Source organism: Anopheles coluzzii, chromosome 2 (assembly GCF_943734685.1).
Source record: "Anopheles coluzzii chromosome 2, AcolN3, whole genome shotgun sequence".
Lineage (NCBI taxonomy): Eukaryota > Metazoa > Arthropoda > Insecta > Diptera > Culicidae > Anopheles > Anopheles coluzzii.
This window is the reverse complement of record NC_064670.1, coordinates 67,887,192-68,031,370: the sequence shown is the minus strand read 5'-3', so window position 1 is coordinate 68,031,370 and position 144,179 is coordinate 67,887,192. Positions and strand designations below refer to the sequence as shown.

At 41.9% G+C, this 144,179-nt stretch overlaps 7 protein-coding genes and 1 long non-coding RNA gene across 27 annotated transcripts; 5 read left to right on the top strand and 3 right to left on the bottom strand.

The window, feature by feature from the left end:
- Positions 1-36,419: 36,419 nt before the first annotated feature.
- Positions 36,420-80,607, bottom strand: LOC120953085 (folylpolyglutamate synthase, mitochondrial). Of its 10 annotated transcripts, none has more exons than XM_049606513.1 (6): positions 80,489-80,607; positions 79,861-79,930; positions 79,618-79,803; positions 79,048-79,545; positions 78,626-78,969; positions 77,864-78,565 (listed from the first exon to the last, which is right to left on the bottom strand). In XM_049606513.1, exons 2-6 carry the CDS (start codon positions 79,903-79,905, stop codon positions 78,166-78,168), a joined length of 1,473 nt encoding a protein of 490 aa, XP_049462470.1. In that variant the 5' UTR covers positions 79,906-79,930; positions 80,489-80,607; the 3' UTR covers positions 77,864-78,165. The 10 variants fall into 10 exon arrangements, with proteins under 10 accessions (XP_049462475.1, XP_049462477.1, XP_049462474.1 ...); XM_049606512.1 differs by having other exon boundaries at positions 79,861-80,049; positions 80,489-80,600; XM_049606514.1 differs by lacking the exon at positions 80,489-80,607 and adding an exon at positions 80,401-80,419.
- LOC120952549 (uncharacterized) lies at positions 41,978-58,730 on the top strand. 3 transcript variants are annotated; one of them, XM_049606526.1, is made up of 5 exons: positions 41,978-45,976; positions 46,071-47,741; positions 47,847-48,116; positions 48,300-48,545; positions 58,618-58,730. In XM_049606526.1, the coding sequence occupies exon 1, from the start codon at positions 43,177-43,179 to the stop codon at positions 44,695-44,697; it is 1,521 nt and encodes a 506-aa protein (XP_049462483.1). In that variant the 5' UTR covers positions 41,978-43,176; the 3' UTR covers positions 44,698-45,976; positions 46,071-47,741; positions 47,847-48,116; positions 48,300-48,545; positions 58,618-58,730. The 3 variants fall into 3 exon arrangements, with proteins under 3 accessions (XP_049462483.1, XP_049462482.1, XP_049462481.1); XM_049606525.1 differs by having other exon boundaries at positions 41,978-46,972; positions 47,559-47,741; XM_049606524.1 differs by having other exon boundaries at positions 41,978-47,741.
- LOC125906668 (uncharacterized protein K02A2.6-like) lies at positions 48,589-58,411 on the top strand. Of its 2 annotated transcripts, XM_049606501.1 has the most exons (3): positions 48,589-48,828; positions 49,423-53,746; positions 54,341-58,411. In XM_049606501.1, exon 3 carries the CDS (start codon positions 54,351-54,353, stop codon positions 58,344-58,346), a length of 3,996 nt encoding a protein of 1,331 aa, XP_049462458.1. In that variant the 5' UTR covers positions 48,589-48,828; positions 49,423-53,746; positions 54,341-54,350; the 3' UTR covers positions 58,347-58,411. The 2 variants fall into 2 exon arrangements, with proteins under 2 accessions (XP_049462458.1, XP_049462459.1); XM_049606502.1 differs by lacking the exon at positions 49,423-53,746.
- A 750-nt stretch (positions 80,608-81,357) lies between the features above and the next one.
- LOC120953084 (vesicle-trafficking protein SEC22b-B) lies at positions 81,358-82,648 on the top strand. Its single transcript, XM_040372765.2, has 4 exons — positions 81,358-81,531; positions 81,596-81,705; positions 81,769-82,024; positions 82,384-82,648. Exons 1-4 carry the CDS (start codon positions 81,457-81,459, stop codon positions 82,576-82,578), a joined length of 636 nt encoding a protein of 211 aa, XP_040228699.1. The 5' UTR covers positions 81,358-81,456; the 3' UTR covers positions 82,579-82,648.
- Positions 82,649-82,888: 240 nt separating this feature from the next.
- On the bottom strand, positions 82,889-84,415 carry LOC120953083 (box C/D snoRNA protein 1). Its single transcript, XM_040372764.2, has 2 exons — positions 84,245-84,415; positions 82,889-84,188 (listed from the first exon to the last, which is right to left on the bottom strand). The coding sequence occupies exons 1-2, from the start codon at positions 84,301-84,303 to the stop codon at positions 83,213-83,215; spliced, it is 1,035 nt and encodes a 344-aa protein (XP_040228698.2). The 5' UTR covers positions 84,304-84,415; the 3' UTR covers positions 82,889-83,212.
- Positions 84,416-91,822: 7,407 nt separating this feature from the next.
- On the top strand, positions 91,823-94,655 carry LOC125906685 (uncharacterized). Of its 3 annotated transcripts, none has more exons than XR_007452051.1 (4): positions 91,823-92,962; positions 93,044-93,299; positions 93,372-94,365; positions 94,439-94,583. It is a non-coding gene; the product is annotated as an uncharacterized LOC125906685 (long non-coding RNA). The 3 variants fall into 3 exon arrangements; XR_007452052.1 differs by lacking the exon at positions 91,823-92,962 and adding an exon at positions 94,591-94,655 and having other exon boundaries at positions 92,971-93,299; positions 94,439-94,510; XR_007452050.1 differs by lacking the exon at positions 91,823-92,962 and having other exon boundaries at positions 92,971-93,299.
- A 2,741-nt stretch (positions 94,656-97,396) lies between these two features.
- On the top strand, positions 97,397-127,926 carry LOC120953082 (bifunctional methylenetetrahydrofolate dehydrogenase/cyclohydrolase, mitochondrial). 5 transcript variants are annotated; one of them, XM_040372759.2, is made up of 6 exons: positions 98,538-98,668; positions 98,872-98,905; positions 104,230-104,582; positions 126,007-126,181; positions 127,074-127,692; positions 127,748-127,926. In XM_040372759.2, the coding sequence occupies exons 3-6, from the start codon at positions 104,278-104,280 to the stop codon at positions 127,873-127,875; spliced, it is 1,227 nt and encodes a 408-aa protein (XP_040228693.2). In that variant the 5' UTR covers positions 98,538-98,668; positions 98,872-98,905; positions 104,230-104,277; the 3' UTR covers positions 127,876-127,926. The 5 variants fall into 5 exon arrangements, with proteins under 5 accessions (XP_049462489.1, XP_040228696.1, XP_040228693.2 ...); XM_040372758.2 differs by having other exon boundaries at positions 104,226-104,582; XM_040372762.2 differs by lacking the exon at positions 104,230-104,582 and having other exon boundaries at positions 98,537-98,668.
- LOC120950904 (uncharacterized) lies at positions 127,810-135,079 on the bottom strand. 2 transcript variants are annotated; one of them, XM_049606538.1, is made up of 4 exons: positions 134,282-135,079; positions 133,684-134,161; positions 133,324-133,628; positions 127,810-133,254 (listed from the first exon to the last, which is right to left on the bottom strand). In XM_049606538.1, the coding sequence occupies exons 2-4, from the start codon at positions 134,001-134,003 to the stop codon at positions 132,953-132,955; spliced, it is 927 nt and encodes a 308-aa protein (XP_049462495.1). In that variant the 5' UTR covers positions 134,004-134,161; positions 134,282-135,079; the 3' UTR covers positions 127,810-132,952. The 2 variants fall into 2 exon arrangements, with proteins under 2 accessions (XP_049462495.1, XP_040225256.2); XM_040369322.2 differs by having other exon boundaries at positions 134,267-135,078.
- Positions 135,080-144,179: the final 9,100 nt, after the last annotated feature.

Sequence of the window (144,179 nt, the reverse complement as noted above, 5' to 3'; positions counted from 1 at the left end):
AAGCCTGTTACAACTGATCCAAGAAGCATGTAGGACGTATTCTACAGATGTACTTTCTCATTTGGTAATAGCTCCGAATCTTGTCGAGGACGTCGTGTTAGACGACGATAAATACGAAATCATACAGCCAGCTCATAATCGTGCGCATAGAGGCATCCAAGAGATCGAGCAGCAACTGAAAAAATCGTATTATTTTCCTAAAATGGTTCAGCATATTCGAGAATATGTTAATTCCTGTAAAATATGTGCCCAACACAAATACGAACGCCGGCCATATAATATAAAAATTTCGCCAAGACTAATAACAAAAGCTCCGTTAGAAAGAATCCACATGGATATTTTTGGCATAGACAAGAACTATTTCTTATCGTTTGTGTGTACATTCTCTAAACATTTGCAACTCCAACGCCCAGGTAGAGAAAACGCACAGTACAATTAGAAATTTTCAACACAAATCAGCAAAAACTTACATCACTCAATACAGCCGATAACATTACTGCTTACTATATCTTTGTACAACAATAGTGTACATTCGGCAACAAATTTCACACCTAGCGAAATTGTGTTTAATCAAACCAACATATTAGACCCTAGGATGAATATGACTCACTCAACAGAGATATTTGATAAGGTAATATGCAATCTAGAAGAAACAAAAAAGAAAATGGAAATGAATAACGAAGAGAAAGAAGAACCTCCTACAATACAAAAAGAAAATGGCGTTTTGATTAAAAAAGGAGTTAAAAAAAGTTAGACCCACGATTCCAAATGACAACCTGCTATAAATAAGAGAAAGCTAAAGAGAATAAGAAAAACTGCAATCAATCAAATTAAAGTCATTGTGGTTGTTTCTTAATATTTATCTCCTTTTCCTCTGTTTGGTAATGAAACCAGGAATGGGAGTTGGCAGAGACAGTAAATAGATCACTATAAATTGAGTTGTTCACACATCAGTCTTTAGTTTTAAGAATAGGATTAAAGTGCTCAAAATAGATCACCACTAGGTAACAGAATATATATATATATATATATATATATATATATATATATATATATATATATATATATATATATATATATATATATATATATATATATATATCCTATCCTATTTAATCCTATCCAAGAAGCATATTCTTTTCTGGCATATATATATCCAAGAAGCATTCTTTTCTGGTGTTGGAAACGCCATCAGCTCACATCCCCACTTCACCTAAGGAAATCTCATCGTGGAAAATGCCGGACGTGGCATTAGCTGACGCCAACTTTAATTTGCCTGGGCATATCGACATCGTCATCGGAGGCGATAATTTCTGGGAGCTTCACACCGGTTGCAAGCGCTCTATTGGCAGAGGCAAACCGTGGCTGGTGGAGACGCACACGGTATCCGGCAACACGCAGCACTCATCAACTGGCCCGCGGGTGTGCCATCTCGCAACACATGACATCCCCCTGGAGGAAATTATGCAGCGCTTTTGGGAAAGCGAAACCATAGCCGAGGATCCTGTGCTATCGGTCGAAGAGGATGCCTGCGAGAAACACTACACATCGACAACCGTTCGTAATTCAGCGGGAAGGTATGTTGTTAGTTTCCCTTTTAATCCTCGAGCAACAGCCGATCGTAGACTCCGTTGTATGGAACGTCGTTTGGTGAATAATCCTACAATGAGAGACGAATATGTTAAGTTCATGCGGAAATATGAACAGTTGGGTCACATGAAGAGACTTACCGGTCCGGTAGACGATTCGACTCGGCATTATTACCTTCCTCATCATGCCGTGGTAAAGGAGTCGAGTACTACAACGAAGGTTCGGGTCGTCTTTGACGCGTCGTGCAAGACGTCCAGTGGCTATTCCTTGAATGACAAACTGTTGGTCGGTCCAGTCGTTCAGGACGATCTGTTCTCCATCATTCTTCGGTTCCGTTTGCATGCCATCGCCCTGACTGCTGACGTGGAGAAAATGTACCGTCAGATTCTACATCACCCTGACGATAGAAACCTGCTACGTATCTGATACAGAGAGAGCCCTACAGACGAGATATCCACCTTCGAGCAACAAACAGTCACGTATGGTACAGCATCTGCTCCATTTTTGGCAACTAGAACTCTACGGCAGATTGCTATCGATAACAGCGACACATACCCACAAGCTGTAAACGCTGCTACAAATGATTTTTATGTGGATGATTTGTTAACGGGATCAAACGACATTAACGAAGCCATTGAAATGCGCACACAAATTTCACAAATGTTGGAATCACCAGGATTCTCACTAAAAAAATGGGCATCGAATCAGTCAGAAGCACTAGTAAACATTCCTGCCGAGGACATAGCAATCCAACCAACGCATGAGTGGCAAGAATCAAACCATGTTTCCACACTTGGAATCGTTTGGGAACCAACAGCAGACACGTTTCGGTTCCGTATTGATATGCCTCCTATCACAACCATAATTACCAAAAGGCTAGTTTTATCCGGTTATTATGGTTATTTATCCGGTAGGCCAAGACCGCAAAGCGGTTGTAGCGCCGGATAATTCAAAATTCAATTCAAGTTTTATCCTACATTGCTAAAATTTTCGACCCTCTCGGCTTGCTTGGTCCTATTATCATCATTGCGAAAATGTTTATGCAACAGTTATGGGCGCTAAAGAAGGATGGAAAGTCATTTGACTGGGATAGTGAGCTACCATCACACCTACAACGTGAATGGTTAAAATTTCATTCAACCTTGGGATCACTCCGTGATATACGCATTCCACGTTATATTGCCCAATGCACAACTACAAATGTGCAAATACATATATTCGCAGACGCTTCACAATTAGCATATGGTGCTTGTTGCTATATTCGTGCTGAAAGCATAGAGGGAGTCAGTGTTCGATTGCTAACGGCCAAATCAAAGGTGGTAGCTTTATCTAATTCACATTCGATCGCTCGATTGGAATTGTGTGCAGCACGATTGGCAACAATCCTTCATCAGAAGGTGCAACAATCACTTAAAATTTCTGCTACTACTATCTGCTGGACGGACTCTATGACGGTACTACACTGGCTAAACTCTGCCTCCAATCGATGGAAGCCATTCGTAACAGGGTTGCTAAAATGCAACAAACACCTAACATACAGTACTGGAAACATGTTCCTGGCATCGATAATCCAGCTGACGATATTTCGCGCGGTCTGACGCCGGAAAAAACTATTAGTGTGTGAGCGCTGGTGGCACGAGCCACATTGGTTATCGCGAGGCATGGAAGAATAGCCACAAGATCCACCATCACTAAATGAGTCAGGGAACGCAGAAGAGGAGAGGTTGGCATCACGGATTGCAACAACATCAACAATCTGCGAGTTTCGCAACGGATTGTTTTCACGGTATTCGGTTTACCACAAGCTTCAACGAGTTGTTGCATATTGCCTGCGCTTCATTCATAACATAAAACACCGCCAGCAAACTAAACCAAATGCTAAATCCGTTCCACTACTCACGGTCGATGAGCTCACACAGGCAGAGCTGAAATTGTGCTATTTGTCACAATTAGACACATTTTCCGATGAAAGACATTGTCTACAAAAAGGCAAAGAGATCCCTAAACAGTCTAAACTGAAATGGCTATCACCCTTGATCGATAGTCAGGGTATCCTATGCATTGGTTGCCGGCTCAGCAACGCACAGCTGGCAGATTCAACTAAGCATCCTATTATCTTATCTGCACAGCATCCATTATCGGCACTACTGGCAGTTTCAGTGCATTTATAAAAGCTACACATCGGGCCTCAAATGCTACGCCAACGATTTTGGCTCATAGGAGGTCGCAATTTGTGCAAGTCGGTCTACCACAGTTGTCACTCTTGTTTTAAAGCTAAACCTACCCTCGTCAAACAAAGCATTGCTGATCTACCAACGTCAAGAGTCACTCCAACTTTTTTGTATGCGGTGTAGACTATTGTGGACCAATATACCTAAAGGCAACTATACAAAACAAGAGTCCAATCAAAGCATATATTGCGATATTTGTATGCTTTTCTACAAGAGCCGTTCATATTGAACTCGTAGCCGATCTCACCACCACATCATTTTTAAATGCACTACGCCGTTTAGTTGCACGTCGTGGACAAATTAGTGAGCTACACTCTGATAATGCCACTACATTTAAGGGAGCATCACACGAGCTGAACCGCATTTACAAAATGCTCAAGCGGTACCAGACGTCGATCACACCGGAACGCCAGATAATCGATTGAAAGAGTACCAGTTGGTGCAGAAACACATGCAAAACATTTGGGCTAGATGGTATCCGGAGTATCTTCAACAACTGCAAGCGCGTGCCAAACATTGCAACGGGCAATCGGTATCACTGCAAGAAACCCAGCTTGTGATCATCAAGGAAGACAACATGCATCCTACCTCGTTGCCGATGGGCCGCATCGTTGCAGTTCACCCAGGCAAGGACGGAGTCGTTCGCGTGGTTACACTGCGCACAGCTGCCGGAACTATGTGTTAAGGATCTAGGTGTTTTGCTCGATACAAAACTATCAATTAAGGATCAGCTGGATCACGTAGTAGCCACCAGCAATAGAATGCTAGGACTAGTTATCAATATGACTCGCGAGCTTAATGATATACCTTGCACCAAGGCGCTCTATTGCTCACTTATCCGGTCGTTCATGGAATATGCAAATATCGTATGGTGGCCAACTGCAGCGCGTCCGTTAGCTCGATTGGAATCAATCCAGCGCAAAATTTCACGATTTGCACTTCGCTCATGGAACCAAAGGCTCGATTACCGGACTAGGTGTTTACTACTCGGGCTACCCACCCTAAGTGAGCGAATACGAAAAGCCAGGTTGTCGTTCATCACGGGACTTCTCGACGGCCGTATTGACTCTCCGTCACTACTGGCTGCCATCAACCTGTACGTTCCGGCCAGGCCGCTCCGGACTCGGGCAATGTTGGCCCTCGACGACCGTAGAACGCAATTTGGCTCCTCTGACCCGTTCCTACTTATGTGCCGTGCTTTAAACGCAGTCAGCGACGCTTTTGAGCCGAGGATTTTGCCAACTGAGTTTAATGATCGTGTTTCTGTGTTAAATTTGGTTCCATAGTGCACATTTTTATGTTCTATGTTATTGTAATCCATTGTAAAGAACTCATTGTAAAACATTGATAAAATGGTTCGAGAGGGCATTATTGTCCATCGATAGACAAATAAACATAAACATAAACATAAACATAAAACAAATCGTACGCGCAGCTAATCGTTTGGCAATTCTACCAAACCCCGACGTACTCAGCAATTTGGAGAAGAAAGGAGACACTGGCACTGAGTTACGTAAACTGCCGTGAACTACACTACATTGTTTTTGTACACACCACACTTGTTTACGTTTGACACTTATCAGTGATAGCAGGACAGGATACGTACATACACACATACACACACGTACATACGGAACGGAAGCTAGAATCAACGCGTTCGCTCTACCCTTGGTTTGCATTTTTTTATTATTTTCATTTTTCAATTAGTCTTGAATTTTAAAGAAGTTCCTTCTTTGGTGGTCGGTAATGTTGGATTTTGGGTTAATATAAATAATTCAAATATGAATTTAAATAGGAAAACACGCAGGAATTAGAAGGAACTAAACCATAGGATATAGATAAAACTACTTGACTAATTAGGACTGCATGAAATGAACTGCTCGAGCTTCACGAATGAACTTTGTAATGAATTTTGTAATGAACTAGGGGACAAACTAATACACAGTTGCAAACAAACCGGCGATTAAGGTGCACTCTTTTCATTCTCATCAAATTTATACTAAGCTCACAGTCCAGTACTTTAGTGAATATATTTCCTAATGTTAATATATTTTCCTAACCTTGAATATATATCTATCTATATATATATATATATATATATATATATATATATATATATATATATATATATATATATATATATATATATATATATATATACATATATGTATAAGTATATATATATATATATATATATATATATATATATATATATATATATATATATATATATATATATATATATATATATCTATATATATATATATATATATATGTATATATATATATATATATATATATATATATTCACCTGTGTAGTTTCATATGGCCCTATAAATTCGCTTGCCAATTTTTTGCCTGCCACAAACTGTGTTCGTTTTATCGCTACTAGATCGCCTACACTATACCCTGGCTCTGGCTTTCGTTTTTTATCGTACTGCTTTTTATACTCTAACTGAGCCCTTCCGATTGCTTCTTTTGCTTCTAATCTTATTTCCTGTCGTTCTTCCTCAAATCTTTCGTACATTTCTTCCTGTATTAGTTTCACCAATTCCCCTGTTACAATATGTCTCATTCCAAACATGATCTTAAAAGGTGTTTTCTTAGTTGATGCATTAAAGTGAGAATTCAAAGCTTGCTGGACTTGGTCAACCCATTTGAACCATTTTGTCAAATCTTCCGCAGAAATTTTTGCTAAAGCTGCTATTACTATTCGGTTTACTCTTTCTGCTTGACCGTTTCCCCTTGACACACCTGTGGTACACACTACATGTTCTATTCCATTTTCTTTTATAAAATCAGCAAAAACTAGTGAAGTAAAGGCTGCTCCTCTATCACTCACTATACGTTCTGGACTTCCAAAAATCGCTGTCCAATTTTCTAGCTTCCTAATCGTTTCCTGGGCATTAGTTGTTTTAGTGGGGTACAGCCATTCAAATTTTGAAAATCCGTCAACCACTGTGAGAATATATTTGTATTATTTTCCTGTTGCATCCATGGGTCCGACTTGATCTACATGCAATGTTTGCAAAGGTCTATCTCCTTTCTCAATGGGATGCAAATATCCTTCTTTATTCCCTAACTTTTTATTGTACATAATGCACCGTACGCAGTTATCAATTACTTGCTTCAATTTTTGTTCCAAATGAGGTATCCACTACTTTTGCTTCAACCCATGAACAGTTTTCTGAGTGGCGAAATGTCCATTATTATGCTCAATACTAATTATTTCCTTTTCCATCACTTTAGGTATAACTAATAAATCAATACCGTCAATAGTTTTAAAAACTAATCCGTCTTTTAGTTTATAAGATTCGTAGGACCTGCTAGCAAGTATCTCTCGTATAGCTTTGAAAGTTTCATCTTTCTTTTGCGCTTCATCTATTTTCGCTGTTACATCGTCGTTCACTATCATTACACGCACAGGATAACGACTTAAACAATCTACATGTTTCAATCTGGTTCCTGGCCGATGTTCTGTATCAAAAGTAAAGTCTTGTAAATATACTACCCACGACAACACTTCCCGAGGCACTTCCGATTTTTGAAACGTTTGCTTAAATGCAATACAATCAGTCACTAACTTAAATCGCATCCCCAACAAATAATGACGAAACTTTTTCACTGCTAAGTAAACCGCTTTCGCTTCCAAAACGTAGCTATGCTTTTTCGCTTCCGCATCCGCCGTCTTCTTACTCCAAAACGCTACCGGGTGCAGCTTTCCGTGAAAACGCTGGGTAACACCGCACCATACCCTTCCTTCGACACGTCTGTATGCACTTCCGTCTCCGCTTTCCTCTCTTATAGCCGCAACACCGGTTCACTCGCCAAAATCTCCTTCAGCAGATTAAAAGCGTGCATCTCTTCGTGACCCATCACGAACACCGCATCGTTACGCAACAGATTGGTAAGAGGTCGAGCAATCTGCGCGTAATTTTTCACGAACTTCCTGAAGAACCCGGTCAACCCAAGAAATGCCTGCACAGCTTTCACGTTTCTTGGCACGCTAAACTTGGTCACCGCACTGATCTTTTCCGGACTTGGCGAAATGGTACCGTTTTCAACGTAGTGTCCTAAGAAAAACACTGACGACTGCATAAACTTAAACTTTTTCCAGTTCACCGCTAGTCCGTGCGCCGCTGCCGTTAAAAGCACTCGTTTCGTTTTTAACAAACATTTTTCCTCCGATTCTGCGTACACGATCAAATCGTCCATATAGATTTCTAACACTCTTTCGTTGATAAGATTTAGAAACACATGGTTTACAAAACGCATAAAAATTGCAGGCGAGTTGCCCAACCCAAAAGGCGCTCGATTAAACTCGTAAAAACCCTTTTTCGTTACAAACGCGGTGTATTTTTTGCTCGCCTCCTCGATCGGAACATGGAAAAACCCGTTTTCCAAGTCCATCACTGAAAACCACTTTGCATTCTGGAGCTTCTGCAACACTTCGTCGATCACCGGGATTGGAAACCCATTTTTTAATATCATCGCGTTTAGTTTCCTAAAATCCACGCACACGCGATTGCTGTCGTCCTTTTTTTTTTACCACCACTACGCGACTGGCAAAATCGGACATCGACGGTCGCACAATTCCTTTTGTTAACCATTCTTCTACCTGATCGACAACCGCTTTTTCTTCAGGGTACGCCAAACGCCCTGGCGTGTGTCGAAAAGGAACAATGCGCTCGTTCGGTACTATTGTTAACTTCACTGGACTTTGAACAATCTTACCTTCACAACGTGCTTCTTCATATTCACTCACAATACTCGCAATTGTTTCACGAAACTTGGATGGCACAGTTATTTTATCCGGCTCGCACAACAACACTTCACTAATACACTCACTCTCTTCCGCGTTATTCTTACTGGGGCGTACTTTTATACCCTGTTGTGTTACCGTTGCTTCCATGTCTTTCAATGCGTCTCGCCCAATGACTGCGTCGTATCCCATGCTGCTGGCGGGCACCATATAGAATTGTATTCTCTGATGAATGTGTTGATCGATTGTCACGTTAGTTTCAACTTTGCCCAATGCTGCGGTTCGTTTTCCACCGAACCCGTTGAAACACATTGTTGTTGGTGTGACGGTCAAGCAACTTACTGTGTTTTGTGCTACCTCGGACAAAAGGTTAAACTGGCTACCCGTGTCGAACAAAGTGTTAAATTCTTTTCCACCGATCTTCATCCTGATCATTCCTCCTTTGTCGCTGCTGATCAAATTTGCGTTCCCCGAAAAATTGGGTCTTTCGCTGCACTCCCTGGCTCGGTGCCCTGGCTTGCCACACGCAAAACAAACTGGCCCGGCTGCTTTGTTTGGGCAATCTTTGACGATATGTCCCGTTTTACCGCAGCTACGGCATTTCATACTGGCTGGAGGTGCATATTTTGTTTTATTACTGTCAGGGTTCTTAGCAGGAATTTGACGTTTAGATCGTTGCTCGCGAATTTGCTCTGCCAATTTCTCATAAGTTCGCATTTGGCTTTTCAGTTGTTTAATCGTTTTTGCAGCGATCAAACAGGTTTTGTTCATTGGATCATCGTCTATTCCTTGTACTATGTACTCACAAAGGGATTGTTCATCGACATGTCCCTTTTTCCCGATTTCGCACATAGCGTAGATATATTCTGAACATGATTCATCCTACTTCTTTTTTCTACGGCGAAGTGATTCGTGTACCGTTGCACTGGACACTTTCTCCTCGAATTCTTCCACAAGCGCGTGCTTCAAATCGATCCACGACGATACTTCCGGAATGCTTCTAACAAAAGCCTTGGCTGCGCCCTGGAGAACTCGTTTTGCGTAAATGAGCTTGTGAAGATCATGCCATTTTAACAGTTTGCTACTTGTCTCAAACTCGATCACCCATGCGCATACGTCTTCCTTTCCGGAGAATGTAGGCAAATAATCCTGTACATCTTTGAAGTGAATGGACACGCCCCGGGCCTCACGATCTACGCTCTCTTGTGACGACGTGCTTGACCCTTCTACCGCATCCAAATAATCACCCACCCTCGTGGTGGCCTGATTTCCACTTTCACTGTGCTCCACTATTCTGCCAGCTAATTCCTCCTTCGAACCGCTTGTGTCTAGCCCTAAGGCCTCACACCTTTTTACCAAGCCGACACGGGTAAATTGCTCCATCAACTCTTCGATGCTCGCCGGGAAATCCATAGCAAAATTGCGTTATCCCACTTCTGACACCAAATGTAAAGAATCGAAAAGTAAAAAACGCTCAACACAGACACTTGTTCCTCTTGCAGCCAAAACAATTCTGATGTTTTATTCCTTTTTTTTTTTTAAGAAAAATTAGCAACTTCTTTTATTTCATACAAAAGTTTGAATACATATGGTGTCGTAGAGAATAGATTCTACATTGTTTTGATTTCCTGCTGCTTGCATGTTGAAAACAATAACTGGATGTTAGAAATCCAATTGAAATGGAGCCTAAACGAATTTGTCTTTCTTCTGAATCCTAACGCATGGATTATATAACTGCAGAGCCCAGCTCTCATTGTTTAGGAAATTATAGTCCCATATCATACGCATACTACTAAATTAAACCTAATTTGAACTTCATTGCGAACCTAGATCTAATCTTAATTCTATGGTTTTTATCTCAATTATTTACATATGCACATGGTGTTTACATTAACCTAGGAAAAACGTTTAATTGAATAAGCCATTTATGTTGGCCATGCTGGATGCCAGAGAGGTAGTTCTTAGTCTTGTATAATCTGCCTCTATTTGTTCTTTAATGTAAGGTATTTCGGCTAACTGATGCAGCTGGATGGTGTGGTATTGCATCGGAAGACCATGAATGATTTTCAAAAACTTATTTTGTATTATTTGTACACGCTTCAGCTCAAATGCTGAACATGTTTTCCAAATATGTGAACCATATAATAAGGCCGGTTTTATGATTTGTTGATAAACCAATTTCTTGTTGCCTAATGAAAGTCCCGGACCCTTGAGTAAAGGATAGAGACTCTTCAAGTAACTTAGTGTTTTGTTGCTTATATGGTCGATGTGGGATTTAAATCGAAGCCATCGGTCAATGATCACACCAAGATAACTCACGACCGAGCACCAGGGTATTTCTACATTCGATATTTGTATCGGATCTATTCTACGCCGCAATACGTCATCTGGCATGTTTCGCTTGTAAGTAAACACTATTGTTTGGGTTTTACTTGGATTCACCCTGATTTTCCAATCGTTTAGATACCCGATAAAGGTATCCAGCGCTCTTTGAAGCCCACCACGGAGAAAGCTGTAGTTCTTGCTGCTATATAGAATAGCCGTGTCATCGGCGTACAGGGAAAGGGAGGTATGATTCCTTAGTGTGGGTAAGTCTGAAGTGTACAAATTGTAGAGTAGTGGACCCAACACACTTCCCTGTGGAACGCCGGCACAATTGGAATATGTGGAAGAGACAATATTTCCAATAACTACTTTGGAAGTTCTCTGAGAAAGGTAGCTGGCAATCAACTTAACTAGATAGGATGGAAATTGTAGTCGAAGCAGTTTAAAAACAAGGCCATTATGCCAAACGTTATCAAACGCTTTTTCAACGTCAAGCAGTGCCATCGCTGTGGACATACCTCTGGTCTTGGCGTTGTTAACAATATTAACTACACGTTGTAGCTGATGAGCCGTGGAATGACCTCTCCTGAATCCAAATTGCACGTCAGCTAAAGCGTTAGATTCCTCACAATACTCTAACATTCTGCGGTAAATCACTTTCTCGAATATTTTACTCAGCGCACTCAGAAGTGATATCCCTCTGTAGCTTGTAACTAAATAAGGGTCTTTTCCCGATTTGGGAATGGCAACAACTTTGGCTATCTTCCAGTCCTTTGGAAAATAGCAAAGTTCTAAACATTTATTTAAAATGTTGGTGACCAGCAGCAGAGCGCTTTCACTTAAATGCTTATGCAAGATGTTGAATTGTTGGTCAAATCCTGGTGCTTTAAAATTTGGGCAGATGGAGATAAGATCTTTGATTTCGTTACATGTTATTCTGGCCTCATCTGGCAAGGTGATGGTTGTTTGTGTTAGATTAAGAATGGATTGTCTAACAATGCCTTCAAAGGAACTTTCCATGTTCTCAGCTAACCTGTGAGCTGACGTGAATTGCTCTGCTAAGCCCTCTACTTTTTCTTATGGGGTGAAAAGCACTATATCATTGTCTTTAAGAGGAGGAATGGGTTTTGGCCTTGATCTTAATATTTTTGTCACCTTCCAGAAGGGGTGCGACGCTTTAGGCATGACTCGAAGCCTGTCTCTGAATTGTTGGTTTCTGAAAACCTCTAACTTGGTTTGAACTAACTTGGCAAGATTTCGAAATTCTCTGTAAAGACTTCTATCCCTCGATCGTTGATATCGTTTTCTTACCAGATTTTTGTAGGAGATGAACCAGATGGTGTCAGCATCTAGCTTCAGCAAATGAGACCGAAGCTCAACAACTGGAACTGCACGGTGGACCGCTTCTTCGATGGCAGTGTTAAGCCCTCTCAACGCAGCATCGATATCATCTGAAGAGTTCAGGGGGACATCCGGGGTCAGATTCTCGTTCAGAGTAGCGTCAAACAAACGCCAGTCAGTTTCGCGGAAGTTCTTCCTTCTACGCCACGTCTCATGTATGTTGTCACTGATGGTCACGACAACCGGCAGGTGATCCGATGTCAGAGCAGTTGTTGCGATGGGCTCGTTGATCTTCTCTTGCATGTTGGTAAGGAAGAAGTCAATTAAGGACGAACTTCTACCATTGAAGAATGTGTGCTGTCTTGGGTGCACTACTGTGAAGGAGCCCGATTGCATTGCTTCGAACAGTATCTGCCCATTCTTGTTGCAACGCTGGTTACCCCAAGATTGATGTTTCGCATTCAGGTCTCCTGCGATCAGGAAATCTCCTCTTGTTCTGACAAGGGTCGTCAGGTCTTGCCTGAGCAAGTTGGCAGTGCCGTTCGAGTATGCTGCTTGTTTGGGACAGTAAACAGCAAACAACTTAAATGAACCACTTCCAGTTAAGACTTCTATTCCAGCCGCTTCGATGAATCGGGTATTGGTGTTGCGAAAAAGATACTCAAAAGAAAGTTTCGTAGATATTTCTTAGTGGCGAAAAATCACAAAATTAGTTTTTATTCTCCGAGTAACTGACGCGAAAAGAGGCCGGGAGTCCGTCCTCCGGCCCTTTTATCCTCTCACCACCTCCCGCCATCGCGGTTCAATCGCGATGGAGTTTTCTCCTGTTGAGCAGTGGAACTCTACAACAGTGTCCTCTCTACCTTTGTGGTGTTCCCCAGAACCATAACAAACGCTGTTGTCACAACATTCTCCCCATCAGTTTAGCGCCCCTGGGTGCTACACTCCTATGACGTTTGTTTCTGCTCGCTCTGTTCCCCATTGCTGTCATTAATCCCATGCGGTCTCCCTTGTTGTTCTTTAGACTCGTCAATCGACTTAACCTTTTCGCCTACATCTAGAACCGCAATTTTTGTCGCCGGTCGTTCTAAAATTCCGTTTACCGTCTGCACTGTCGCTCTTCTGACTTGCCCATCCCTTGCACAAATTACGCTTAAAACTCTCCCCATCGGCCAACTGTTCCTCGGCAAATTTCCGTCCACAATCACTACGACATCATCTACCTTGATGCGCGGTGCCGGATGAAACCATTTCGATCTGCGGGTAAGTGTAGGAAGATAATCCGCGATCCACCTCTTCCAGAAAAGGTCCGCATTCCTTTGTGTGTCGCTCCAAGACGATTTAATCGATGCCGGGGAGTCATCGAAGAACGCCGTAGTTTTTCTTCCGTCCGAGCTGCTTAGCAGTAGGTGGTTCGGGGTTATGGGAAAGTCCAAGTCATCATCGAGCGGTATGTAGGTCAGCGGCCGGGAGTTTACCATCATCTCAATCTCCGTCATCGTGGTTAGTAGTATTTCATCTGTTGGTAAACGTGGTAAATTAAAATTACATAAAATCTTTTTCACTGATTGCACCAGGCGCTCCCAACATCCACCAAAGTGCGGTGCGGCCGGCGGGTTGAAACTCCACTTCAGCTCGGGTGAGCTGAATCTCGACTGCAGTGCAACCCCATCTACTTCCTTCAGGGCATCGTTGAGCTCTCGTGCGGCACCAATGAAGTTAGTGCCCCTGTCACTAACAATTTCTCGCGGTGAACCTCTTCTAGCGATGAATCGACGGATTGCTAGGATACAAGAAGCAGTAGTTAGCGAATGGGCCAGTTCGATATGTATCGCACGAGTCGTGAGACAGGTGAACAGCGCTCCCCAGCGCTTTTCCGAGCGTCGACCCACTACCACAGGTATCGGTCCGAAATAGTCCAGTCCTGTATGTGTGAAAGCCCTTTGAGATACGGCTAATCTCTGGCGAGGAATGTTGCCCATTAACGGCGGGTTTGGTAAAGCATTCTTCACCTTGCAGTGCTGACAGCCACGTCGAACCCGGTTAAATTCCATCAGCAGCTTTGGTACGTAGTAACGTGTACGCAGTTGGTTTATCACCGTTCTGTGGCTCCGATGGCAGTACCGTTCATGGAAGTCCCCGATGATTAAGTCGGTCACGTGATGTCGTCTCGGTAAGATGGCCGGTTTTTCCAATGATGCTTCTACAAAGGAACGTTCAGTTAACCGCCTACACACCCTTAATATCCCCTTTTCGTCTATCATAGGTGATAATTTATACAACACGCTGTCGCGAGCGATCGGCTTCTTCCACGGATGATTTTGCTGCGCATCGCTCTTGAGCCGCTTAATGTCCGATGAAAATCCATCGGCCTGAGTCCAGATGAGCAGCGACTGCTCGGAATCCAACAATTCCTGCTGCGTCAATGGACCATTGATCTTCGCTAACTGTTGAACATGCCTTCGCATGTTCCCGATGAAACGATGAACGTAACCCACCGTCCTCAACAATCTTTTCCACCGCGAGAATCGCGTGAAGTCAACTACGGTGGTATCTGCAACTTGATGCATTAAACTGTGGCGAAATTCTTCCAAGGTTTCACCTGGGTCGACAGGATTAACCGGCCACTTATCTTCCGACTCCCAGAGGAACTCAGGACCGCGGAACCACCTGCTGGATGAACACAAGTCTGGATTCCCTTGCCATTTGGTTCCGTCGTCGGCAACGTTAACCTTGGTGGAGAGCCAGCGCCATTCATCCACGTTCGTTGTTTCCACTAATTCGCTCACTCGAAATGCGACGAAGGCACTATATCGTCTATGGTCGGAGCGGATCCAGCTCACAACGTTGCGCGAATCCGTCCAAAAAATCCTTTTTGTTATTTTCAGGCGATGCGCTTTCATTATGTGATCTGCGAACCGGGCTCCTATCACTGCCGCTTGGAGTTCTAACCGTGGTATAGATAGTAGCTTCAGTGGAGCAACCCTTGTCTTGGAACCTACAATCGCACATTCTACGACGCCGTTTTCCTCGTACCGTAAGTACACCACTACAGCCATTCCATATTGACTCGCGTCACTGAAAACATGCAACTGCACGTTTGTTGTATTGACTGATGTAATACCTCTGTAACACCGTCTGATGACGATTTTCTCTAGTTCGGGTAGTAGTCCGACCCACTTCTTCCATTTTTTCCCGGATTCGCCATCGACAGGGCTATCCCAAGTCGTACCGGATCTCCATAAGTCCTGTAGTAGAATCTTAAGGAACATCAGAAAGTGGCCAATGAGCCCCAAAGGGTCGTAGATCATCATCAGCGTGCTCAAAACTTCACGCTATGATGGTAGTCTTTCTAATGTTAGCAGCTTCTTATCTATGCGTGGAGTTATTCGGAACGTAAACGTATCGTCCGAGGTATTCCACCACATACCCAAAACCTTTTCGGTTCCTTTGTCGCGACTCATGTCGATGGATAATTCGTCATTAGCTCCCCAACACATCTTTTGTACAACTTCCTTAGAGTTGGATAGCCAATTTCGGATTTCGAATCCGCCCTGCGCGTGTATAAAGCGTACGTTTTCTGCCAGTGTGACAGCCTCTTCAACTGTTTCTACGCTCGCCAACATATCATCCACATAGTGCTCGTGTTTGATGCACTCTACTGCGCGTGGGAATCGCTGGGCAAACCTCTCCGCGTTGAGGTTTTTAACGAATTGAGCGCTGGATGGTGAGCAAGCGGCCCCAAAAGTCATAACTGACACGGCGTAAACGCTAGGACCTCCGTCCGATTTATTACCGTCGTCCCAAAAGATCAGCTGGCTTCGTTGATCGATAGGCTTCATGCGCACCTGGAAAAACATCTCACGGATGTCGCCCGTCACGGCAGTGCGAAACTCGCGAAATCTGTACAGTACTTGTACCAAACTAGTTAGCTGATCTGGACCAGTTAGCAAAAATGTGTTCAAGCTTGCTCCGTGTACCTGCGCCGCAGCGTCGAACACCATCCTAAGTTTACCGGGCTTGTTCGGATTGTAGACGGGGAAAATTGGCAAATACCAGTCCCTTTCCCTTCTCTCTGCTAGTTCTCGTTCCGGCATCAGCCGAATGTATCCCTTCTCGATATACTCTCGCATTTTGGCATTTATGGCAGTCTCTAACACTGGATCCTTGCTCATCCTTCTTTTCAGGCACGCATGACGACGGAGAGCCATTTCTCGATTACAGGGGAGGCGTACGTTGTCGTACTTCCACAACAATCCTGTTTCGTATCGACCGTGTAGTAACCGTGTATCGGAACTGAGCATAGTAATTGCTCTCTCCTCTTCCTTGGAAAGCAGTTTACGGGGAGTATTGATTCCCATAGAATCCAACGAAAAATATTCCTTCAACGCTGTGTTAATGCTTTCCCCCCCATTCTCATTACAGATACATAAGTGGAAGTTATTGTACGTGGTTCTACTTACGGTTGTCGGTGTAGCACATGGACCAAACACAGTCCATTCAATTCTCGTCTTTGCAGCGATTGGTTCGTCGAAGCTCCCTTCAGCGCATCGTGACGGTTTTCCCAGGTGGATATTGTCCATACCGATCAGGATTCGTGGCTTCACTCCAGCATAAGAAGCTATCGGCAGGCCCCTTAAGTGTAAATATTTCTTGGCCAGTTCCTCGAGCGGTAGCGTTTGTGCTGGAAGTGATAACTCGTTCACCGTGTGCACCTTTTGAAGATCGTATGTTGGAGCTCCCCTGTAGACGCCTGATATCCGCAGCGACACCATTAACGAATTGGCCTCCTCGCGTGTAGTGTCACCAGTCCATTTCAGGCACAATGGATGTGGAATGCCCTCAATACCAAGTTCATCGATCAACCTTCGATCAATAAACGTCGCCGAAGAGCCTTCGTCCAAGAAGGCGTAAGTGTTGACATCCTTCTTCCCGCCGTATATCGTGATAGGTATGTAACGAAAGAGTGAGTTCGGTTTAGTGCTTACGTGAGTGTTCAGTGCGTGTTGTGTGCTGCCGCTGCGTTGTGTAGTGTCACATTCTACGTGAAGCAGTTGGTGGTGTTTCGCCTGGCATCCGTCCATGCCGCAAGGAGATCGGACGAAACACGGGCCTAGGTGTGTTCCGAGACATATATGGCACCGACGATGCTCGTTAATGTAAGCTCGACGTTCCTGGATCGTTAGCTCCTGAAACCTTGCACAATCTACGAGTGTGCGACATGAATCGTGGCAAAGCGCGCATGTAGTGGTACGGTGCACGTTTAGGTGGTGGTGGTTAGTGTGTGGTCGGCGCGCCGGTTGTGATCGCGTCGTTTCGGTGTGTTGCGTATGTTTATCGAACGGGTTAACCTCGGTACTCGCGGCCACCGCAATTTCGGTAAACCACTTGCCGAATTCTTCTATGGTCTTCCTCGCTAACTTCACCTTATAGCGTGCCCATTCCAGGCGTCTCTCGGCTGGTAATTTTGCAACTAACTCCTTTAGCAATGCAACGTTGCAATTATAATCCTCTAAACCGGACGCCTTTATTGTGGCGCACAACTTGCGTACTGCCTTGCCAAAGTTCGCCAAGGTATCGAGCCTTTCGGCTCTGACTGGTGGTAACCTTCTCACCTTATCAACGAGGTTGTCCACTATCAGGTCGAGACGACCATACTCTGTCCGCAAAATGTCTAAGACTTCCTTTAGACCATCCGGGAGTAGAAGCACGTGATCCACGGACTCTAAAGCAGGTCCACGTAGCGCCTGTTGGAGTCGAATCAGATTTTCATCATCCGTAAACCCGCACGCGGCCGTGGATCGCTCAAAGGCGGTGATGAACAAGGGCCACTGTTCCACCGTCCCTGAAAATACCGGCAGCTCTTTGGGAGTGTTTTCACGCGCCGCCTTTTGACTGGATGTCAATGGTAGTCCCACGGATGCACCTTGCGATTTTGGGGTCGGCGTTCTTGTCGGTGTCATCGTCGAACTAGTGTAGGGCGCCGCCGCTGCGGCCATTGCCCCTGACTTGTTAGCCTGGCTGAGTTGTTTGGCCCGGTGTTCCGTGATGCTGACTTCCACCGCACGCCTCCATTGCGCCTATTCGCGTTCCATGGCGGCGGCTTGGTCTATCGCCAAGGTCCGGTCGTAGTCCGGAGGGGTGCTGTTCGTCGTTGGGGTCGAGGGTTGCTGACCCCGGCTTGCGCTCGCTATCGCGCATTCCTCTCGTGAAGGTGCGGCAGCTACCCGCATCGCACCCGCTGTTAGATTTTTTTTTTTTTTATATATATAATTGCTCGGCCACGTTGGGTTACAGCAATAGTGCTTACTGACTATAGTATACAATTATTCACGAAGGAGTAGGAAGGAGTTTATGGTACGGAAAAGGAGCGAAGCCGGGATCGGTAGACAGGATAGGAGAGGACAGCAGGAAGGGAAGGCGGAAGTGATTACATTAGTAAACGCTGCTACAGCTTGATTTATGTCATCATCAGTAAAGCACCAATCGGTACCGGCTAAAATATGATGAAGCTTTTGGTAGTCCAGTTTCCTAAAATTGAACATACGAGCCGTAGGTATTCGTTGAGAGGATGCAGGGCGAGAGTGCGTAAGGAGCACACTTGTCTCATGAGCAGGATGATGATTGTCTAGCGCGACGAGTGGAACAGGTGAAGCTATGACGGGGGAGCAGCGCTCCAAGAAGGCATAGCATTGGCAACATTCTCAAATAGAAGGTCCAATTGACTTCCGCGTATATTTTTTATGCCAGATAATTGCGGCAAACCGTTTACCGACATTCCATCAAGCAGAGAAACATTTTCACGAGATACACCAGTAGGAATGAAGTGATTAACGCACGATGCAAACACATCAAGCTCAGATAGACAGAGAGGCGTAACTCGTCTAGTTTTGTGCGCAATCCTCATACTTTTTGATAGTAGATGTTTAGTTGATCGATCGAAGGGATGAGAGAGCGAGATGCGCCGGGAGTGCTCTCGCTGCAAGTTATTAACGGCGAAAGAGAGTCGGACGGATTATGTGTATTAGATGCAGGGTTAGCTTCCATCAATTCGGGTAAAGTCGGTAGTTCATGAGAATCTTCAGCCGGATCAGCCGGTTTACGCTTGCTGAATGTACTGCGTATAAGGCAAGCTCATAGGGCCATGATCTGGCGAAATAGTGAAATCAGCGTTTCGCAGTTGTGTCGTGTGGTTGATAGAAGGTGGCGAGGAAGGATGATCCGATTCACGATTAATAGGCGCAGAAGGTGCAAGGGATGCTGCAGTAGTGGGTCGCCAAACATTGACGGAGCGGGGATTTAGGTCGATGAACTCCTTAAAAGAGATCCCGCGAGGCCAGGTTGAAGCAGCCAAAGCAACAGCCCGGTGCGAATCCGGTACACCAATTTTAAAAGATACGTAGGAGAGCGTAGAAAGATCCCGGTCGCGTCGTACAAGGCTATATACCAAGATGTCGTCTGTCCCTATGTTAGAACAGGCCATTTCGCGGATCGCTTCAATCGGAGTATCAGGAGCAATACGGGAGATAAAGACCCAAGTACGGGGTGGGCGTTCAGGAACGGTCGTAATATTATTGCAGGACAACCCTGTGCCCGATGAAAGCATAGCGCGTGTAACGGTATTGGTAGGCGATGGGTCGGGAGAGCGATCCAACAATCGACGTTTAGAAGGATTCTCACCAACAGCTTGATGAGTGAGCTTAGAGGCCGCAACTGGAATCGTGGTCGTTGAGTGCGTAGCAGGAATCGCAGAATGGTGAGCACTCGATGTAGTGGTATGCGTGGCAAGATGAGAGTTGAGCTTGTTCATTAGTGAGTTGAAGGAAGTGAGAAGCTCACGGTGCATGAGATCAAGCTCCTTGATGCCATGCTTAACTTCATCAAGCGTTGTGAGTAGTGGAGCCTGTGAGTAGTTGCGTTCCATTGAGTGAGAAGCAGTAAGTGAGACGATGAAATCTTTCACGGAACGAATTGACGATGCTGATTCCTGTTTCATCAAAGATATCTCGTTTCTAAAACAATCCAGTGAAGAGGAAAGTTCAAGTCGCAAGCCAGCTGATGCCGCCTGCACAGAACGTGAGGAATCGCGGAAATCGGACTGCAACGATTCCAACAGGTAGGCAGCGTCACGAGAAAGGCCGTGCGAGAAGCGTAAAGGGTCAACGGCCCGCAAACGCTGAGCACAATCCGCGCAAGCCCAGAATAAATTTTGTGACTTCTTAAAATCACGCAGGAGCGGGGTTGAAAGTCCAATGCACTTATCGTGGTAATAGTGTTCACAAAGACCGAAGCACGGAATTGGATCGTTGCTAATAGCACCTTCACATTTCTTACAGATCACAGACGCCATCGCAAAATAGACCAAAGTTCGACTGAACAGTGAGTGATCACAACAACCGCAGGCGGATTGCAATGTTTATATGTTGAACCGTACAATTCACAGGTGCCGCACAAATTTGTGATACGTGAACGCGCGAGTGTAAATTAACCGAACTAAAACAATTCAAGCCTTAATCAACAAGAAAATCGCGGTAAAAAAATCAACTTGGAAATAGGAGAGTGAGAGAGCACAACCAGCCGCTTTGAGTGACAAGTGACAAATGTTTGCTGTTGCTGATTTGCTTCCTGCTGGGGTCGAAGGTGAATGACCTAGGCGCTCACCGCCATCACGTTGAACCGTCGCGGTCTTCCCGACGCGTTTCGTGTCATGCAGCCAGACCTCCGTCTTCTCCACATAATCACTTACTCGGCTGTTGCGATCGGATATCTCCTCCTCCAAATCCAGTTCCAACAATTCGAGCTCTAGCTCCTGTCGAGTTTTCTCGAGTTCGAGTTGTTTCTTGCGGATCTCTAGCCGCTTTCTCCTTACTTCCAGGTCGCGGGGTAATACCGCGGGCTGCGAGGCTGATTCGTCCTTCCAGACAGTATTTTCCCCGGCACTTTCGCGCCTTTCCGGGGAGTTCCGGGGCGTTTCCTCCGTATGCTGCTGCTGTGACTCAATCACCTCACAGCTTGCGTCCTGATTTGCTCCTGCGTCCATTTTCCGCAACGACGGGTTTCCACAGTTTGCCAAAAAAAAAGGTCACTCGCGAGTTCGTGCTGCTCTCCACGGTGAGACTTACACAAGATTGTACCGCGCGTGTAACGTATAAAATTTCGACAATCGCGAGTTCGTGTCACGACACTTATTTAAACCGCACAGTGTTCACTTAACTTAATAACGACTAGATTTTAAGAGTGTCTAAAGTGCGGATTTTGCGTAACACTAATGTAAATATTTACATACGCTGGTGCGTTTAAACGAATCACTGTGTGAAAAATGTCCGTACAGTGCATTAATTTTGTGAAATGTTGCGAAAAAGATACTCAAAAGAAAGTTTCGTAGATATTTCTTAGTGGCGAAAAATCACAAAATTAGTTTTTATTCTCCGAGTAACTGACGCGAAAAGAGGCCGGGAGTCCGTCCTCCGGCCCTTTTATCCTCTCACCACCTCCCGCCATCGCGGTTCAATCGCGATGGAGTTTTCTCCTGTTGAGCAGTGGAACTCTACAACAGTGTCCTCTCTACCTTTGTGGTGTTCCCCAGAACCATAACAAACGCTGTTGTCACAACAATTGGGTAGGGACAGGATTCGGTATTTGAGCTTGTGATGGACAGCTATACCTATTCCTCCATGTGTGTCTCGATCGAGCCTTATGAAACTGTGGTTTGGTAGGTTGAAACTTTGGTGAGATCGTAGATGAGTTTCACTGATGGCGATAATGTCTATTGCTTCCTTTTGAAGGAAGTTTATGAACTCCAGTTTTTTGGAAAAAATGGAGTGTGCATTCCAAGTGGCAGCTTTAATAGCCATGAGGAAGCTCATCCATTATCTGTCGGACCAGCATAGTGACTTGCTGGTCGCGAGGGAGATCTTTCATCTCGCTATGAAAGCGGTTCCACAGTCGAGTGATGGAAGTGAACAGCGCCATGTCTGGAGAAAACTCCTCTAGCGCAAGCTGGGCTCTCAAACGCTCAAGTTTATCCTGAACCGGTTGTTTGGATGAGGATGGAGCTGGTGTTTTCTGCACTTCCATTGCCTTCTTCTGCACTTCCATTGCCTTCTTCGAGGTATTGGCAACAGCTTGTTGCTGATTTTGCTGTGGTTGTTGATGCTGCCGTGATTGCGCCTGACAGTATTCTGTTGGCAGCTGTTGTTCTTGAGGCTGGACCTGTGGTTGCTGACTGGGTTGTGGTTGCAGATTTGATGCAAGCTTTTCTATTATTTTCTGCAGTTGCATGATTTGCTGCTGCATCCTGTTCATCTGCTGTTGCATGTGTTCAAGCTGCTGTTGCAACGGATGATAATGGAGTTGTGTAAGCGACTGCCGCTGTTGTTGTGTCTCGTGTTGTTGACTTAGTGATGTCTGTGGTACCTGTGAAGGTTGTTCCTGTTGCAAGCTAGTTGATGGCAACTTTTGTTGTGGTATCCAGGTATGGTATTTTGAGGTGGAATCCAGCTGAGTCTGGAATTCCAGGCGGATTCAGCGGGTGGTGGTGCTAGATTATAGCGCGTTGCTGCCTTTTGATGGTATTTCCCGTCACGCTTTTCTAGGAAGTCACGACGAGCTAGGCAGTTATGGTTCAAGGGACTGTGGTTGCCCTCACAATTGGCACATCGCCTATTGTTTTCCAGCTCAACAAAGCACTGTTTAGCATGATGTTCTCCTCCACACTTCATACAGCGTGTTTTCATAGAGCAATGATTTTGCCCATGACCGAAGCGAAAGCAGTTTTTACACTGTGTCACTTCATCACGTACCGGGAAGTATCTTTCCCAGCGAACGTTAACCGATTGGATTCGTTTAACTTTTTGTAGCTGTTCAAGTGTGGTTTGGCCTTTATTGAAAGCGACCACGAAATTTTTGAACGAAGCTTTGGCGGCCACATTGCTTTCCATCAAACGGATTGAACTTGGTCGTGGAAGTTCAGTTGTCACTAGCCATTTCTCCACTGCTTCTGGGGTACCGAAACACAATCCCTTCAATATCACCTGGAAAGGTTTTTCTCCAGGAAAATCGTGCGAGTAAAACTCGCGTTTTAGTTGGTTCAAACGACCAACCACGGCTTCAAAACCATCGCGCGTATTGCACGAGATTTTCGTGTAGTTTCCCTTCAGGAAGTTGAAGCGTGCATGTGTGTGCAACACTTTCGCCAAATGTTTTTTCTTCCGGAATGTTATGATCGATCGAAGAAGGTATTCATGACAGTGGAGGAGTGAGGGAATCGGGGGCGCCCTAAGCGGAAAGACGAGTTGAGGCCCCTGTAAATGGTAGCTGATAACGGGGAGGAGGACCCCCTGGCATACAGCTGTTATGAGATTTAACATTATACTTAAATTGCCGGCGGGGGGGGGGGAGGATTGGCGATGGAACCCCTACGATCATCGGTCACAGGTCCTAAAATTGTTGTCGGCATAATGGATGGGGGGGGGGGGGGCAGATGGTTCTCCAGCGACGGAGCCCCAACGACCATCTTTCCGGCGGCCCTTGTCGCTATTACTCTGTCTACTTGCATACTACAGACCAAGGTGGATTAAAAATATCAGGTGGTGGATTAGGGGCTTTGGGGGGTCGCCATAGTTGAGGGACTTTACGTCATTTTAGAACCGTTAACTATTGGTTTCCGCACACAAAGCTTAGCAAATAGAACAGATTTCATTGTTATTATGTGCATTTTTGTGTGTCTCTTGGTTTTATCGAACAAATGAGATATATTAACAAAAGATTTGATGATTTGTTTACGCACGAAATTTAAAATCATTTAGTAAGAGTTCTAATCTCACGTAAATTGTCCATGCGGCTCGTAGATAATGAGGAATTAATGTGAAAATTGAAAAAAATAATGCTTACTTAATTTTTATCATCAAAAATGTCGAAAACACAATGAATTATAGAATAAATTCACGGAATAACACAAAATAAACACTTTAATCCATGTTTTAATGTTAAATAAGAACTCGCGAAGTCCAAAATATATTTTTAAACAATGTTTAATCGAAAAAATGGGGTAGATAAATTATATGAACAAATTTAATAAATGTAAACAAAGTTTGATTCCTGGGGACCTTACGTCAAGTGACGAATTGTCAAAATGCACTAGAGTCCACCACCTGATATTACTAAATCCACCTTGCTACAGACTAACGATCTTCGGCGACCGCCTAGTACGTCTACCGTTAGATCCGCCGCTGGTTCATGATGGTGTTTTTTTGTTGTGGAGGTGCATCCTTCCTCCTAACTGCAGCGTATGCATCGGGAAGGAGACAATGTGGCAGTATGCAAGTTACCCGCTAGATAGGAGCGGTCCCGCGGCACCGCAGTCATTCCTCACATCTGCATGCCCGTCGTGGGTTCTAACCGCGTATGAACCGTCCACCGTTACAAGAGCTGACTATCCGGCTACGTGGTACTCTAGGCCTGAAAAGGCCGGCATGATCGCGTAGGCCATTACGCCAATAATAATAATTATAATAATAAGAAGAACTTAGCATAGCAGTCCACACTCGGGGAAGGTTTTTGTTTTGACTTTGGTGCTGCCGGGCTACTGCTGTGGCGCGACAAATGCACGGAATGCACTCGACCAAAACATGAACCTACCGATCCGAACCCATTCCAAGGCATTGCCGGTCAATCGGCGTCATGATAAGTGCTCCAAACCAACAAGCCATCAGATTCTGGACGGACAGGTGCAGCACCATACGCGCACCGTAATAAACAAATCCAGAATCCTATTTTGCTAGCTGAATTAGAAATAAATGTGCAACATATCACACGTACGTTTGCTTAGATCGTGTGTCTTTTTAATACCCCCAACAGCAGAGCCGATCGCAAAGATACCAATGCCAATGGTTGTGTTGTCTCTCAGGTAGCGAGATCGAAAATGCATGGACTGTAGCCGCAGCGGATGAAAATGTACGCATCAGAATCAAATAGTTTTGGGGTTTCCACACACACACACACGCGCACGCACAAATGCACGTACGGGCCCCCGAAAGTCGCGCACGCGATCACGCACCCTCCGCCATCCCCCCCCCCTCCCGCACGAGCGAGTACGGCTTATCGGAAGAAAGGCTGATGCAGCTATCTTGTAGCGCATCCTTATCCAAAGGGCCGGGCGGGGAGGGGGATCGCGGCTTGGTAGAGTGAACGGTCACTTTCCCAGTGCTGTGGGTGTGCGTGTATGTGACGAGATCCAAAAACTCGAGACAGATTTCTGTACATTTAAAACAAATATTGTATTGCCACTATACACTGTGCTACATGATGCTTAGAAGGTCGTTGAAGCATCAAACATGTTCAAATTAAAAAAAATTGATTAGTGTTAGACGTTCTCCTACGCTTGTTTTAAATAGGCTTCTTCACCCTCGATTGCCACGGGCATCGAATGGTCTCATCAGCAGCGGCACGAAATAAAATAAACCATCAATACACCGATAACACTTTAAATCCCAAACCCGCTTCTCCCGCATCGTCTCAAGGTCACACACAAATTAATAAATGCTAACACCTACCAATAACAATACACAACCCCAATGCACATATATGAACCAACGCATACACCGCAACACCCAATCAGCTGGCGGCGGAAGGCATGGTCAGAAGCGCAAGTAAGGCAAGGCAGGGTGAAGGAGGGAGAAGAAGCGGATGAGAAAATGGGCGCCAATATTTTTAATTTTTTGACTGTTTTTTTTTTTGCTCCGCAGCCTAAAATAGTTTGTAAATTTCGCTCATAGAGTTTCCCGTTTTGGAACCTTTTCGCAAGGTACCCAACGACCTGTCGTAAACGCGCGTTTTGAAATATGTAAGATATTGGTTTGGGTTTCAACCGATCGCGTTCGGTTCGGCAAGCAAAGCATAAAAAGGGCGACAGGACACGTAGAAGGTCTCTAAACCAAAAGAGGGAATCGAAGACTAATTTTTTTTCAAACGTAGAACAATAAATCGTTTCGGCAAAGAATTTACACCGCGTTGGTTTTCATTTGGCAACATTCCACAAAATTACGATTCAAATGAATTTGTGAAACGAGTTTCGAACGTTTTGTGGCCGGCATTTGTTTGTTTCGCGGATCGAAGTAAAGTAAATCGCGCGCAAATAGAAAAGTTTCGGCAGCCGCAACAAAGTGACAAGTGTAATGGAGCAGTACAATACGCGTCGTATGCCACGGCTGGAGCGAGCTAACTCCAGAACGCATCCGGATACGGAACGAGAGTAAGTTCCCAGCGTAGCTTCACCCATCCCAAGACCATTGCGCGAATCTGCTACCCCGTCGGAAGGAGCCACTAGGATTATCTCTATAGATAAAGATACTATATCCTACGAACGGGTGCAAAGTAAGGCGGAAAACACATATTGTCGCGAGCTCATCCCGTCGGAAGAAAACATCCAGAGGCTAGTTCCCGAATCAGGAGATACAATACCTCGAGAAGTGATGCAGAGTAAGGCGGTTGACTCGAAACGTTACGTTAACGAAAACGCGATTTGTAAGATCAAAGAGACGGGAACCGCACCGGAAAGTACACGATTAACCGAGGAGAAACGGCGACGGAGGCGTATCGCTATTGAACAGGAGCTGAGCATGCTCGATATCGCGGACGCTCAATATAACCTTCGCGCAGCCTCCTACTGGCATACATTTGGGAGCACGAGTTCTGGAGTTTGAAGAAAGGGTCCGTGATATGGAGAATTTCACGCGAGTAACCACCCACCAAAATGATCGCGGGGTCGATATCCCGTACATGACGATCACGATCTAGATGCATGGAACACACGCACACTAAACCACCGCGCAACACAACATGGCCGAGATGTGTTTACAATACATTTGCAGCATCCATGATACACGACGCACTCGGGATACGTTGCACACTACGGTTATGCGACACAGTCGGAAAACGCATCACATACAGGGTAAACAACACAAAATAACCCAATTCGTCCGGAAAACACAATGCATCAGCGGTATACGGCGCACTTAGGGAACAATACGCATGCAGGTCACACTACGCGGCACAACACACATCTGCCGATCCACAGCACTGTACTAAGCCGGCCTAAGGCTCGCCAACCATTACCGCGGGATTTACCAATTTTCTCCGGAGATGTTAACGATTGGCTGGTTTTCATTACCGCATATGAACGCACCACCATTTCTTGTGCATATACGGATGATGAGAACATTACCCGACTACATCATGCATTAAGGGCCCGCACTGGAGACAGATGGACATCTCCTATCTTTCCCGGACGGATTGAAGGATGCCATTGATACGCTTAAAGCGCGTTACGGAAGACCCGATTTAATTGTGGAATCGATGATCCGCAAAATAAGGGGAATGACCGCACCTAACGCAGAGGACTTATCAACATTAGTAGAGTTCGGGTTTGCCGTAAAGCAGTTGGTTGGAGTGGTAAAGGCTTCCGGGCTACAGGCTATGATGCTGATGTACGATGTTACGTTGCTTAAGGAGCTAGTAAAGAAGCTGCCCCCGTCATATGCATTGATTTGGCGAGGGAGCGGAAGAGGTGTCCGGAAGTTACATTAATCGAGTTTGGAAAATGGATTGGTGAGCTAGCTGATGATTTATGCAGTGTCATCGATATGACGTCCAGCTTTGAGAGACAAGACGGGACGCATGCAAAACAGCTCCCGACGCAACAGCTACAGCACCGTCAAAGTCGGCGTCTAAAGTTTCAGCCTGCTAGACCAAACCAAGTGCGACCGAGCAATACCGCACGAGTCCAAACAGCCTATTGTAATACGACGATTCCGCGAAGGAAACGCGTTAGGGAACCAGCAAATATCATTGAGGTGCCAGTGATGCATCCAGCGTGCGTTCTTTGTGGTGTCAATTGTGGATCCCTGGATCAATGTGCGACGTTCCGGAACAGCACTGTAACAGAAAGAAGAGGTTTCGTAACCGAAAGAAAGATGTGTAGGAAGTGTCTTGCCAATCACGGCGGCAGATGCAGTCGCACGAGGCCATGTGGCATCGATGGATGCAGTGTACAACACCACGAGCTGCATCACACGGAACACCGACCTACAGCCACATCTACTTCACATGGCCCGTGTACTGGGGGACAGGTAACGCTTCTGAACCAGGCATGGCTAACATTCTACTCCATACAGGATCAAATGAAGGCAAACTCCTTAAACACGTGCCGATTACGAAACGAACGTGTCAGAACGAAACGTCAAACGCCTTGTGTCTGGTCGAAGATTCTTTGCCCTCCGGAAAGTTTTCCATATTATTCAGTGAAAACACATTTCCTGCACAACCTGTCTGCTTGCGCAGTAAATCCAAGAACCTGGTCTTCATTTACAATCAGATCACCCACCTACAATCACCTGGGAACGATCCCTGGCCTACAATCAAAACATTGCTTCAACATTCACTGTACCACAAACAATGGCCGGTATCTGTTCCGCCTGTGCCAATGACATCGTAGCTGCTGATAGCGTTGTGAAGTGTCAGGGTTGGTGCAACTCTGAGTTTCACTTCTCATGCAGCGGACTTTCTGAGGAGCTGTATACTACTATTGAGTCCTGTGCACAACTTTTTTGGACCTGCAAGGCCTGTGTGAAGTTTCATAAGAATCCGCGTACGGCCGTCTTGAGGTCGTCCACCCCCTACACCCACACTTCTGTCGACCTATCGTCCAGGGCGCGAGCTGTCTAACATCAAGCTGTTACTAACATTGCTTGCTTGGACCGTCAAGAACGGGCTGGATAAAAACTTGAACACGGCTGATCCCGTGCTCTGCCTGCGTTCTACTTCTATACGCGATGAATTACATCGTTGTCGAGCAGCGAAAACATTGCATGGATAAAAACTATCAACGAGTACGCGAGTAAGCGTCTTCCCTTCAAAATCGAGAACAGAATACTGCCGCGCTCATGAAACAAAACGCCCATTGAAAAGAACAACTGCGCACCAGCTCAATGCACGCACCAAGTTTTCCATGCGCACACAACGTTCAACGCAGAGATGCACGAAGGCCTTTCAATGGCGTGCACTGGAGAAACACCTGTGAGGGAATGCCGAGTTCATTGCTATTGAGCGCGTGTCCATTTCGCACCGGTGTCGCATTCACATTCATGAAACAGCACACCTGCGCTTTCGTCCGAGGAACAAGCGCTGCTGTCGATGCAAACTTTAGTTTTTATCCAAGTGTAAATGCAAGATGTTTCACATGATAACACACATTATCAGAATACTTTCAACGCAATATGAAATCATGGCAAGCTACGTTTTTCAGACACAAACCCACGCACTTGCAAATACACATGAAAAAGCACACTCTCTTTCTACTACTACTAAAACACACACACACACACACACACACACACACACACACACACACATACACACACACACACACACACACACACACACACACACACACATACACACACAAACACAAGTAACAAACACACACACACACACACACACACACACACACACACACACACACACAAACACAAGTAACGTGGCAAAACAAGTGCACGGTGCGTTGAAAACACCAGGGTTCTATCTTAATGTCCGATACTGTACGTGGTCTACGAACGAAAACTACAAATCTTCGCCTGGCGCTATCAGAATCAGAATATGATTTTATCATTCTCACTGAGACTTGGCTTACTCAGTCCATCCCTTCTTCGCTCCTCACTGACGATCATTATCATATTTACAGTTGCGATAGGAATCCTTCCAACACTGCCCTCTCACGCGGTGGGGGTGTTTTAATTGCATGTTCCTCTTCAATACCGACATGTGAAATCGCATCGCCTAATACCATACTGGAACAACTTTGGATCAAAACATTGCTGCCAGGTGTCTCTGTTTACATTGGCGTTGCTTACATTCCGCCTAGTCATGCGAATTACCCCGCAGTGATGAACGCTTTACATGATAGTTTACGTGAAATTTCAAGCCGCATTAAAGAGAGCGATTTATTATACGTCTTCGGAGATTTCAATAAACCTGATATCAGATGGGAGCTGACTAATACATCAGAAGCCACCGATTGCTCTCCATGTTATTCTGTCGTGCATTATGCACCTTTATGCAATTCAGTGGCTAATACCGATTTCGTTGATGGGTTGCATAGTAGCGGTTTATTTCAGTTGAGTGGTATTGCAAATCAATCTGGGCGTCAATTGGATCTAGTCTTCGCAAACCTAGCCGCAACCAATATTTTGTGCGACTCAATCACACCTCTGTTCTCTGTGAATGGTACTTCGGCTCTAGAGAACTCCCTCCCATACGTAACACACTGTAGTATTCCACTTCTCAGTGAGGACTTTCATCATCCTTCATTGGGTATGATGATTTATTATCCCGCACAATTATCCCACAACACCAACAGTCACACTCGCAGTACAGTCAATAGAAATTTCTTCAAAACGAAACTTCCTGTTCACAACCCTAACACACTAGCAGAGGCCATTCGCAATACTTCATCCGATGCTTTCGATTTTATTATACCTACAATTGACAAAGCATTAGTTGCACGCACACTCAGCGATATAAAACCGTCTACATCATCTGGGCCTGACAATATTCCCGCATATATTTTGAAGCACTGCCGTCAATCACTCGCACCCATTCTTGTCAAAATATTTAATGATTCCCTTATGCGTGGAACGTATCCAGCGTCCTGGAAACACGCGCGAATGGTTCCTTTCCATAAGAAGGGCAGTCGACTTCATGCTAGTAATTATCGTGGCATTGTATCCCTATGCGCTTGTGCAAAGGTGTTTGAGCTCATTCTGTACAATCCGCTACTCACAGCAGTTCAAAACTATATGAGCCCTAGTCAGCATGGATTTCTCCCAAGGAGATCTTCTACCACAAATCTTGCTGAATTTGTTGGTTTCTGCTTCGACAACATGGATCGTGGTACTCAAGTTGATGCAGTATATATCGACTTCAGGGCTGCGTTTGATAGTATTTCTCATGATATTCTACTCTCGAAGCTAAAAAACTCGGTTTCCTCGACTGGCACATCACCTGGCGGCGTTCATACATAACTGGTCGTTCGTACTATATAAGCATTGGATCTCATCGTTCTCTCTCCTTCACCAGCTCCTCCGGAGTGCCTCAAGGGAGTAACATGGGACCGCTACTCTTCCTCATCTATATAAATGATCTATCTTTTGTTTTACCGCCAGGCCAACACCTAATGTACGCCGATGACGTAAAAATATTCACTCCAGTTAGATACGACAGTGACTGTGTACGCCTTCAAATGATCCTTGAGAATCTCGACAGCTGGTGCAGCAGAAACGCCCTCCAAGTGTGTGCTGATAAATGCCAGTGTATATCATTCAGCAGAGCCCGTTACCCTATCTTGTTTACATACACTATGCTCAACACGGCTTTGGTTCGCACGACATCTTTGGCGAGATCGATTCCCCGGCATTACTAGCCAGCGTCAATTTGTTCACTCCCTGTCGGATTCTTAGATCTAATTTCCATCTGCGTGTACCGCGTACCCGCAACAACCATAGCCAGGGACACCCTATTATACGTATTTCCCTCGAGTTCAATGAAGTGTTAGATTTGTTCGATTTTAGTATGTCTACTTCCACGTTCAAGGAGAAATTGCGTCTACGTAACATTTAATGTTTGCTTATAACTAGAGGTTTATTTATATGCTCCTTAATTTAATTATAAGGTTGCCGATTAGGCATGATGGTCCGTCGGTTATATATAATAAATAAATAAATAAATTACTATGTATGAGCCTGCCGCGCGCGTCGATACGTTCGCGTTACTGGATGACGGGTCTACATCAACGCTTATGGATGAAGGACTGATACAGGAACTTGCTCTTAGGCACCACACCCACTCAACCTGCAATGGATAGGGAAGGTATCCCGAAAGGAGCAGGATTCCGTGAAGGTGTCAGTACGTGTGTCTGGTCGCAATGAGTCGTGTATGAAGGAGATGATACACATGCACACCGTTAAGCAACTTGCGCTACCCGCACAGTCACTGGATGTGGCTCAACTTGCCGCCACACACGGTCACCTGAGAGGACTACCAGTAAGTCGATATGTGCGTATCGTACCTCGCGTTCTTATTGGAGCCGACAACTGCCATTTGAGCCAACCAATGAAGATCTTGAAGGGCAAACGGGGAGAGCCAGTCGCTTGCAGGACTCGTTTAGGATGGCTTATTTACGGTCATTACGCAGTTGATCGAGATGTTCAACATGGCGTCATCGCGAAGAAGCCAACCTGTCGCAGCCACCGGACCATTGTACCGATTAGCTCAACCTCCGTACCGCTACAGAATACGGAGCACGAAAGCGATCGACCTGCGCTTCAGTTTTCCGTTGGTCCAAAATCACTCTGCAAGGCTGCGGCAAAGCAGCGGTATGTATGCCTAAAAACAGATAAAATAATCAATCCCGTTGCAGACAATAAAACAAAGGCGAAGATAAAACCACACTTATCTGATGACCGCAGCGGGCGAGCAGACAACAATGCTTCCACCAAGCGCCGGTGATGAAACGGGCTCAACCTTATCGTAAACAGGAGGAAACGCCGCAGGAGGATAGGCCGGTGATGCAAATTGAACTGCTAAATAAGCGATGGTTCTATCGCCCGGGGCAAACGCGCTGTAGCAGCTGCCGACTCCGCCAAAAAGGTCCACATAATGACCTCGCTTTTCAGAAATCATACGCGCATACGAACGGTTCACAAATAACAGTATAGGGCTCGGGATAGCATCTTTCTAAGCGCAAACGATAAGCACGGTAAGAAACTGTTCATAAATGCTGCGTGAGACCACTTTAACACGAGGTAGCAAATGTAAACAAACGACACGCGCTAATCTGACAGGTTGGATAAGAAAGTCGAAGCTAGCGAAAAATCAATTGTGGTACACTTGGGAAGACAATGTTGGAACCTTTTCGCAAGGTACCCAACGACCTGTCGTAAACGCGCGTTTTGAAATATGTAAGATATTGGTTTGGGTTTCAACCGATCGCGTTCGGTTCGGCAAGCAAAGGATAAAAAGGGCGACAGGACACGGAGAAGGTCTCTAAACCAAAAGCGGGAATCGAAGACTAATATTTTGGCAAACGTAGAACAATAAATCGTTTCGGCAAAGAATTTACACCGCGTTGGTTTTCATTTCGCAACAGGGCGCTAAACCTACGCAGGCCTGCGCAGGAAACTGCTCGAATTTGCGCTGCGGAGGCACTCTCATCGCAGCATCTCGTCAACAGTGCTGGTTACAAATCAAGCTTCCTTGCTGCTCTATCTTCATCGGTGCAATTTACATACTCCCTTCTCTCGCCAAAAATCAAAATACGCTCAGTGCACTTGATGCAACGATCGATATTATAGTGACGAGGATGAAAAAATATGATCGTATGCTGCTTTTTGGAGACTTTAATCGAGCGGATATTTCATGGATACATGACACAACACATTAGTATTTTCGTGCACAAGTTTCCCCTACATCCGTTGATGCGTTTTTCGACATTATTCGTTTTTATAACATGCGTCAGCTCAGTGGCATTTTAAATTATCGGAATGTTCAATTAGACCCAATTTTCTACTTCTCTCCTCATGATAACTATGCGTCTCACGTCAGTGTTCCTTCATTAGCCGCGTCTCCTCTATTACCTGAAGATCAGCATCACCCAGCATTAGAATTGTGTACTTCTATTAATCACACATCCGTTAATCATTTGTCGTCTCATGTTAGGAGTAATACAGGGAACCTCAATCGCTCATATAATTTCGCTGGACGAAGCGGTCTCTATTTTCACACAGCTAGTGTCTTCAGCTTTCCCATTGTGCTGTCCTTTACGTAAAGCCCATACTTTTCCTCCCTGGTTCAATTCAATCCTTGAATCCATGAAACGTGATAAGCAGCGCTACTTACGCGACTATCGGGAATACCGTAATCCATACACTAAACGACTGTTCAAATATGCAGCAACGGCGTATCGCATTTATAATCGGGCCCGTTATAAGTCCTACATAGCTTTCTTGCAATGCCGATTTACTTTTCACCCAACACAGTTCTGGAGCTATAGCTCTTCCCTTCGTAACAATCAGCGTCTGCCCAGTACCATGTCTTATGGTTCGTCAACAGCATGTTCCGAACAAGAGTTTTGTGCACTTTTCGCTGATTGCTTCTGCAACGCCTACTCTGATTACATTAATGGTGAGGAATTGTTAGAGGATAGACTTTCTACTACACGTCGCGATGTTTTGTGTTCCCGTTCCCTAAATTGAACCGTCGAAAATGTTGTAACAGCTATCTTCTTCTTCTTCTTTGGCTCAACAACCGATGTCGGCCAAGGCCTGCCTGTACCCACTTGTGGGCTTGGCTTTCAGTGACTAATCGATTCCCCCCCATGGCAGGATAGTCAGTCCTACGTATGGCGGCGCGATCTATTTGGGAATTGAACCCATGACGGGCATGCTGTTAAGTCGTACGAGTTGACGACTATACTACGAGACCGGCAACAGCTATATTGTCCTTAAAACTTTCTTATTCTCCTGGCCCAGATGGTATACCTGCAATCATCCTTAAAAAGTGCACCAACTCTATTGCTCCCATAATGACATTCATTTTCAATCTCTCCTTTCAACATAAATGTTTCCCTGTTCTATGGAAAACAGGTTGGCTACGTCCTATTTTTAAAAAAGGTAGTAAATCTGAAGTAAGCAACTATCGTGGTATTTCCCTACTTCCCGCTAGTGGCAAGGTATTGGAAATCATCGTTCATTCTGAGCTTTTGTTTTTATCGAAGCAGTATATAACGTTTAATCAGCATGGATTTATGCCAAAACGTTCCACTACCTCTAGCCTTATGTCGTTCATATCCAAATTGTTCTAGTACTTAGATACAGGTTACCAAGTTGATACAGTGTATACTGATATTAAATCTGCTTTTGATAGAGTATCTCATAAACTATTGTTGATGAAGCTCTCTAAATTAGGCTTATCTACGTCTTTCGTTCACTGGATTGGTTCTTACCTTTCTAATAGAAATCTTCATGTAAGCTACGGATCGTCCTTTTCTTTACCGTTTTACAATTCTTCTGGTGTCCCTCAAGGAAGTGTACTAAGTCCCCTCTTGTTTCTGTTATTCATAAATGACATTAGTTTTATTCTCCCATCTCGTAACCTCCTTCTATATGCAGATGACATTAAAGTATTTGTTCCAGTGATGCAAGAGGATGATTGCAGCGCACTCCAATCTCTTCTTAACTCCCTCTCTTCATGGTGTGCGTCAAACTTCTTAGAGCTCTGTCCTAGTAAATCTCTCCTGTAGCGTGATCTCTTTTTGTCGTCGTCATTCCCCTCTTATTCGCAATTAGGTTCTTAATAACACTGTTATCAACAGGGTGTCACGTGTTCGCGACTTAGGTGTTATGTTAGACGAAAGGCTATCACTCGATAGTCATCTTGAATTGGCCATCGATAAAGCTTATTCAAACCTTGGCCTTATTTTTCGCATGACGTCGGGCTTCATCGATTTGAGGTGCCTTAAGGCATTGTATTGTTCCCTAGTGCGCCCTGTTGTTGAGTATGCTTCTGTTGTCTTCTGTACTAACAGGGCAGGTTGGAATAACAAACTCGAAGGCGTGCAAAAGCGCTTCACTAGGTGCTTATATTGTCGCCTCTTTGGAAATTCCACCACCGCATTACCGTCATACAGTGATCGTTGCATATTGTTCAATCTCGACACCCTCGAATTTAGACGAACTAAAGCATGTGTGTCATTTATCAGCAATTTGTTACGAGGGAATATAGATGCTCCAGACTTGCTTTCCCAACTTTGTTGGTATGTTCCTTCCAGGTGTTTAAGAAATCGGATTGCTCTTTAAATACCTTTCCGCAATACAGCGTTTGGCATTAACGACCCGTGGCTAATTGGTTTTGTTTCAATTCAATGAACATTACCGCGATTTTAATTTCTAATTTTGTGTTCCGGCTCTTTGTTATTCTTTCTAATTACACCTGTTTCCATCTACGTTCGAATCTCGTGCCATTTGCATCGAATCGCAAACCGCCTGCTTCGGATCGCATGCCACTACGATCGAATGCGTGCAACCATGGTTGAATCACGTGCCAGTATGGTCGAACCGCGTTCCACTATGGTCGAATCATATGCCACTACGATCGAATCGTGTGCCGCTACCATTGGATTTCTGAAAGCAAGAGCATAGTAAACGGTTTGTTTACGTTTGAAAGCTGTTTCTTTCTTCGCCGACGGCATTTAGTTTGTAAAATACTAATAAAAGAGAATTCTCTAATTATAGGTAAATCACGAATATTGGTTCAAACCATGGTCCTTTGTTGATGGTAAAATCCTTGTTTTCAACTAATATTCGGTGTTCGTTGTTGATGGTAAAATCCATGGTTTAAACCAATATTCGTGATTTACCTATAATCAGAGAATTCCTTTTTATTAGTATTTTACTAGCTAAATACCGTCGGTGAAGAAAGAAACAGCTATCAAACGTAAACAAACAATTTACTATGCTCTTGCTTTCAGAAATCCAATGGTTGCTATATTCTTAAATTCTTTTTTGTTTTAAATATTTTCTTCTTATCCGCTGCTTATTTTCCTTTCACTATGGATTTCCATTCTGTTACATCCTTTTCTATTTCCCCTTAGTTTAGTTAAGTTACATGTTAAATGTTAAATGAAATGAAATAAGCTGTCGAAAGAGGCAAACTTAAAGTAAACGCTAAATTACTGTGATATATCACTTTGTTTCAAAATGAACAGTCGCCTGTTCCTTGGCCTTAACAAGCATAGCAATCAGATTTATTTGATGTATTTGATAAATTGATCAGATATAATAAATATTAATAAAATTAATGGGTGTTCTTGTGCGACTTACACCTGTTTCCATCTACGTTCGAATCTCGTGCCGTTTGCATCGAATCGCAAACCGCCTGCTTCGAATCGCATGCCACTACGATCGAATGCGTGCACCCATGGTTGAATCGCGTGCCAGTACGGTTGAATCGCATTCCACTATGGTCGAATCATATGCCACTACGATCGAATCGTGTGCCGCTACCATTGGATTTCTGAAAGCAAGAGCATAGTGAACTGTTTGTTTACGTTGGAAATCTGTTTCCTTCTTCGCGACGGCATTTCATTTGTAAAATACTAATACACCTGTTTCCATCTACGTTCGAATCTCGTGCCGTTTGCATCGAATCGCAAACCGCCTGCTTCGAATCGCATGTCACTACGATCGAATGCGTGCACCCATGGTTGAATCGCGTGCCAGTACGGTTGAATCGCATTCCACTATGGTCGAATCATATGCCACTACGATCGAATCGTGTGCCGCTACCATTGGATTTCTGAAAGCAAGAGCATAGTGAACTGTTTGTTTACGTTGGAAATCTGTTTCCTTCTTCGCGACGGCATTTCATTTGTAAAATACTAATAAATGGGATTTATTCTCTGATTATTGGTAAACCCCACGAATATTGGTTGAAACCAAGGATTTTACCATCAACAACGAACACCGAATATTAGTTGAACACAAGGATTTTACCATCAACAAGGAACCACGATATTCGTCGATAACAAGGATTTTACGTGTAATCAGTGAATAACTGCCTTTTATTAGTACTATTTTACAAACGAAATGCCGTCGGCGAAGAAGGAAACAGCTTTCAAACGTAAACAAACAGTTAACTATGCTCTTGCTTTCAGAAATCCAATGGTAGCGGCACACGATTCGATCGTAGTGGCATACGATTCTACCATAGTGGAACGCGATTCAACCGTACTGGCACGCGATTCAACCATGGGTGCAAGCATTCGATCGTAGTGGCATGCGATTCGAAGCAGGCGGTTTGCGATTCGATGCAAACGGCACGAGATTCGAACGTAGATGGAAACAGGTGTATTTAGAATTAGTTATTAATTTATTTTGCAAGCACTGACGCAATACAGGGTTTCAAATCATATAAGGGAATAGTTCAATCACTTAGGGGAATGTTGCAAATCGGTAGGGGAATATTGCATGCAAGCTGTGGATGTTTGCAATCACTTAGGGGAGTTCTGCAATCGATTAGGGGATTGTTGCAAGCGTACTGTGGAGCTGTCATCAGACTGTGGGTGCCGTTGTAAATACCTTAAAATTTGCAAGCTTGCTTGCAACATTCCCCTACCGATTTGCAATATTCCCCTAAGTGGTTGAACTATTCCCTTATATGATTCGAAATCCTGTAAAAGGCCCATTTATTATTATTATTACACCTGTTTCCATCTACGTTCGAATCTCGTGCCGTTTGCATCGAATCGCAAACCGCCTGCTTCGAATCGCATGCCACTACGATCGAATGCGTGCACCCATGGTTGAATCGCGTGCCAGTACGGTTGAATCGCGTTCCACTATGGTCGAATCATATGCCACTACGATCGAATCGTGTGCCGCTACCATTGGATTTCTGAAAGCAAGAGCATAGTTTACTGTTTGTTTACGTTTGCAAGCAATATCTTTCTTCGCCGACGGCATTTCGATTGTAAAATAGTACAAATAAAAGGCAGTTTTTCACTGATTACACGTAAAATCCTTGTTATCGACGAATATCGTGGTCCCTTCTTGATTGTAAAACCCTTGTTTTCAACTAACATTCGGTGTTCGTTGTTGATGGTAAAATCCTTGTTTTCAACCAATATTCGTCGGGTTTACCTATATTCAGGGAATAATTACCTTTTATTAGTATTTTACAAATGAAATGCCGTCGGCGAAGAAGGAAACAGCTTTCAAACGTAAACAAACAGTTTACTATGCTCTTGCTTTCAAAAATCCAATGGTAGCGGCACACGATTCGATCGTAGTGGCATATGATTCGACCATAGTGGAACGCGATTCAACCGTACTGGCACGCGATTCAACCATGGGTGCACGCATTCGATCGTAGTGGCATGCGATTCGAAGCAGGCGGTTTGCGATTCGATGCAAACGGCACAAGATTCGAACGTAGATGGAAACAGGTGTATCATTATTACCAAAATACACCTGTTTCCAGCTACGTTCGAATCTCGTGCCATTTGCATCGAATCGCAAACCGCCTGCTTCGAATCGCATGCCACTACGATCGAATGCGTGCAACCATGGTTGAATCGCGTTCCACTATGGTCGAATCATATGCCACTACGATCGAATCGTGTGCCGCTATCATTGGATTTCTGAAAGGTAGGGCTTAGCAAACTGTTTGTTTGCGTTTGAAAGCTGCTTCTTTCTTCGCCAATGGCAATTCGGTTGTAAAATTCTAATAAAAGGCAGTTATTCACTGATTACACGTAAAATCCTTGTTATCGACGAATATCGTGGTCCCTTGTTGATGGTAAAATCCTTAAGTTCAATTACACCTGTTTCCAGCTACGTTCGAATCACAAACCGCCTGCTTCGAATCGCATGCCACTACGATCGAATGCGTGCAACCATGGTTGAATCACGTTCCACTACGGTCGAATAGCGTTCCACTATGGTCGAATCATATGCCACTACGATCGAATCGTGTGCCGCTACCATTGGATTTCTGAAAGCAAGAGCATAGTAAACTGTTTGTTTACGTTTGAAAGCTGTTTCTTTCTTCGCCGACGGCATTTCGTTTGTAAAATACTAATAAAAGGGAATTATTCTCTGATTATAGGCTAACCCCACGAATATTGGTTGAAACCATGGATTTTACCATCAACAACGAACACAGAATATTAGTTGAAAACAAGGATTTTACCATCAACAAGGGACCACGATATTCGTTGATATCAAGGATTTTACGTGTAATCAGTGAAAATTACCTTTTATTAAAATTTTACAAACGAATTGCCATTGGCGAAGAAAGAAGCAGCTTTCAAACGCAAACAAACAGTTTTCTATGCCCTACCTTTCAGAAATGCAATGGTACCGCTACCATTCGATCACGATTCGATCGTAGTGGCATATGATTCGACCATAGTGGAACGCGATTCAACCGTACTGGCACGCGATTCAACTGTGGATGCACGCATTCGATCGTAGTGGCATGCGATTCGAAGCAGGCGGTTTGCGATTCGATGCAAACGGCACTAGATTCGAACGTAGATGGAAACAGGTGTAATATTCGGTGTTCGTTGTTGATGGTAAAATCCTTGGTTTCAACCAATATTCGTGGGGTTTACCTATAATCAGAGAATAAATCCCTTTTATTAGTATTTTACAAATGAAATGCCGTCGGCGAAGAAGGAAACAGCTTTGAAACGTAAACAAACAGTTTACTATGCTCTTGCTTTCAGAAATCCAATGGTAGCGGCACACGATTCGATCGTAGTGGCATATGATTCGACCATAGTGGAACGCGATTCAACCGTACTGGCACGCGATTCAACCATGGGTGCACGCATTCGATCGTAGTGGCATGCGATTCGAAGCAGGCGGTTTGCGATTCGATGCAAACGGCACGAGATTCGAACGTAGATGGAAACAGGTGTAAATATTCTGAACCTGTGGTTGCGTTAGTGATATGACCTGATTAGTTGTATATTGCAACAAGTTTATTTGTTAAATAGTATAACAGCAGTTTTTAGGCAATATATTGGTTTTAGGAAAATAGACTATAATAACACGAGCACTAGAAAACGAAACCAAACTTAATATTACTATACCCGGCAGGCAATTGACATTTCATACTAGGGCGAGGGGTGTTGAAACGCATGGAAGAGCAGGAAGAAACACGGACGAGCGGTGATGAACTGCAACTGTGTGCGTGCAACAGCACCAAACGGCATGTGACGACGTACAGTGTGTGGATGTGTGTGTGAAATTTTAGGCAGCGAAGATGGATCGAGGTTATGTTTACAAAGTGAAAGAGATTGATGCAGAAGCGTCTTTGTGATAAAATGTATTTTAGTTTCATATTTTCAGTGTTAAAGTTTGTAATGTGAACTTAAAAGTAATGAACAATGGTGCTATTCTCTTGTGTGCTGTTGGCGAATATTGAAGCGTTGAAATATTGAAGCTTCATATGTTAGTTTGTTGTGCTTAATGTGAAGCAAAAATATGTGCTTAAGTGTTATAAATTAGAAATATTTAAACGTATCCGTCTAATGTTCAGTTGTACCCATCTAATTTTCAATATTTTTGGGTGTCCTTATCGTTTACCAGGAGAAACAGATTGGAGGTTAGATACGTGCAGCTATTTCGCCTCCACAGGTATGTATGTTAATTAAAGTTGTTGTATTTGTAACTTTTCATTACGCTGACATTAAATAACTAATCGGATAAAATTTGCCGTTTAACATTAAGAATAATCGATGTTATCAGTGTTCTTCAGTTGTGTTTCAAGCTGTCCGAAGGCACACAAATCCGATTCACCTCGTATGCACCCAGCGGATTTCATGCGAAGGATATTGGAAAGCCATCAAAGAAGTGGGCATGATGGTAAGGAAACTTTGATTCTTTTTACTTTTAGATTTCTTATCCTTATTTTTGTTTACAACAACCTTGGATCGTCGGCGCCGGCCTTATGGAAACTGCGCGGTCAGAGCAACAACCGGAAGCATTTCGTTCCAGGTGGAAATTATCTCAAGTTTGGGAATTGAAGAGAGTTACGGCACGCTGTGAACATCGTTGTAAACAATTGATGGAATATATATTTATATAGGTAACATTTATATTTATATATTTATATATATATATGAATGCATGTGTTTATCGAATTATTCATTAATTCGGTTATTTATTAATTAGAGCATTAGTTTAGTTACGGAACAGCTTATCCCGGCCTTTCTCGGGTTTAGTTGCTGTTGCTTGACCGCGACGATTGACACCAGAGTTTGTTATGGTCGTATTGTCGTCGTATAATCGTGTTATTGCTGTTAACGTACTTTATTTATATCTATTAAGATGCAACAGCATTATTTATTTTCCGGAATATCGTTAGCGTTGTTCCTGCTAATAAGACGGAAGACGTTTGAAATTAGCACCTGTGTCAATCGTCAAACGGTTGACAGTGGGCACTAAAGTACAATAAATGGTAGGAGCAAAAACGCGATGGCTGTTACTGATTTGCAAAATGAAACCAACAGCCATTTTACATGTTTTATCTTAAACAAGCATTGCACCTGAAAGCTACCAAAGCAAATGTGTATTTCGTACCTCCTGATTTGTGATAGAATAAAAGGTACAGTTCCATTAAAACAGTCGACCGATTGATTGATCCAAAGTTTGAAACGTTTGTGTGGCTTGTGCTGTGTTTGTGAAATTGGTGTTGTGAAAATTAAGTGTGAAAATGATGAAAAGAAAGCGTGAAACAGGCTCCTCTTATAAAATTGCTCAAGCCGATAACAAAAAGCTTGAGGCCGAGTTATTTGGCGAAAGTAGTTCTTTTGGGATGAGCAGCAACCCATCAGCAATTAATGAAGAGGACATTTGTGTGCATGATCTTCTCGTATGTGGTCCTCAAGATATTGATCAAGAAGAACACAACTATGATTGGATAAATATCGAAGAGATTGACAACAATGAAGACTGCGAAATTATCAACGATGACGTATCCGAGATAACGTTGGAAAATGCACCGGATTCCCCAAAGGAAGATGAGCCAATTGAGGAAGTTATTAGAAACTGGGCTCTAAAAACATATCAGACGCACCAAGCACTCAACAGTTTATTGGCTATTTTGCATGCACGAACCGAATTTAACCTACCAAAAGATGCGCGTACGCTACTTAGAACAAAGCAGTGTGGAAAGGAAATAGTACCGATAGCTGGAGGAGAGTTTTGGTATCCGGGAGTACGATCGGTTCTCCACAACTATTTCCGGTGAGTAAACAATAATATTGTTTTATTCAGGAGCAGGCCGTATTGTTTAACAAGGCTGTTAAAAATGACAAAATCTAATGCTTTTTTTTCTATTTGCAGTGATGTACAACCAACAGTAAATGAGTTTTCTTTAAATTTCTTTATTGATGGACTACCGTTGCACAAGAGCACCCGAAAACAGTTTTGGCCAATACTGATGAGCATTCACGAAATGCCAGAAGTTCCTGTGTTGATGGTTGGCAATTTTTATGGGCAATCTAAACCGAAGAGTTTAGATGAATACCTTCGTCCACTCGTGGAGGAGCTCAATGAGTTGATAGATAATGGTATAAAAATAGCCAAAAAGACCATCAAAATAATTATTAGAGCATTTATCGCAGACGCACCTGCACGAGCGTTCATAAAAGGTGTTGCCTATTTCAATCATAAACTGGGATGTCAGAGATGTACAGTCGAAGGACAATTTAATAAAAAAGCTCGAGTGATGTATTTTTCGAAGATAGACGCACCAAGAAGAACGGATGAAGAGTTTCGTGGCGAAAAGTATGGTGACCACCACCGAGAAAGAACACCTCTACTGCATCTAAAGACAATCGACATCATTCGAAATATTATTATCGCGGATGTATTGCATTTGATAGACTTTGGAATATCACGAACATTAATCGTCGGATGGAAATCAGGAAAGCTAATAGGGCGCAGTTGGTCATCGGAAACGCTGAATTACATAAATTCGCTACTTCAAAAGGTGGAAATTCCGCCTGAATATCATCGCAAATTCCGTCGAATTGAAGACACTGGTTTATGGAAAGCCATTGAATATCACATGTTTTTACATTACGCCAGTTTTATAGTGTTGAAAAATGTATTAACTGAAATGGAATACAAACATTATATGTTGTATTTTTGTGCAATAAGAGCATTTTCTTCGGAAATTTACAAACATTTTTGGCCAGAAGCGGACCGGCTTCTCAAACAGTTTGTTGTAGAGTATGGTGTCATTTACGGTGAACACCGTTTGACTAGCAATGTACATAGTTTGGTACATGTTTTCGAAGATGTGGACAAATTTGGAGTTCTTAAAAATATGTCATCTTATCGTTTTGAAGGTACATTATTTCATGTTAAAAATTCACTTCGAAACGGTCATCAGGTTTTGGTTCAGGCTGCAAATAGAATATCGGAACAATCTTCGAAATCTCGAACGGCAAGAAATAACTCATACCCTTATTTGGAACACGTAAAAAAAGGAGTAGTACTGCATGTAAATTATAATACCACATTTTATCCAACTTCTCAGGCAAATTGGTTTCTAACAAAAGATAATTACATTGTTCAATATTGTAGGGCAACAAAAGTAGGATCTGTTATTAACATTTACGGGAAGGCATTTGATAAAATAATTAGTCCAGATAAATACTGTTCTTCGCCATTGATGGAAGACATTTATGAAGCTGAAGTGAACGATCTTTCTACACAAGAGATGGTATTTTTGATAGAAGATATAAAGTGTAAATTAGTTGCAATTAAAACTGATGATAGTAATTATGTATTTGTACCTCTTATAGACACATTAATGAAGTGAAAATAAATAATAAAATTTGACTTGACCTAAAAGGATGTTTACCTTTACCTTTTATAAGGTTGGCCGTTATATTGTTTATAAGAATTTAAATGTAATGTTTAAATGTAAATGTATGTTAATGTAATGTATGTTTTTTTGTATATTTGGTTTGAGTTCTTGGTTAATTATGAATTGGTAAAGTGTTTTACAATCTTTCATTTCATTTTCAAGATATTACGTTGGTGTTTCACCATTTCAGGATTTAGAAATTGTTTTTCTATCAGACGCAAGGACTGCTTCGAAGTTTATTAAAGAATAGATAAAAGCTGTAATATAGTATCAATAGTACATTACAATAAATAAAAATGGAAAAGCAATATTTTTATCAATAAATAATATGTAATATATAAACGGCGATGCGGTAACGGCAACTATGAATAGGTAGAGCAATTTAATTAAATAAATATATTTTTATTTCTTCCTTCTATGGCAGCTTGTTTTAACATTTCCCTGCATGTTTACTCTTGCCGGTGCATGCGTCAGTTTTCTTTTTAAATATTCTTTAACATATTCTATATCTACTTCTATTCCTACGTGGTTTGTGGCGATAGACTTAAATAAGCGCACTGTATTTCGGTATTTACTAAAAGCTATTTTTTTTCCTGACGATCCTTCCCAGCTACACCGTGCAAGAAAATTCCTATCAAACAACACGTCTAAAGCCTCATGCATCCTGTTGTTGGCATCCTGGCTGCTGATATCTGCATCTATCCTTTGAGTATAACTGCAAAATGCAAAATCATCTTCAGCTATTTTTGCTTCAAAAGCATCAAACTGTTGTTCATTTCCGATTTTTTCCATGGCTAAACTCTGCGCATTTCTTCTTATACCCTTCATAGGATTCAGTATTGTGGACTGCTCATTTAAAACCACCAATATCTGAGCGCTGCGTGCATCAATTTTCATTAACATCATCCGACAAAGAGGGCAGCAGCTTCCAGAATGCTCTGTTGAAGTAATTGAAAGGACTGTTTGCTTTGCTCCTGCTGCAGTCTGGTGTTCATCGTCGGTGATCATCATTATTGGCGACGAAGGCAGCACAGGTTCGTACACCGAAAACGTAGCAGAACTCGTTGACGGTTTCTGATAACTTTTCCTGGTTATATTTTCAGGCAAATTTATCACAACACTACCAGTTGCTCGTTCAGTCTTTATGTTCGATGTACCGGTGCTTGTCGATGGCTCTTGGTTTCCACCATCAACTATCTTGCCTGGCGGTCGGATCTGGCTAGGAACACCGGTAAAAGATTGCTCAGATATAGCAGTACTCGTTGATGGTTTTTGAACATTAACGCTGATCATTTTGGCTGGTGTACGGCTCACAACACAAACAGATCCTCCAGCAGCCGCTATCACCGATGCAGAAGCACTGGTGGGTAATTGTTGTCTTACAACAGTGGTCTTCATACCACGCTGGTTCTTCGGAGCATGAACTTCGGCAAACGATCCAATCGATGGTACTGCAGATCCCGTCAATGCCTGTTGTCTACCGATCTTCATGCCTGATTGCTGCGGTAGAGCATCAGCAACCGGTACCAATGATGGCGCAGCAGTACTAGTTGACGGTTGCTGTCCATGTTGCTGGCCTAACGGACGGAATGGTACAGCAACACCAGGTAATGTTGACCGATGATGATTACCATCACCGGCACTCGAGACCAGCGCTGACACTGCATCCGTTACCTTCACCTGTTCAACAACACGAACTGGCATTCTTTGTTGACTGAGCCGTGCGCGCTGACCGGCCACTGAAACCACAGAAGGCACTGCACTTGTTGTCGTGAGTTGTCCAACAACACGGACCGGCAAGCCGGGAGGACGAATGGTACTAGGTACGGCAACCGAAATCACCGTCGGCACTGCACTTGTCGTCGGAAGTTGTCCAACAATACGGACCGGCAAGCCGGGAGGACGAATGGCACGAGGAACGGCAACCGGAACCACCGATAGCACTGCACTTGTCGTCGGAAGTTGTCCAACAACACGGACCGGCAAGCCGGGAGGACGAATGGCACGAGGAACGGCAACCGGAACCACCGATGGCACTGCATTTGTCGTCGGAAGTTGTCCAACAACACGGACTGGCACATCTGAATGACGAAACGACTGCACACCCGCAATGGCCGAAGGCATCACTTGTAGAGGAAGTGGTACTTGAGACTCTTCCACAACTTCTTCCTCCAAACGAAGACACGTTAGTTTATCTTGCGTCGACATGGTGTAACTTTTGCAAAATGTACGAAATTGCACTAATATTTTCAAATTTACACAAAAGACACTTTTAGACACTTTTTCACGAGGCACTGACACGATGTATTAACTTTGGAGTCTGAAGTTGAACTAAAATTGTTTAGCAAAGTGTTAGCCCTTTTATACTGCATTTCGAGCAGACTTATGAATGAGTGGGAGGAGTTAAAGGACTTGTGGAAGAAGGAATAGGATATGGTGTAATGTCGAATATTGTGCCTGTTGCTTGTGCTACCGAATGTCGCCAAGCTCACGTACCCGCGTTTTATGTACCTTTTCTTGGTGTTTTCGAGTTACTCGCCACCAACATGCATATCGGCTGGAACTTGGACCCATGCTAAATTGAAGCAAAGTTAAAGTAAGTCTGACCTAAGTCAGTCCGAGTAAGTCAGTAGCTAAAGTAATATAAAGACAGTATGATAAACTGGTTGGTAATGTTAATTTTTTCATTTCAGCTAATATGCCGTGCGAAAAAGCAAAATAAACATTTAATTTTAATGTTTATTAAGCCAAACCGACATTATTTTTTTCATCTAAAACGTTTTTTATGTGTTTTTTTTTCTCATCGCGTTTAGGCGTCGTGTATCAGATCGCAACTGCTAATAATTTCGTCGTCTGAGGCGGACTGTTATGGAGGTACCAAATCTTCAGTGATGATGAATGCGTTCACGAATCTACGAGCCGGTGATTGGCGGTATCCAGATCATCGTCGTACTGTTAGCTTACCTAAGCTACCAAAATTAGTGACAGTGTAAAATGTAAGAGAAAGACAAATTGACGATTAAAGTAATATAATTAAAATTAATGTTTAACATGGATTGCGCTCCACTAACAGTATTTTTCTCTTATATTGGCTATTTCAGTTGTGCTGTGAAGATTACAGCTGGCTCTCACAACCGTCCGGAAGTCGCAGTAATTTGGTAACATAAAGATCATCACCACCGCACGAAGCGCAGCAAATTGAAGCAAGCCCAAGCGGACAGCAACCACCTGCAGCAAACGTACGCCGAACGAATGGACGTGGTAGACGCGTTATGATTCCAAGGCGATATTTGCGCTCTGAAAATGCTAGCACAGATGTTTGAGCCACAGAGGTGACGTTCCGAGAGTGTAAAAACTTGCCGGGCCCACAGGTACGTAACAAACGCGCCCAAATCTATGGCATAGTATTGGGTGTTAGTTACACTGGTGCGAGTAGGAAGCGTGCAAATGAAAAAATATGTAAAAATGTCCCCATTATTCCTTTGCACATCCAAGAAACGATCACGAATGATCAGCATGAAATGCACTTGACTGATATTATTCTTTTTCTTTAGTTTCAGATAAGCCGTTCTCATCAATGCCATATCATGTACGGTCGGTTAGTTACACTTCATAACGAAGGACAATCACATCTGGTTAACGGAATGCTGCCAAAACGATGAAGCTGGCTTAGCCCTCGATGACGACGCAACTCCTGCACGTTCGTCGTCATACTATCATTTCAACTGGAGGCATGTTTGTTTTAGGCGGCTACAACATGTTGTTTGAACATGTTGAATAGAACAAACATGTTGATAATGGTAATGTATTGCATTCTCAACGCTTTATTTGTACGAAATGCAAATAACTTTCTTTACTTATTGTGGTATGTGTTGTAAGAGCTCGGCTTTATTCCGCTCCTTGCTAGAGCGCGGTATAATCTGACAACGATGACAGATAGTCAGAACACATACAGAACGGAGTGAAGCCAGATCGTGTATTACAGCAAGCTACCCACCACAAATTGGCGACGAGGACAGGATTAATTTTCTTTATTCCTATTTGCAACACGAGATTGAAGCATTTGAATTGAAATAAAATAGGGTAAGTTATCAGAGAAGGACGAAAGAAATGGGGAAAAGAAAGATTAAGAGCAGAAATGAAATAAAGCGTTGAAAGCATCATAGTGTTAGTGCTGGCTTGGGTTATGCGGAGTACAAAGGAAGACAAAAGGATAAGTGAATGCTCTGTGTCGAGAAAACAGAATGGCCGCCTCGGGGGAAAAAAAACAAAAGAGATGTGTAGAAAGAGCTGTGTCAAGCAAACAGCAGTGAAGCGTTATGGAAGCGAAAGGCAAAATTATAAGATCTATAAAAAGCGCTGTGTCTTGAAAACAGCAAGGCCGCGTCTTGCAAGCGGATGAAATAATTGAAGATGCCTTTAATGAGCCGCGTCTGGAAGCGGTAGTGGAAAATGAAGAAGAGGAAGAAAGAGAATCAAATAAGTACGCGTCTAGAGAGCGGAAAAAGAAGCGAAGAAAAGGAAGGAAGAGAATTTAATAAATGCGCGTCTAGAGAGCGAGGAAAAAAAGGAAATACTCGATATTAATAGTTATGACTTGGGAAAGAGTCATGAATCTGTCATGAAATAGTGAACTAATTGAATACTTGATCGTATTCACAACCTGCTTCATTTCAGGGAATCAGCGATGGAACCAAACAAATTATTTGGGAATTTGCCACCACTGTCGTTAGCAGGCGTTCCCCTAACCGAGCGGCGAACAAAATGGACGACTTGGAAACGGGGGTTCGAAATTTGGTTGCGTACGGCGAAGATAGTGGACGGAACGGAGAAAAAGAATTTACTTTTAACTTGTGGTTCTCTCGAGCTGCAAGAAATATTTTTCAGCATTCCAGATGCAGATGTAGAGGCGGACGTAGACCAGGGCGTAGACCCATACGAGATTGCTATTCTTAAATTGGATGAATATTTCGCTCCACAAAGACACGAAGCACACGAGAGATTTTTGTTTTGGTCAATGAAACCGGAGCCGGAAGAAACGCTAGAGAAATTTGTAATGCGTGCCCAAGCTCATGGCTCCAAGTGCAATTTCGGGGCAACTGCGGCAGAGAGTGCAGGGATTGCAATCATTGACAAAGTGCTTCAGTTTGTACCGGCAAATTTGCGAGTCAAACTTCTGCAAGAAAAAAACTTGTCTCTGGACGAAGTCATTAAACAAATAAATTCGTATGAAACATCCCGAGTTGCCAACGAACAAATGAGCGGTAGGAGCAAATCTTTTGAAATAGATAACCAACACATCCATCATATAAAAACATTGTGTCGATTCTGCGGTCGTACCCATGGGCAACAATCTTGCCCGGCACGAGACAAAACGTGCGCAAAATGTGGCAAGCGAGGTCATTTCGCTGTTGTATGCTACTCAAATGCTGGACAAACTTCAAATAGACTACATACGAATCAAAGAATGCAAAAGAGGCCGTTCGGAGGGCACTTTAATGATTCGGAACTAAATAAGAAAACGGCAAAGTTTGCAAGGAAAATTCACGCAATCCAGGATGACGGAAATGAACCTCTTGAGTGTGAATTAGTGGAGATGGTATCTTCGGCAAACGATTCAGACGAATTGATCTGGGCGAAAGTAGGCGGTATCCTTATCGAGATGCAAATTGATTCTGGAGTCCAATCGAATATCATAGACGATAGAACGTGGGCGTCAATGAGGAATAACCAAGTCAAGATCATCGGCGAGGCACGGAGTCCGGATCGGAAGTTCAAGGCATACGCTCAGACCGATTGTTTAGAAATAATTACGATGTTTGAGGCGGAGATAGCTATTGCGGACGGGTTGAAAGAACTCCGTACAATTTCCAAATTTTACGTAGTTAAAAATGGTCCACAACCACTTTTGGGAAAAATCACCGCAAAACAGCTTGGAGTATTATATGTTGGATTACCTAGCCAGCATGAATCAATCAACCAGGTTGAAACATTTCGCGTGTTCCCCTCAATTCGTGGAGTCAGCATCCACATTCCAATTGATAAGACGGTGACACCCGTAGCTCAGCGACTCCGACGATTGCCTTTGCCCATGCTAGATAAAGTTGATAGTAAACTAAACGAGTTGGTCGCTAAAGACATAATAGAGAAAGTATCGGAACCGAGCAGCTGGGTTTCACCCATGGTGATAGTTGTAAAAGATTGTGGAAGTATTCGGCTTTGCATAGACATGCGGCAAGTTAATAAAGCAATTTTGCGAGAAACGCATCCACTACCAACCATAGAAGACATACGTTGGAGAATGAATGGTGCTAAATACTTTTCTCGCCTTGACATAAAGGATGCTTTTCATCAACTACTGCTCGATGAAGAAAGTAAAACTCTCACAACTTTTATCACCCACCGTGGACTTTATCGTTATAAACGAATGATGTTTGGGATTTCATGCGCTCCAGAGAAATTCCAAAAAATATTGGAACAAGTTTTGGCCGACTGTCCAAACACAGTCAATTTTATCGACGATATCATAGTTACGGGAAAAACTGAGACCGAACACGATTTAGCACTAGAGAAAGTGATGGAAAAGATTGAGGAATATGGCATTTTACTTAATCAATCTAAGTGCGTTTTCAAACTCACAGAAATCGAATTCGTTGGCCAACGTTTTAACCAGAACGGAATGCTCCCTGCACTAAACAAAATTGAAGCAATAAGAAGCTTTCGGCCACCCAAAAATTGTGAAGAGGTTCGGAGTTTTCTGGGATTAATTACTTACGTGGGAACGTTCATTCCAAACTTAGCTACAGTTTCATTCCCACTACGCGAATTAACAAAGAACAACGCCGAATTCGTTTGGGAGCGAGACCAGAACAAAGCATTTAACGAACTGATCCGGTTAGTTTCTAACGTCGAAAGATTAGCCCATTTTGATCCTCATCTAAAAACCCGAGTAGTGGCAGATGCGTCCCCAGTAGGGTTAGGAGCCGTCCTCCTTCAGTTCCAGAACGAGCAGCCTAAAGTAATAGCTTATGCCAGCAAGAGCCTAACGAGTACCGAGCAACGGTATGCACAAACAGAAAAGGAGGCACTAGCGTTAGTATGGGCCGTGGAACGGTTCCAAATCTATCTATTCGGAATACGATTCGAGCTGGAAACGGACCATAAACCTCTAGAGGCTATCTTTAGCCCCACATCTTCTCCTTGTTTGCGGATTGAGCGTTGGGTCTTAAGGCTGCAGGCTTTTAGCTATGATGTAATTTATCGGAAAGGAAAAACGAATATAGCTGATCCTCTGTCTCGGTTGTCAAGTCCTATTGAAGTATCAGAATTCGATCCAGATTCTACAGTATATATCCGCAGCGTGATGGAAAATGCTGCAATCGATGTGCAAGAGGTAGAGATTGCTTCTTCGAATGATGCCGAAATGCGGGCTCTTAAGGAGTGTTTGGAAAGAGGTGCGTGGAATTATACAGATGAACTACTGAAACCTTACCAAGCATTTCGATTGGAACTCGGAACAGTTGGAGACCTAGTAGTCCGCGGTAGCAAACTAGTAATACCGAAAGCTATCCGGCAAAGAATGCTAGAACTGGCACACGAAGGGCATCCTGGACGCACTAAAATGCAACAACGGCTGCGATGTACTTGCTGGTGGCCAGGAATGGATGAAGCTATTGCTCGACTGGTTAGCAGCTGCTCAGGCTGCCAATTGGTCAGCCAACCAGATAAACCGGAGCCCATGAAGCGAAGGCCACTACCACATAAGCCTTGGGTAGATGTAGCAATCGATTTTTTGGGCCCACTACCAACTGGTGATTATCTACTAGTAATCATTGATTACTTCAGTCGGTACAAAGAGGTCGAAATTGTTAAGAAAATTACAGCGATTGAAACATCTGAACGACTTGAACGAATATTTGTGCGTCTTGGCTATCCGAGAACCATAACACTCGACAATGGAAGGCAATTTGTGAGCAATTATTTTGACAACTATTGCAAACAGCGAGGAATATTGCTTAACAAGACAACCCCATATTGGCCGCAAGAAAATGGTCTGGTTGAACGCCAGAACAGGTCTTTGCTAAAAAGGCTGAAGATAAGCCAGGCTCAGAACGGGGATTGGAAAAAAGATTTGGGGGCGTATCTCTCCATGTACTACGCCACTCCACACAGCACCACAGGGAAAACACCGAGTGAGTTGATGTTCAACCGAAATATCCGGACAAAAATACCATCATTGGGAGACATCAGTACCGGATCTGCATTACCAATGTCTGATTACAGGGATAGAGACACATGTATGAAGGAAAAGGGAAGAGTGACAGAAGATCAACGACGCAAAGCAAAACCGTCTGATATAATAGTAGGAGATAGAGTCCTATTGAGGAATACAATGCCAGGCAACAAACTGAGTACACCCTTTGGACCACAGATTGCAAAAGTAATTGAGAAGCAAGGTTCTCGCGTAACAGTACAGGATGAGCAAAACGGGAAATTATATGACAGGAATTCGAGCCACCTAAAAGAGTACAAGGACCCAGACGATCATAGGGATGGTTGTGAGAGGGTGGTGGATAACCAGGAGGAAGGAGTAGGTTTTAATGAACCAACGACCGAAGAGATACCGAGAACACTCTCCCGTCCGAAACGAGAAATTAAACGTCCCGCTAGGTTCCTATCATAGAGTAAGAGATTGGGTGAAATAATCAGATGAAATCAAATAGTAAATAAATAATTTGGGGAATTGTATTTATCGTTTATTATTCGGAAAAAAGGGAGATGTGGTATGTGTTGTAAGAGCTCGGCTTTATTCCGCTCCTTGCTAGAGCGCGGTATAATCTGACAACGATGACAGATAGTCAGAACACATACAGAACGGAGTGAAGCCAGATCGTGTATTACAGCAAGCTACCCACCACAAATTGGCGACGAGGACAGGATTAATTTTCTTTATTCCTATTTGCAACACGAGATTGAAGCATTTGAATTGAAATAAAATAGGGTAAGTTATCAGAGAAGGACGAAAGAAATGGGGAAAAGAAAGATTAAGAGCAGAAATGAAATAAAGCGTTGAAAGCATCATAGTGTTAGTGCTGGCTTGGGTTATGCGGAGTACAAAGGAAGACAAAAGGATAAGTGAATGCTCTGTGTCGAGAAAACAGAATGGCCGCCTCGGGGGAAAAAAAACAAAAGAGATGTGTAGAAAGAGCTGTGTCAAGCAAACAGCAGTGAAGCGTTATGGAAGCGAAAGGCAAAATTATAAGATCTATAAAAAGCGCTGTGTCTTGAAAACAGCAAGGCCGCGTCTTGCAAGCGGATGAAATAATTGAAGATGCCTTTAATGAGCCGCGTCTGGAAGCGGTAGTGGAAAATGAAGAAGAGGAAGAAAGAGAATCAAATAAGTACGCGTCTAGAGAGCGGAAAAAGAAGCGAAGAAAAGGAAGGAAGAGAATTTAATAAATGCGCGTCTAGAGAGCGAGGAAAAAAAGGAAATACTCGATATTAATAGTTATGACTTGGGAAAGAGTCATGAATCTGTCATGAAATAGTGAACTAATTGAATACTTGATCGTATTCACAACCTGCTTCATTTCAGGGAATCAGCGATGGAACCAAACAAATTATTTGGGAATTTGCCACCACTGTCGTTAGCAGGCGTTCCCCTAACCGAGCGGCGAACAAAATGGACGACTTGGAAACGGGGGTTCGAAATTTGGTTGCGTACGGCGAAGATAGTGGACGGAACGGAGAAAAAGAATTTACTTTTAACTTGTGGTTCTCTCGAGCTGCAAGAAATATTTTTCAGCATTCCAGATGCAGATGTAGAGGCGGACGTAGACCAGGGCGTAGACCCATACGAGATTGCTATTCTTAAATTGGATGAATATTTCGCTCCACAAAGACACGAAGCACACGAGAGATTTTTGTTTTGGTCAATGAAACCGGAGCCGGAAGAAACGCTAGAGAAATTTGTAATGCGTGCCCAAGCTCATGGCTCCAAGTGCAATTTCGGGGCAACTGCGGCAGAGAGTGCAGGGATTGCAATCATTGACAAAGTGCTTCAGTTTGTACCGGCAAATTTGCGAGTCAAACTTCTGCAAGAAAAAAACTTGTCTCTGGACGAAGTCATTAAACAAATAAATTCGTATGAAACATCCCGAGTTGCCAACGAACAAATGAGCGGTAGGAGCAAATCTTTTGAAATAGATAACCAACACATCCATCATATAAAAACATTGTGTCGATTCTGCGGTCGTACCCATGGGCAACAATCTTGCCCGGCACGAGACAAAACGTGCGCAAAATGTGGCAAGCGAGGTCATTTCGCTGTTGTATGCTACTCAAATGCTGGACAAACTTCAAATAGACTACATACGAATCAAAGAATGCAAAAGAGGCCGTTCGGAGGGCACTTTAATGATTCGGAACTAAATAAGAAAACGGCAAAGTTTGCAAGGAAAATTCACGCAATCCAGGATGACGGAAATGAACCTCTTGAGTGTGAATTAGTGGAGATGGTATCTTCGGCAAACGATTCAGACGAATTGATCTGGGCGAAAGTAGGCGGTATCCTTATCGAGATGCAAATTGATTCTGGAGTCCAATCGAATATCATAGACGATAGAACGTGGGCGTCAATGAGGAATAACCAAGTCAAGATCATCGGCGAGGCACGGAGTCCGGATCGGAAGTTCAAGGCATACGCTCAGACCGATTGTTTAGAAATAATTACGATGTTTGAGGCGGAGATAGCTATTGCGGACGGGTTGAAAGAACTCCGTACAATTTCCAAATTTTACGTAGTTAAAAATGGTCCACAACCACTTTTGGGAAAAATCACCGCAAAACAGCTTGGAGTATTATATGTTGGATTACCTAGCCAGCATGAATCAATCAACCAGGTTGAAACATTTCGCGTGTTCCCCTCAATTCGTGGAGTCAGCATCCACATTCCAATTGATAAGACGGTGACACCCGTAGCTCAGCGACTCCGACGATTGCCTTTGCCCATGCTAGATAAAGTTGATAGTAAACTAAACGAGTTGGTCGCTAAAGACATAATAGAGAAAGTATCGGAACCGAGCAGCTGGGTTTCACCCATGGTGATAGTTGTAAAAGATTGTGGAAGTATTCGGCTTTGCATAGACATGCGGCAAGTTAATAAAGCAATTTTGCGAGAAACGCATCCACTACCAACCATAGAAGACATACGTTGGAGAATGAATGGTGCTAAATACTTTTCTCGCCTTGACATAAAGGATGCTTTTCATCAACTACTGCTCGATGAAGAAAGTAAAACTCTCACAACTTTTATCACCCACCGTGGACTTTATCGTTATAAACGAATGATGTTTGGGATTTCATGCGCTCCAGAGAAATTCCAAAAAATATTGGAACAAGTTTTGGCCGACTGTCCAAACACAGTCAATTTTATCGACGATATCATAGTTACGGGAAAAACTGAGACCGAACACGATTTAGCACTAGAGAAAGTGATGGAAAAGATTGAGGAATATGGCATTTTACTTAATCAATCTAAGTGCGTTTTCAAACTCACAGAAATCGAATTCGTTGGCCAACGTTTTAACCAGAACGGAATGCTCCCTGCACTAAACAAAATTGAAGCAATAAGAAGCTTTCGGCCACCCAAAAATTGTGAAGAGGTTCGGAGTTTTCTGGGATTAATTACTTACGTGGGAACGTTCATTCCAAACTTAGCTACAGTTTCATTCCCACTACGCGAATTAACAAAGAACAACGCCGAATTCGTTTGGGAGCGAGACCAGAACAAAGCATTTAACGAACTGATCCGGTTAGTTTCTAACGTCGAAAGATTAGCCCATTTTGATCCTCATCTAAAAACCCGAGTAGTGGCAGATGCGTCCCCAGTAGGGTTAGGAGCCGTCCTCCTTCAGTTCCAGAACGAGCAGCCTAAAGTAATAGCTTATGCCAGCAAGAGCCTAACGAGTACCGAGCAACGGTATGCACAAACAGAAAAGGAGGCACTAGCGTTAGTATGGGCCGTGGAACGGTTCCAAATCTATCTATTCGGAATACGATTCGAGCTGGAAACGGACCATAAACCTCTAGAGGCTATCTTTAGCCCCACATCTTCTCCTTGTTTGCGGATTGAGCGTTGGGTCTTAAGGCTGCAGGCTTTTAGCTATGATGTAATTTATCGGAAAGGAAAAACGAATATAGCTGATCCTCTGTCTCGGTTGTCAAGTCCTATTGAAGTATCAGAATTCGATCCAGATTCTACAGTATATATCCGCAGCGTGATGGAAAATGCTGCAATCGATGTGCAAGAGGTAGAGATTGCTTCTTCGAATGATGCCGAAATGCGGGCTCTTAAGGAGTGTTTGGAAAGAGGTGCGTGGAATTATACAGATGAACTACTGAAACCTTACCAAGCATTTCGATTGGAACTCGGAACAGTTGGAGACCTAGTAGTCCGCGGTAGCAAACTAGTAATACCGAAAGCTATCCGGCAAAGAATGCTAGAACTGGCACACGAAGGGCATCCTGGACGCACTAAAATGCAACAACGGCTGCGATGTACTTGCTGGTGGCCAGGAATGGATGAAGCTATTGCTCGACTGGTTAGCAGCTGCTCAGGCTGCCAATTGGTCAGCCAACCAGATAAACCGGAGCCCATGAAGCGAAGGCCACTACCACATAAGCCTTGGGTAGATGTAGCAATCGATTTTTTGGGCCCACTACCAACTGGTGATTATCTACTAGTAATCATTGATTACTTCAGTCGGTACAAAGAGGTCGAAATTGTTAAGAAAATTACAGCGATTGAAACATCTGAACGACTTGAACGAATATTTGTGCGTCTTGGCTATCCGAGAACCATAACACTCGACAATGGAAGGCAATTTGTGAGCAATTATTTTGACAACTATTGCAAACAGCGAGGAATATTGCTTAACAAGACAACCCCATATTGGCCGCAAGAAAATGGTCTGGTTGAACGCCAGAACAGGTCTTTGCTAAAAAGGCTGAAGATAAGCCAGGCTCAGAACGGGGATTGGAAAAAAGATTTGGGGGCGTATCTCTCCATGTACTACGCCACTCCACACAGCACCACAGGGAAAACACCGAGTGAGTTGATGTTCAACCGAAATATCCGGACAAAAATACCATCATTGGGAGACATCAGTACCGGATCTGCATTACCAATGTCTGATTACAGGGATAGAGACACATGTATGAAGGAAAAGGGAAGAGTGACAGAAGATCAACGACGCAAAGCAAAACCGTCTGATATAATAGTAGGAGATAGAGTCCTATTGAGGAATACAATGCCAGGCAACAAACTGAGTACACCCTTTGGACCACAGATTGCAAAAGTAATTGAGAAGCAAGGTTCTCGCGTAACAGTACAGGATGAGCAAAACGGGAAATTATATGACAGGAATTCGAGCCACCTAAAAGAGTACAAGGACCCAGACGATCATAGGGATGGTTGTGAGAGGGTGGTGGATAACCAGGAGGAAGGAGTAGGTTTTAATGAACCAACGACCGAAGAGATACCGAGAACACTCTCCCGTCCGAAACGAGAAATTAAACGTCCCGCTAGGTTCCTATCATAGAGTAAGAGATTGGGTGAAATAATCAGATGAAATCAAATAGTAAATAAATAATTTGGGGAATTGTATTTATCGTTTATTATTCGGAAAAAAGGGAGATGTGGTATGTGTTGTAAGAGCTCGGCTTTATTCCGCTCCTTGCTAGAGCGCGGTATAATCTGACAACGATGACAGATAGTCAGAACACATACAGAACGGAGTGAAGCCAGATCGTGTATTACAGCAAGCTACCCACCACACTTATTTTATGTTTTATGTTTTAATTTAATTACAGGTGAATGCTGGAACTCCGTGATACCCGTTTTCGTGCGCTGAATAAGGTTTGTATGAAAAATAGTGTATTTTTAGAATATTTTATTTTTCAATAAAGTAACGGTAAATTTGAAATACACTGTGTTGATAAACAACCCGAATGAAAGAAATACACGGATAAACGAATGTAAACAATACACGAAAGAACGGGAGGTCCGTTTCAGCCGTACCCCCCCCACGCCCAATCATGTCTTCCGTTGGGCGCCTGAGCCATGCACGGTTGGGCGCCCGTTTCTCCTCCTCCGGCGCCTTCAGTTTAGCTGTCAATTGCCTGCCGGGCAGTGACAGCACGCTTCACCGCCTCGATTATCCGGTGGCTTGCTACACACATTCTCTTCTCCGGCCACTCTCGATCGAGCAACAGCAATTTTCGCGTCTCTCCCGAACTCACCGTTCCGCGGCTTAGTAAAAAAACGAATAAACCGAACTCTAGTAAAACGTAAAACGTAGTTCGCAAAGCGTGTTGCGTATCATTTCTTTAAAAAATTAGGGACCACATTCATGGCGCCTCTAAAACTGGTGACCCCGAAGTGATCCGCAACCGACGCCGTTAATTCGTACGTGAGTGTGTGTGTACTACACATCGCAAACTTTTGTTCCGCGTTGAACGTGTTCAAACGTGCCACCGGCATCGGAGATCGACGGAGGGAGGACAACGCGTGTGTGTGTGTGCCTACGACCGGGAGTGCTACCAGCGTTAGAGGTACCGGCAACGCAGCTGGCCTCCTCCCCCCTTTCCCTGTAAAGTGTGCAACGAGCGCCCTTTCATCATTCACCGGACGTTGAGTGCGGGCCGACAAAAAACGCAGCAACGCCGTGTTAGTGCGCCCGTAGCTACAAGGAGCGTTCCTGCATTCGGCGAACAAAAGAATCACCCGCTCACGCGTGCCGCCTCGAAGCGCGACAAGCGCACACACACCATCATCGGCGCAGCAGAAAATCAGCCGTACCGGCGAACTCGTTAGACGAGAAACATTCGTCGCTCATGAGTGGACAGGGTTGTACTACTAGGTTGGCCAGAACAAAATCTATACGGTTTTCTAATTTTTGATCTAGAGGGCTATGAAATGAGTGAAAATGAGCGTCGCGGCGAACGTTCCCAGGAACGAACGAGTTCGCCGGTACGGCTGAATTTTCCATCGAGCTTTTGACGGCTGACGCAATCGACGCAATTCCTGGAAGCGGATCGACGACATTCTCCGCTGGTGGACTCCTCGACGCCGATCACCGCCTCGCAAGCTGTTTCTACACCTCGTGCTACTGGGAATTTTTCCGTTTGTGTGCGCTTCCATCTACGGGTGCGATCAAGAAAGAAGACACCAACGTCGAGTTGCGCACGCAACCACGCAAACAATGAGACCCCAAATTTTGAGTGATTCAGGCCGAGGGGTATGAGGAAGCTTGAGGAAGCACGGAGAAGCGCACTGCGATGAGAGTTCGCATTCTGTTTTACACGCGCGCTTCACTAACACCAATACAAATACCGTGCTTTGACGAGCCGTCTGTGAATGTGTGTGTGTCTTCTTTCAGCGAGCTCACCAACTTGGATCTGCTCGTCACATCGTGTTGTCTCGCTTACACTACAGCATCGAACCATCGCTCCGTATGTCCCCCCTCCTACGCGTACAAAACCAACAGTACAGCGCGACGCTTTGTCGGAGATGGTTGTGCGCGTTTGGTTCTAAGTTCCGCGCGCAGTGTTTGTGCGTTGATGCGCATTTCGTGCGCCGGTGTGTTTTGGTGAAGTGTGCAGTGAATAAACAGTGTGCACAGACGCACATGCAGTGCGTGGATCGACAGGTAAGAATTTGCTGAACAGAGGCAACGCAGATTGTCGACAAGTTTCCCGCAGCCTGGCTCGACCCGGTATGACGTCATTCGTGAGTATGAAGGATTCTAAATGTGTACTTTAGTGTGTACTTTATAATTCAATAAAGTGTTTAATGTAATAAAAAATGACAGTGTTTGTGTTTAGTTTTAGAATAAGTGCATGAAAGAAAACGAAAAACGAAAGAAACAACTATCTTTACATGTGTTGGTAGCATGGCTCGAAAGAACACAAACACATTGAGAACTGCAGAGCGCACCGTACGTTACGGGTGGGGAGGGGGAGGGCTCGCGCGAGGGTGTAACTCATTCGTCGAAGGGGCACTGTATTTCGACAGCGTCACTCAAATCACTCAAAAAATACACTCATTTTGCCGGACGGGAAATTATCCAGCCGTAGCAGTAGTGACACATCGCCGCCACCACGATTTTTTCGCTCGAAGGCGAACCCGCTTGGATCCAGCCGACAATAAAGACAACGCCGCTATTTTGTGTGCACCATTTCATACAAGAGAGGAAACGCCAATTTCTCCACCCGAGAAGGAAGACGACGCACGCTGCTTCTGAAGCGTTTTCACACCGATCGACCGCAACGACGACACCCTGGTTACTTGAACAATTAAGGTAAGATCCACCCTTTTTATTCACTACTAACCCCGACGCGGAAGGATACAGCTGGACTCCCCACACCGAGTCTACACTTAATCGATATAACCCCCCTCGCTAGTGACGCCTCTACCGACATTCCGGAGTTCCAAGTCGAGACCGTGAACACCATGCGTCTCAATCCGCCCGAATTGGATACTGCTGACATCCATACGTTCTTCTACGCCTTGGAGAACTGGTTCGACGCCTGGAATATTTCTCCGCACCATCATGTTAGACGTTTTAACATCCTGAAAACACAGATCCCTACGCGAATTCTTCCCGAGTTGCGTCCCATTATCGACAGCGTACCAAATACCGACCGCTACGAATCCGCGAAGAAAGCCATCATACAACATTTCGAAGAGTCTCAGCGAAGCCACCGTTTGCTATCCGAAATGAGCTTCGGCGACCGTAAGCCTTCTCAACTGCTAGCCGAGATGCGGCGAACAGCAAACGGTGCGATGACCGACTCCATGTTGATCGATCTTTGGATCGGTCGGCTGCCGCCCTACGTTCAGTCCGCCGTAATCGCTTCCACTCAGAACGCCGACGAGAAAGTTAAGGTGGCCGATTCAGTGGTCGACTCTTTCGCCTTGTACAATCGCTCCAAACCTTCGCCGAGGTACGGAATGAGGAGGTTAACCGCCTTTCACGACAGGTAGCCGAGCTGAGTCAACGCTTAGAAACTCTAATGAACCAGAACCAAGCTCGTGAACGCTCACGGGCCCGCTCACGCTCTCGCATTCGCAACACGAACCAGGCTACTAATCCTAACACTAACGGCTATTGTTTCTACCACGACCGATACGGACAGCAAGCGCGTAACTGCCACGCTCCGTGCTCGTTTAACAGCCGTCCTCAAAATAATGGCACTCCTATTACTTCTGCATGACGCAACGCAGGGGACGTCCAGCTTCTAGTCGATTCGATATCATCGGCCAGTCATCGCCTTATTATCAAAGACTATAAAACTAATCAACCCTTCCTTATCGACACCGGCGCCGACGTCTCTGTAATACCTCGACAGCACAGCTCCGTTCCTTGCAAACCATCGACCATGAAACTATTTGCCGCTAATAGTACTCCTATCCAAGTGTATGGAGAGTCACTCTACACATTGGATCTTGGTCTTCGACGAGCCTTTCTGTGGAACTTCGTGATCGCAGACGTGGATACCGCAATAATAGGAGCCGATTTCCTACAGCATTTTCACCGTTTAGTGGACCTGCGCGACAAAAGCCTCGTAGACGCCTTAACCAACTTACGAACGCCGGGTGTTCCTGATCCACATCCTGGGGAGCCAACCGTAAAGGTGTGCGATTCGACCTCGCCAATCGCCACCTTGTTGAGGGAGTTCTCTGGGTTGATTGCACGGACCGCGCCCGGAACGCTCCTGCAATCCGACGTCACGCACCGCATAGAGACTACTGGACAACCGACCTTCGCCCGTCCGCGTAGGTTGTCCTCCGAAAAATATGCTGCAGCTCGCGCCGAGTTCGAGTCTCTCGTACAGCTAGGAGTGTGCCGACCATCTAACAGCAGCTGGGCCAGTCTTCTGCACATGACGAAAAAAGCGGAAGGGACGTGGCGACCCTGTGGCGACTACAGGACCCTCAACGCGAAAACAATTCCCGACCGTTACTGTAAACACAGTTTGAGTGCGAGAGCGTACAGCCACAAGGCGAAAGTTTTAGTTTAACTATTTATTCTCCTGAAGACAAATACAAATAAATCCAAATAAAATAGCAATAAAACTTTAAAACGGTGTCACCTGCTGCTCGCTTCTCTCGCAACTGGTTTGAAGCGCGTGCAACCGTTTCCCTGTCATTTTCCCTAGCTGTCATTTGCACTTCATCTCGTTTATACGTCCGGGTTAGACTCATCAATAGCACTGCCTTTTCCTAACATTCCCCCGCCCGTGACCAACCATATTTGGTCACCCTAAGTTGCTATGTCGAGCAGTGCTAGCTTAGCTACTGACCTCCTAACTGCTCCTGTATTGGTGCGTACCCACGCTTGCCTTATATGACCATCAGGTCCTGCCATAATTCGCTCAACTATTCCTTTCTTCCACTGGTTCCTGATTGTTCCATCCACTACCAGTACCAAATCTCCTTTCCTAATTTTCCGCACGTTTTCAAACCACTTACTCTGTCGCGAGATCACCGAATCAAATATTCCTTAATCCATCGCCTCCATATTCCGTCGAGCATATGCTGCGCTAACTTCCAATTTCCCTTCAAGCTATCCCTGTAGTTCGTAGGTAACACTGGCTGCTGCTTTACACCTGAAGAACTCCCTAACAGGAAGTGATTCGGTGTGATTGCCTCTTGATTCTCCGGGTCCAAGGGAACATAAGTCAACGGTCTAGAGTTGATCATCGCCTCTGCGTCTAAAATCACTGTCTCAAACGTCTCGTCGTCGGGTGCGTGCTTTACCTCCATCACCGTGCTAATCGCCGCTTTTACGGAGCGTACCATACGCTCCCATACGCCGCCCATGTGTGGAGCGCCAGGCGGGTTGAAGGTCCAACGGATGTGCGCATTCGTGAAAATCGCCGCCAGAGTTTCATTGCGCTCCTCGATCTCCCTCCGCAGCTGCCTGCTAGCACCCAAAAAATTGGTCCCGTTGTCGCTGAAGATTTCTGCCGGTGCACCTCTTCTAGCCACAAATCGACTTACCGCCAACACGCACGATTCCGTCGATAGACTGTGCACCACCTCCAAGTGAATCGCGCGCACAGTCAGACACGTGAATAAAGCGATCCAACCCTTCTCATTCGATCTTCCTCTCTTGACCAACACTGGTCCAAAATAATCCAGCCTGACGTAGCTGAAGGGCCTAACAAAGGGCGTAAGCCTCTCCTTTGGTAACGGTGCCATTGGCAGAACTTGTGGTAGTGACCGCCTGATCTTACAGAAGACGCAGTTCCTCACCGTCTTCGTTACACTGGTGGACATTAAAATAGGAAAAAAAATTTTGTGTGTTTTTTTTGCATACACTAGGTGTGTCATCGCCAACAGTTCGAGGCGTACTGAATTTGTAATAGGCGAATTTTGCCTTTTATACTCCCATTTTTGGTGCGCTACTTATCTGAGTTTTGAGTGCCGGCAGCGTTTTGCGGCAGTATAAAAGGAGAGCCAAACCGTGTTGTGCTTCATTCTTCCATCAGTGGTCAAGGTGAAAGGTTGCTGTTTAAAAATTCCACAAAATCATCATGGGTCGCGGAAAGCACTGCACACCAGAGGAGCGAAAACACATTCAGGGGCTGTATCGTGAGAACGTGCCAATCAAGACAATCTGCAAGGCGTTCGGCCGTTCGCGGACGTTTGTGGACAACGCCATTCGTAGCGAGGCTACGGGTAAATCGACAGGTCGTCCGCGAAAAACAACGGCCGACGTTGACGCGCAGATTGTTGAGATGATCAGGGCGGATCCTTTCAAAACTTGCACTCGTATCAAGCAGGAGCTTGGTTTGCAAGTTTCGGCGAAAACGGTGTCTCGCCGTTTACACGCCGCTGGGTTCTGTGCCCGGAGACCGAGGAAGGTTCGTAAGCTGCAGCCGCACCACGTAGAAGCGCGCATTCGGTTTGCCGAAGAACATTTAGCTGCATCCATCTTTTGGTGGAGCAAAATCATTTTTTCGGATGAGTCCAGAATCAATCTGGATGGTTCGGACGGCATTAAATACGTCTGGCGCTTTCCTAATCAGGCGTATCATCCGAAAAATACGATAAAAACCCTTAGTCACGGAGGCGGCCACGTAATGGTGTGGGGTTGCTTCTCCTGGCACGGCACGGGTCCTTTGTTCCGTATCAACGGGACACTGAACTCAGAAGGATATAGAAAAATACTTAGTCGTGAGATGTTGCCATACGCCCGACAACAATTCGGAGACGAAGAGCATTACATCTTTCAGCATGATAACGACTCTAAGCACACATCGTGAACAGTTAAATGTTATTTGGCAAACCAGGATGTGCAAGTTCTACCGTGGCCTGCGTTGAGTCCTGACCTCAACCCGATTGAAAATCTGTGGTCAACTCTCAAGCGTCAGCTTAAGAACCAGCCTGCACGTTCAGCCGATGATCTATGGACACGCTGCAAGTTTATGTGGGAACGCATAGACAGAAGCGAATGCCGTAATCTCATCGGCGATATGGCCAAACGCTGTCAGGAAGTGATAGCGAATAACGGTCACCAGATTGACCGTTAGAATGTGTTTTCGCTCAGTGGAACACCGCAACACCTCCTCCCAACAACCACTTAAACAGTCCTTTTCAGGGCTACCACATATTTCTGACAAGAACTATGTCTTTCGGTCACACAAAAAAGTTCCTATTTTTATGTCCACCAGTGTACCAACGCTCTCAGCTTCGGGATCTGAAATTGTTGCCGCAACTCATTCGTCACTGTTTCGTTGTTCGCATGACGATACAATCGATGATACCGCTCTACCATCAACTCAGCCAGTCGGGAATTCCTCGGCAGTATAACGGGACACTTAGCAGAATAAGGAACATCCGCTGCACCTATCCTCCCTCGCATTCGCAATACGCCTTCATCGTCCACAAACGGCAATAGATGGTAAATGTGGCTTTGCTTCGATACCGTTCTTCCTCCAGGTTTTCCATCGTTATCGTCCAAACTCAGAACGCGAACTTCTTCCGGATAGTACTCGAGCTGACTCTGCTTCCACAGAATGTTATCCGCTTCATAGAGTTCTTCTTGTCTTAGAACTCCTCCTAAAATAGGTTCGCCACAATACTTTCGTCTCAGATTGCCCACATACCTGACAATCCAACCAATCATCCTTTGTAGCCTCTCCAATCGGCTGAAACGTTCATACCGGATAGGTAATAGTCCGGTGTTAGAGTCCTCCACGTGAAGATTTACCTGCCGTATTTCTTCTGACGGGTTGTCGCTATTGAACCTCTGTGATGGCCAATCATCCTCCCCATGGAGTAAGAACTCTGGCCCTTGAAACCAGTTGCCACCAAAGTCGAAATTCGGCTTTCCCTTCCACTTCGTGGCCTCGTCTGCCGGGTTGTGGTCAGTAGGCACCCATCTCCACTCGTCAGCCGATGTGCTCTCCAGTATTTCGACCACCCTATGAGCCACGAAGGGTTTGTAATTTCTTGGATCCGACCTTATCCACGACAACGCAACTGTGCTGTCCGACCAGAGCACTCGTCGTCTCACATTAATCGGATGATGCTGCTGCGTGTAGCGTAAAAATCTCGCTCCCAACACGCAAGCCTGAAGCTCAAGCTTCGGAATAGTAAGTGGCTTCAGTGGCGCTCCTTAGCTTTCCCACCGATGAGTGTGCACTGAGGTGCTCCAGCATCATCAAATATCCTCAGATATAAGACGCATGCATAAGCGTGCTGACTTGCATCGACAAACAAATGCCATTCGCCATTCTCGTACATCTTCTTCGATGCTGCCGCAAAGTAACTGCGCGGAATGCGTAGGTCTGCTATTGCCGGAAGCAGATTAATCCATCTACGCCAACGGTTCAACTGCGTGTTGTTAATCTCTTCGTCCCACTGCGTGCAAGTTCGCCAAAGATCTTGTATCAGGATCTTGCCGTGGATCACGAACATCGCAAGCAGCCCAAGAGGATCATAAAGGGACATCACACATCGCAATACCTCTCTTTTCGTTGGAATCCTCTCTGCTATCAAGACGTCAGAAACCGCCGTGCACGCCCTAGTGCAAAATCCAAGCTCGTCAGATGCAGGGTTCCATCGCATTCCCAATACTCGTTCCGCCTCGTCTCCCATGGACGATAAACATTTGATGTCGCCATTTGCTTCGCCAAGACATCTCATCAATTCCATACTGTTTGAGGTCCAATTCCTCAACTCGAATCCGCCGTTCCTAAATATCTCCCTTACGTCATGGGATACCTGACATGCTTCTTCTTCCGTCTCGAAGCTGTCCAGAAAGTCATCTACGTAAGTGCTTTCGATAATTCCCTCCACCGCTCGTCGGAATTGTTCCATGTGCTCTCGTGCGTTTCGGTTCTTGACATACTGCGCTGTTGCGGGTGAACACGCAAACCCGAACGTTACGACGTCCACGATGTAGGTTTCTAACTCGTCCGTTGGTTCGTAACGCCACAAGAAACACTGCGCGTGTTTGTCTTCCTTTCGTATCATAATCTGCAAAAACATCTCCTTCACATCTGCACACGCCGCCACTGCGTACAGACGAAATCGGAAGAGTACGCCAAGTAACGAGCTCAACTCGTCTGGTCCCTTCAGCAGCATGTCGTTCAACGATGTTCCATGCGTTTTAGCTGCCGCGTCCCAAATCAGCCGAACCTTTCCAGGTTTATTTGGGTTGGTAGGTACCATACGCGTCGCTGGTCAGTCTCCTCCAGCTCACACACCGTAGCCTTGTGAACATACTGCTTGCTCAACAAATCTCGAACTTGTCGATGTACTTGCTCCTTAAGATGTCCATCTCGCTCCATCCTCCTCTCCAAACAATTGAACCTACGACGCGCCATGTCGATGCTAGGAGGTAGCTCGATGTCATCTTTCCTCCACAGTAATCCCGATTCGAATCGCTTCCCGATTCGTACCGTGGTAGTGTCCAGAATCTGCTTCGCACGTCGATCATCTGGATCCTGTTCGACGCCGTGTGCAGCACCAATCAACTGCATGTCGAAATATTCCCGAATTTTCTCGTGAATGTTGCCTTGGTCGTTGCACTCGCAAATATGCAACAACCGTTCACACTTCAGATTCGCCGGTTTTCCGTAAATACACCACCCAAGGCGTGTCTTTACTGCGATTGGATAACCAACGCCTCCCTCCTTAGTCCTGAGAGGGACCGCCAACCGCAAATTGTCCAACCCAATAAGTAGCTTAGGTTCCGCATCCCGATATTGCCGAATCGGTAACCGCTCAAAATGTTGCCATCTCCCTTCGTCCTGCACGAAGGATTGTCGAGGTAGGTTTAGCCCTGGCACAGTCCGTACCGAGTGGATGGCAAACCGCTTTGTAGAATCAACAGGTCCCACCTTCAGGTTTACTCGTCTGGATCCAGCCTCGACCCTTGTAGTGTTGCCTGTCCAACGGATGCAAAGTGGCTCCACCTTGCCCAAAACACCTAATTGTTCCGCCAAATCGTCATCCACCAGCGTCATGGACGAGCCTTCATCCAAAAACGCAAACGTCGTCACCGTAGCAGCCGGTCCATACACGGTGACAGGCACTATTCGAAAGAGCGCCTTCGATGATGATGACACGTATTGGTGATGGTTACTCTCCGCAATGACACGACCATCGATTCCTCCTTCACGGTTTTCTATATTATTCTGCTCGCTGCCGATCTCGCGAGACTCCTCAGTGCCGTGTAGCAACGCATGATGTCGGCGCGTGCACCCACCAATGCTGCAAACCGCTCTGTTTTGGCACGTCCGCCAATTGTGCCGCTCCAGACAGCTAAAACATAAAGAAAGTGCACGGGCCTTCCAACTTTTCCACGATCTCTTGCAGCAGCAACGGGTTGGTCAAGTGTGCCCGTAGACCAGCAGCCTGCATGTGATCTACCATGCTCCGCACTGCCTCGCCGAACGCCACAACAGTATCGGGCTTCTCCCTGCAAGGTGCAGGCATCCGAAGTACTTTCCCAATCAGCGCTGTAATGAGATGTTCCGGCCGACCATAGCGCGATCGCAGCGTCGCAATCACTTGTGGCACCACCTCCGGTAGCACTAAACGGCTTCGCACAACTTCTAGCGCAGGACCTTTGAGCGCCTTCTGCAGCCGTATCATGTTTTCCCAGTTGGAAAAACCACATTTCTCCGTTGTGTAGTCGTAGTGCGCAATAAACACGGGCCATTCCGCCGGGTCCCCTGAAAACTCGGGTAATTCGGTAGGCACGTTTCGATTAACACTTTCTAGTCGCGGGACGGGACCACGCTCATCCCGCTGCGAACCTCGCATCCATTCTCCATCCGGCCGGGACGGTGTCACAGTCGATGCTCCCGAAATCGCATTCACACCCAACTCCTCGGACAACAAGTCCTCCTCCTCCTTCACAAACTTCAGCTGCAACTCGAGCTCCATCCGTTTCCTCTCCGCCTCCTGCCGCCGCTTCATAATGGCTAGCCGATTAGCCACACTGTCGGATATCTTAGCAGGAGTGAGGCTAGGTTTGCTCACCGCGTTGTAGCTTGTCTCACTTGAAGAAGGCATGGGTGTTTCTGTCGCTTGTTGGATAACCTCAACCAGTTTGAGGTTATGTTTCTCAGCCACGTTTTGCGTAACCTCCTCCAGATTGAGGTTAGCATTTGCAGCTTCCCTTTGTTCTGCGCGCTTGACCGGCGTCCTCTGAATCAAGCCAGACCGTTCCTTTGCTTGGCAAGCCACGCACAACCATGTTCCACAGCTTCCGCGGGTTCCGTCAATCCGGCGCACGAAAAATGCCACCATAAATTGCACCCGTAACATGCAACAAAATCCGGATCATCCCGCTGATCACCGCAAGCCTGGCAGTGATCGTTCCTTTTTGGGACCATTTCACCTTTGGAACCGTTTTAAAGGCTTTTTAATGTAAACACAGTTTGAGTGCGAGAGCGTACAGCCCCAAGGCGAAAGTTTTAGTTTAACTATTTATTCTCCTGAAGACAAATACAAATAAATTCAAATAAAATAGCAATAAAACTTTAAAACGGTGTCACCTGCTGATCGCTTCTCTCGCAACTGGCTTGAAGCGCGTGCAACCGTTTCCCTGTCATTTTCCCTAGCTGTCATTTGCACTTCATCTCGTTTATACGTCCGGGTTGGACTCATCAATAGCACTGCCTTTTCCTAACAGTTACCCACTACCTTTCTTGCAGGATTTTACTATGCATTTGCAGGGAAAAACCATCTTTTCTAAGGTTGACCTGCACAAGGCATATCACCAAATCCCGATACATCCCGAAGATATACCGAAGACGGCGATCACAGCCCCCTTCGGATTGTTCGAGTTCACTACGATGCCCTTCGGCCTACGAAACGCTGCGCAGACTTTTCAGCGACTCATTCACGATGTCCTCCGAGGTCTTGACTTCGTGTTCCCATACATAGACGATATGATTGTCGCCTCGTCGTCAGAGGAAGAACACCACGAACACCTGCGCCAGCTATTTCAGCGTCTCAAACAACACCACCTGGCCATCAATCCGGCCAAATGTGAATTCAACCGAAGTGAAATTGCCTTTCTTGGCCACTTGGTCAACGCAGAAGGGATACGTCCTCTCCCGGAACGGGTACGAGCAATCAGCGAGTTGAGTAAACCAGCGACGATAATGGAGCTGAAGAAATTCCTTGCGATGATCAATTATTATCGACGCTTCTTGCCACATGCCCTGACGACACAAAGCATCCTACTTGAGATGACACCGGGGAACAAGAAGAAGGACAAGACATCGCTAAAGTGGACGCCCGAATCTAGCAAGGCATTCGACCGATGTAAAGAGCAGCTACAACAAGCCGCGCTTTTAGCTCACCCTGCCTTAAACGCAGAGTTGTCACTCTGGACAGACGCTTCCGACTTCGCCGCTGGAGCCGTTCTCCACCAACGTATCGACGGCCAACTCCAGCCCTTAGGATTTTTCTCTAAAAAGTTCGAGAGCATCGGACACACTGGTGCAGTATTGTCGTTGCGGCATCACGGCCGCCCCTGCTGCACCAGCATCCTCGTCGAGCCCGGTGAGCAGGCACAGTGCTGAGGCATATCGGCTGCCCCCTGTGCATCTTCATCGCCGGCGCTCCAGCTGCACAGGTGCATCTCGACGGCGAAACCACTGTCGCCCCTGTGCAGCAACATCGTCCCAAGTCACAGTCGTCTTGCGCGGCATCACGGTCGCCCCCTGTGTACCCTCATCGTCAACGTCATCATCATCTTGCGCGCCCTGCACAGCAGTTCACCGGCAGCGACATCACGGTCGCCCCTGTGCAGCGGTACCAGCTGAGCCGTCCAAGCGCGCGCGGCACCACGGCCGCCCCCTGTTCAGCCGCACATCGACGCCCCAACGGCAGCAGCATCCGGAGAGCTGCCTCAAGAGCATCATCGGCGTCCGCTGCAACTACGTACGACTGCGGCAGCTGCAGTGGCACCAACAACAACACCAACAACAACAACACCGACACCACAGCGGCTGCAACGGAACGAGCGAGCGCAGCACATCGGCTGCCCCCTGTTACAACCCGCAACGCTCATCCCGTTTGAGCGTATGGCATGGAGGCCGGTCTGCACTCACCCCCGTTACATAACGTCCCATGAGCCGTACGCTTGCCACGCCGGTTTTATTCGTAATAAAACCGCTGCGTCGACTTAAGCTGTACCGGTTAAATTAAAACGGGGAGATGTTGTGGACAGACCGCTGTTAGGATTGGCAATATCCTACACTTCGATCCTTGAACCCGACTGGATAAACCTATGTCGGTGCTACTGGAGGAGCACGAGCTCATGTCTTGCGTGGAGCAGGAAGCGACGGATGATCATCGTCTTATAGTAAACGAGAAGGGCAATGCTCAAGTCAAGGAGGCTGCAGTGAAATTTCCGAGCAGATGTTAAATAAGGAAAGGCGTTGCAAGTCGCTGCTGATTTCTCGGATTAGTGACAACATGCTTGAGTATATCTAAGATCAGCAGACACCCAGGGCTATTTGGTTGGCCTTGGAACGTGTGTTTCAACGAAAAAGCATCGCCAGTCGACTTTACCTGCAAAAGAAGCTTCTCACACTACGGCACGACGGAGGAAGGTTGCAGGATCATTTCCTAACCTTTAAGCGAATCGTCCGGGACTACAAGTCAACCGGAGCAAAGCTGGAGGAAATCGATATCGTTTGCTATTTACTTTTGACGCTTGGGCCAGCGTATGCGACAATAATTACAGCTCTAGAAACGATGCCGGAAGACAAGAACGATGTAGAAGAACGTCTAACACTAATCTAATTTTTTTTTAATTTGAACATGTTTGATGCTTCAACGACCTGCTAAGCATCATGTGGCACAGTATTGGTATAGAGGCAATAATTATTTTTTTTAATGTGCCGAAACCTGTCTCGAGTTTTCGGGTCTCGACACACGCACACGCACAGCGTGGGGAAATTGACCGTTCACTCTATCGTGTCGCGATCCCCCACCCCGCCCGGCGCTTTGGATCAGGATGCGCAACAAGATAGCTGAACCAGCCGTTCTACCGATAGCCGTACTCGCTCGTGCGTGTGCGTGAGTTCGTAGGTGCGTTCTCACGTGCGCGCGTTCATAGGTGCGTTATCGCGTGCGCGCATTCGTGGAAGTGTGGATTCGCTACCTGAGAGACAACACAACCATTGGATTGGTAACATCATCTTTGCGACTGGCTCTGCTAATGGGGGTATTAAAAAGACACACGATCTAAGCAAACGTGCGTGTGATATGTAGCACGTTTCTTTCCAATTCAGCTAGCAGATGCAAGTGGAAACAACATTATGAATTGAATTCATACAAAAGAGAGTTCTGATTTTGTTTATTACGGTGAGCGTATGGTGCTGCACCTGTCCGTCCAGAATCTGGCGGCTTGTTGGCTTGGAGTCGGTATCGTGACGCCATGCAACCGGCGCTGCCTTGGAATGGGTTCGGATCGGTAGGTTCTAGTGATGGGAATAGTTCCGAAAATTGAGGAACGGAACGAACCTGCCAATCTGGAGAAAAAGAACGGAACGCGGAACGCAGGTTCAAGATGACCTGCGATGGTTACCTTTTTTTTCAGTTGCTCACTTTATGCATGGTTAACTTGAAAGTATTCATTGAATATTGTGTAATATATTTTTTGTGCAGTAATCACACAGTTTCAATTAAACAAAGCTAAATAATAGTTTAGGACCAATGTGTAAAACTATTATTCTACTAAAATATAAACGCTTAACTTAAGTTTTGTTGTTTTTGTTTTTACTAAAATTAATCATTATTCCCCTTTTATACTTCTAAATAAAGAAGTAAATCAGAAATTTGTTGCAACGCATATGAAATTTTGATGCAAAATCAAAAAGCTTATAAGTTTAATCGGATTTTTAAATTTCGTATGTACGGATGTACGGTGAACTACCGGTGTGAAAGTGTTCGGTAGTGCACTTTAATTGTTCATAAGAATAGCGCTGTTTCACGGGGCGATAAACGGCTTTAAAGAAATTATTGCGGAAGGCTAAACGTGTCATGCACCCTAAATATTTAGTTGCACAAAGAAGATCTCAGGTAATAATTCAAAATAATTCATTGGAGATGCATGCGCAACGAAGCAGCTTAGCACCCAACACAAAGCAATTCATTGACTACCACAATATAGTCCAAATAACGCACCTATACTGATAACATCCATATGGCAGAAGAGAGACATTTCATTCATTGCGCTTACCGCTAGTGCAGGATTGTCTCTTTAAATTTTGGCGATTAGCTTCCCACCAATCACAAATCTCTATCCTTCTCTGGCTTCACGGCTCAGGTGTTGTACCGTTATCTCTTGGACTGAGAGAGTATGGCTTGCGCTGTTATCACTCATATAGACAGAATGTGTGTGTGTGTGTGTGTGTGTGTGTGTGTGTGTGTGTGTGTGTGTGTGTGTGTTTGTTTGTGTGTGTGTGTGTGTGTGTGTGTGTGTGTGTGTGTGTGTGTGTGTGTGTGTGTGTGTGTGTGTGTGTGTGTGTGTGTGTGTGTGTGTGTGTGTGTGTGTGTGTGTGTGTGTGTGTGTGTGTGTGTGTGTGTGTGTGTGTGTGTGTGTGTGTGTGTGTGTGTGTGTGTGTGTGTGTGTGTCCATACTAGAAAGAAGCAAAAGAGAAGAGAACGCCGTTCTTTACCGGAACGAAAAGAACGCTGAGAGAAACAGGTTCAGACTTTACCTGCTTTCTTTGTACGTACCAAATCGGCCCATCGTGTGAAAGAGAGCAGATGATCGTGCGTTCCAGACCGGATCGAAAAGAACGCTAAGAGAAACAGGTTTAAATTGAACCTGGATGATTTGTTCACAGCAAACCGGCTCATCAATACAAAGAGAGTAGAATGTCGTGCGTTCTAGGCCGGATCGCAAAGAGCACTGAGAGCAACCGGCCCAGCACAGATCACAAAGAACGCTGAGAGCAGCCGGTTCAGATCGGATCGATATGATCGTTGATAACTGCCGGTTCAGGTCGGATCGCAAAGAACGGTGGGAGCAACAGGTTCAGTTTGAACCTGCTTGGGTTAAAAATAAGGATCGCGGTCCGGATGCTTGCATGCTGGAACGGATCGCACCTGGCAGATTCGGAACGCAACGCGCATCACTAGTAGGTTCATGTTTTGGTCGAGTGTATTCCGTGCATTTGTCGCGCCACAGCGGTAGACCCGGCAGCACCAAAGTCAAAACAAAAACCTTCCCCGAGTGTGGACTGCTATGCTAAGTTCTTCTAATTATTATAATTATTATTATTGGGATAATGGCCTACGCGATCATGCCGGCCTTTTCAGGACTTGAGTACCACGTAGCCGGATAGTCAGCCCTTGCTACGGCGGACGGTTCATACGCGGTTAGAACCCACGACGGGCATGCAGATGTGCGGAATGATGGCAGTGCCGCGGGCCCGCTCCTATCCAGCGTGCATCTTGCATACTGCCACACTGTCTCCTGCTCGAAGTTACCACACTGTAAATATCTTATTAGTAATTGTATAGTAATTGTATTAGATACATAGCTAAGTAGTATTGCGTTGATAGTGTTAGGTTTAATTATAAGTATGCGTGAACCACATATGTAATAGATATTTTCGTAGAATAAACTCAGTCTGTAAGCAACCTCCGAAGAGAAGCGACTCGACTCGATAACTTCGATGCATACGCTGCAGGCAGGGGGAAGAATGCACCTCCACAATAAAAAAAAACAACGTCATGAACCAGCGGCGGAAATAACGGTAGGCGGACTAGGCGGTCGCCGAAGATCTCTAATCTGTAGTATGCCGTATGTCTACAAGTGGACAGATTATTAGCGACAAGGGCCCCCGGAAAGATGGTCTTTAGGGCTCCGTGGCTGGAGAACCATATACACCTCCCCTCCCCTCATGGCGACTACAATTTTAGGGCCTGTGATCGATGATCGTAGGGGTCCCATGGCCACCCCCCTTTCCGCCGGCAATTTAAGTATACTGTTCAATCTCCCAACAGCTGTGTGCCACTACCCCCACCTCCCTGTCATCAGGTACCATTGACAGGGGCCTCAATTCGTCTTTCCACCTTTCATGAACACCTTCCTTTCTTTGGCCGATGGATCATAACATTTCGGAAGAAAACACATTTGGCGACAGTTTTGCACACACACGCACACTCACACCCATGCGCAGACGGCACAGCATATCTGTGCAATCTACACCATACGATAGCAAAAGCTTTGGGTAACAAAGTTATGCTAAATGCTTAACACGTTTAGTTCGATGGCAGGCCCCAGGGACTGCCAGTGGACTTTCCAGTATGCCGATTTCACAATCAGCCTGCGTTCTATATGCTAGCGGAAAGGAAAGTTGATGAAAATCAGCGCCGGGATGAACGTGTTAATGTGCATTAGGCTCTGTGCGTTGCACAGCAAACCCTCCAGCGTGAGCAAGCGATTCCTTAGTCACTCATTACGCTTTTTTGGTTTGATTTGTGAAAATTCAACTTCATCGCCGCAATGTTTGTTAACGGCTTTTTTAAGCGCCACAGCAACTCATGAGCATTCCCAAGTGACATTTCCCAAGTGACATTTTCGAGCAGATTGTTAGCGTTTTTCGAGTTGCTGGAAGCTTAAAGAGCAGGCTTAAAACTGGCTTAAAGAGCAAGCGATATTGCAGAGTTTAAGCTTATTATAACAGTTGAAACGTCAGTGTGAAGCGTTTTTTCTGGTGGCATTTTGAGAATTGTCATCACGTTGTGCACAAGCTACCGGCCCAAAACAAAACATGTGTACTCTTCAATCCGTATGAAACAAAAAGTTTATTAAAAAACACTCTTTCACGTTGATTTGTTGGTACATTCATTTCCCCGCTATTCTGATACTCCTAGATAGATCGTTTAATTCTTCTTACTCAGTGTTTTGGTTGTTTATCACCGAGGACGAAACTGCAAGCTTCCTGTTTGCCCAGCTTCTACCGAAGTTCTGACATAAACTTCAACGCTTCAACACATCGTTGTTCACTCACACATCCATGTTTTCAAGCGTTTATATGAGGCAATGGGTTAAATCGAGCTGTTCACGAGGAGTTTAAGCTAAAAATGTAGAACAGTTGTCACCTGGGTTGTCCACACGCGAGAAAGAGATAGCGCTATGGAGGGAAAAAGCACGGACGACGGCTGACAGCGATTGGCCGTCTGACGCACCAACACATCCAAACCTTCGACAGCGCGCTCAGGCGAAGGGTATGAGGCGGAGCCAGGGACGGGTAGCTCGACTGCCCGCACGACAAAATCGAGCAGTTTTGTAGCTCGGATTTTCGATCGCTTTCTGCCAAAATCGATCGAAAAAGCGAGCAGAAATGTCAGGGAAAACGCTTAGATTCCGATCGAAGAAATATATCAATCCAAAAATTTCAGCGCTGAAAATTTCGAAATATTTCATTTATAAATTTAGCGAACAATTTTGCGAAATATTGCGAAATATTTCACAACCATGCGCTGTGAAATATGTTTGCAGTTCGAGTATGAGAAGTTTTCGATCGCTTTGCGCAGCGGGTGGCTGCTTGACAAATTTGCCGTTGGAGAGAAAAGGAAGGCATGATAAAATTCTCATAACGCCATGATTTCTTCCATCGCTTTGCACAGCGGGGCTGGCCAGCGCAGGATTTGGTACATTTCCTGCGCAGGAAACTGCTCGAATTTGCGCAGCGGGATTCAAACAGCTGAGGGCCTTGTCTGTGCTTTGTCGCATGCGATTTTATCGCACGTGCTGTCAAACGCTTTTTCGATTCATATTGCTATTACAGTATAAAGTCGATTATCCGGGCAGCTCGGGACCGGAAGATTGCCGGTTAACCGATTTGCACGGATAATCGTCCAAGAAATGTCAAATTCATATAAAAATTATAAAATTCACTAGTTTTATGATTAATACGCCTTGAATCAATCGATTAATCGTTCGTAGAATATTATTTAATCAATAACTATAGGTTTAACAACTGTTCATGAACAAAAATGAATTTCGTAAATACCACTAGACACTACAGAGCTGCACAACAAACTGGTTGCCCACTTGACTATCGCTGCAAATTTTCGCCGTATATTTGAACAGCTGTCACATTTATGCGCACGGTTAAGCCGCCCACCGGTTTATCCGCCCCCGGATAATCGACGTTCTACTGTATTTGATGATTTTAATAATTTAACAATTATGAAAAATTAGTTTGTGGTTGTTCCTTCAAAAATGTCACACATTTAGTTTGACAGATAACATCGGATGCGGCGTCCGACGAAATATTTTATTTTTAATTCTGTCGTACGACGAAATCGCACGTCCGACGTTATCTGTCAAATTCCATATTAAATTTTGACAGACCTTCCGATAAAATCGCATCCGATGGAGCACAGACACGGGCCTGACAGGCTGAAATTTCAGCCTACCAACTTAAAACGGAAAAGACACCTATGTCGTTAGAGCGTATTGAATTTCTTGATAATGATGAATAAAAACAACAAAAATGGGAAGCAACGAATGATTATTTCGGATAAAGCCAAGATAATCGAAAAATTAAATTTAATGTGAAAGGTGACAGAAAAATTATCCTGCCTTATTAGACGTTCGAGAGGTCTTTTCGTGCCTAAGTCTAATTTTGACAGATACATGCCGATCGAGAAATGACAGTATTTTCCTCTGTCTAATAAGGCCTTTATTTGGGCAAGGATGCTGGGGCGTCCGATGATTGTTGTGTTACTGCATTTCTCGATTTTTCCCTTCTTTTGTGCAGAAATCATGTTATTCACTGAAATCGGATGATTATTTCTTGCTTAATTTAGTATCTAACGATTGTTTGATTTCATTCGTTACCACAAGAGTTTCATTGCGTAGTAGATGTACACATAAATCTCTCTAAATTTAGAGCTACGAATGCGGCTCCTATCAAATGAATCGAACCAGTAATTAAAATATCGCAGGTTTCACCTTTAAATACAAAGTCTTCATCGATTTGCTTGAAAACAGATTCAATTGATTCATGTAGGAAACCCTCTTTATGTTGAATTGTCTGACTCCAATATTCATAATTTTGCCTGCACCGCTGTAATTGAAGCTCGAATGGAAAATTATGATTCATAGCATCTACGCACGTCACTGTATCGCGAGGAACACTAGGAGTAAAAAATGCAGCGTCGAATTTGATCATAGACGAAAGAGTAGAAAGTAGCTTTGCTGAGTCTCTGTCTCCTGTGGTATTAAAAATCAGAAGTCGTTTGTATTGGCTGAAAACGTTAAAAAACATTATGAAATTTTTATCTTTGATGCTCAATTTGCAACCTTACCTATGGGATTTCATATTATACCATCGGGCACATAAATGTATGCTTTCTAAGGTATGAGCTCCATCGAGATAAAGTGTCTTTTTTGTATCATACAGTATCCTCTGCAACCTTCCCGGCCAGAAACAGCGGTCAATGCCTTCCACTGTTTGTTTTGTAACAATTGATGTTATGTTTTCTTGTGATATTTCGGAAATATTCTTGTTCATCCAATTTGTAGCTATCTGAATAGCTAATGAGGTGTTCAATTCAAGAATATCAAGGATATCACACGATTCGTTAACCAATTCTGGTTTCTTAGCCCACTGGTATGCTTTTAATTCTGATGGTACGACGAACAGATTTGCCTGTTAAATTAAAAAAAAATTACAACAAAAATGTATTGTAGGAATGTGATTCGGTTATCATTTGGTCATGAAACAAACCTTTAACTTACGACATTCTTCCCTTATAATTTCCATACACTCAGAGGGTTGAACAACTGAAAACACATCAGAGCCACGTTTTATTATACCAGCTTTCTGCCATGCAATTTCTTCTAATGTATTGCCCAGCAGTTTTGTGTGCTCCAAACCAAGCGAAGTTATACCTACGGTACCAGTTTTAGGTAAAACATTCGTACAGTCATATCTACCTCCGATGCCCACCTCAATGACGCATACATCAACACTTTCTCGTAGAAACACATCCAAGGCCAAAATTGTCAAGAAACAAAAATATGACGGCATATCTCTGCTATGCTCTCGATATGCAAGTAATTGTTTATAAATTTTCCAAAAATATAAACGAAATTTATCACTCGATAGAGGCATTCCGTTAAGTCGAACACGTTCTTTAACCGAAACTAGATGCGGCGAACTAAAAAATCCGGTACGATAACCATTTGACCTCAAAATTGATTCTATCATAGCACAAGTAGATCCCTGTGTTGATGACACATGAAAGCATCACAATCATTAAGATAAGATTGGAAAGCACATAACATAGAGTATTACCTTTCCCTTTGTTCCAGACACGTGTATCACAGGAAGTTGGTTCAAATGATCCATGGAAACACCAATACGCAACAAATACTTGAGCGTGTCGTTTATATGCTTATTGTCTTCACTATGTTTTCGAAGAATTGAATCTTGAAGAACGCTGGAGTTGGATTGTAATGAGTTTAATGAAGAAATTGCATTCTGTAACAAGAACATACTTTATAATACGTACTTTTAAATCCTCAAGATAATGCTTACCTCGTAGCTCTCGTCTAGAGTAGATGCAACGTTGGAACCTTTCATTGTTGACAATAGGTGCGATTTAACGCTAGAAACATGCAACAAAGAAATCGAAGCCGTTTCACATGTAAATTTATTCATCATTTTTCTCCACCTCACAGTAAAATCAGCAATACGGAACATGAAATGTAGTGATTATGTATTTAGCTATAGCAATAGAAACAACCTATTATAATCGAGTTTAAAATTCCAGACGCATTATATGATTAACGATTGATTCGACAGAGCTCGTAAAATCTTTGAATCTTGTAAATGTGTTATGTTTTTTCGACTTCCTCTTATCAAAATTCTCTTATCAACATGTTATTCCCATGAACATTCCCTGTAATATGATCATTTTAACACCATATGCAGGCTTATCCCAAGATTTACTATTGATGGCCCTATTAGACTGGGTAGGTCAAGGACTGTGTAGGAAACAAAGTGGGTAAAAAGGAGTCGTTATACAGAACATTTGGTAATCAAGGCTTTAGAAAAAAATACAAAACCAGGATTTACGGCAGTTGTCAAATGCGAAGAATGTTGCTGGTATACGGGTATGATAAATGAATTGTTTTCCATTAAAAAATATTTGTATATCACTAACAACTTGTATTTTGCATCCACACTTTATAAATCGGCATTTTTCACGTGATATTGCGGCTGCTGCCTGTAAATAAATATCGACGACTGTTGTCAAACTGAATCTCAAAATGGCAACATGCCAAACGCTAAGAAGACACCTCCTCTATATTCCACCAAGGTGGATTAATTATATCAGGTGGTGGATTAGGGCCTTTGGGGGGTCGCCATAGTTGAGGGACTTTACGTCGTTTTAAAACCGTTAACCATTGGTTTCCGCACACAAAGCTTAGCAAATAGAACAGATTTCTTTGTTACTACGTGCAATTTTGTGTTTCTATTGATTTTATCGAAAAAATGAGATATATTAACAAAAGATTTGATGATTTTTTTTATGCATGAAATGTAAAATCATGTGAGTGAGACTTGTAATCTCACGTAAATTGTCCATGCGGGTCGTAAATAATGAGGAATTAATGTGAAAATTGAAAAAAAATAATGCTTTCTTAATTTTTATCATCAAAAATGTCGAAAACACAATGAATTATAGAATAAATTCACGGAATAACACAAAATAACACACTTTAATCCATGTTTTAATGTTAAATAAGAACTCGCGAAGTCCAAAATAATTATCCAAAATATTTTTATTAATATTTAATCGAAAAAATTGGGTAGATAAATTATATGAACAAATTTAATAAATGTAAACAAAGTTTGAGTCCTGGGGATCTTACGTCAAGTGACGAATTGTCAAAATGCACTAGAGTCCACCACCTGATATTTTTAAATCCACCTTGGGCCAATCCTATTTTGGCTAAAATGACCTCGTTCCTACACAGTCCTTGGGTTCTACCACCTAATCTTCTAAATGCACCTTGATTGGTTCGCTGTGTCATCTGTAGATTGATTTGTTTTTCAGGTGACGTGGATGTTACCTTATATTATATTTTGGTTTGAGTGCAAAACACCTGTAGTGATTAATTCTAGAGAATGGCCCTCATGACGATGATTGCACGCTTTGTAGATGGCCTTCCGCTCGTGGGAACTATGCAGGAAGATGAGCAGGTAGTCTGAAATATTAATGGATTATTGTGTCATTTATTTATCAGATTCGTTCGTTGTATTGCAGTCCGGCCGAAGCATATTGGAGTATCAAAATCAAGCTAAATTGCTGTTTCGAAAACTGGGACCCAACTCACCAACCCGATGCAGCATAGAAACCGGGCCTTATTTGTTTCAGTGAGTTTTTTAATATATTTCAGTTTCGGGGAACTTAAACCTAGTAATTAACATTCGTTTTAGTTATTTGATCGAACATGATGTTTGCTATTTAGTTATGTGCGACAAGGTGTTTTCGAAACGAATCGCTTTCACATATCTGGAAGATATCGCCCAGGAATTTCACAGTAACTATGGAAGGAGAGTAAATACAGTGACTAGACCGTACGCTTTTATTGAATTTGATATTTATATCCAGAAAGCCCGGAAAAACCTAACAGATCGTAGGAGAAATATAAATGCTATAAATAATCAGTTACAAGATGTGCAAAGGATTATGGTACGTACATAAACAATTTTAAACACATGTTCCTGTAAGGGCCGTGGCAACGCTTATCGGATGTGATCTTCTCGGACGCTGCTTTCAAACGCTATTTTGGGTTACTTTGCAATTATTTGGATGATCTTAATAATTAAACCATTTAAAAAATTTATTGATCCTACATCATTAAGTTCACAGATAAAATGGGATTCCGATCCGACGGAATAAAAAAAGTTGATTCCGTCGTACGATGAAATCGCACGACCGACGTTACCTGTCAAATTCCATATAGTTCTTGTTCCATAAAATCGCATCGGGTCAGCATTGCCACGGCCCTAACAACGAAATTTCAATTTTCTAATTGATTGATCGTCTAGGTACAAAATATTGATGATGTTTTGCAACGCGGGACTGTTCTATCTGAACTGGATACCAAAACACAAAATTTATCGATGCTCTCTCAGAAGTACAAGAAGGATGCTTCATATTTGAACCGCAAATCGCTGTACGTCAAGGGAGCAGTAGCTGGAATAATTTTAATTTTGTTTGTGTTATATTTTTGGGTCATTTGATAGTAATTTATATGTCATTCAAGCTATGTGTTGTATAATATAAGTGATATTAAAAGAATGATAACTCAGACTTGTTGATGTTTTTTTTTATTACTATGTAAATACAAATGAATTCTTTATATTTCTACAACGTTTATAAACAAATATTTTCAGAGTGATTGCATAAATCATATTGCATATAAATTGCATATAAATTGCATTTTTGCTAACAAATTGAAACCGCGTAAAAGCCAGAAATATTAGAATTTTCTGCACGAATCATATAAAATAAATGATAAATTGTATAAAAGTACTAAATTAGATCAAAACCTCCGAGTAATCAATAGTTTATTAGTCAAAAACGTTAAATTCGACTTACACGAATATTCGAGTTACGCGGATTCGTCGGGAACACAGAAACCGCGTAACTTGGGAGCAGACTGTAATTCAGTTTCAGATTCAATTATTTATGACAGACCTATACTGATTACGATTATTGTGTAAAATGAGTGGAACACACAGTTCACACAATGGATGTCATAATTGGAAACAAACTAAGATGATTTAGGATCAATTATATCACCAAAAAATCAATTCTAATCGTTATGAATTAGATGTAATTGTACTACAGTTAGATTTTTTTTAAATCAATTGGTTACGATTTAAATCGTTTTGAAATGCTATTCTCATTCAATGTTGTATCGTCTGAATCTGAAGAGTCATTCTGCAACATTTCAAAACTGAAAAAATTTATCCTCTTGCTAAGGTTCTTGCGTTCATTTTTCGCATTACTCAAACTTCCATCATTATAAGGTTGCACTCCACTTGCACATACATGAAGAGTATGGTTGATATGACATATTTCGTCTTTCAGATCATCATCACTATCGATGATGTTGAACTGGTCCAGCTGATCATTAAGCACCACATAAATTGTCGGATATTCCACAATAGTTTTACCCCGTAAAGAATCGCGCAACGTATCGTGAATGTTCAGCAATGTTACTCGATCGTAACTTTGTTGAACTCCTTCCGCTTTAAGAAGTAATGAGACTCCTGCTACGCCTCGTGCTTGATAATTTGCCAGTTTGTCGACACCGGGGACGATGTGTTTCGATGAGGGTTGTAAATATGTGTCTACTATGTCACAAAGTTTTGAATCTTCGCAAATATGTTTGTCAATATACACATAGTTTTCATTGGTCTGGGGGAAACACCATTCGATACGCCAAAATATTTTTTCAGTTTTAAAATCCAAAAAGGATGTATTTTTTTGCCGTTTGCTAAAATTTTGAAACATAAACTTTAGTACAATCCCGCGATCCAAAGCAGCTTGTTGAAGACGCATCATGTGAATTGGAAGATTTTTTTTGTGATAAGTGAAACGCTTCCTTTGATCACGTTTACGGTCCTGAACGAATTTCGTACAATCTTCCAAAAAGTAATAATCGTTCATTAGATCCATTTTGGTCATTTTCACTAGCGGAATGTATTGTGTGCGGTCTCGAATGCCATTACATTTCAGTTCTGTTTTATGAATATTCAGACACTCCATGCTACATGTTTTTACATCACAACGAGGACAAGTGTATTTGGCCGCATTGGCAGTACAAGCTTCACAGTATCCTAATCTAGTAAGTAAATTCAAAAATTAACCTTAAATTCGTCAATCTGATGAGTAGCTTACCTCTTTCCAAGAATAGTTGAATGTTCAGCATTGGTCTCAATCGAAACTATACTCGCCATTCTTTACGTTTTCATGATATTTAAAATCATAGAGAAACCTCCCGATATTTAAGTCTGAGAGCTTCAACAATTTTCGCACGTGTATAGTGACAGCGCCTTGGAAGTCGTTGCGGGCAAGGTGGATTAAAAATATCAGGTATAAGAACAAGGTGTATGTATAGAGAAGGTCAAGGTGGAATACAGAGGAGGTGTCCTCTTACCGTAAAAAGCAGTGGTCTAATCTTGTTGCGCGCAACATTGTTGCTGGCTGGTACGGATTTTAACAGCTAGTGCAACTTTTTTTTCCGGCCAAATTCAAACCAATTTGATTTTTGTCCTACGGACGTCACACGATGCGTAAACTTTGGCGTAAACTGGAACCCTACCCAGCAAGGTGGATTAAAAATATCAGGTGGTGGATTAGGGCCTTTGGGGGGTCGCCATAGTTGAAGGACTTTACGTCATTTTAAAACCGTTAACCATTGGTTTCCGCACACAAAGCTTAGCAAATAAAACAGATTTCTTTGTTATTATGTGCATTTTTTTGTGTTTATTGGTTTTATAGAAAAAATGAGATATATTAACAAAATATTTGATGATTTGATTATGCACGAAATTTAAACTCTTGCGAGTAACCGCGCGGCTACATGAGGTGAAATATCAAGGTGGATTTAAAAATATCACCGTAGCAATAGACGATGCGCAATCTCAGATTGCGCATATATTTATCTGTCAAACGGGTCGGTTTGATATATTTATCTGTCAAAAAAAATGTATATACCTCGGACATATAATCTTGAAAATTTATGCGCAATCTTGGCGCAATCTGAAAATGTATGGAAATGACGTTTATAGCTCAGGGTTGGCTACGCGAAATTACTTATGTTTTGATAAAACGAATACAGGCGGTCCCCGAGATACACGGTACCTCTTATACGCGGTTTTCTAAATTTGACAATTCTTTGAGCAAATTGTACTGATTTGACACATCAATTGCAAATTGCCAAATAATTTCCGTTTTGATCCAATGTTTAAAACTATTTCAAAAGGTTTAAAACAGTTATATTCAGTCAGAATCATATCACATAATTCATAAAGTGACTAAAACCGCCCCCTACTTACAAAATTACACGAAAATTTGTGATATTTTAGCTGGAAATCACGAGATTCGACTTACGTGGAAATTCGAGATACGCAGTATTTTGCGGCCGTTTTCGGTCCCCATTAACCGTGTATCTCGGGGACCGCCTGTATATGCGCAATCTGAGATTGCGCATCGTGTATTAATACCAAAGTGGGTTTATTATACAGGTGGGCTTATCCCGAACAAATTGACAGCCGTACTGTAGAAAAATGAAAACGAAATGACAGGAGGGGATTCGATCATTTGTTGATGTATGCGTGTGAATTCCAATGGCTATTTTGGATGATGTGTCGTAGTGTGGGTGAAAAACTACGTATCACAATCGAATCCCCTCCTGTCATTCGTTCGTCCAATATGGCCTTCCCGCCAAACCTATAAGCCCACCTAGTCCCTATACCCACTTTGATTAATACGGTCAGGTGGTGGACTCTAGTGCATTTTGACAATTCGTCACTTGACGTAAGATCCCCAGGATTCAAACTTTGTTTACATTTATTAAATTTGTTTATATAATTTATCTACCCAATTTTTTCGATTAAATATTCTTTAAAAATATATTTTGGACTTTGCGGGTTCTTATTAAACATTAGAACATGGATTAAAGTGTGTTATTTTGTGTTATTCAGTGAACAATAGCTCAAAATTTCGATCCGTGTAGATGAAGGTAGCTCATATGACTCAGTCAATAAACTTTTTTTATATTTGAAAACACACAAAAATAGATTAAAATGTGTTCAAAGCTATTTTTTGCGTTTGGCATTGATCTGGCTTGTAAAAAATCTAGATAATTCGATTATTTCGGATGAATCAAAAAGGCGCGCGAGACGAGCCAAGCGCCACAGATTAAGATTAAACTACTGGAAAATCAAAAATCCATATGTTGTGGGCAGCCGTGCCGACCCCTGGACTTGCCGTTGCAGTTGCGCTGCCACCGGTCAACGTCCAGGGGGACGACAGTGTGTCACGCACATTGTCGCACACACTAAGCAGCGCAAGGCTTAGTGTGTGCCGAGCGCACAGTTAGAGTGTGTTTGCGAGCCGATCGAGCAGGAGCTCTCGGCAGGGGCGCTCGGTGCGGCTGGTGCGCGGCCACCGCACTTCTACCATTTTAAAGTGTGTTGTATCAGTTCTGTATTGTGTTTTATTATTTATTTTATATGTTAATAATACGTGTAATAAAGTAGCAAAAGTTACAAACATAACACCATATAAAAAAACGAAAGCTCCATAGTTTCATTGGTTTGCTCTAAAGATGGCGTATTTCAACTTATCATTATATTGCTGTCCTTTTCTTGCAATGTGTTTCGACAAGTTTCATCTGATCATGACCTACACTCTTAAAAAATTTTGCCGAATCTCTGTTAATTTTTACCGAGATCTGCACAACTGAGATCTCGGCAAAGATCTCGGTTAAATTTCTGTTGCCGACATCTCGGTTAATGTCATTTTGTTTTGACGTTTACGTATAACCGAGATTTTCGGTTAGAGCAAATCGAGATTTCAGCTAAATATAAAAACATTTTATTTTTATTTTAGTGATTTTATTTGCGTAACAAATGGGTTTTTTTGATGTGATGTTAAGCGTTGGGACAGGCGCCGATTCAACCGCCGGATTGGGCACAGCGTTTGGATGTGGTACCGGTACAGGAAAATGAGCCGGACAAGGAGCGGGCACTGGTACAGGCACGGTTCTGTAAAGCGGGCAGAGTGAAACAAGTCTGAGTGAACCCTTTTTAGATTTCTTGTGATCGAGTGTTGATACTTACCTCGTGTAGGTGACCGGAAATGAATCCTGGGAGTCTGAACGGTCTGGCAAAGGTTGAACCAACCGGATTAGCTTCCACATCTGATCCTTAAATAGGGACTGCTCCGAGCGACGCTCTGAAGAGCACCTGTTGCGTGCGCTGATGGAGTTTCCTAGCACCAACCCTGCTCTATACCTGTGCTCAATCGCACGCTACTGATTCTCGTTTTTTTCACGCTGAGAGACTCATTTTCACTTTTTTTTACATTTTTTTATTTTACAGCACTACATCACTCCGAAAGGTTTTCGTTTCATTAGCACGAGATTAACAGAATGGCGAATGACATATAGAATACCGAGCCTCGCCTAATCCAAATAGTAAAGCTGAAATCTCGGTTATTTTGACGGATGAGCTCGTTCACAGCTGTGTTAACGTATGTGCTCGGCATGTTGTGTTGCCGAGTTTCGGTTCAAATTTTTATTTAACTGATATTTCAGTTTTAAATGGTACTGATTTTCGGCTACTGGGTTTTTTCAACTGACATATCAGCAAGAATCGAAAGAGCCGACGGATTTCGGCAGTTTTTTTAACCGAGGTCGTGAAATATTTTTAAGTGTGTATATAGCCTTTAATCTTTTCGAGCAAAAATCTACATGAATAGTCGTGTAGTCAGATACGTGGGTATTAACACCATCGACCATTATTCAAATCTCACTTCCTTACAGGGCTGGTGCTTTACATTGGAGTTTAGTATTTAAACAATCGTATCGCCGTTCTAGTTCTAGCGATGCATAACTTCAATGCGAAACCATACAACAGTACAGAGGAAATGAGAAATCTCTCCTCCAAGCGAGGAAGCTCCACTGTTTGGGTATTCCACAAACAGATGGTGCCACCAACTTTTTGCTATTTTTAGAATGCATGAGTCGTTTGCCGTCTGCTAAACGACGTCTTTCTATATTCCGTTTAGGTAGAGAGCTTGAGTCGTTTAGAACCCGTTTAGTGGTCGTTTAGTGAATTTGCGGCACTCGGGGAGTGCTCTGTTTGCAAAATTGAGCTACTTTCTGTTGCGCGCGACGTTATCGCTGTATGTGTATTTAAACGGTTACTGGAAGATAGTTGTGTAACCACTCAAATAGACATAGAGCGACAACCAAAGATGACAAAAATTATCTCAAAATTTCACTGCGCGTAGATCAAAGTAGCTCATTTGGCCCAATCAACCTGCATGCTTTTTGTTTAAAAACATAAAAAATGAGTTCAATTGTGTTCAAATCTATTTTTTTGCTTTTGGCATTATCATAAAAAACTTGATAATTCGATTATTTCGGATGAAGCAGATATGTCGTTTAAGACGAGTAACTCTGTTTGCAAAATTGAGCTACTTTCTGCCGCGCGAAATGTCGTCGCGCGCAACGTTTTCGCTGTATCTCCATATTAATAAACGATGTGCAATCTCAGATTGCTTATATATCTATCTGTCAAACGGATCAGTTTGATATATTTATCTGTCAAAAAAAAAAATTATATATCTCGAACATATAACCTTGAAAATTTATGCGCAATCTTGGCGCAATCTGAAATTGTATGGAAATGACGTTTATAGCTCAGGGTTGGCTACGTGAAATGACATATGTTTTGATAAAACGAATACAGTGGAGCGCCGATTATCCGGGCTCTTCGGGACACGACCTCGCACGGATAGTCGAATAACACTGATAATGAGTCAAAGTATGTTTTTATAACAAAATCCTGGTTTGTTTTTGGAATTGATATTATGTTTTGGTAACTCCTAGTCAGTTTTATAAACTTCATGTTTTTCTGATGAGAATATTTGAAATTTGCCATGAATTATAGCGCATTTTGTGATGACAAAATGCTCTCGTAACCGTTATTTCAAATATCCTCTTAAGCACGCAATATCATCTATGTATTCAACTGTCATTTTTAAACAGCACGGATAAACGGACAACCGGATAAAAGGTACCCGAACAAACGGCGCTCCACTGTATATCAAACCCAAGGTGGAATATAGAGGAGGTGTCTTCATAGCGTTTGGCATATTGCCATTTTGAGATTCAGTTTGACAACAGCCGTCGATATTTGTTTACAGGCAGCAGCTGCATCAAAACGTGTAAAATGCCGATTTATGGAGTGTGGATGCAAAATACAAAATTTTAGTGCTAAACAAATGTTTATTAAACGAAAACAATTCATATATCATATCCACATACCAGCAACATCCGTCGAATTTGACAACTGCCGTCAATCCTGGTTTTGTGCTTTTTTTCTAAGGCTGGAAATAGACGAACCGAGATCGTCGCGGTACCGCGAAATTCGCGCCTTGTTTATAACAGTTGTATAACAGTAGAGCTGTCAAATCTTCCGCGCCTCCAATCGCGCCTGCTGTTTCGCAGAGATACCCAACTTCGGTATTGCTGAGATTTTCGCGGTAGCGCAAACCGATTATTTTTACTTTTTCTGGCGGATTTGTGTGAAAACTCGTGTCGAGAAATGAGTTTTGTATTTTATTTTGCATACACTATGTGAAATAAATAATTTGATTCGCAAATTGATAGAAAAATATTTCTTCTTGGCACATTCAATCGTCACCAGACCTCGGATGTTTCCATACACGAACCGCGATTATCTCGCCTATCTGTCAGATTTTATAACATAATTGACAGCTCAAGTCATACGCGATTTTCGCGGTACCGCGATGATCTCGGTTCGTCTATTTCCAGCCTAACATAATTGACAGCTCAAGTCATACGCGATTTTCGCGGTACCGCGATGATCTCGGTTCGTCTATTTCCAGCCTAAAGCCTCGATGCCCAATTGTTCTACATGACGACACCTCCTTTCTACCCACTTTGATCAAACCGATTCATTTGACCCAAAGTGGGTATAGGGACTAGGTGGGCCTATAGGTTTGGCGGGAAGGCCATATTGGACGAACGAATGACAGGAGGGGATTCGATTGTGATACGTAGTTTTTCACCTACACTACGACACATCAACCAAAACAGCCATTGGAATTCACACGCATACATCAACAAATGATCGAATCCCCTCCTGTCATTTCGTTTTCATTTTTCTACAGTACGGCTGTCAATTTGTTCGGGATAAGCCCACCTGTATAATGAACCCACTTTGCATTTGACCGATAAATATATGCGCAATCTGAGATTGCGCATCGTTTATTAATACGGTTATGTCAAGTCGAGAAATGTCATTTTGCTCTGAACAACTTCACCTTGTCATTTTAAAAAACCTTTCGCTGTATGTTTATTTGAACCAAAGTGGGTAGAAAGGAGGTGTCGTCATGTAGATCTTTTGGGCATCGAGGCTTTAGAAAAAGGCACAAAACCAGGATCGACGGCAGTTGTCAAATGCGACGAATGTTGCTGGTACAGTGGAACGTCGATTATCCGGAGACGGATTAATCGGCGGGCGGCTTAACCGTGCGCATAAATCTGACAGCTGTTCATACGTACGGCGAAAGTTTGCAGCGATAATCAATTGGGTAACCAGTTTCTTGTGCAGCTCGGTAGTGTCTAGGGGTATTTTCGAAATTCATTTTTATTCATGAACAGTTGTTAAACCTACAGTTATATTAAAATAATTTTCTACTAACGATTAATCGATTGATTCTAGGTGAATTAATAATAAAACTAGTGAATTTCATATGTTTTATATGCGTTTGACATTTCTTGGACCATTATCCGTGCAAATCGATTAACCGGCAACCGTCCGGTCCCGAGCTGCCCGGATAATCGACGCTCTACTGTATTTATATATCCCAATTGACATTTTCGAGCACGAATAATCGGGAATTCGAGCAAATTCCCTTAAACTGGAGCCTTAAACTTCCCTTAAACTGCACCAGTTTAAGGGAATTTAGAAAAAGGCCTTTAAAATCAATTGTGATAAGGCGTTTTCGTTGTTTTCTTCTAGACTCGCTTGGAAATGATGTTTTCTATCATTATAGTTTGTCATGTAGCCATTTTATACTTAAATAATATCGATTTTTTATAAAATAACGTCACAAAAAATTTGCTTTTGTTTTTCATAAATAAATCCAAACTACGAATGTAAAATGAGCTCGACGGCATCGTTTATTGATAGAAGAAAGTCTAATTTACGAACTTATCAAATCTTAGCGCTTTCAACACACTTGATCAGACACAAATCCACAATTTCAGGCGTATCAAGTACTAATCGAGCAGATATGGAAAAACAATTTCGAGCAAATGTCACTTGGGATGATAAATGAATTGTTTTCGTTTAATAAACATTTGTTTAGCACTAAAAATTTGTATTTTCATCCACATTCCATAAATCGGCATTTTACACATTATAATGCAGCTGCTGCCTGTAAACAAATACCGACTGCTGCCCAAGTAGCATTTGCTCGAAATTGTTTTCCCATATCTGCTCGATTAGTACTCGATACGCTTGAAATCGTTGATTTGTGTGTGATCAAGCGTGTTGAAAGCGCCAAGATGTGGTGTGTTCGTAAATTAGACGTTCTTCTATCAATGGACGACGCCTTCTTCATCTTCTTCTTCTCTTTTTGAGGTTATACCCCGGCTCGGTATACGGAGTCCAGCTTCCTGGGCCCTCCGCTACTAGCCCGTGGTAGCGTTTTACTGCGAACCTCTTTAGTTTAGGACCAGCTACTGAGGCTATATATCCTTCTTTTCTTTTTTTCCTTTTTGTCGTTTGATTTGTTCTATCGATTCGTTATTTTTGTCTCTGTGTTCCTTTTTGTGAACCTTGTGAGCGTTTCTACATACACCGAGACTGCAGCTGAGAGATGGCTGTGAGAGAATTGACTACCGGTTTCTCACGCTGGTGTGTGTAGAAGCTCTGAAAAGCGCCGAGATGAGACTTTTAAAATGATGTTGAAAAAATCCATTTTAATCGCTAAAATGAAGTCAAAAAAGTTTCTTTTACTTTTTAATAATATTTCTACGATTATAAGACGGCAAAAATGCACTCTATAATTGATCAATTGCTATAAACTGCCAATTCAATTTTTTCTCAGCTCCATCGTTCTTTGTATGCCGAAGAGAATTCTCTCACCGAAAATGCATGCTGTCAGTTATTTTCTCAGCAGCATTCTCGGTGTATGTAGTAACGCTCTGTGTTGTTTTTTTCTGACTGTTGCTCTGTTTATGAGTTGTTGCGTTTATGAGTTCGGGTAGGATTCTAAGGTAGTTCATATTTGATTACAGGCGTCCCCCGAGTTACGACCCCCTCGAGTTACGACGATTCGCAGATACGACGATTTTGATTTTGACAGTTAAAAGTTGTCATTGAGACGGAATTAGTATATTTTTTGAATTGCTGTGCTTATAACCGTTACAAACACATTTCCATTGATTCCACAACTCTCCGGTCTTGAATTTCTATATCGCTTTTGGTGAAAAGACATACATTATCGTACATTATTTTAAATAAAATACACGATTTCTTAGATTCCGACTCTTCAATTTCAGTTATAAACTTTATAATCACATATATTCGACATACGACTATTTCGACTTACGCCTTGCTTTGGGACATTTTTTCGGTCCCAAATACAGTCGTATATCGGGGGACACCTGTACAGTGGAGCGCCGTTTATTCGGGTACCTTTTATCCGGCTATACAGGTTACGTCAAAAGCCCGTTTTGGCCGATTTCCAATAAAAAAATGAATGAAAATTTTGACAGACAAATTGGAATGGTTTGTTTACAATTGGACTGGTTTGTTTACAATTTGACTGGATTGCAATCGTGCAATGGTATGGTGTTTGGTGTTGAAGCTTGTAATTTTTAAGTTATTTAATTATTTTGTGATTATTAATTTTATGATGAATTAATAGCTGTGGCAACGGAGAAATCGACTAAGTGAGATTCCAGTAAAAATATGCTTTCGTTGTCGTGAAAAGATCCAACATGAAGGAGTTTAAGATTGTGTCAGGGAAAAGGATTACATCGAGCAAGTGGAGAATTAATGTGAAATCATTCGCTTCTCAGCATTACCAGCATTACGGACAAGGAGATAAACAAGCGTGTGAAGTACACAGCTAGAAAGCATATGTTGGAGGGAAAATGTATGCTGTTTTTGGAACTTGCACGGTAATTTGAGTCACATTTTCATGAAATGAATATAAAAATAATTTTCATTTTTTATAAACTCTCTTCTCATAGATGTCTCAGGTGGGTGTGCAGTGCAGACACAGTTTTACCTTACGAGTTTCTTTTCCGTCCAACAACAGTAAAGTATATATGGAGAGGGAGGGGTGCAATGTGCCGTACTTTCCCAAAGTAATCACTGTTCGTAATAGGTGAGGAATATTATCATGCCTGGCTGTTGCACAGTATCCATTGGGATGAGGTCTAAGGCTAACGGACGATGTCCCATTCCGCCCTACTGCAACATACCCAAGCGCCACAGATTAAGCTTAAACGACTGGAAAATTGAATATCCATAGAAAAAAAATGAAAGCTCCACAGCTTCATTGGTTTGATCAATAGATGGCGTATTAAAACTAATCATTATATTGCTATCCTTTTCTTGCAATGTGTTTCCGACAAGTTTCATCTTATTATGACCTTATAGCCTTCTAACTTGCTGAGCAAAAATCTATATAAATGGTCGTGTGGTCAGATACGTGGGTATCAACACCAACGACTAGGCATGGGCAAAACGATTCTTTTCACCGAACGCGAACGAACTAGTTCGCTCACCAAAAAGAACCGAACGCGAACGACGATTCTTTCGTTCTTTGTTTCATGAGGTTTTTATTCACAAAGAACGGTCGTTATCTTTTTCATTTACCCACCATAGACGCATACTGTAGCCAAAGAAGTACTCATTCTGCGGTTGAAACCAATAATTTAAAAACATTAAACACTTAGCTGTCTGTTCAACACAATCCATCGCAAAACCGACTAAAAACTAGCATGTAAAAAACTAATACGAGCAAAAATGTCTCCTGCATATATTGTACCCCATGCCTTATACACACTCAAGGATTCTAAAAAACAAAATTATTTAAATATGGATCAACATGATGAGCCAAACAATGACTAATCCGTTTGAACGGGCTTGATCTATTGAATTGTATAGGTATAATTTCCATACCAACAGAACACAGATCGAACACCAGTTCGAACGCGTTCGATGAATTCAGTTGTGTAGGTACGATTTATACACCAACAGAACACAGATCGAACACCAGTTCGAACGCGTTCGATTGAATTCAGTTGTGTAGGTACGATTTATACACCAACAGAACACAGATCGAACACCAGTTCGAACGCGTTCGATGAATTCAGTTGTGTAGGTACGATTTATACACCAACAGAACACAGATCGAACACTAACGGATCAGATCGAAAGCGTTCGATGAATTCAGTTGTGTAGGTACGATTTACACACCAACAGAACACAGATCGAACACCCGTTCGAACGCGTTCGATGAATTCAGTCGTATAGGTACGATTTCCACACCAACAGCACACGTATCGAACACTGCTGGACAAATTCGACGGCGTTCGAGGAATTGAGTTGTATAGGTACGATTTCAACACCAACAGGGTACATTTTGATCTCTGACGACCCGTTCGCACGGTGCGAAGAATGAGCGAGAAAGCAATATGATTTTGCACGTTTTATTGCCACATTTATATGTGCCGTCGAACACTGAACGGTGTAGTCTGTTTCTTCCAAAAGTCCTGGTCGTTCTTTTTGTTAAGAACCTCGTTCGTTCGTGCACTTTACCGAACTGTTCGAACGGTGCGATTCTCGTTCATTTTACACATGCCTACCAACGACCATTACTCAAATCTCACTTGCTTCAGTGCTGGTGGTTTCCATTGGAGTTTAGTATTTAAACAATCGTATCGCCGTTCTAGTTCTAGCGATGCATAACTTCAATGCGAAACCATACAACAGTACAGAGGAAATGAGAAAGCTTTCCTCCAAGCGATGAAGCTCCACTGGTTGGGAGATAGCGCCATCAGCTTTTTTTGCTATTTTTAGAATGCATGAGTCGTTTGCCGCCTGCTAAACGAAGTCTTTCTATATTCCGTTTAGGTAGAGAGCTTGAGTCGTTTAGAAGGCGTTTAGTGGTCGTTTAGTTGATTTGTGGCACTTGGGATGGGACCATCACCAACTGTAACGACAGCAAACATCATTTTCAAACGAATCTAGAAGAAAGTAACGAAAAAGTCGTATTACAGTTGATTTTAAAGGACTTTTTCTGAATTCCCTTAAACTGGTGTAGCTTAACCGTAGAGTTGGCAACCAGATTTACACACGTAAGGTAATGGTCAGAACTTCGCCGCATGCGATTTTGCCGCATGCGGCAAGAAAAGAGTTTTCTCAATTTTCTAGCTTTTCAAGGTATTATAATGATATTTTGTTGTATCTTTATAAAGATAACTAGCTGGCCCGGTAAACCTAGTTTTACCCCACATTTTATTAGTTGCCGATTAAGTATTTGAAGTTGCAAATTACTTATCCGGCACTACAACCGCTTTGCGGTCTTGGCCTGCCTCAGGAGTGTCCGAAACCGCTCACGGTCTCGCGCCTTCGTCTGCCAGTCCGTTAAGTTGCAAATATAGGTGTTTAAATTCACATTTAATTTTTTATTCATTTTATTTGTTTTCATTGATGTCATTGTCGTTAATTACTCAAATAATATGTTTAAGAACATAATTTGGAACAGTAAAACAGTGTAGAATTACGTAGATTGATTTATTTACATGCAAATAATTACATACTTGTCACACACATATAACTACTATGAATCTCTAAAATCTCGAAATGCAAATCTCGAAGCGCTAATGAATGGACGATATTTTTGGTTAATCTGTCTTTAGCTAGTATGTATAGATTGAAAGGTTTACCCACGCGAGAACATGCCACATATAATTGTCCATGCGAGAAACACGATGTTCGTAAGTCCAAACCGCAAACAGACATCGTTTGACCTCGGGTAAGACCGCAGCCGGGCAGACCGAAAAAAAAACACCATAACGAAAAATGTTGTTTACACTTGCGAGTTTAACATCAGTAACCAAACATGTTTATGTTACAATTATTAAAGCAAGCATATTTGTTCGTTTTGGAACATCAAACAGTGAACAGGAAAAAGCGAAATAGCAGGTATTTTTAAATTCATTATTCCCAAACTAAAGTACTCCATCTCTGTTTTGTCATTATGGATATTTGTGACAGCATCGTAAACCGCTAGGCGAGTGTAAACCGCACCTTACACCGAGTGTAAACCGCGCTTCACACCGACTGTCAAAGTGCTGTATACAACTACAACAATGATGTCCTTTGTATGGGAGTTAGAAAATTGCTAATAAATTAAGTTTAGTGCAACTTCTGAAAATTATGTGAGTCTTAAAACCTATTCTCATACCACCATAAGGTGTGTGCAAAGTTTCGTTGAAAATGATCCAGTCGTTTCGGAGTTTGCTCGCGACAAACACCGTGACACGAGATTTTTATATATATAGATCATTCATTGATATGATTTTAGGCATTTGACATCTGAAATAAAATCGCATGCGGCGATGCGGCAAAATCAAATGATTTTGATTTGCCGCATCGTGGCATGCGGCAGATTCGCAAGTGCTGTCATTAACGTCAAATCCCATACAATCGCTTGCGGCAAAATCGCATGCGGCGAAGTTCTGACCGCTGCCTAAGTTGGCAACCGGCATACCCGGGTATTCCACACGTTTTTATGCAAAAAATTAACGATTTTCATAGGTAAACAATGCTTTCTATATTTTAATGCTGTAAGCAAGTAATGCCATATATTATCTTCTATTTCATTTATTCATTAAGTTTTTTTTTTTCATTTTATTATAAAACTAACGGTCAAATTGAAATTTGTAATCGCTTGAATTTGACTCGAAAATAAGCACAATACGAAAAGAGGAAGAAGAGAAACGTCATTCTCCATACAAAATGTATGGAATACCCGGGTATGCTGGTTGCCAACTTACGTGGTAAAGTTAAAAAAAAATAACAAAATAAAATACTTACAGGCTGTTTAAAATTACAACTTATGCACCAAAAAATCCTTAATTAAAAGTTGGGAGGCTACGGAAAATTTCAGGTCAATAAAAGCAATGAATCAAAAGTTATAGCGGTTCAAAGTTGAAAAAAATACCCGGGTATCCGGTTGCCAACTTAAAGGTTACCCAAGTGACATTTGCTCGAAATTGTTTTCCCATATCTGCTCGATTAGTACTCGATACGCTTGAAATTGTGGATTTGTGTCTGATCAAGTGTGTTGAAAGCGCTAAAATTTGGTGAGTTCGTAAATTAGACTTGCTTCTATCGATTGACGATGCCGTCGAGCTCATTATACACACATAGCTTCGATTTTTAATGAAAAACAAAAGCTAATTTTGTGTGACGTTATTTTATAAAAAATCAATATTATTTAAGTATAAAATGGCTACCTGACCAATTATAACGATAGAAAACATCATTTTCGAGCGAATCTAGAAGAAAACAACGAAAAAGCCACATCACAGTTGATTTTAAAGGCCTTTTTCTAAATTCCCTTAAACTGGTGCAGTTTAAGGGAAGTTTAAGGCTCCAGTTTAAGGGAATTTGCTCGAATTTCGGATTATTCGTGCTCGAAAATGTCAATTGGGTAATACGGACGTCACACGAAGCGTAAACTTTGGCGTAAACTGGATTTCAGCCATACAACCCTGAAATCTTTTGACAGGAAGTTTACGCTATCCCATACAAATCAAGCGTAAACTTTTTGAGTTTACGCCTCGTGTGACGTCCGTATAATACGGACGTCACACGAAGCGTAAACTTTGGCGTAAACTGAATTTCAGCCATACAACCCTGAAATCTTTTGACAGGAAGTTTACGCTCTCCCATACAAATCAAGCGTAAACTTTTCGAGTTTACGCCTCGTGTGACGTCCGTATAATACGGTAAGGCTCCAGTTTAACCGTAGCAATAGACGATGCGCAATCTCAGATTGCGCATATATTTATCTGTCAAACGGATCGGTTTGATATATTTATATGTCAAAAAATATTTATATATCTCGGACATAAAATCTTGAAAATTTATGCGCAATCTTGGCGCAATCTGAAATTGTATGGAAATGACGTTTATAGCTCAGGGTTGGCTACGCGAAATGACATATGTTTTGATAAAACGAATATATGCGCATTCTGAGATTGCGCATCATGTATTAATACGGTAAGGGAAATTGCTCGAATTTTTCCGATTATTCGTGCTCGAAAATGTCAATTGGGTGTTGTCAAACTGAATCTCAAAATGGCAACATGTCAAACGCTAAGAAGACACCTCTTCTATATTCCACCTTGATTTGAACGGTAACATTCAGTAGTCCGTGGCTTTCGGATTATCCGTAATTGGAATATGTGGATAAAAAATCTTCAATGGATTGGGGTGATAAATAGTTAGGATTACGGCGAGTTTTATTGTAAGTACTACTTATACACGTTATTTTTTATCCCTTCTTGTGAATACGCTTTGAAATGTCACCATGCTTCTGTTATGTACTGATGAACATAGAAACACTCGTGGGCTGTCTCGTTTTTTGCACTTTTTTTTTTCTTATAAATAAGCTTGAATCAAAGGCGCCTTACTTTTTGTTTTCCTTTAACCTCATGTATTTCTTTGCAGTTGTTTGCAGTACTCATCAATTTGATTATTCTAGGTCAAAGATTAGTTTTGTTTATTATTTGTCTTATCTCTGTTATTTCAATCGCATGGTGCCGTGTGGTGCTAAGGAAACAAGAACAAATAATGACGACATGCGATAATGAGTGTCAGAACTCTGTTAATATTCCTCGATTTTTAACATGATTGCATTTGCTTCCTACTTTCGATTTTGTAAAATTTTCGTTACAAATATGTCCTGGTGGTAACCTCCTGATTAAACATGATTAACACATTCAGACCGATGGCGACCCCTACGGACTGCCAATGAACTTTCACGTATGACGGTGGCTGTCCCTGGGAACTGTTATTCGCTGTTAGAAAAACAACAAACACTGCGAACAACTGTACTTTACCCTCATGAAGAGCAACGGCGTAGAAGTAGTAAAATTTCTTGTTCTAAGAATTATTGCGGTCGATAAAAATCTCATCGCACCCAGATGGTAGTTTTCCACAGAGAAGTGTTGAAAACTGAGCAAAATATTAAATTATACTACATGCATATAAAGTGTATCTTAACAGTGTTCGTCGAGCTGAATTTAAAAAAAAATGAATTTTGGTGACAAGAGGCATGGGTCGGTAAAAGAAGTGATGAGGTTTGATAAAGGCAGCATACAAATTGAAATAGTGCAAAAGCAATCAAAACACATCAAAAACTAAAAAAAAGTCGTTTGACGACGCACAAGTATTCGTCTATCCGGGTTTTGGCGTGATATGCATATTAAAAAAATGAAACCAAACCAATATTCAATATGGTTTCTGAATACAATTATGACTATTAATGATAACAGATATTCCCCGGTATACGCTATACTCGATATACAGATATTCCCCGATATACGCTATTAACGCGGACCAGAGGCAATAGCGTATCTCAAATTTTAGCGTATGTAGAAATTCGAGGTTTTCAATGAAATTATAGCTAATTTTCGTATAATTTTGCTTTAAGTAGTAGGTTTTAGTCATTAAATTAGTTATTAAATCTGATTTCAACTGAAGATTACCATCTTGTACCTTTTAAAAACCGCATTTCGCAAAAAAAATAATTTTTTTAAAATGCATTTCGTGTGTATCGAGCGAAATCGTGCATATCGAGTATGGCGTATATCGAGGAATACCTGTACTTGATCAAAACGCTAGCTCAATTGCAGCTTGAAAATGGTGTTTTTTTCCCACTGCTCCTACACGATTTTTTGCAATAAATCACAATGCTGGGCACAATGCTAAATAACAATGCTTTGTATATTCTTCCGCCCAACAGGTCTTGAAATATGTGGAACTTTTTGAAGTACAATTTGTCAGAAATGGGTATAACTTTCAACTTCAACTTAAAGGTAAAAGGTAGAAAGGCTTAAAGGTTAGAGGTAAAACGATAGTACTAAGCAGCCATCTGCATATTACATAATTTAGGCCAAACCTTTTAATGGTCCGAATTTAGTAAAATCAAACAATAGAGTAATTGTATAGAGGAGATAATTGTAATTTTGCCGGTCTCGTGGTACAGTCGTCAACTCGTACGACTTAACAACATGCCCGTCATGGTTTCAATTCTCAAATGGACCGTGTCCCCATACTTAAGATTATCCTATGCTGCTATGGGTGAATCAACATGGCATTAAAAGCCTAGCCCATTAGTGGTACAGGCAAACCTTGACTGACAACGGATGTTGTGCAAAAGAAAAAGAAGAATTACTGTAATTCATTATAACTTAATTGTTAAATCTTTTAGAAGCATCATACATGATCTATTCGTGAAGATTTACTGTCTAATTTGCCATTTAAGACCTATTAGTCTAAGTGTTAGTGATTTTTTTTCCTTAGAAGTGGTCTCAGGAAATGTCCAGGGTACCTCAAAGTCAGATAATGGGCCCTTTTCCGTAGGCTGAAATTTCTGCCTAACAGCTGTTTGCATTGTATAACAGTTTTAAAGCTGCTATCAAAGTGGCTATAATATCCATGTGGGCTTATGCCAAGGTGTATGTATTTAGAAGGTTAATTTTTATCGCATCTGTTTGTAACTGAAGATCTTAAGAGTGTTACCGTATTAATACATGATGCGCAATCTCAGATTGCGCATATATTCGTTTTATCAAAACATATGTCATTTCGCGTAGCCAACCCTGAGCTATAAACGTCATTTCCATACAATTTCAGATTGCGCCAAGATTGCGCATAAATTTTCAAGATTTTATGTCCGAGATATATAAATATTTTTTGACATATAAATATATCAAACCGATCCGTTTGACAGATAAATATATGCGCAATCTGAGATTGCGCATCGTCTATTGCTACGGTTAGTGTATCTATCGAGTTACCAGAAAACCTGTGAGGGCGGTGGCAACGCTTTTTCGCATGCGATTTTATCGGATGGCCTGTCAAATTTTTATATGGGATTTGACAGATAACGTCGGACGACGAAATCGCACGTCCGACGTTATCTGTCAAATCCCATACAAATCACGTCCGATAAAATCGCATCCGATGAGCGTTGCCACCGCCCTTAGAGCCATGGTGGATTAAAGAGATCAGGTGGTGGAATCTAGAGCATTTTTACAATTCGACACTTGACGTAAAGTGCCCAAGATTCAAATCGTTATTTACGTTTTCTTGCCTTGTTCATGTATTTATCTTTCTAATTTTACAACATTAGAACATAGTTTAAAGTGTGTTATTTCGTGTTCATGAATTTATTGTAAATTTTCATTTTGACATATTGCTAGGATAACAACATAGAAATAATTTATTTCTCCAATTTTCACATTAAAGGCGGTGGCAACGCTCATCGGATGCGATTTTATCGGACGAGATTTATATGGAATTTGACAGATAACGTCGGACGTGCGATTTCGTCGATTTTTAAATCCCATATAAAAATTTGACAGGCCATCCGATAAAATCGCATGCGAAAAAGCGTTGCCACCGCCCTAATTCCTCAATGATCTACAAGACCCATGGGAAATTTAAGTGAGAGTATTAGCGGAATTTGGGGCAAGTGTGCCATACGGGGCAAGAGTGCCACCTAGCATTTTTCCTTAAAAACTTTAGCTTAATGATCAATTGTGTATACAGTTGGTTCCTTTCCAATGACTAGGTATACTGAGCCGAATTACATATAGACCAATCGATATTCCCCATTGTTTTGAACTGATTTATATTGAGTTTCAAAATTGAGCAGAATATTATAATTTTTTAATCCAACCAAATAAGCTCTCAAAAATCATGCGAACAATCAACCGAGAAAATATTTACACCACCGTATAGCTGAGAAAACGTGAAATTTTTTGTGGGGTTAGTTGAAAAAAAACTTTCTTTTTGTCACTGAAAAATTCAATTTCAAAAAAGTTACAACTTTTGGGGCAAGTGTGCCATCTCTGTTTGGGGCAAGTGTGCCACCATCTTTCATAGGCGCGAGCTGTCAAAAATGTAAACTTTGTTGTAGCGTGCTGCGGAATGGTGCGCTATTGTGAGCGGATTCCACGCCAGAAAAACAGAACAGTAAAAAAACCATATTGTGGTACAGTTGGTGGTCAAAAAGGGTTCACTGTTGACTAAATACATGTAGGAATACATACACTAGTGGTACAAACATAATAATTTCCAATTATCTAAGAAATACGGTTATTTTAACCAGGTGGCCGTCTTGCCCCATACGAGTGGCACTCTTGCCCCATAGCCCAAAAAACAACGTCTTTTTGGACCCTTTTTAAAACGCTTCAAAAACAATTTTGTTTGCACGTTTTTCAAGCGAAACTCATTTATAAGTGAGGAAATAGATGTAAAATGGTTATGAGATTGAAATCGGCTTTTGAAAAACACGTTTTAGTGAGTTATAACTTGAAATGCTTAAGGTGGCACACTTGCCCCAAGTTCCACTACTCTTACTCACATGGTTTTAAATTAGTTGATCAAATAAATCATCAACTCTTTTGTTGATATGTCTAATTTTTTTTGTAAAATGAAATTAACTTACAAATACACTTCATAATCAAGAAATTTGTTCTAATTTTTATGCTTTGTGTTCGGAAACCAATGGTTACCGGTTTTAAAATGATGTAAGTTTTCTCAATTATGGCGACCCCCTAAAGGAACTTTTCCACCAACTGGTATCTTTAATGCACTTTGGCATGAAAGTTTTCACTCGTCCTGTCAAAAGTGACGTTCAAATTTGGTTATAAAAAAATAGATGACCGTATTACACGGCTTTACAAGTCAATGTGCAATTTGCAATGTGTGATACATATTTTGTCGCTCATGAAATTTACTTTGACTACTAAATCAGTTTTTGGACTGATCCAATGTTAATTTTATCCCATTCAAAAAGTGCTTGGCCTCCAGGGAAAGATAAACAAAAATGGTCTGGCACTCAAAGAGTTACAGAGATTAGGTGGTGGAACCAGATGGTCTCATAGCCTATTTTTTTCAAAACATATGTCATTTCGCGTAGCCAAACCTGAGCTATAAACGTCATTTCCATACAATTTTAGATTGCGCCAAGATTGCGCATAATTTTTCAAGATTATATGTCCGAGATATAAAAATTTTTCTAATCAAAATGTGATTGATTTACCAACTGTTTGACTCTCATCACTGATCATCTCAGTGTTGTACGTGATCAAGCCTTCATTTCAGTCATGAGTGACTGAAACAGTGGCATTTGGCAGCACAGCCAGAACAAATCATGATTTGCGCCGGTATTAAGCTCAGCTTGTCAGTCAGAGTATCGGGTTTGACTTAAACACTCACACGTTGCGTTCGGGTTGTCATGACGCAATTTCATTGAGTATCAGCAATGGGCATAAAGTTACCTCTGATATGTTGATTGTTTTCGTTGTTGCAAATCTCGTGATGCTCATGACATTTTGCAGCACTGGATACAATGAATTTCACCATGACCCACGAACAATATAGACACATAAATACAGACATGAATTAATTTTGAATGGAGTCACTAGCAGGTTGATAATAATACATTAAATTCGTGTGTACGTATTGTTTGCCCAGCGTAAATGGGTCTAAAGCTAGATAGACCAATACTTTTTCGCGTCCATAAAACGACTTTTCTCGTGTTTTAGTTACTATCGCACTTTTGTATTGCTCAATTTTTAGCAAAACGTGTGAATTGATGGTTTATCAAACCTCATGATTACTTTTACCAACCCATGCCAATTACGACTATTATTCGCCTTTTTCTGTAAAATATTCGTTTAGACGAACGGAACGGGAAATCAGCGCTGAATGTGTTAATCAATAATTTACTTATTGTAGCAAAAAAAAAAAAAAAAACGAATTCCAACAAAACATTTCTTCCCATCAAGGCAGAACTAACTACATGTGCGTCAATATTGAATAGCCGCAGAATGGAATAGAATGAGTTTTACACACACAACGAGATGTTTTGTTTACACCAGATTGATTAAAATCAACGGGGCACTGTCTAGATTAGTCAGTAGAAGTTCAACTCTTGTTGACTTAAAAAGCACCAATTCGCATACAGAAAACGTCAACATATATGGAGTGAAAAGAAATTTAATTTATAAATCAATAAACAACAAGGATCTAATAATGGTGCATAGCAAGGCCGGTTCTTTTCTTGAACAGCCGAAGGTGAATCTTGTCTCTGCAAATGCAACTGTAGATCGAATGTTTCATTGTGCAACGAAATCAAATACCAGGTAAGCGTGGGATTTTTTGTTCCATAATGTTTAGCAACAGTTGGTTACCAGGAGATCAACTGTTTGAATATAACAACCAGAAGAATTTGTAACATACTTCGATGAAATCGCATCGGATGAGCCACTGCCACGGGCTTTATTTCCACGTCACACAAAGCGTAAACTTTTTCCATTTATTTGGAATTTTTATTTAAACATCTGTACAAAAGTGTATGCTTCGTGTTTTTTGGTGGGTCATCAGCTACTGCGTAAACTTGCTCTCAAATTTACTGGATTTGTTGTTGTTAGCCCACTTGCGGGTAATTTTAAACTTTAAGAAGTATTTATTTATATTTATATTTATAATTTACATATCGTTCACTTTTTGTTTACCATTTGGGGTAAATTCGTCAGTCAAAAGTTTACTCAATGATTAGATTTCACCCATTTGGACCTTAACCGTAGAGTTGGCAACCAAATTTACACACGAAAGTTGACAACCGGCATACCCGGGTATTCCACACGTTTGGACACAAAATATTGGGGGCCTTCACGATTCTAGTTAGTTTTTTGTATGGAGTTTGACAGTTGGAGGCTGAAATAATGTAAACACTCCATACAAAAGCACACATAAGACTAGCCTGCAATTTTCAGTCTAGATCAAGGTGTTATAAATGACAAGGTGAAGTTGTTCAGAGCAAAATGACATTTCTCGACTTGACATTTCTCTTCCGTGGGCTCCGGTATAAAAATCGGGGAGGACTGGTGCGGGGTAATGAAATTTGTATGCAGAGAATGACAGATGTCCCCCACAATGTCGCCCAGCAAAAGCGATAAAAATCAACCTTCTAAATACATTATCCTTGGTCTAGATTATTCTATCCCCAAAGCTAGAATTATTTTCGAGTACCTGCTCGAAAACACGGGTTTGTTTACATTTATCCTAAGGTGCATTAAAGAGATCAGGTGATGCAATATAGAATCAAAGTGTATGTAGTCGAGGTGGTCTCATAGCATTTTTTATAACCAATTTTGAGCATCAATTTTGAACAGAACGAGTGAAAACTTTTGGTCAAACGAGTTTTCTGGAGGCTTGACGAATACTCAAAACACTCTTAAAATCTGCATTCAGAAGCAGAAGCGATAAAAATCAGCCTTCTAAATTCATACACCTTGGGACAAGCCCACCTGCCCAAACGTCCAAAACGCGATGAATGGGTAAAACTATGGACCTGAGATGGGGCCCTATCTCAGTACCCAACTGGTACCCAAAGGCAGACAATTTTGGACTTATTTTTTGAGAGAGAGCTAAAAGCTGATTCCTCCCCTCTTCTCCACTTCTCTCTAGAATTCCATTTGTGTGAGTTCTAGGAGAAGGGGAAAGGGAAGGAGATGAGAAGTAAGTGAATTAAAGTTGATGAGGGAGGGGAGGGACACATTCACCAGTCACCGCCAATATCGAGAATTTGACATTGGCCGGTGGTGTTTGGTTCATCGGCGTTCCGTGTGGACCACGGATGCTTAAAGGAAATGCCCTGTATATTTCCGTACAGTATCTCATTGCGGCGGAACCTTACAAATGTTATTGCGCGGTCGAATCAGGAATCGCGCATCGGATCGATGGAAGAAGGGAGTACGAACGAGGGGGGAGAAGACGAAGCACAGAGAAAAACGCTACACATTCGCTCATACATTCTTACAGCAGCAGGCAATTCGCGAGAACATGAAATCGGGAGAGTATATTTTAACGCTCGCGAATGAGTGCAAGCAGGTGCGGTATAGAAGATAGAGCAAGACAGCCTAGTTTTTGTTCAAGCTAGGTCCAAAATGTTTCCTTGGGTGTATATTATACTCACTTAGATAGCTGCTCGAAAACTGCTATACAATACCGACAGCTGACAGGCTGAAATTTCAGCCTACGAACTTAAAACGGAAAGGGCCCCATTGATGGTTTTCTAAGGTAAACAATGCTTTTTATCTTTTAATGCCGTAATTCGGACGTCACACGAAGCGTAAACTTTGCGTAACTAGATTTCAGTCATACAACCATATAATCATTTGTCAAATGATTATGTTACGCAGTTTATGCTCTCCCATACAAATCAAGCGTAATTTTTTTGATGTTACGCCTCGTGTGATGTGCTTTTTCATTTATTTATTTAAGTTTTTTCATTTTATGATAAAACTAACGGTCTATGTGAAATTTTAAATTGCTAAAATTTGACTCGACAATAAGCACAATACGGAAAAAAGAAAAAGAGAAACGCCATTCTCCATACAAAATGTATGGAATACCCGGGTATTCCTGGGTCAAAATAAATCAAAGTAAAATACTTACAGCTTGTTGAAAATTAAATTTTATGCACCAAAAAATCTAAGTTTTGAAATCAAAAGTTGGGAGGCTACCAGGGTGGATTAAAAATATCCACTTTGGAGGCTACGGAAAATTTCAGGCCAATTAAAACAATGAATCAACAGTTATTGCAGTGTAAAGTTGAAAAAATACCCGGGTATCCAGTTGCCAACTGAAAGGTTAAATCATTTTGACGTAAAGATCGCCATATCACAGTGGGCAATTACGAACAAATGTCGGGATAAAATTATTATTAGGTTTTTACGCTATATGATATGAAATTTGCCTAGGGTTCAAAAAATTTTGTTTATCTGTTTATTTTTTTATTTGTTTAAAAGTTACACCATCAAACTCATTTGGTTTAAACGGGTGATCTAATATTAGTTTACGCGTGTAAGTTTACCTGAAATTATTTTGGGATACAATTATCATGCCTAAAAATCTCTGTAAGATATTTAGTTTTTATATATTCGATAAAGTTAGCTTCAAAAGCGGGAGGTTAAAGAGGAAACATATCTTTCTGAACTTCGGAAACGAAGATAAATCTTGGAATTCTACTCCTATCACCCTCCTTCGATAGATAGACCTGTTTCCAGCTACATTCGAATCTCTTGCCATTCGCATCGATTCGCAAACCGCCTGCTTCTAATCGCATGCCACTACGATCGAAAGCGTGCAACCATGGTTGAAACGCATTCCACTACGGTCGAATCGTGTGCCATATCTGAAAGCAAGAGCATAGTAAACTGTTTGTTTACATTTGAAAGCTGTTTCTTTCTTCGCCGACGGCATATGGTTCGACCATAGTGGAACGCGATTCAACCGTACTGGCATGCGTTTCAACCGTGGATGCACGCATTCGATCGTAGTGGGATGCAATTCGAAGCAGGCGGTTTGCGATTCGAACGTAGCTGGAAACAGGTTATTTTCCAATTTATGAACAATAGCACCTAGCGCAAGAAGCGGTAAGGACTGGATATTAGGTAAAACAAATCTAACATGCTGTCCACCAATATTAAATCATTGCTTATGAATCTATGACTCCAGCATGGAGTCAATTTTTCGCATGTATTGTAATAAAGATGAAAACTTCATCAGGAATTAAGATTATTCAGCATTTAATCAGCATCAGCAAGCATTCAATAATTTAATACAGCTATAGAGGGGCAATAACCCAATCTAAAGGTGTTCCATGTATGGTAAAAGCCCGTTTTATCATTTTTATTATTCAAAATAATTATACTACTTTCTTTTTATTATGTTGCGATCTAAATCGATGCTAACAAATGATTCACTGTTATTGGCTTAACGAAATAGCCATCGAAATGGAGACGCATAGCTGCTGGTTCTGTCTAAAAGGTGCTAAACAAAAATTAGAATATTTTTAAAATTCGTGCATAATCGCGGATAATATCTTCACACAAAGCTTAAATAGATATAAGACTCATATCATATTAGCGTAGAAAGTTCACATTTGTGTGTGTAAGTTGAACACTATGTTGTCGATCTTTATTATACAGCAATTATCCGCAGTACGCGATACTCGATATACGCGAATTCGCAGTACGCGATTCATCTAAATTTGACAGCTCCATGTGTTTTTTGCAAATATTTTAATTTTTTGAAATATTTTATGCTCTTTTTGAATTTCGTTAATGTTCTTAATGCATTTTGCATTAAATTTGTGCAAAAGATACCTATTTTATAACAAAAAACTTTAATGCAAAACTCTGTGGCGATATTTTTCAACCCTCGAACCGGTAGTGTAAACTATTTTTCCATAGGAATCCGCTATACGCGAAAACTCGAGATACGCTATTGCGCTCGGTCCCGTACGATAGCGTATATCGGATAATGACTGTAATTATTTTTTTTTAAAGTTTATTTATTTATTTATTTATTTATTTATTTATTACGATACAAATATCCGCCTCAGAGGGCTAAATATAGGGAAACTTACTGACTAAAACTTAAAATTAATGATAACAAACAAATACTTAAATCTAACTAGACAAACATATACTAGACAGCAAGCAATTTGTAACACAGCCAACACACGTAAAATGAAAGAATTAGGATGGGGAAACAAAAAGGGAGTCAAAGAACTGAAGGAAGAGGGGGCGAAGGGATTGAGGGGGAATATGAAAATCAAACACACCAGAGGCACTGTTGAAGCGATGGAGGGATCGAAAAAACGGATCATTGGTGCCATACAGCGTTCTTCTCGACGGAATTTGAAGGAAATCGCGGCGTCGAAGAAAGCAGGCGCGTACAGCGGTATTCTGTTAAGAAGTGAAGGACAATCAATATCGTTCCGAAGCAAACCACTGATAAGCAAAGCTTGAGAAGCAGAGCGACGATCATGCAGTGTCATCAATCCAAGCATACGGCATCGGACTTCATAAGGGGGAAGAGAAGCACCCGATTGCCCTAAAAGACGCCTAATGGCAATACGGGTGAATCTGCGTTGAACATTTTCAACCCTTTCAATCCATACCGTGCTGACCGGGCACCACACAATGCTAGCATATTCTAAAATAGGGCGGACTAAGCTACAGAAAAGGGCTTTGAGGCATATAGGGTCACGCACATCATTTGCCATAGCACAAATCATTCCTAGTACACTATTGGCATGGTTAATGGTACGCTCAATATGATGATTGAATTACAGCTTTGCATCAAGGTGAACCCCAAGATCACGAATGACATTAACACGATTTAATACAACAGAGTTTAGTGAATAATTATGAGACAACACATTTAAGCTCCGAGAGAAAGATATACAAGCACATTTATCGATACACAGGGAGAGAAAGTTAGCAGAACACCAAGAGGAGAAGGAGTCTAACAGACATTGGAGAGAGACACATGAATTAGAGTCAGTGATAGGACAAAATATTTTTAAATCATCTGCAAACATAAGGAAGGAATCGGATGGAAGAACAGAGCACACATCATTGACAAATAAAATAGAAAGTAAAGGACTCAAGACACTTCCCTGGGGTACACCCGACGAACAATGAAACTCATAAGAAAAACCATCATTCAATTTAACACAACAAAAACGATTCGATAGAAATGATTGTAGCCATTCAAGAAAGAAAAGAGAGAAGCCAAGTTTCTTGAATTTAGCAATGAGCAGAGAATGGGGGATTTTATCAAACGCAGCTTTGAAATCGGTATACACAGCATCAACCTGCATGCCAGAGTCCAGATTTAAGAGTACTGAGGAAACAAATTCCATAAGATTAGTAGTGGTGGAGCGGCCAGCCATAAAGCCATGTTGATTTGGAATGATCCACGATTTCACCATTTCCATTAGAGGTAAACGAATAACAGATTCAAAGACTTTGCTGAACGCCGATAAAATAGATATGCCACGATAATTAGAGACGCAACCACGATCACCCTTTTTAAAAACTGGCCTTATCCATGCTTGTTTCCAAATATTCGGAAAAGTAACCGTAGACAAAGAAAGTTTAAAAAGGAAAGAAACAGGAAGGGCTAGTGCTTCTCGACAGTGAAAGAGTAAAGCAGCAGGAATACCATCGGGACCCGGCACTGAGGATGGTTTAAGGTTACCTAACGCACGTAAAACAGAAGCAGTGCTTACAGAAACAAATTCAACATTCAGGACATTGAGAGGGGTGAATGAAAGACTGGCCTCAAAGCTTGCAGAGTTATTTAAACCATTTTCATAGACACTCGAGAAATGATCAGCAAAAAGCGAACGAATGTCATTCGGGCACGTAGCAAGCACATCACCAAGTGACATACTAGTAGGGAGGCCATTATTGTTTCTCATAGAGTTTATGTAATTCCAAAACGCGAGATTGAAGACGCAAAACATATAATTTATGGCGATATCTGTTATATCATCTGTAAGCGGATGCTGCATATTTAAATAACCTACGCGTGTACGGTGAACGCCAAGTCCGGTAAGCACGTGTAGCCCGATTTCGATCCCTAAGCAGAGAGCGCAGATGGCGGTCGGACCATGGAGGGGAAGGAGGTGGTCTGAAGAGAGGAGAACAGGAGTTTAAGGAAGTGATAAGGATAGCATTGAACTGTGTTACAGCCTCATTGATGGACGTACATTCAAACAAAAATGACCAATCAATAGAGGACAAAATTACACGCAGCCTAGCATAGTCAGCCTTCTTATAATTATAAATAGGACTAAGATTAACACTTTGCACAGAAACAGGTAAGTTGGCAGTGGATAGATATTCAATTTCAAAAACAAACGGAGGATGGTGGTCATCAATTTTTACAAGAGGATGATCTGCCTCATGAACGGAACACGGCGTGAAGTTAAGAGAAAACAATAGTATAAGGTCAAGCACACGACCATTATGGTTTGAAATATTGTTTAGTTGACAAAATTCCATAACGTTGAATAAATCGACAAAAGGTGCATGACATAGCAACGCATTATGAGGTGTATAGTGCTGGAAAGGAGTCGTTAAATTAACAGAATTTATCCACTGCCGAGAAGATTGATTAAAATCACCAAAAAAAATAAGTTGATCCTTGTTACGCAAGTGGGCTTTGACATCGTGAACGCATTCTAAAAGTTTTTCAAACGTACGCATATCAGCTGCTAAGTAGGGTGGGACATAGATAACACCTTTATATATATTAAAGCACTCATTTTTAATCACAACCCACACTCACTCAAGCGGCGCGGCATTTACAGAAATAGGCGCTGATGCTAAACTGGTCGAAACAGCAATGAGAACACCGCCACCGCGAGTACGAGAACTATTATTTATGTTACGATCACAACGGTAAACGATAAATTTATCACTACTAAAGAGCATACTATTGGGTAAAGAATCATCAGCCCAAGTTTCAGTGAAAACAATCACATTAAAATCAGCAGCATCGGCCGCTAGCCTCAAATCAGTACATTTTGATCGTAACCCACGAGTGTTCTGATAGTAAATACTTAGCTATTCATTTGGTTCATTTGACAACGACGGTTGTCTGGCGTGATCACCAGGGGTACGATTAACAGGGGCAGGCAGGTTATCTGGAGGCGACCGATCCGAAGGTTTACGAGAGGATCCAGTCGTTCTCGCAGGAATGAACACCGATGAAGACGATGACGGAATCGACGAGGTTGATTGAAGAGCAGGAAGCACAGAAGTAGGCTCGGAACAGGTGTCACTCAGTGGATGAGAGAGAGCCGAAGGCAGAGAAGCACTCTGAGAAGGCATGCTGGCCAAGCGTGGTGTACTCAGAGAGCCGAAGTTAGATGGATCGTTTACGGGAGCATCCAATCGGGCGACGATAGATTTAACGGTATTAGTGTTTCTTGCACTATCGATATTTTTGGCCGACTCATCTGTAAGCGTGTCGTTCACTGACACTACAGGGAGATGACGATTTTGGTAATCGATGAACTCACGGAACACGAGAGATGGAGGCCAAGTAGCCGGAGTCAAGTAGTCTTCGCGCTTGCTGGAAGGTACACCGACCTTAAACGATACGAATGTCATCGTTTCGACGTTGGCGCCAAGTTTTACGAGACGACGCACCACAACGTCCGATGGAGCAAACGCAAGTCGATTTGCAACCATGGTAATGACATGCTTATCCGTTACAGATGTGTCGAAGCGCGACATAAAAATCCACGACAATGACTGTGGCCTTGGAGCCACAAATACTGGATCATATGTACTCCCCGATCCCGTTCCTTGTTGCATTGCAGGCGCAGGAGGCACTGCCGGCCAGGGTGCCGGAGGGAGGTGACGAGATGGTAGATCGAGGGGTAGTGATGTTCGGAGAGGGCACCATGCGTCTCTCTTACCATATGCAGAATCAAACGAGGCACTCTCACTAAATAGATCCTGCTTAAGACGGTGAAGCAGATCCGCCCTTATCGAGTTAATGGCGTTTCCTAGAGACGAGAAAATGCCATCCATTGAATTGACCAAGGCGGCCTCAATCTCCGGAAACAATACAGGCTTTTTCGATTTACGCAAGGCATCACATTGTTTGCATAGCCAGCACAGACCACAATCTGCCAACAATTCACTTAACGTGGATTCAGAGACACCGGCACAGTGAGCATGGAACAAACGGCCACTCACCCCCGAACACGACAAGTGTAATGGATCACCATTTGGATTAATTGCCGTAGAGCAAATTGCACAGATAGTCATTATGATAACACTGTTACACTGGAAAGCAGGCACACAACGAGTGATATCGCAAAGCAAATGTGTGCAAAAGTCACAAGCGATAAAATTTTGCCAGCCACAGGGCGATTAATCAAGCCGCGTTAAAACACTGGAATAAGCAGGAGCGATCAAAACCACGTCTGTGCGTCACCAAGCGGAGAGAGTGAGTGAGATTTATGAAATTACCTTTCCAAAACTGTGCTTTTTCTAAAATCGGACTAAAAATAACAAATCTACAGTACTTTGAATTTGACTGAAAAACTTTTTTTTCTTATATTTCTTAAATTCTTGACTTTGGTCGCCAATAACTCAGTCGTTTTCAGACCGTAAGTCGTTATATTTTGATTTTATCTTAGTTTGGTCGTACAAATTGAGAAAAGAATAGTATTGTTAAACGAATCCCAAATTTTTGTTTTTAAATTTATCCCGGCAAATGCACACTGTGTATGGGTGAATATCATTGTGCAGTGCCGTTAATAGGAATGATGTCTACGATTTAACTGCAAGAATATCTTCCTCTTTGCCAATACCTGATTCCACATAACCTTTCGATGTACGAAATGTAACCTATAATAATGTGTGAGTTATTCTGCTTAGCAAGGATGATAACATTAGTGATCTAAGCGATGTATAATGTCTTCTTTGTTAACTGTGATGATACTTGCCAAAGTTAAACCTTTTCCAAAGCTTCCTATCCAGGCGTTACGATTGAAACGGTTATACCAGGTCAAGGTCCCTTCAACATTGAAGGTTGACAGCTTAAATATATATGTGTATATACATGTGTATATACATATATAACACAACATATTCTATGTTTTTTAGACTTTTCATAAAATATGGGTCAATAATGTTTATACAAAGTATAAATATTTATAAGTTACTAGTTAAGGCCCGGTAAAATCTACCGGATGTCCTCAAATTTAGAATTATTTTCAAACTCTACACGTTCAGTGGCAACAACCATAACTCAAACACCTATTTGTTCTTATTTGTTCTTACAACTGTGTTAACCTTGTAACTTCCTGGTTGTTACAGTTCTTACTGTACATTGCAGAACCGTTATATATCGATGAGGCTACTTTTGAGCCATACTGATGTAAATCTTAAAGTTTAAATAACCATAAAAAACCAAGTCACGCAATTTTGATATTTTTTTAACTGGTGTTCAAAAATAAGGTTATTTGTTACGCACGTAAAGTACCAATGAATCTTATTTACTTACACTTATAAGTAATAACAATGATAATCATGATTGGCGAGTTTTGTGGCCATTTTGACAAAACAGAAAGTTCAGTAGCTGCATTCCTACTTATTTTCAATCGAACTGATACGTTCCATGCCTCTGTTGACACAAATGTATAATTTGTTTATTTTTATTTTTTAGTTATCGGCGTGATTTTATGGAAAGCATAGCTAAGTAGTAACCTCAACAACGTGTTGATTGAATAACGTATTGATGTGCAGTGGATTAAAAAATTAGGGTGCCGCTAATACATATACAACATGTTTAGATCCAATCCCAATTGCTTACTTAAAAACATAATATTTTTGAAATGTTCACTTCTGTTTCAATCCATTTTGTGTTTTTTGTGCCCATAAATGTAAAATTGATCTACAAAAATATGATATCGCACGTGGTTCGAATTTCATTTCTACTCTTTTTTCTACTTATGTTTTCTTCGTTAGGTAATATGTAATCGATGCTTACAACAATGTTAATGTAAATTTTATCGTTCTTAAATTTCATGAGGGTCATTTCCAAAAACGCCATCAATATTTTATTTTATCATCTTGAAACTGGTTTTGAAGTATTAAATGGAATTGGTATTTGTGCATGAGACTATTGTTGTTGTTGTGCAAAATATCAAATTTCAACAGTGAACATATTCCCTCACATAACTATTTCAACGGTGTAGTTCTAATATTCCGATCTATACTGTTATAGAAAAGAATGGTTCAACATTGTTATAGCCTTCCCAAATCAATTAACTAAATTCGCGTTTACTTGCAAACTACTTTATTTACTCTTGCCGCCCCACATCTTCAGATTTTGCTTCCAATTTGACTTGTCCTTAATTATAACGTGGTTGTTCCTAATCAACACCGTAGCACGGTGATAGCATCACATGGTAGATATCGTCATCACTCTTGATAGATACAGGCAGAATCAATTCAGCCCTCTTGGGCACGCTACAGTAAGCATAGTTTCATTGTGGATCATTCTGCAGTTTATGCTTATCCGGCTAAATGCAGTGCGCACGATTGTCTCACCTAACGCGCAGTATGTTGCAGCCATGTTGCGCAATGAACCATCTCTCGCTTTAGTGCTTTGTTCCGGAAGGACATCCTGAAATAAGTAGTTCTTCCCACCCGCGAGCAAATCGTTACAAATTCAATTTTAATTTTCAAGCCATCAATACTCCCGCCGCTTCCTCGCTCGAAATTTCAGCAAGGTTTTTTAGCATATGGCTGCTTAGGGTCTCTCGCTTACATCTGCTTCTTATTGTCATGCGTTTTCCTTTTCCTGATTCAGCCAATAATGCGGAGTAGTAGATTTGAGGGAGTAGTAGATTTGGGGCGATCCCGTGGTACGTGTACGTCAACTCGAACGACTCAATAACATGCCCTTCATGGGTTCAAGCCCGCGCACCGGCCCCCCGTAGCAAGGATTGACTATCCGGCTACGTGGTAATGAATTAAGTCTCGAAAGTCTATACAGGCCGGCATGTCCGCATAGGACGTTACGCCAAATAGAAGAAGATTTGAGGGAGTGTACATGTTCGACGTCCTGGCAACCCGTTTTACAGGATATTCTGTACCACACTTATCTGCCGATGACGACGGTGTATTCGAGGTGCTTAAGCACCGGTGTAGTATTCGAGGTGCTTAAGCACCAATAATGAGTATGGTTGGCTTTATTAATGATGGAATGAATTGGAATATCAATTATTTCACAATTAAGCTATTTTGCATAGTTTTCAAACATGTTTTTTTTTTTTAATATTGCCTTGAATATCTTGATTCATAATGGGAAGGGGTATGAGATGGGACACATTATCATCAGGTGGCTGATTTGCAACTTAAAAAATAATCATTATATTCAATACGATGTGTTTTCAAATCGGTTTGTGTTAACAAAAAATCTAAGTAACCATTGCCCTCATTATCCGCAGGCTGGCAGTGTGGCACGGAGCAAGTCCTTTCGCAGCAACGCGCGTTGCTAAGAGAGCTCTGCTCTCACCGCTTTCTCTCTCTCTCTCGCTGAATGTTTACTCTCACGTCATTGTGGCGATTTTCGATTTTATATATAGTGAGATTTAAAAACTACATATTATTCTATTAATGTGTGTGTGTGTGTGTGTGTGTGTGTGTGTGCGTGTGTGTGTGTGTGTGTGTGTGTGTGTGTGTGTGTGTGTGTGTGTGTGTGTGTCTGTGTCTGAAGAAACGTAGCATGACATGCGCTTGTTCCTCGGACGAGAACGCAGGTATGCTGTTTGATGAATGTGAATGCGACAGCGATGCGAAATGGAAACGCGCACAATAGCAATTTACTCGGCATCCCCTCACAGGTGTTTCTCCAGTGCACGCCATTGACAGGGCTTCGTGAATCTCTGCGTTGAACCTCGTGTGTGCATGGGAAACTTTGAGTGTGCAATGAGCAAGCGCGCAGGTCTTCTTTTCAATGGGCATTTTGTTTCATGAACGCAGCAGTATTCTGTTGAATACTCGACTTGAATGGATAGACGCTATCTCGCTTATTCATTGATAGTTTTTATCCTTACGCTTTTTTCGCTGCTCGACAATGATGTCATCGCGTATAAAAGCAGAACGCAGGCAGTGCACGGCATTAGTCGTGTCTAAGTTTTTTACCAGTGCGTTCTTAACGGTCCATGCAAGCAATTTTTATAACAACGGGTCGAGGTAACCATTGTACCGATTATCAGCGCCATATCATAAAGCGAATGGCGGCTGCTGGCATTAAGCGCAAAACGATCGATTCGTGATGGAACGATCACGCACTTATGTGGCTGGATGGAACGAAACGCGCTTCGGACAACCGAATTGCGCAGGTCACCCGGACGTCTTCGGACGACCACGGCGGAGGAAGACCGTAAGATTGTTATTATATCGAAAAAACACTGCTCGCGAGGGTGTTGGTCCTGCTAATTACAACAAAAACCTAACCCAAAAAAACAAAAAAACCACTAACAAATCTATCTGACACGACATAATTGTGACACAAACACGCACACAAAGATACACTCAAACATCAAACACACACACACACACACACACACACACACACACACACACACACACACACACACACACACACACACACACACACACACACACACACACACACACACACACACACACACACACACACACACACACACACACACACACACACACACACACACACACACACACACACACACACACACACACACACACACACACACACACACACACACACACACACACACACACACACACACACACACACACACATACACACACACACACACACACACACACACACACACACACACACACACAAAGGGGCGTACGACACATGCACTGATCCCGAACATCGCTGCATGGACGAGCAGAAAACACGGCGAAGTGAACTTCTACATAACTCAGTTCCTTTCCGGCCATGGGTGTTTCCGGAGTTACCTTCACAAGTACCGTCACGCAAGCTCGCCAGACTGCCCAGCGTGTGTGAGCATCGTGGAGTCAGCAGAACACGTGCTTTTTCATTGCCCTCGTTTTGCTGAGGAACGTCATGAAATCACCGTGAAGTGCGGAACAACAATCAACGGAACAAACCTGACCGAGGTGATGTTAAAGAATGCTGAAACATGGGAAGTCATAGCAAACGGCATGCGATCAATACTGATGAAGCTGCTGGCCTTATGGAAAGCGGATCGACGACTTGGGCGTTCGTAAATAGTGTTGTGCGTATTGTGAAAGTGTTTAGTGTATCTGTGCACGAATTGAAGTGAGCCTGTAACTCAAGTTAATGCGTACTTTCTGTGCTTTTGTGTGGTATTACGAGTGTCTCCAGGACTGTCATTCTGTCTCGCGAATGTGGTCCATGTTGCAATAGCGAGATGTAATGCTAATGCATAGCCCTTTCCCAAGAAGCATACCGAAAGGTGAACCCATGGGGAAGGGTAGATGGCCTAACGAGGGGTTTTACTGGGTAAAAATCCTATGTCAACACCCGTGCGACAACAGGAGTCTTTCGAAGATTCTCCCTCCTTGTAAAACAAAAAAAAAAACACACACACACACACACACTTATAGCCCTATCTTATTGTCCGATACTATACAAAGGAAGCAGGTGAAATCTGAACCTGTTTTTCTCAGCGTTCTTTTTGATCCGGTATAGAACGTCGTTTTCTTTTTTTTTGCTGGTTTCTGTATGGATACACCTACACATTCTGTCTGTGTGATTGATAACAGCGCAAGCCATATTCTCTCAATCACTGAGATAACGGTACAACACCAGCGCTTTGTAGCCAGAAAAGGATAGAGATTTGTGATGAAGTGAAAAGCTAATCGCCAAAATTTAAAGAGACAATCCAGCGCTTGCGGTAAATGCAACCAATGAATTGCTTCTCTTTTGCCATATGGATGTTATTAGTATTGGTGAGTTATTTTGACTGGATTGTGGTATTCAATGAATTGCTATGTGTTTGGTGCTAAGCTGTTTCATTGCGCATTCAATAAACCCACTTGAATGTATACCTGTGATCTTCTTTGTGCAACTAAAATCTTAGGGTGCGCGACACGTTTAACCTTCCGTAATAATTTATTGAACACCGTTAATCGACCTGTGGAATAGCGCTATTCTTATGAACAATTAAAGTGCACTACTGGACAATTGGAAACTCCGTTAGTGCACCGTACAGTATAATGTCAACTCTACGGAAACAACTTAATACTCTATCCATTTGTTATAGACTGATGATTCGATGCTTGTTATTGCTATTGTGAAATATTATTTCAATAAGTGTAGTGTGCTTTACAAAACATTCCTAATTTAAATCATTAATTAGAAGTGTAAAAAGAGACAAATGATCAATTTTAGTTAAAACGAAAACAACAAAATGTCTCGACCTTTTAATATAAAATGCACTGTATAGCGGGGTACTTGAGTTAAGCTTTTTTCTTTTAGCAGTAGAATAGATTTACACATTCAATAAGCAATTATTTAGCTTTGCTTGAATTGAAACTGTGAGATTATTGGGCATAAAAGATATTACACATTATTAAATGAATACTTTCAAGTTATCCATACATAAAGCGAGTAAGTTAAAAAAGCGTAACCATCATAGGTTAATTATGACAGGACAGGTTTTTCTCCAGATTGGCAGGTTCGTTCCGTTCCTCATTTTTCGGAACTATTCCCATTACTAGTTTAGACATTGCCAAATAAAGTGTAGGTATGTTCAAGGATTAAAAGGTGAACAAACATTAAATAAGAGGAAGGAGTTTTTATTAGGTAGAACTATGATTTTTAACAATCACTTTTCCTTCCCCGGAATGGATCCGTTAATTTTTATCAGCGTAAGACAGCGATGTCAAATTAGTTTGACTCCGCGGTCCAAAATGAAACTGAAAATAGTAGCACGGGCTACAGCCTTTTTTTTACCTGATATTATATGATACAAAAAACAAAATGTTAGCAGTTCTTTTCATTTTATTTTGGGATGAAAGTTATGTTGCAAAAGCTAAAACTTTGTTGTAAAAAAAGAAAACAAATAACTGTAGCATATTATTTTCAATTGATCATAGGCCTCTGATATTTCTCAGATTTGTATAATTTTATATCAACTTTGACAAGATTCAGCACGTAAATATAATGTGCAAAATCTGGCCATGACTAACACGTTGGTTCCAATGCAGAGCGGAAAATTTTGTAAAGTAAAGTTGACATCGGTGTCATTTTTATCATCAATAATTTTGAGCTAGAATTGAAGTAGCGAATTATTACTTTTGATGCTGTCTAAAGTAAATTACAACAGGTCGTTCAGTCCAGTTCATATCTTCATTTTACAGAGAAGTACAAGGTGTCATACACTCCTTAGTATCCATTATATCTCCATTGAAATGTTCATTCTTTATGGCGACCAAAATCAGAGTCATAAGCCCACCTGTAGTTGATCTAATCATATTGGTTTTGGTAGGATGCCTGATGGAAATCTTTAGATCGTTTGTAACATCCTATCAAAAGCAACACGTGTTTGTGCTAACATCTGATTTCATCTGTTTTGATCAAAAAGTGAGAAAGCTTGCGTTTTTAATGTTAATGTTAATGTTGGATGAGTGATTTTGTCAATTTGTACAAGTATTTTTTTCTTGTCAAGTGCCTTGTTTGATGGCTTAACAATAAAAAAGCAATGTTCGAAAACTTCATGCATACGAGTAAGACATTCACGATTTTGTATTGAACATCCGTGAGTTAAGAATGGTTCATCAAATATTTGTTGCTAAACAAATTTAATTTCCGGAAAGGGTATAACATAATTTCCATTTGGTTTATCCATTTTACTAAAATTGTGCGGATTTGAAAGCTTAGTTTCATCAAAATAACCATGTTTGATTTTCCTGCTATGACTATAAAAGTTTTTGGAAATTAAGTATACAGGCGTCCCCCGAGTTACGACCCCCTCGAGTTACGACGATTCGCAGATACGACGATTATGATTTTGACAGTTAAAAGTTGTCATTGACAAGAAATTGATATATTTTTTTGAATATCTGGGCTGATAACCGTTATACACACATTTCCAAAGATCCCACAACTACCCTATCTTGAATATCTATATTGTGCACGGTTTTTAAAATATAATTATTAAATTAACAAACATTATTTTAACTAAAATACACGATATCATAAACTTCAACTCTTCAACTTCGGTTATAAACTTAATATTCATTGATATTCGACATACGACTTTTTCGACTTACGCATTGCTTTGGGACATTTTTTCGGTCCCAAATACAGTCGTATCTCGGGGGACACCTGTATAAAGATTTTATAAAGTTACTAGCTGACCCGACAAACTGAGTTATTCCGAAAAAAACTAAAATATTCCATTATTGCTTTTTTACTCGGGATATTTGTATCGTGCCCGTATCCCCTCAGGATCCGATCATCGAGTGTAAACCCCCAGCCACCTTACACCAAGTGTCAAAGTGCTGTATACAACACAACAACAATCTTGCTCTTAGTATGGGAGTTAGAAAATCATTGTTAAAATAATTTTAGTGTAATATTTGAACGATTTTTAAGTCTTAAAACCTATTCTCATACCACCATAAGGTGTGTGCAAAGTTTCGTTGAAAATGATCCAGCCGTTTTCCATTGATCCATTGATTGCGTGTTGGTGTGTAAAATGTTTGCTACAATCCACTGTGCTTGCTGAAATTACGTGGTGTCTGTGAGCGCTTACTGAACCATCTACACTTGCGGCTATGAAATACAGTATAAAAACTGTATAAAACAACACGAAACATGTATGAATATGAACTGAGCGACTGGCAATATCTGCGCATCAATAAAAATTCAATTTAAAAGAAGTATTTCGTCATTTTTTAATCGCTACCAACTACTGAACAATCAGTAATATGAGAATGGCTTTACTGGGATTTCAGTAAACGAGCTGTCATTTTGGTTAGCACCGGACATTACTGAATGATTCAATAAACATTCTTTTTACTGAAAGGATTACTGAAACTTCAGTTAAAAAAATTTCAGTAAAATTTTATTGAAGTTCAGTAAAAAAAGTTTTCTGTGTATACTACCTATTGGGGCAAATTTCTCTCAAATCAACGTTGTAGTCATTGCGTGATGCAAAACTGTTCATACAGACAAAACCGACAAAAAAAACGATTTTTTTATTGATTAGAAAGCTGACATATATTCATTACCTTTTCAAAATAGATTCCTAGCTTTTTTGAATCTTAGGATCGCGAAAGAAAGTCGATACATTTTATCCGATTGAATAATATGCTTGATAATGTAAAATAATATACCGATGGAAATTGTTCTCCACTGGTGGATAACTCTTTCCAATTCTAGTAGCCATTGGTTTTGCCTATTTAATCCTTCCTGAACTTGCTGCTTTGCCTGACCCTTGGTCCTAGAGTGCCATGTGCGCCCATCAACTTTAGCCACCGCGAACGTTGGTTCCATGAACGTTCGTTTTATACGCTCTCGTACAAGAATATATAGGAGCAGAGCGGTACAATTGTTCCATGCAATAAGGAATATCCGAAACCGCTCACGGCCTCTCGCCTTCGTCAGTTTATAATCCTGACCTTAATGGCTGACGCCTCCACGTCATCTGGCCACCTGAATTTAAACCTACTACGCCCCTCCGCATTGGCGGATTTAACGGTAAGCGGACAGAGTGGCCGCGTGAATGATAAGTTCAGCATATATGATGTGTACAGTAGTCTCATCGCGGGCCTCCGTGCACGATAGAGGATCCACGGACTCATAGGATAATGGGGGGTCCATAAACGAGGGTCCTGACCAACACCTCCCCCAATAAAACATTAAAGTGTATTTTATCCAAAGCTAAGGCAATGTTGGATTTATTCCCACTCCCCCCCTCCCCTCCGCTCAACACCTACAAGGGGACTCCCCACTCCTTTTACCGCTTAGGGCTTCCAACACTTTACAGGGTTTCGAATCATATAAGGGAATAGTTCAATCACTTAGGGGAATGTTACAAATCGGTAGGGGAATATTGCATGCAAGCTGTGGATGTTTGCAATCACTTAGGGGAGTTTTGCAATCGATTAGGGGAATGTTGCAAGCGTACTGTGGAGCTGGAGCACGCCTTTCCACGCGATTGCCACTGCCATGCGGCCAACCTTAAAAAAAGTATTTCTGATTATATATATATATATATATATATATATATATATATATATATATATATATATATATATATATATATATATATATATATATATATATATATTAACTCCCATACACAAAGAAGGCGATCGTAGATATGCAAAGTAAGTTTTTAACCAATAATAAATACATAGAAACACTTTTTTTAATTTCCGGAAGAACTTTTAATCGTTAAACAACAGTGTAGAAATTTGCGACCAAATATTGACGGTTTCTTTAACAACGCATTAGTGATAAAATAAAAGACTCGCGTTAATCTCGCTCCTTGTCTTAATCCTACTTTTGCCGGATCGCGCACACGCGCGTTAAAAAAATCCCGTGCTCTTTCTCCCGAATATTGATTGCAACTGGCCACTTCTTCTTGCGGTGCCATTCGCTTTCATTCGCTAAATATTCGGGAGCGGCTTTAACCTGGCTGATCGTGGTGGTCTAGTTCGGCTCTCACAACTGCTTTGGCAACAAACAGGAAGACTTAGCTTTGATAACTATTTCATGCAAATACGACGAACAGATCTAAAGATACAAGCTGTAGAATCCACGTAACTGCATTCTCCAATATAAAATGTATTGTCGTTGGGTAGGCAATCGTTGAACAACGTGTATTTTTTGGTTGTAGTCACAATGGTTAAACGCTTTTTAACACTTTGAAAGCATGTCTGTTTTATCAGCCTTGGTTTGGACAGGAAATGTGATTTGATTATTTTTTATCACTCTAACCGATAAATTCCTCTCGGTATAGAATCTACATAAGGCAATCTGAATTCATTTTTGAGCCATGGTAGCTTCTGTCTAACGCTCTTCGGCATAACGATTTCAATACCATCTACCAAACGTAGTAGCACTGTTACTAGTTACAAGTATTTTTGTTGTATTTATTATAGATAAAATAGATTATCTGAAGTGTATTCTATTCTGAAAGCCTTTCCACATTGAACGCGATTGCAAACGCGATTGCCACTGCCATGCGGCCAACCTTAAAAAAAGTATTTCTGATTTTACGCATTTTTTTAATTTTTACGAAAAAATTATTTGATTTTTCAGCGAAAAGAAATCAATTTTAAAGAAGGGGTGAAAACCATTTTTGAAAATCGTTCCTCAGGAATTTGCGTAACTCGAATATCCGAATAAGTCGAATATCTCATTCTTCCGCCATAGCACAACCGATTAGTTTGTATTTTTGATTAATTTTATTATTTTTATACATTTTATCATTTATTTGATACGATCCGTGCAGTAAATTCTGATATTTTTTTACTCTAAAGTGAATAAAATTTATCTGCAAAAATGCAATTTATTTTGCATTGGACAATTCGTGAAGCAATTTTCACGGATTTGACATTTGGTCTGGCAAATTTTGAAAACTGCGTAGGGGAATTTGGGGCAAGTGTGCCATACGGGGCAAGAGTGCCACCAAGCATTTTTCCTTAAAAACTTTAGCTTAATGATCAATTGTGTATACAGTTGGTTGCTTTCCAATGACAAGGTATACTGAGCCGAATTTCATATTGACCAATCGATATTTCGCATTGTTTTGAACTGCTTTATATTGAGCTTCAAAATTGTGTAGAATATTATAATTTTTTCATCCAACCAAATAAGCTCTCAAAAATCATGCGAACAATCAACCGAGAAAATATTTACACCACCGTATAGCTGAGAAACGTGAAATTTTTTGTGGGGTTAGTTGAAAAAAAACCTTCTTTTTGTCACTGAAATATTCAATTTCAAAAAAGTTACAACTTTTGGGGCAAAAGAGCAATCTCTATTTGGGGCAAATGTGCCACCATCTTTCATAGGCGCGAGCTGTCAAAAATGTAAACATTGTTGTAGCGTTCAGTGGTGGTCCGCTTTTACGAGCGGATTCTACTCCGGAAAAACAGACCAGCAACAACCCATATTGCGATACAGTTTGTGATGAAAAGGGGTTCATTGGTGACTCAAGACATGTAGGAACACATACACTAGTGGTACAAACGTAATTATTTCCAACTATGTAAGAAATACGGTTATTTTAACCAGGTGGCCGTCTTGCCCCATACGAGTGGCACTCTTGCCCCATAGCCCAAAAAACAACGTCTTTTTGGACCCTTTTTAAAACGCTTCAAAAACTATGTTGTTTGCACTTTTTTCAAGCGAAACTCATTTATAAGTGAGGAAATAGATGTAAAATGGTTATGAGATTGAAATCGGCTTTTGAATAACACGTTTTAGTGAGTGATAACTTGAAATGCTTAAGGTGGCATACTTGCCCCAAATTCCGCTATCTCTAAATCCGCGTATATCGAGAACCGCGGTACTTGGGAACAGACTGTATTGATTTACAGGGGTTTTGATTATATTACAGGGTTTTCGGGGATTTTATAGACATGTTCAGCGAGTGGTAGATTCGTTCAGGCATATAATACACTTTTTCAGCGAGATATAAAACTGTTCGGAAGTAAGCGTTGACATGTTCGGTTATACTGTAGAGCTGTCACTTTCGTACCCCTTGGACTGCAGCTTGGATCATTCTCATCAGAAGGTAAACAAACGGTTTTCGTAAAAATATGTTTGTTTTAACTAATTCATGTATTTAACTTAAGGAATGATTATATTAGCTATTTTTAGGACTTTTGAGAGTGATAAATTGAAGCCTGCGGCACAGTGTGTAAACAAAACAAATGACAGCACTACAGAATCGCTGAACATGTCAACGCCTACTTCCGAACAATTCTATATCTCGCTGAAAGAGTCTTTATAGACATGTAGACTCATCATTTCGAACAATTCAATATCTCGCTAAAAGAATCAATTATATGCTCGAACAAATCAACAACTCTCTGAACATGTCAATAATATCATCGAAAACCCTGTATATTATTTATTAAAAATTGAATGAGAAATAAATGCTCAATAAAGCGGTAAACTATAAGGAATTTAAAGATTGTGATGATTTTGTTTTTCTTGTTTCTCTAGTGCTTCTAAAATGGCTCAACTGATAGACGGTAAGCAGATTGCCAGGGAAATACAAGAAGAGCTGCGAAAAAAAATCGAGACATGGAAAGCTCAAGGACATCGTTCTCCCCAGCTGACTGCAATATTAATTGGAGATGATCCTGCTAGTACTACTTATGTTAATAACAAAATGAAGGTAAGTAAGGTATCACCTGCTAAGGAAATTGAGACCGATTCTGGGGCCACATTAATTATTAATAATAAATAACAATTTTGATGGGCCGGTCTGGTGGTACAGTCGTCAACTCGAACGATTTAATAACATGCCCGTCATGGGTTCCAACACCGAATAGACCGTGCCCCCATACGTAGGACTGACTATCCTGTTATGGTAACAATAAGTCACTGAAAGCCAAGCTCACTTCACTAGTGGGTATAGACAGGCCTTGACCGACAGCGGTTGTTGTGCCAAAGAAGAAGAAGAAGAACAATTTTGATGTTCTTTTGTATGATTCTTTATACACTTTGAGTGCCATTTTTTTCTGTTTGTTTCCCTGGCCTCGAAGCACTTTTTCTTTAATTTTTTGTGACTTTCATGTATGGAAATAGCGATCATTTCAATAATTACGTATCAATTACGTACATTATGCTTATATTTATATTATATTACTTTGGTAGTATATTTGAAGTAATATCTGTTATATGAAGGATGGTTTAAAAATTCACAATAACGGTGAAATATTTGTGGTTACCCGATATTTATCAAAGAAATTATTATTTTACATTTATATTCTTGATTGTTGACCATTGATTGAAAATCAATAAATTTTTCATAAAAAAAAACAAAAATGTAGATTTGCAAGAACTGTATAGATTACACGGTTATTGAACATTTTGTTTATTTTGTTACAAAATGTAATGATCATACTTCTCAACTATTAGAATATATTAAGATTTAAAGTTGGTTTTCTTGGTTATCATATATTATAGCAATAACTCTCCACATCCTAGCCATCCCTCACCCCCCTCCCTGGGCACACAAGCTGTTACTAATAACAACTAAACACTATTTTTCGGTGCACTTTTAGGCTGCAGCTGATGTTGGAATCGAAAGTAAAACAGAACGCTTCGGTACTGAAATTACGGAAGAGCAACTTCTTGAACGTATTGACCAATTAAACAATGATGACGCAGTTGATGGAATTTTGATTCAGTTACCGGTACCAAATCATATTGATGAAAGAAAAGTGTGTAATGCAGTATCATGCGACAAAGATGTGGATGGCTTCAACGAACGTAATATTGGTCGACTTTGTTTGGATATGAATACCTTGATTCCGTGTACACCGTTAGGAGTGCAGGAACTAATTAAACGAACAGGAATTGAAACCTTTGGGAAGAATGCTGTTGTTGTAGGCAGATCAAAAAATGTGGGAATGCCAATAGCTATGTTGTTGCACGCAGATGGACGAAATGACACATGTGCCATGGACTGTACAGTAACTATATGCCACCGGTTTACTCCACCTCAAGAACTTAAAAGGTTTTGTCGAACAGCTGATATAATAGTGACGGCTACTGGTGTTCCGGGACTTATAACATCAGATATGATCAAAGAGGGAGCTGCTATAATTGATGTTGGTATAACTAGAATAACAGATCCATCAACAGGGAAAAAGAAGTTAGTAGGAGATGTTGATTTCGAAGGTAAGTTTCGTCTATCAAGTTTTATGTTAAAATGTTGACACTTTTTTCTTACTAGAGGTGCGCAAAAAAGCTGGCTTGATTACTCCAGTGCCGGGAGGAGTTGGACCCATGACTGTTGCGATGCTGATGAAAAATACAATAATTGCTGCTAAGAACTTGGCTAAGAAAAGAAATGAATCTTAAATGTTGTTAGTATGTATTAAATAATATTGGAATTTCATGTAACAATCGTAACATATGTTCATTGTTTTTTTATTACTCATTAACATCATATGTCAAATCTATTCGAATCTAGCGATTTTCACGCACCTATAGTTTGAAACAAGGATAATGTATTTAGAAGGTTGATTTTTATCGCTTTTGCTGGGCGACATTGTGGGGGACATCTGTCACTCTCTGCATACAAATTTCATTACCCCGCACCAGTCCTCCCCGATTTTTATACCGGAGCCCCAGGAAGAGAAATGTCAAGTCGAGAAATGTCATTTTGCTCTGAACAACTTCACCTTGTCATTTATAACACCTTGGTTTGAAACCAAAATTACACACGTAAGTTGGCAACCGGCATACCCTTGTATTCCATATTCCATATTTGACGTATTCAGTAACGGGTTTCTTAGGTAAGCAATATCCGGCATCGCGAATAAAGGAATAATAAAGTCGTTTAAAGTTTATTTTGGTTAAACCGAGTTCTTTTGTTGTTCATTCTTGTTAAAATAAACTATCATCAAAAGAGCTAACAATTGCACGATAATCACATACATGCGGACACCGAGATGCACGATTTATGGGGGCTGAAAACGGCAGCATAATACCGCGTGTCTCGAATTTCCGCGTAAGTCGAATCACGTTATTTCTAGCCAAAATATGTTAACCGCGCGGCTACATGAGGTGAAATATACAGCGAAATGAACTATTTGACAAGTGAAATATCTGACAGGACCAGCTAAAGGGTTGGGGGAGACACAACATCCGCTTTCGAAATTCTATTAAAAATAATATCTTCTTAAGCAGAACATTCCCTAATTGGAAGAAATTATGAACTGTTGACTCAAAATTGATGAAGTACAGTCTGTTCCCGAGTTACGCGGTTTCTGCGTTCCCGGCGAATCCGCGTAAGTCGAATATCCGCGTAAGTCGAATTTCACATTTTTTGAATAAACTACTATTCATTGATCAGAGTTTTTGATTTTATTTAGTACTTTTATACATTTTATCATTTATTTGATATGATTTGTGCGAAAAATTCTAATATTTCTGGCTTTTAAGCGGTTTCAATTTGTTAGCAAAAATGCAATTCATACCGAACTTGAAGCAAATTGTACTGATTTGACATTTGATCTGTCAAATTTAGAAAACCGCGTATCTCCGAATCCGCGTAAGTCGAGAACCGCGTAACTCGGGAACAGACTGTACTCGATATTGAAGTTAATTAATTAATTAACATTGCACATCAGCTGGTTGCTGTGATGCTTTATCTGTCAGATATTTCGCCTGTCAAATAGTTCATTTCGCTGTATATTTCACCTCATGTGGCCTCGCGGTAAAGACCAAGCGTTTTACGGGTGGCGGATGTTTAATTGGCCGTTTTAATAAGATCTAGCACAATTCGGAAGAGCACATAAATAATTATACGCAGAAGTCAGTGGCTTACATCTATTCAGTTCAATGTCGCGCCAAGAAGAGTTCTATTCTTTATTCTATGACAGTTCATCTAGCACACCGGGTGCTCCATCGGTCAAGGTATAATGCGTTTATACCGCTGCGTTCGGGGTTCGGGTTGAGTGCACAGTGGGCGATATTCCGCCTCAGCACAATTTTTCGATCGAAAAAATTCGATCGATCCGGCTGTCATTTTGGTGTCATTTGACACTCATTTCGCCGCAAAGGTGTTCATTTTACTGGTCTTTTTGAAAACTGGTATACCATGACACTCACGAGCAAAATGAACTATGCTACAAAAAATTCGATCGTTCCGCTTTGTATGGCGAAAAATCCGCAACTCATTGAGCTGCGGAAATTTTCGAATATCAGAAAAATGCCATAAATCAAGGTTAATGGTTTTGAAAAACGTTATGTAAAAGCAAGTTGGTAATTGTTCTGGTTCTTTTTCAATATTTTGGGTGGTAAAAAATCATTTATTAAATGTTTTAAAAAATGGTTTGCCTACACTAAGTACTGAACTCGATGGGAATCGACTTCATGCAAGAGTATGAAAGAAATAGTTTTACTGTCAGTTTTACGTGAGCGCCTATCGAATTTTTTCGGTCGAAAAATTGTGCTGAGGCCGATTAGTCCGGATGTTACAGCTTGGCTATCCTGAACAATAAACTGCCCTCAATTTCCTAATCACTGGACTCGGTCCAACGTCGCTACTTATTCGCTTCTAGAACCCCATCGAAGGGTAGTTGTGTGAGTTGACATCCTTCTACATCGCGTTCCACGTACCTAGCATGGGGCAACACTTTATGGATGACGTAAGGTCCCCTGAATTTAGGATGGAGCTTCTTATTACCGCTATCGGTCGTATCAGAGTAACGTCCCAAGTAGCACAATCCTGTTAATAAACCGTTAAAAGTATGCCTAAAAGTATTACTTTTAGCTTTCCATACAGCAGTAATTCCAGGGCTTAAATTACTGCGTAACGTCATCTTTTCTTCGTCGATTTTCGTTCATTTTTTTCGTTAAAATTCAAAATGGCGTCGGCATTTTTTTAACGAAAATGATCAAATTTAACGAAACTACGAAAAGGATGGAATATATGTCTATCCTGCTCCATTACTTTATTGCCTGCTTCTCATACCCACAACCTCCTCGAGTTTCCTTTTTTGCCCTCGAACTGAATCGTTCGAGTATAAAGAATTCGTGGAAAATTTGGTACATTGCATGCATTGTTCTCACAGAATAAAACAATAAGTCAGAGGAGCAAGTTTTTTATTTTTCAATTGTGTGAGGCTGAATACCACAAGCACTGCGTATTTTGCAATTCTGCAGGTATTGTGCTTAAATTTGCTCTTGGTCAGCTGACAACCTAGTGTCCTGTGTAAGGTAATATTTAAAGTAAGACATATAATTTAGTTTTAAAGTAATTGTTCATTTTTCACTATTAAAGGATCATAACAATGGGATTTTCCATTGTGGAGACCTTAGGCCCTAAGGGATATGGAGAATTATGTCTTGTGCCTGATGGATGGGTGCAGGGAACTAGTAGTGGAAAATATTACTTGTTATGGCCCAATATTCCCGGAAAATTGGCATCCAAACTGGTGCGAAATGCTAACAGTGTTCCTGAAAGTGGATGGACAAGACAAGAATGCTGTGTGAAAAGATCAAACATTTCGTCTTACGAGACTGGGACGAAAATTTTAGCTGAAATGTCCGACGAATCATCAACCGATTATATGGAACAAGGCACAACACAGCATATAACAATTGGAAATTATGAGCAAATATTCGCACAGCGCGTTTTAGAAAACAATGCTATGGAAACTGTAAACTACGATTTCGACACAGCTAATTTTCATGCGGAATACTTAAACGATCACCTAGAAAATGAAAATGTTGCTGAGAAAAATTGGAAATGTTCTCATTGTCCATGTTTCGAAGCATTAGTAAAGTTCCAGAAAGAAGCATATGAAGATCTTCAAAAAGGGCAACAAAAAATTTTGAAAAAGATGAGCATAATAGAACGCCAAAATGAAATGCTGCTTAACACAAAAGCCCAAGCTGTGGAAGTAAATGGAAGTAATATATTAGAATTTGAATTCAATCGTCTAACTAATAAGAAAGATCCAATGCAGTGCGATGAAAGATTAGGAGAAACAGATTATTTTCAACAGGTGTAGGATTGGCTGAAATCTAAAATCATAGATACGGATGTGGAAAATAGGATGCTGGAAGCCCTTGATTTAATTTTCGAAAAAACACTATTGGTAGAATGTAGTTGGACAGGTATAGGGAAAGGTTGCACTAAGTTTGAAATTAGACTGTTGAGAAATCTGATGAATTTGTTTCAGACTATTGGAAGCACTAAATTTCATAAGGTTAGCGAAAATATGCTATCAAAATTTTTTGAACGTAAATTGAAGCAAGCAAAACAACGATTGAATATTCAAGGAGTGCGTAAACCTACCAACCATAAGAGGCAGACTGAAAAAAATTAAAAAAAAACCGTTAATATTGCTTGAATTCCCTCTATACTGCATACTGCGTTCATACTGATTAACGCAACATACTAAACAACTCTTACACTTAATCGAACTTATGTTTATTTCTGGCAGTGATTTTTCAAAGAACTTAAAGAATCAATTATGATATATTCAAAGAATGAGAGTTTTTGAAGTTAAGAAATGCTAAGAGAATGAATTAATGGAATAAAAACTGTTTCCGAAAGTGGATCTAAATTTACTGCAACAAGCTTGCATTTTATGTCACTCACACTCAACTGGATATCATTCAACGATAAATCATTTGAGAATCCCTTGTAAATATTTAAAACACTTGATGGAAATGGTGATCTGAAAAAATCGGACTTGTTGTTGAGCATTCTTCCGCATACTTGAATCGAATTTCCAACTTGTGCTGCGTTTGAAAATTTTGCAATACAATTTTCTTTGGTTAAAAACCATGAGTTGCATTCATCGTTACGTAATATGTAATTTAGTAATTTTAAAACTACCTTTCCATTCTTCTGCACAAATATGCTTGGCTTAGACACTTTTTTCGAAGCAAACGAAGTTGGTATATGAAACTCCTCTAACTCTGATAACCTTTTGAATTTCAACTTGTTGAATTTCATTGTAACCTGACCTCAATAAAGCTTTTAATATCTGAAGATGATTTTCAAACGGATATGTAGAAAAGGAATACAACGGACCAAACTTCAAAACCTCCTCGCATATATGTTGCAAATTGTGAATATTACTTGTTAAATATCTTTCCCCGTAAAGAGCTTCGAAATCGATTACAAATCTATTTAGCATTTCTCCTGCCATTTTCCAATTATTTATGTATGCTTTTGACGACATCAATGTAATCGCACAAAAAAACAGTTTGAAATGTTCGAAATACATTTCAGATATTCGATTTTTCAAAATTACAATGCTGACGTAATTGAGGAAACTTCCATACTCCGTTGCTTTCCAAAAACGCGCCATATCAACTCCTCGAAATGACCTATGTATTTCTACTGGAAGTCGGATTTTGACTAGCAAAGAAGATATTTCTTCCGCAAGTTGGGCTGACCACTTGGTTTATAATCCTAATTTTCCATCCCTCCATCCTTAAACAAAACGGCGCATACCATACCATACCATACCATACCATAATGTATTAAGTGAAGAATATCTGCTACTGGTATGCCTTTAACAATGTCAAATTTTTTCAAATCAATGAATGGTGACCTACATTTGTGATGGTTTCCATATTCTTCACCTCTAAAACCTCTATCAGTTCTTGGAGGGGCGTTAACTCCTTTATAAACCATGCACCTACCATCCTCATTAAATTCTGCTTCGCATGTGCATTTGAGACATCCATCGGCAGAATTAAAATTCGCTACACCTGAATTGTCGAAACGATAAAATTAGTAACTTAACAATAGTTTAGTTAAAAATTAATTTGCTACACTACCTTTGATAAACGATCTAGCAGGAGTATCTGCTATGACGGCTCGCACTCGAATTGCTATTTTTGTCTGGTTAATAATTGTTCCTCCATCAATAGGGGTATTTAATTCTGACACTAATAGCTTCAGATATTTATCCAAACCATTTGGCTTTGATCTTCCGGCATAAATTGCTATAGTAAATGGCGATAGTTGAGGCATTTCATAAATATTTGCCAATATTGGCCAGAACTGCGTTGGACTGCTTTTACTTAGTGGTAGTCCATCTATAAAGATGTTCAGCGAAAGAGTGCTTGGCACCTTAACAAAACTGAAAGAGAAAACTGATGAATGATTGGAAAATGTTTTAACAATATGCATTTTACCGCAAATGCTTGGTGAGGCCCTCTTTAACACCGCGATACCAAAACAGACCATCTCCAATTTTTGATATTTCTGGTCCATTTCTATTTGTTTTCAGGAAAGTTCTAGCATCCTTTGGTAGACACATGTTCATTTTTTTCCTCAATATTTTTAACAGCATATTCATTGAATAATGGGTTTGTTTGGTGCTCAATGCCCAATATTTCAAACAATCACTCGTGTCCATTTTATCAAAATCAGGCTCATCCAACATTGCATCGTCATCAGAATGTTTATCCAATCCTGTTTCATCATCAGACATGCTTTCTACATCACTGAACATATCATCATTGTTGTTCGAAGAAGTATTAGATTCTGAAATATTGCTGTCATGTATGCTTCCAGTACTTTCACAAATAGCGTCGGACACATTATCATATGTAAGGGTATTGTCGTAAACAGATCGATCAGCAACACGCACGGACACTTTATGAACTTTATCTGAAACAAAAATACTTGCATTAATGCCATAAACATGTCACGAAAAAGAATCATCATTCATAATGCATCACAGTCCACCATTTTAAGAAATTCCATATTCGATACCTTCAGATGGTCTACCTGTAGTTGTATGCAGTAGTTGATTGTATTGGTCACCATTAATGCGTCTTACTCGTTCTACCCGGTCGCGAGCTCTATACAACTGGCCACTTTTTTTATACGTTTTGATAACATGTTTTGATAAACACAGATTTACAACAGAGAAAAAAAAGATTCACAACACATGCATTACAAAGAAATAACCAAGAGATTAAACAATTCTTGGTTTTCGGACTTAATGTTTAAGACGGCTTGTTCACTGAGAGTGTATTAACATGAAATGAAAAGACGCGTGAGTGTATTACGCATTATGACATGACACGCGATCGGAGAGTGCATTGCAGGGTTTCTAGTCGTGTTTTGCTCGATAACCTTTTTTATTCTTGTGATGATTTATTGCTTGAACTCACTTTATTTTAAATTGTTTCCCCAATTAATTGAAATTATCGAACAATTTTTGAAACAAATGATGCAAATCATATTGGGAATGTTCAAAAATCTTGAAACGATCCTTAACACAATTGAGAAACATACACAGGCACCATGGCAAAACTAAAATATTATTATTAAAAACCCTGTAACACGAAACGTGTTGAGCTTGACGAAACAACACATAACCTCAATAAGCATTTATCATGTACAGTATGATATCAACATACGCTATACTCTACATAAACTATACGAGTATATGAGGTTAAACATCGTATTTAACTTTTTTTTTAGCATAGCATCGCATGCGTTGAGTAAAATAGTTGTTTTATTACCAAAGAAAGTTGAAAATATGTCATAATCTGATTTATGGCATGGTGATTTTTATGATAATACAGTTCACCACGAATCAAAGAAGAATAAACAACAGTAAAACAACTAAACATTTATGATGAAAAATTGTATTACTATTTGTTATTTTCTAATTGGAAATATATTTGTTTTATTTTAACATTAATTAATTAAAACATTAATTGCATTTGTTGATTGCTGCCTGTATCGTTACAATACAGCAAGGAAAAAAATATGTGTAACGCTTCCAAACGTTACACTGTAACGCAAGCAAATGTCATATTCCCTTAAGAAACTCTATTTGATTTTTAACGGCCTTAAAATACTGTTAATAATCAAATAGAGTTTCTTAAGGCTACTTGGGGTATAGCCACTAAGTCACCTTCCTTACACGGTTTCACACTTTATCTCAAGACCGCGGGACCTCTTCCCGAATCTGTCTTAGCCAAAGCCAAGACTGCGGTATGATGCTTGAAAACGTTGATGATACCTGAATTCATCGGATGCAATGCTGAATCTGCGGCACATTTCTCGAACACACTGTTTCGCGCCGAGGACATGCGGTCGAATATTTTTTTACACGGCTAACTCGTCTGGAACTTTACCGCGTTGCTCAACACCAAAGAGTAGGACAGAGGGGCAGAAGTTCGTAGATGTGTGGACGGTATTGTTTAAAGTGTATTCGGCTGACCGCAACTTGGATACCCAATCGGCCTGGTCTGGAGCATCCGATAGTTTGCTAACGATAGGACGCATCACACGGTTCACCCGTTCTACCTGTCCATCGGCTTGTGGGGATCCGGTGGCGTTGAGGACATGGCTAATGTTATGCGATTCCAAGAAGTCCTCAAACAAGGTTGAGGTGAAACAAGTAGCTCGATCGCTAACAATCCGCCTAGGGCGGCTATAGTAAGACATGTTAAATAACGACGAAAAGCAAACCATCAACCGAGAGAAATGAACGCGACGAACTTTGAACGAAAAGAATAACGACCAAGCTTCGATGTTAATTCTTTTATTCCTGAGACGCAACTGTACTAGTTCACAATTTTCGATCGCTTATATACTACCGTACGCCAGTACTGTCAAATCCAAACAGCAAAACGTTGCTTATTCTTAACAAGACATATATTGGGAAAGGACAGAACACACTTCCTTCGCATTAGTTGAGGAGGTTGGGTAAAGTTTGGTTAATTTAGTGAACGCATCGATAACTCGATTTATCAAACGAGGACGGCACTTGAACACAAGAACACGGAATCCGGCTCACCTTTCATTAAAAGTGATTGCTCTCACCTGAATATTACTCCTCCATCAACGAATGAATGCGCTCATGTTCTTACCCAAATTCACCCAAATGATCACGAATCCGTAACAAATTATGAGCAGAACGATCAAAATGATGCCGATCCAACACTCACACAAATACGTGGCGCTAATGTCAACCCAGCAGGGTTTGCCTCCACTATTTTTCGACAAAATTATTCTTGCATATCTGAGCTTTCCGTGTATTACCAAAACACCCGAGGTCTACGGACAAAACTCTCGAGTTTCTTCAGTGCATCTTCAAGCTGTTCTTTTGATATCATCGCGATCACAGAAACCTGGCTCAAGGATGACATTGCCTCGTCTGCACTCTTCGATGACCGATATGATGTTTTCCGAATGGACCGTAACTCCTCAAATAGCCAGAAAACCCGAGGGGGAGGGGTACTGATTGCGGCTAAAACCATGCATCGTCCCTCAGTAATCACTTTTGCGAGCTCATCAACCGAAAGTATCTGGATCCGCATGCGTGTTGGCACTTCATTCGTAATAATCGGTACCGTTTACGTTCCACCGATTCTTAGTAATAATACCGTTATGTTGCCGCTTACTGTTCATCACTTATGGAAATTTCTGAAAAATATCCACAAGACACGATTCTCGTGTTGGGAGACTTCAATCAACCAGGCCTTTCTTGGCTATGTGACACTCACGGTTCTCTACATGTCAATATTCAGAGATCCCGTGTATCCCCAGCCTGCTCCCAACTGTCTATCTCAGGATAACTGGACTATCTCAGGTCAATAATAATGTAAACAATCATGGGTCTTTACTTGATCTTATATTCGTAAGCCCGCGTATAATTGAGAATGGTATGAGAATTTTCCGTTCCATAGATTGTTTAACTGAGGAAGACCGATATCATCCGAGCTTGCTGGTCAATATTACACTTCCATCAACAACCCAGACTGCTACGGAAGTCACTGGATCGAACAGCTTGAGACATCTCGATTTTAGAAAAGCTGATTTCCCAAAAATGATTGACGCTTTTGCCAATACTGACTGGTCATTCCTTAATTATGATAGCAATCCCACCTGATCAATCGATTCGGCAATCGACTCCTTTCAAATTAAGGTTGATCTAGTCCTTCAAAAATGCTGCCCTACTTTACAAGAGCGCGCAGCTTCCGGTCCCCCGTGGGGCAATAGAGAGTTAAAAAGACTTAAATCTGCGAAAAATAGAGCTTTACATTGTCTCATAAAGTCTAATCTTCACTCCGACAGACTATTGTTTAACACTGTTAGTGGCAACTATAGAAGATTCAACAGGCATCTGTATAGAATCTATATCAACAAACTTCAACGAAGTATATCCAACGATCCGACTAAAATATGTTCTTTCGTTAACCGGTGTCACTAGACACCGAGAAAGCCACAAGTGAACTTGAAATCAGTCAGCTCTTTGCCAAAAAATTTAGTTCAGTTTTCGACCTTCAATCTTCGTCACCAATTAATATTGCAACTGCCCTGCAGCACACACCCGCGGATGTTCTAGATATGTCTATAAATGATATTGTCATCACAAATGAATCGGTAGAAAATGCAATCAAACAAATTAAACCCTCATTTATCCCGGGTCCGGACGGGATCCCAGCAATAGTCTTTCAGAAGTGCTCAACTTATCTTTCAGAGCCACTGGTTCATCTGTTTAAGCTTTCTCTGCACAGTTCTACAAATCCTACTATGTGGAAGTCTTCGTGGATGACACCCGTTCATAAAAAAGGTCCGAGACATGTTATATCTAATTATCGTGGCGTAACTTCCCTATGTGCATCAGCAAAAATACTCGAAATTCTTGTCCAGGAAGCGTTAGTCAGGGGTGGCTTGAATTATATTTGTCCAAGCCAGCACGGATTTGTTCCCAAACGATCGGTGTCGACCAATCTCGTTCAATTCGTGACTGAATGCCTTACGGCAATGGACGGCAAGTCACAGATTGATGCAATTTATACTGATTTCATGTCAGCATTTGATCGGATTAACCATGACATACTCCTTGCGAAACTGAGCCGGCTTGGCTTTCATAATAATCTAGTCATATGGTTAAAATCATATTTAAACCAAAGATCATACTGTGTTAAAATCAATAAGTGCTTGTCCAACGTGTTCGTTAGTTCGTCCGGTGTCCCACAGGGAAGTAACATTGGCCCAGTATTGTTTATCCTATTTATTAATGATGTTGTATTTGCGCTCCCAAATCAATGTTTGCTTATGTATGCGGACGATATCAAGATTTATGCGACCATTAGAAATGATTCGGACAGCTCGACTCTCCAGCACAGCCTAGACGTATTTAGCAATTGGTGCTCTGCGAACTCGCTATCCTTGTGTGTCAATAAGTGTTGCGTGATTAGTTTTACTCGTAAAAAAGACCCTATCAAGCGAGACTATAATCTTGACTCGTGTATAATCCCACGTAACATAGAAACTAAGGACCTCGGCACTATTCTTGACTCATCACTCTCCTTCCGTCAACAACATTCGTACGTCATCGACAAAGCATATCGGCAGCTTGGTTTTATTCATCGTCTGACATCTGATTTTAATGACCCTTTCTGTTTAAAACAACTGTTTGTCGCGTTAGTCCGGTCCGTACTTGAATTTAATGTTGTAACATGGTCTCCGCACACTAACAACTGGTCCACACGAATTGAGCGAATTAAGAAAAAAATCACAAAAATAGCTATAAGAACCTTACGGTGGAACATGGACCAGCCTCTAACCTATCAAACTAGACGGCTTCTTCTAGGATTGCAGTCCTTAGAGAGACGTAGGGAGGTAGCACAAGCAGTTTTTGTAGCAAAATTAATAAAAGGCGAAATTGATGGGTTAAAGTCCAGATGGGCACTCGCCCGGGTTAGTACCGAACTTGACCCACAGGGAGCGCTGTGGTGCAACATTTCATCTGAGATTGCTCGACTATTTTTCATGCAGCTGAGCGGCTGTCAGATCGTTGCTGCCACAAATTGTAAATAAGTGTTTATTTCATACATCTTCATACTCCTGCTCCTCTTGGTAAGAAATACAACTCTCCTAAACTAGTCGTGATAAATATTGTTTATTGGTGTGTGGTTTTGCAGACACACATGACTACTGCATCGCGTCACCCACCGCCGTCGTGGGGAATGGATAATTTTCACGCAAACTGGCGGTATGGTGTATAGTGGAACGGGCAAAGATGACGCTACCTGCATCCTGCTTGGCGCGATGGCCAATAACGATATTGATGATGTTCGGCGCCGGTACCGTCATGCGTAACGAGTTCTGATCCACGCGCCGGTAGCGTGTCCACGAGTGATTTCGTCGATCAGGCCTGCCCGAAGTTAACTTATTTTGTCTGCAACTTTACACCCAGTACATCATCAACCAGTACGAGAATCCGATGCCAATTTCGGTGCAATCCTGGATCCGCATCGACGGATCGGGTAACATCGACACCGCTGGACGCATAGCGATGACTAACCCGCAATCCCGTACCGGAAACTGGTACCTGCAGACCGTCGTAGGCAGTGCTGGCACTGGTTTTCGCACTTGGACTGTCCGTTTGTTGGCGTTCACAACGACCTGAATCATCGTGCTCAATCAACTGTGGCCTGAAGAAGCCAACGACGTCAATGCGGCCCCAAGTCCATCGCTTTACGCATGTACCCCCCTTCCCCCCTCCCCGGTGCTGGAGGAAAAAATCGCAAAGTGCGTGAAAAGGCTACTACGGCCGTACTATCGGATGAAACTCGTGCCGAAAACCGCGAAGGCGACAAGAAGAAAGCGAAGGAAGGTTCCAAGACGGCCTCAAAGGCCGGGGGTAAGACGCAGCGTTCGGTAGCAAGCAAAACACGGCCAAGTTGGAGGTGCAAGCTTTATACATCGCAACACCAGTCAAGGAGGAATTGAAGACGGATAATTCGACTATCTCTGGAACGGCTTTTCGCGCACCAGCTATTGCTACCGGGAACGACCGGCAACAGATAAGGTAGCAGGTAGGACAGTGAACAAAACGTCCAGAAAACCGGAAGTGCTGTAACGTTCGAGTGTGTGAAACGTGATGCTTTAAACCTGTACCTTGAACCCATTGATGCGGCGTGCTTTTCTTGCGTTTGATTTGTCCGTTTGATTTGTGATTGTACAATACAACTTATACTACAATGTTTCAATTTGTTTTAAATATTAAAAACAAGCTGTGTGCTCTCTCTGAATATCTAATTAATAACGGGTCAATGTTTTATCTTGGATCCTTGGTATTTTGTTTCACAAGTTTCTATTCATCGGAAGTGCGTTGTTATGACGTTAACGGTAATCGGTAATAGCTGCTGAATGGTGCTACTGTGGTGAAACGATGGCGCCTTTTCACGGACAGATAACCAGCAGTGGGCAGAATACGAGTCACTAACGATCATCACCGAGACGATGCGCTTACTTTGCGTGGTTCGTGGGTTGGATAGTGAGTGTTGCGTCTTGAGGCACCGTTGTTGGCAGCGATCAGAAGCAGCACAATCGCGGCAGCTGTGAAGGATGTCTTCAGCAGGACACACACTTTGCAGATGACATGCTCGTCGCGCTTTACTAATATTCATCTCGTTGCGTTGTTTTTTCGAATGTTGTTTTTTTTATTCTTAAAGCATTGTCGTTAGTTATGTCCCTGTAATGTTATCGATCGTAGCGGGGCCGTCCAGGACCGTTTTGCGGGAGGTTAGTTTTAGGGGTACATTTCCAAGCTTATGAAATGAAAGTCGTAGAGGAGTTTTACAGCAAGCGTAACATCCAATCCTAACAGCCCGAACGAATCTGGTCTGCCTTGATCGGATATGGTTTTATTTATACTCAAAAAAAAAAGTTATGAATTCCGTACATTTGGTTGTGGTTTGTGTTTTTGTTCTGCTTAAAGCCAACTGATTAGCTTCTGCTTGGTGTTGGACAAAACTCGGGTTTTGATACTGTAGGCCGTTCTATTTTCCGCGGTGTGTTTCTATGTGTTTTGGTTTACAATGTGTGCGGTATAGTGTGAGGTGTTTTTGTGTGGAGTGTCACAAAACTGTCTCTTTTTGGTGTTGTGGGTTCTAACGCATATGGTGTTCCTGCCTTTGGCTCCCGGTGTGGCTATCTTTGCTTACGCTGGCTATTGCTGATAAGTTGCTATGCGTCGTGAGTTCACCTACTTTTCCATAAGTGCGTCTCAATCGTCTCATCTGCGAAATGTACAAAAGATGCTAGGGATAAAGGGATAAGTGGATGCTACATGCAGCGAACGGCATTGTTCCGGGCCCGACGCCCAAGCCGACCGCGAAGGTTTCGGTCGTTCTGGAGCGCTTGGTAAACCGTCTGCTGCCACGGAACAGAACATTTCGGGCAAAGGGTTTCGGGAGCGTCAACGGTCTAACTCTCCTTCATCAAACTACTTTCAGTATTGGCCTACCAGGCTAGTTACCTCTAGGCAACTTACCTGGTGCACCATCGTCTTATTTGCACGGCAGCCTCCTTGCGGGCGATTCACATGAGACATCTGCTTGGCTGGAAGAATAGTAAAGTACTTTGCATTCAAATTAGTAAGTTTTCATTGGTTCGATTTTGGTTTTTTTTTATTTTTTTTTTAATCAGGGAGGAAACCATGCATAGGGACCCGCATCCAGTTGGACGGCTGCACAGCAGGGACCACCCCCCGGGTACTGTCGGATGCCTTCCGACTAAAACCTCCCCGAGCCTTCACCATTTTTTTGTGCAGAAAAATGGTATAGACGAATCAGCAGATATCGTCTCGGCGCCGCGCTGTGACGTCGTGGTTAGAGACGTCTGGCGTATGAGCCTTACGACTTTGTACCAAATAGTGTAAGGGCTAATGAGACCCTTACACTACCGAGCACAAGTCCGCTTCTCCTGACTCCTGACTGTATTTATTGACGGATGCACCCTATTAGATCCTCCCAACCTTTGCCAAGTTACATGAAAATCAGTGACTACTTTGTTCGCGTTGCCGTCAGCGGATTAAGCCTTTGGCCTGCTGCAGATGGTATGTGCAGGATTGCTCACGGTAGCCCAAAGGAAATCAAAGTAGTCTACTGATTCAAATGCAACTGGGCAACGGCAGCAAGAGGTTTGAATAGCCGTTGGGAATTAGGTTCAGCCGTTGCATTTGGCCGCGAATTTTAATGCTTGGAATTAGTTGCATTGATATTGCGCTACCGGTGCTGCATGTTAAGACGAATGCGCCACATTATTTTTCGATGCGATAAAATGCCAAAATTACAGAAACGCACACCACAGATGAAAAGTGGATGCACTTGTTGGTGCGTGTTCGGTATGCTTATGAAGATCGTGAAAATGTGTTGTGATTGCTGTTCGATTGTGTTGCGATCTATTGCACCAGCAATCGAGGCATGGAATACCTGAGCATGAATCGAAAACGAGAAAATGAATGTGTGTCTCGCGCACGATAGCCCCAATGTAGGGAATTAGTACAATCGAGCAAACTAAAATAACAAAAACACACCGATCTCATGTGCGTGTGTGTGCACATAACCCCACATGAATGTCAAGAGCTAATCGATCATAACAAATATACCGCCAAAAGCGTTTTATCACCGCTCTATGCGTATGAATAATCTCTGCGACAATTGTGCAAATTTTTAACATTACCTTGGAAACAGCATGTAAGTATCATTGGTTTTTATTTTTCCCAATCCTACTACCATACGCTAACAAAGTAACAAAGGCGTTACACATGAAAAATATGAATTAAATAACCATCTAAAAAATAAGGGAAGCATCCGAAGAGGCCGCCCCCACACGGGCATGAAGTCAATGTTTGAGATGCTGGCATGCCATGCGAAAGAAATCACTTCGAGTATGAGCCTGGCATATTTTTATTTTCCGCTAACAAAACAATAACATGAAATAAAAACAAAAAGACATGCAACCATAATGTTTAACACATCAACTAACTTAGCTGACTTAACAAATAATAACAAAAATTGCATTACGCATACGCTATTGTTCACACACACATTTTATTAATATAATTGCAGGGAGCATATTCGGCTTGTTAACATCATGCAGGATCTAGAGGATCCGCAGGATGCTGTGGAGTGGCTACTGCGGTGAAAGCTGCTGAAACCGAGCCAGGAATGCCGGCGATGCGGTGACCCGATGAACCTCCGGACGAATCTTCGGGTAGGGGTATGTGTTGACGGATGTAGATGGGTATGTGGGAAGCGGCTCTGTCGAAACGCCTCATTAAGTGTGCGAAATGGATCGTTTTTTGCTGGGTAGAAACTTTCGTTACAGAAAATAATGATGCTCATATATTTTTGGAGCATGGAGTAAAACTGTGATGTCGTTTTACCGTAAAATCCGCTCCGAGTTGATGTATCTCGATCAGTACACCGGATCGATGATTGGTGGTCCCGGTAAAACTGTCGAGATAGACGAAACAAAGCTGGTCAAGAGGAAATACAATCGCGGCAGAATTAATCCCTCCAACGAAGAATGGTTGGTTGGGGGTATTTGCCGCGAGACGAAAGATACAGGGTTTCACACTTTATCTCAAGACCGCGGGACCCCTTCCCGAATCTGTCTTAGCCAAAGCCAAGATTGCGGTATGATGCTTGAAATCGTTGATGATACCTGAAAACGTTGATGATACCTGAATTCATCGGATGCAATGCTGAATCTGCGGCACATTTCTCGAAACACACTGGTCCGCGCCGAGGACATGCGGTCGAATATTTTTTTACACGGATAACCTTTGTGTACATCAGTCTATTAGAAACACTCAATTATCCTTTTCGTTTGTTTACCAAAAAAGACAATTTAATAAAATGAG

Excerpts from the sequence above, each read along its gene's own strand:
- LOC120950904 (XM_049606538.1), bottom strand. The coding sequence starts at position 134,003 with ATGTTCAGTGATGTAGAAAGCATGTCTGATGATGAAACAGGATTGGAT. Across the intron at positions 133,629-133,683 it reads GGCCTCACCAAGCATTTGCG|TTTTGTTAAGGTGCCAAGCA; the intron begins GTAAAATGCATA and ends TTTCTCTTTCAG. Across the intron at positions 133,255-133,323 it reads TGCTAGATCGTTTATCAAAG|GTGTAGCGAATTTTAATTCT; the intron begins GTAGTGTAGCAA and ends TCGACAATTCAG.
- LOC125906668 (XM_049606502.1), top strand. The coding sequence starts at position 54,351 with ATGGAACCAAACAAATTATTTGGGAATTTGCCACCACTGTCGTTAGCA.
- LOC120953085 (XM_049606512.1), bottom strand. The coding sequence starts at position 80,025 with ATGTTCCGTATTGCTGATTTTACTGTGAGGTGGAGAAAAATGATGAAT. Across the intron at positions 79,546-79,617 it reads TGTCTGGAACAAAGGGAAAG|GGATCTACTTGTGCTATGAT; the intron begins GTAATACTCTAT and ends TCATCAACACAG. Across the intron at positions 78,566-78,625 it reads TATAATATGAAATCCCATAG|CCAATACAAACGACTTCTGA; the intron begins GTAAGGTTGCAA and ends TAACGTTTTCAG.
- LOC120953082 (XM_040372759.2), top strand. The coding sequence starts at position 104,278 with ATGAGTTTTACACACACAACGAGATGTTTTGTTTACACCAGATTGATT. Across the intron at positions 104,583-126,006 it reads GCAACGAAATCAAATACCAG|TGCTTCTAAAATGGCTCAAC; the intron begins GTAAGCGTGGGA and ends TTGTTTCTCTAG. Across the intron at positions 127,693-127,747 it reads AGGAGATGTTGATTTCGAAG|AGGTGCGCAAAAAAGCTGGC; the intron begins GTAAGTTTCGTC and ends TTTTCTTACTAG.
- LOC120953083 (XM_040372764.2), bottom strand. The coding sequence starts at position 84,303 with ATGGCGAGTATAGTTTCGATTGAGACCAATGCTGAACATTCAACTATT. Across the intron at positions 84,189-84,244 it reads TCAACTATTCTTGGAAAGAG|ATTAGGATACTGTGAAGCTT; the intron begins GTAAGCTACTCA and ends TTTACTTACTAG.
- LOC120952549 (XM_049606526.1), top strand. The coding sequence starts at position 43,177 with ATGACAAAATCTAATGCTTTTTTTTCTATTTGCAGTGATGTACAACCA.
- LOC120953084 (XM_040372765.2), top strand. The coding sequence starts at position 81,457 with ATGGCCCTCATGACGATGATTGCACGCTTTGTAGATGGCCTTCCGCTC. Across the intron at positions 81,706-81,768 it reads ACCGGGCCTTATTTGTTTCA|TTATTTGATCGAACATGATG; the intron begins GTGAGTTTTTTA and ends CATTCGTTTTAG. Across the intron at positions 82,025-82,383 it reads AAGATGTGCAAAGGATTATG|GTACAAAATATTGATGATGT; the intron begins GTACGTACATAA and ends TTGATCGTCTAG.